This window comes from Pseudorasbora parva, chromosome 1 (genome assembly GCF_024679245.1).
Source record: "Pseudorasbora parva isolate DD20220531a chromosome 1, ASM2467924v1, whole genome shotgun sequence".
NCBI classification, from domain to species: Eukaryota; Metazoa; Chordata; class Actinopteri; order Cypriniformes; family Gobionidae; genus Pseudorasbora; species Pseudorasbora parva.
Genome location: NC_090172.1, coordinates 57,496,730 through 57,598,347, shown reverse-complemented (window position 1 = coordinate 57,598,347; position 101,618 = coordinate 57,496,730). Strand labels below are relative to the sequence as shown.

The 101,618-nt window shown below is 37.5% G+C and overlaps 5 protein-coding genes and 2 long non-coding RNA genes across 12 annotated transcripts; 2 read left to right on the top strand and 5 right to left on the bottom strand.

The window, feature by feature from the left end:
• Window positions 1-11,280: 11,280 nt before the first annotated feature.
• Window positions 11,281-18,066, top strand: zpax4 (zona pellucida protein AX 4). The gene is given in 20 exon segments (XM_067437470.1): window positions 11,281-11,392; window positions 11,490-11,572; window positions 11,655-11,741; window positions 11,818-11,945; window positions 12,303-12,347; window positions 12,350-12,447; window positions 12,483-12,568; window positions 12,655-12,809; window positions 12,938-13,034; window positions 14,478-14,704; window positions 14,780-14,933; window positions 15,014-15,149; window positions 15,151-15,214; window positions 15,412-15,650; window positions 17,006-17,170; window positions 17,172-17,178; window positions 17,262-17,378; window positions 17,507-17,674; window positions 17,753-17,850; window positions 17,934-18,066. Coding segments are annotated over 20 exon segments (2,310 nt in total). The 5' UTR covers window positions 11,281-11,369.
• A 9,649-nt stretch (window positions 18,067-27,715) lies between these two features.
• si:dkey-19b23.10 (suppressor of activated egl-4 protein 1) lies at window positions 27,716-49,617 on the bottom strand. 3 transcript variants are annotated; one of them, XM_067446338.1, is made up of 12 exons: window positions 49,407-49,617; window positions 39,694-40,535; window positions 39,492-39,613; window positions 39,207-39,359; window positions 36,054-36,277; window positions 33,686-33,837; window positions 33,498-33,601; window positions 33,297-33,357; window positions 30,724-30,812; window positions 30,500-30,634; window positions 28,304-28,404; window positions 27,716-28,218 (listed from the first exon to the last, which is right to left on the bottom strand). In XM_067446338.1, the coding sequence occupies exons 2-12, from the start codon at window positions 40,469-40,471 to the stop codon at window positions 27,750-27,752; spliced, it is 2,388 nt and encodes a 795-aa protein (XP_067302439.1). In that variant the 5' UTR covers window positions 40,472-40,535; window positions 49,407-49,617; the 3' UTR covers window positions 27,716-27,749. The 3 variants fall into 3 exon arrangements, with proteins under 3 accessions (XP_067302439.1, XP_067302450.1, XP_067302430.1); XM_067446349.1 differs by lacking the exon at window positions 49,407-49,617 and adding an exon at window positions 41,253-41,507; XM_067446329.1 differs by lacking the exon at window positions 49,407-49,617 and adding an exon at window positions 40,801-41,025.
• Window positions 33,894-68,950, top strand: LOC137078750 (uncharacterized). 3 transcript variants are annotated; one of them, XR_010905345.1, is made up of 6 exons: window positions 33,894-34,210; window positions 36,092-36,297; window positions 45,217-45,354; window positions 48,088-48,153; window positions 49,390-49,488; window positions 68,333-68,950. It is a non-coding gene; the product is annotated as an uncharacterized lncRNA (long non-coding RNA). The 3 variants fall into 3 exon arrangements; XR_010905343.1 differs by having other exon boundaries at window positions 68,261-68,950; XR_010905344.1 differs by lacking the exon at window positions 33,894-34,210 and adding an exon at window positions 34,250-34,805 and having other exon boundaries at window positions 68,261-68,950.
• Window positions 55,436-65,241, bottom strand: LOC137078736 (amino acid transporter heavy chain SLC3A2-like). Its single transcript, XM_067446375.1, has 9 exons — window positions 65,097-65,241; window positions 64,508-64,693; window positions 64,221-64,408; window positions 62,601-62,804; window positions 59,698-59,777; window positions 59,398-59,531; window positions 57,493-57,805; window positions 56,422-56,484; window positions 55,436-56,301 (listed from the first exon to the last, which is right to left on the bottom strand). Exons 2-9 carry the CDS (start codon window positions 64,657-64,659, stop codon window positions 55,954-55,956), a joined length of 1,482 nt encoding a protein of 493 aa, XP_067302476.1. The 5' UTR covers window positions 64,660-64,693; window positions 65,097-65,241; the 3' UTR covers window positions 55,436-55,953.
• Window positions 68,951-70,732: 1,782 nt separating the features above from the next.
• LOC137078729 (amino acid transporter heavy chain SLC3A2-like) lies at window positions 70,733-80,780 on the bottom strand. The gene is made up of 9 exons (XM_067446363.1): window positions 80,230-80,780; window positions 79,351-79,565; window positions 78,857-79,044; window positions 78,102-78,275; window positions 75,621-75,709; window positions 73,097-73,227; window positions 72,289-72,601; window positions 71,428-71,490; window positions 70,733-71,324 (listed from the first exon to the last, which is right to left on the bottom strand). The coding sequence occupies exons 2-9, from the start codon at window positions 79,539-79,541 to the stop codon at window positions 70,977-70,979; spliced, it is 1,497 nt and encodes a 498-aa protein (XP_067302464.1). The 5' UTR covers window positions 79,542-79,565; window positions 80,230-80,780; the 3' UTR covers window positions 70,733-70,976.
• A 2,907-nt stretch (window positions 80,781-83,687) lies between these two features.
• zgc:103586 lies at window positions 83,688-85,744 on the bottom strand. Of its 2 annotated transcripts, none has more exons than XM_067452010.1 (5): window positions 85,507-85,744; window positions 85,124-85,234; window positions 84,182-84,293; window positions 84,040-84,097; window positions 83,688-83,925 (listed from the first exon to the last, which is right to left on the bottom strand). In XM_067452010.1, exons 1-5 carry the CDS (start codon window positions 85,511-85,513, stop codon window positions 83,812-83,814), a joined length of 402 nt encoding a protein of 133 aa, XP_067308111.1. In that variant the 5' UTR covers window positions 85,514-85,744; the 3' UTR covers window positions 83,688-83,811. The 2 variants fall into 2 exon arrangements, with proteins under 2 accessions (XP_067308111.1, XP_067308110.1); XM_067452009.1 differs by having other exon boundaries at window positions 85,639-85,714.
• Window positions 85,745-97,326: 11,582 nt separating this feature from the next.
• On the bottom strand, window positions 97,327-97,840 carry LOC137086524 (uncharacterized). The gene is made up of 3 exons (XR_010907516.1): window positions 97,712-97,840; window positions 97,539-97,589; window positions 97,327-97,362 (listed from the first exon to the last, which is right to left on the bottom strand). It is a non-coding gene; the product is annotated as an uncharacterized lncRNA (long non-coding RNA).
• Between the last annotated feature and the right edge of the window lie 3,778 nt (window positions 97,841-101,618).

The following is a 101,618-nucleotide window of genomic DNA, read 5'->3' as shown; positions in this document are numbered from 1 at the left end:
TGTGCAGTTATGCATGGTTATTAGCAGTTTAAAACGTGCACTTTAAAATTCATACTTTATAAAATTCATAGACTTATTCTATTTACACAAAACTTTTTTTTTGCACTTTTAACTTTCTGTGTTTACATTGTTCAGTTTCAATTATTCATTTGCAGCAGTTATTTTGGAAGTAAAGAGAACCTAAATAAGAAATTCTGAATGGTAGTTATTTCTTTGGTGGGTGGGTGTTTGTTTGGGGAGGGGAGGATAGGGTAGGGTGGGTTGGGTGGTGGGGTGTTGGGTGTTGGGTGGTGGGGGGGGGGGGGGGCACCGCCAGGCATTTGTGCTTAGGGCACCCAAATGGCTAGCACCGGCCCTGTGTTAACGTAACATTTTAGTATAGCAGATTTAATGGCTGTTACGTCAAAGCAAATTTGTCCAGGTCTAAAAATATTTATGATCCATATTAGTGATTTAGTAACGTATAAAACCAATTATTTAGCTAAATATTAGCCTGAACTGGTAAGCTATAGCTAGTTTTGTCTAAAATGATAACTATGGGGCAAAGTGAGCCAAATGCTGTGGGGTAAACTGAGCCAACGTTTTAACTTACCCCACCATAAGGCACTAGTTAAGTTACATTTCTGAAGTAGCCTATAAAATGGTATAATTTTAATGTAATATTACGCAACAAGTTTAGTTTATTCTTTTTTATTATTATTATTTTATTTAGTATGAGTTTATTTGATAGGAACTCAATGTAAAATTTACACCAAATCCTTCTCTGATAAGAACCAGAAGATGCTCAATCACATTTATCTTTCCACCTGTAGTCCCCAATGGCCTAACATGTTCAATATTGCAGAAAAACCTCCATGTTTTGACTAAAATGTTCATTACTTTCAGTGACATTTATTTATTCATTCCAATTCAGTATTTATTTCATTGTAGTCAAAATTTAGTGTGTTTTGGGGAAGGTTAAAAATTAATTTGGTTGGTATTATGTTGTTTAAATTAAAATGAAATAGCTTTAAATAATCTAAATCAAATTAAATAGCTTTAAAAAAAGAAATATGACTATTTATAAAATGAAATGTGATTATTAAATTAATTTTTAAAAGATTAGTTTGATTCTGATTCAATTAGATGGTCAGTTTACCCCCAGATGGTGCAATTCACCCACTGACTCGGATCAATTTACCCCTAATCTGGGGTAAATTGAGCCACAGGAACACTTTTTATTTATTTATAAGAAGACATATTTTTAGAACCTGTTGGCATAGATGTATTAATATAATTTAAAATTAAAATAATTCAATTTCTTTAGATATTTTTTATTGTACCTTTCACTTTGAGGACCACATAGGCTATATAAAATGGCTCATCTTACCCCACTCTCCCCTATAGCAAGGTCAGCCTATTATTTGTATTTAACCACATTGTCAGGTCATCACATATGGTCTAGTGACAAAAGCTAACCGATTTAATTAAGAAATTATGCATTATTAATACGTTGTCTGTGAAACTGTGGTTTGACTTGAATGGGTTAAGCTGGGGTTTAGATGTTTGGCTTGTGGTCTCCTGTCTGACCAGCTAACAAGTGCCCAAATAAACCACTCTAAAACCAACAAACCAGACAGCAGTGCTTTCTTCGATTAATGTACTGAAATAATGAAAAAAAGAAAAAAGTTTGACCTTGGATGTGGGAGACAAATGATTCTATGACATGTATCAAATCCAGTTTCTAACGAAAGGGCTCAATCTGTTGCTGTTCAGTTCTGAGTAGACTTGAATTTAACATTCAACAGGCGAATGACTCACTGCATATATCAAGCAAAGTGATGTCAGCCGGTTGCCCACAACAGGAAGTGAACACAATAGCAGCCGCCGAATGCTGCCAGAAGAGATTCAGTGGAATGTGTATTGTCTAGTTGAGCTGCACATATACTCTGTAAGCCCGAATACAGTGCTTTCTATTTTAATCAAGGATTTCATTTATCGCTCTACTTTATATGACCAAATCCCATACCAATGCAATGATGTCACTGTTTCACTTTTAATCACTTCATCTCAGAATAAAATAAAGAAGTGCGATATCAAAAATATGACGTGTTTCTCATGAGGGGACCTTCCTGAATGCTACTTCTGGTTTCAAATCAAATTTAGTTGTAAATTGGATGCCACAATAGCTTCAGGAGACTTTTTATAGCGTTATATTTTATCAGATGATTGAAATTTTGAAACTGAACTTTTGTGTTCTTTAATGAGATGCTATGAAGTTTACCTGCTATACAAAAAGTGCAACCACTGTTTATTTATCAACCAATATGATTCACTGGACATCTGACCGTCATTATAACAGAGAAGGATAATATGGCTCTGTTCAAAGACACTAAAAAGCTTTACTCTAAAAAAATGCGAGGTTGTTTCAACCGATGTTTCTGTCAAATAGCTGTTGGGTTTAGAAATCCAAGTTTGTCCTTATTTGACCCAAACATGGGTTGAGACAGTCTTGTTTAATCCATTGATTCTTTAAATGTCAACATCTTCCCATTCATTCATACAAACCCTTCAAATATCCCCTGAAATACATGAATACACGTGAAGAATATTTATTTTATTTTCACCCTGATTCATAAAAGTGAAGGTGAAGTCTGTGGTGAAGGTTGTCAGTTCATTCTTTTGATTTTAGCTCATAAGCTTGTTGATTCCTTTGAACACTGTTTGTCTGAACAAAACTTTCAGTTCAGTCCTTGAGCGAATTGTTTTTGTCCTTTTCAATCTGTTTCCTCTCTTCTCTGGTGATGCTGATATATGAGTGTATGATTCAGATGGGAGGGAAACACATACAGTAGCAGACATCAATAGTACACCTTTTAGAAAATAAAGTTAAGCAGTCCATTTGCACTTTATCACTGGTCATATGAAGCCATTAGTATGTTTTCTGAGATCTCTTTCATTGTTTTTATGAACTGAAAATGTAATCTTGTTTGAAAACTCCTTTATTTATCATGTTAAATGTAGTGTTGAGAGCAAGATACTTAATCAGATTACTTTGTGAAGCATTACTTTTAAAATCACAACAAAATATCAGGTACTTTTTCAAACAAGTAATGCAAGTTACATTTCCACATGCACTGACTGACAGCTCTCCTGTTCCCATGTTGAGCAAGGGCAGAGGCGTTGTGTGAACATGATGCTTATTTCAGCTCTAGACTAATGCCGCCTTCACGTGGTATCAGAAAATGTCCTACTTCCCACTTCTGAAGGTGTGATTACAAGCTCATTGCATTCAGATTTTGACTTGAGAAGGGCGTTCATGACCAATTTTGAACTTGGAAACTAGTACTTCCCTTATATAGAGTAGGCGACAAAACAGTATGTGACAAAAAAGTATGTCCGAGTTCACAGTAGCCTACGCATACAAAACAGTAAATTCCCCTGAATGACCAAATACTTTTGGTAAGATTCTGGTGTGCTTATGATGGATGCTTTACTATCCCATGAGCCACAGGAGAGGGTTTGTGAATGCCAGTGAAGCGACACACCTGGTGCTGGTAGGTCACAGATAATGACAATATGGCGAACGTATACGTCCAGGTTAGAATTCCTCAAAACAAATAAAAACTGAAATCCAAACTCACAACATCCAAAGGCCCAAATAAATGTTACATGACACATAAATGAACCAATGTCTTTGCTGCTGACTTTTCATGATCCAGTTAAATCATACTAATAAGTAAAAATAACTTTAGATAAACATCAAAATTGTGTTTAATTGTTTTTTTCTCATGTGTTTTTTCAATTGTTTTTATCGCTGAAGTTGAACTTTTTTCTCCTCCTACTCTACCAGCCTAGAAATCTAGACGCACCCTAGCGGCAGCAAATCTAAACTGCCGCGAGTGTCGTCTAGCAACTCTCAATACCCTTCTGAGCTGTAAACGCCAAACTCTGGTTGGGCCAATCACAACGTGTATAGAGTCGGTAGGCGGGGCTTAACATAATGACCGCCGAGTTGCGCTTGCATAGTAAACACATGCGATGTTTCTCAATGTCAAGGATGCTTCCTTGGAAGGACTGATCCTTCCAAGTCACTTCCTTCAGAGGCTAGGCGAGGCTCCTCTTTAGCATTCGGAGAACACGTAAATGGAACAGGCAAGCAAGTCCACGTCATTGCGTCATTACGTCAGTGAAAAGGTATGAATGCCTCCGTTTGTTCCTTGGTTCCTGTTAAAAAAGACGAGAAAGCTATTAATAATGCTGTGAACTAACGTTAAATTAATTTGTAGGCCTACAATCTAAATAGTTATTTATAAAAGAAATGCTGGTGATGGCAACCAAGCTCAGTTAAATGACAGGTCTGTTGGCCATCAATAATGTTATGTGTAACGTTATTTGTACATATTTTTTATATCAATACAGTAGTAATTTGTACCGGCATTTAAACGTTAAACTTTACTTATATTTACTACGGTTATAACAAATGTTTGGTAACGTAAATATACTTAAATGTAAAAGCATTCTTGCAAGCAGCGAGGCGAGGGACCGTGATAATGAGCCGCAGCTGATCGCCACACCGGTCCTGTCTCACGGCAGAGTGACGGGAGTATAAAAGGAGGAGCGTGGAAGATGAGAGAGGACCAGGCCTGGACTTTATGTTATGGTTTATGTTTTATTATGTGTGTGTGGGCAGTCGTCCGTGATGGGCTGCCCGCATTACTTTCGTTTTGTTTATTATTTATTATAAAGTTGTTGAACGTTCGCCAGTTCCCGCCTCCTTCCTTCCCATCTACGAACCCCAATACAAGCATATTTGCCCCGTTAACGCTCCGACTCCGCCAACGTCTGAAGATAGCAAAGCTGCGCGCAGAGGATTGTGGGTGAGTTGAGAGCGCGAAGGCTACTCATATGCATCCTTTCCTGTATATGGCATATTTTTCGAACGAACGACTCAGTCCTTGGTTGAAATTCTGAGGATCCTCGACATTGGAAAAGTCCTTCGTCGGATGTTGTGGCTTCGAGGATCCTCCCTTGACATTGAGAAACGCCTAAAAACTGGTGAACGGTGGCCTTTCGAATCAGCTTTGACTCTGGAAGACTTGGAGCTAAGCTTTTCTCTCAGAAAAGAATGGCACTGAAGTCATTCTTAAAAAGGGAAGATGTGCTCGGAGTTTAGCCGACCGGATACGGCGAATGTTTAATCTGTCAACGAGCTCCGCTTCACCTTCGTTGCTCTGGTTGGTTGTAGCGCTATCCTATCACGTGCAGAGGGAGTTTGAAAGACAACCGTTCATCCCGCCCCTCGGATTGAGCTGTCAATGGTGAGTTTCCAGACCAATTTTGATGTGGGTCTGGCTTGTCAGGCTACAACTCAACAGCATCAGCATAAATGTTTGTTTGAGTAGCGCCCTCTACTTTACAGACGTGAGTTTGCATTTCCTTCAGCCTGAGGCTTATTCATTTCACTTTGGTGGGAAGGGGCCTTCATATTTGGCTAAAATATAACCGTTGGTTTTTGTTATTATTAAACAAAGCAGGAAACCCAGTCCAAAAGTAACGCATTTGTTACTGTTTAGTTAGTATGGCAATATAATGCATTAAATGTAACTTCCCCCAACACTGCTAACGATTTGCTAGGTGCAATATTGGAAGTTTATGCAACCACAACTTCACCTCACGCAGAACTCCCATAATGGAATAATAGATTTATTTTATCTAGATACAAGTCTCTATGCATCCCTGAATGACTTGAAAAAGGTGTCTGGTCAGTTTTTCATTTAATGGAAACCTGTTAACTTTTAGAGATTTTTGTACTAAATATAATTTACAATGTGAACATAAACTATTTGAGCGTGCTTTAAATGCCATTCCAAAAATCTTTATGAATCTAGTTCATTACACTTCTGTCACTTCTGTCAGAGGGCTCTTGTGAACTTCCATCCCTTCTTTTCAATGGTAATGACCTCAAGACAACGCTTCCCAACAAATGTATTTGCTCTTGTTGCAACTGTAAATTATATCCGACACTTCTATATTATAACAGTATTTTGCAAGCTTATGATAAACCTTTGGTAAAAACAAAAAATGGTGAATACAGTACATCAGCTTTCCAGTGGCTCCTAAAGCCAAGGAAACTAATTTTAAAATATTCAATAGTATATACCCGTCAAGTGAATTTTTAAGACATCGGTTTAATTTAAAAAGAAAATGCCTGTATTTAAGTACTGTCGGGTCATGCTTATAAATAGTACGAGTTTGCAATCTCGTGGAATGGATACGCTAAAATGAGTTTTGGCGTGCGTATGGTACGTGGTTTTTCGCGTGCATATGATACGCACTTAATGGCGTGCATATGAAACGCTCTTGGGTAGGTTTAGGGTAGTGGGGTGGGGGGTTCGTATGTATAATACGCCATAAAGTGCGTATCATATGCACGCGAAAAACCGCGTACCATGCGCACGCCAAAACTCATTTTGGCGTATACATTCCACGAGATTGCAAACTCGTACTATTTATACGCATTTTCGTGAGATCGGGCTCTTTCTGGGAGCATATGCCTTAATGGCTGAAGAAAAAAAATCATTCACTGCCCACTTTTGATAGGAAACATATTATGTTTGAAATGCTGTTAGATGATTTAATAATAATAATAATAATAATAATAATAATAATTTTTCATTAATCTAATGTTGATTCTGGGGAAGTTTTTCATATATAGCTATCAAAATCCAGTGTTTTGTATTTTGCGTACGTGAGTTTTTGTTGTAGATGTCTATATTAAAAAATAAATAATAAAAAAAAATAAAAAAAAATTGTGTACTATGCTAATTAATTGAGATTTCTTACAGCTCTTACAGGTTGTTGGCCTTGTCTGTTTCGTTACTTCTATTGCTCTCCCCTTTTTTGTAAGTCGCTTTGGATAAAAGCGTCTGCTAAATTATTAAATGTAAATGTAAATATATAAATGCAAATGTATGAAGACGAAACCATACTTTTCTGTATTCAAAAAAGATTTTTATTTGTAATTACTTTCCATCATTAAGTTGTATGAAGATTTAAAAGGCACAGGAACATATTAGTATAATAACAGAGCTTGATCTCTTAGAAGAGCAATGAAATGACCCCGTCTTATTTTTATTTATACATGTGTGTATTTAACCATTGTGTGCCTTGCTTAATACTTGTTTTTTTGTTTTGTTGTTGTTGTTTTTTTTTTTTTTTTGTATTCATCAATGCCTTTGTATATGTATATTTTCATTCTGTTTTTGTTCTTAGTGTTCAATAAAAAAACAAAATTAAAATAAAGATTTTCTGGGTGCAAGCATGCATCATGATGTCCCAGCACAGATGACAATGACACATTCTCATGATTGGATGCAGAATCCGGAGTGCTAATTCATTCTGCTTTTCATTTTTTTGACTGTCTTTGTTATTGTGAAAGTATATTATCTCCCTTTAATTTTTAATAAAAAATATAATAGTGTTTCTATGACTTTTAATATTACAGGGGAATAAGTTACAATAAAAAAGGAAAATTATATCTCAAGTAATTATGACAAAAAAATATATTTTTAGCTTTAATTATTTATTGGTGTCTTGACTTCATGTATTACATATTTAGTTTATTTATTTATGTTATTATTATTTTTTCTTTCAGGATTATTAGGTTCTGAGATTTCTGTTAATGACACTCAAAATCATTTTATGTGCCTTTGCTCCCTCCTTGTGGACAGGAACATTATTACAATGGTTCAATTGTTTTTCTTTAGGCAGTTTGGTTGAATATATTTTTTTGTACTGCAGAATGAGTGAAAGTATTTTATGATTATAAAGTAATATTTTAAAACAGATTAATCTAAGTTTGAAGTTTCGTTTAAATAAGTCTTTTAATATGCTGCACAATTTATGTATTTATATTTCACTAATAATAATTTTCCATCGAATTCTTGGGAAAAATTGTTTGATTAGTTTACACACCATATAAGCCTCCCGTGGATTTACTCATTTTATAGTGACTTTCCACTATAATATTTTTTATGTTTTATATTTTGTACGTTTTGTATTATGTTTGTTTTGTATGTTTTTCAAATCAGAAAAAGTTGGGACAGTAGGGAATGTGCAAAAAAAAAAAAGAAAAAAAAGAAGTGATTTCTAAAATTACTTTGACTTGTATTTCATTGCAGACAATATGAACACAAAATATTTCATGTTTTGTCTGGTCAACTTCATGTCATTTGTAAATATGCATCCTTTCCTGTCATTCAGACCTGCAACACATTTCAAAAAAAGTTGGGACAGTAAAGCATTTACCACTTTGTAATGTTGCCATTCCTTTTCTCAACACTTAAAAGACGTTTAGGGACTGAAGACACCAAGTGATGAAGTGTTTCAGGTGTAATTTTGTCCCATTCTTCCTGCAAACAAGTCTTAAGGTGGGCAACAGTACGGGGTCTTCGTTGTCGCATTTTGCGCTTCAAAATGCGCCACACATTCTCTATTGGAGACAGGTCGGGACTGCAGGCAGGCCAGTCAAGTACCCGTACCCTCTTCCTCCGCAGCCAGGACTTTGTAATGTGTGCAGAATGTGGTTTTGCATTGTCTTGTTGAAATATGCATGGATGTCCCTGGAAAAGATATCTTCTTGAAGGCAGCATATTATGCTCCAAAATCTCTATGTACTTTTCAGCATTAATGGTGCCTTCACAGAAGTGCAAGTTACCTTTGCCAAGGGCGCTGACACAACCCCATACCATGACAGACCCTGGCTTTTGGACTTGTTGCTGGTAACAGTCTGGATGATCCTTTTCTTCTTTGGTCCGGAGCACACGGCTTCCATTCCTCCCAAAAAATACCTGAAATATTGATTCATCTGACCACAGTACACATTTCCACTGTGTGATGGTCCATCCCAGATGCCTCTGGTGATATCGCTTATAGATGAATGACGATTCTTGATGCAGTGCCGCCTGAGGGATCGGAGATCAGGGTTGTTCAGCTTAGGCTTGCGGCCTTGTCCTTTATGCACTGAAATTCCTCCAGATTCCTTGAATCTTGTAATTATGTTATGCACTGTTGAATGTGAAATATCCAAATCTCTTCCTATCTTTCTTTGAGGAACATTGTTTTTAAACATTTCAATAATTTTCTCACGTATTTGTTGGCAAACTGGCAATCCTCGGCCCATCTTTGCTCCTAAAGGATTAGATCTTTCTTGGATGCTGCTTTTGTACCAAATCATAAATTCAATCACCTGTTGACATCACCTGTTTCAAATCACATCATTATTTATCCCTTTTACCTCATTAATAGCCCTAAATTGCTCCTGTCCCAACTTTTTTTGAAATTTGTTGCAGGTCTGAATGACAGGAAAGGATGCATATTTACAAATGACATGAAGTTGACCAGACAAAACATGAAATATTTTGTGTTCATATTGTCTGCAATGAAATACAAGTCAAAGTACATTTAGAAATCACTACTTTCTTTTTTTATTTGCGTTTTCCAAACTGTCCCAACTTTTTCTGATTTGTGGTTGTACAAGCCAACAAATATCAGCCTGAAAATGGTTTATGACAACAGCAATATGCCTAACATACATGTGTAGACCTTTAATTTCAGTCTTAAATCAGACAAAACATGTGTCTGGGTCTTTTTTCCTTACGAAATTGCATCACTAATGTCTCGTGTTTTACATAGTAGGCTACAAATAATTTGTGGTGAAAGTCTTCTTTTTTATGTGTGTAAAATTACTCTCAACGATATGTAACACATGCTGTAAAGTATATTAAAACAAACTACCGGTGTCTTATTAAACATTTTTAAATAAAACAGACTAAACGCTTTTTAGTCTCACACACACACACACACACAAAGCTTTTTTTGAGCTCTGTATAATGAGCAGAGTTTTGCAGCCAAACAGGAAGTTCTGAGGGGGTTATGTTGGATGCAGCTCAATCAGGGGCCTGTACCATGATGGCAGTTTAACAAACTCAGGGTTACAGGATTAGTTTTGAGTTGACAAAACCAAACCATTGTATTAAGGATTTGTTGGTCCCATGATGCTGATCATCAGCTTGCTCTGTCAACTCAGGCTTTGATCCTGACTTCAGGAGTTTAGCTGTGACATCAATAGTGAACAGCCAATCACATGCTGTGGAACTGAGATTTAATTCGCTGTGGAATTAATCTCACTTCTCGCAAGACAAGCAGTGAGATTAATTTCTCTCTTCTGCAGAATATTATATAATTGAAAAATATTAAGAATAAAAAAAAAATACACAGCAAGAAGAAAAGCTGTCTATGAAAGAGGACAACTTAAAGAAAAAATAGTATACGTTAATGCAAGTACAAGTTATGAAGTTAGTTTACTTGAAATACAGAAAATTGAACATTTAAGCTCAGTAAGCTTCTTTTTTTAAATAGTTTTATTTATTGGTTTTAAAGCTTATTTATATGACTATTTAGGCTATTTATATTACTTTTAACAAAGTGCCTATTGATGATTGATTAACTAAAATGATAAATGTGTAATTGATTAAGGGTATAATAATTACATAAATCATCTAAATCATTCAAAATTATTATTATTTTTTTATAAATAAGCATTGTTAAAAAAGCCAGAAGCTTTAGTCTTTAAAAAACATTTGCTATGTAGTGACCTTTAATTTGGAGCAGAAACAGGGGGAGTGATTTTGCATCAGAGGTGTGTCACTTTACTCACAGCTGATTGGCCCAATTTCAGTTTGAGATCTTTAATCCAGAACATAACCTGCCCTGGAGCAGGTTAGCCGTGGAGCATAAGTTACTATGGCGATGAACACAGCTAAAAGCCAAACCACTTTAATGGTACCTAAAACCCAGGATTGGCACAAACTAAGCTTAAACAAATCAGGCTAGCCAGCTAAACCAGCTTCATGGTACAGGCCCCAGATCCCTAGTTTAGTAGTCAGGGCACTGATCAAGACATACGTCAATGGGCTGACTCCCTTATCAGTGCCCTGACAACTGAACAAGGGATCTGATTGAGACGCACCCGTTGTTGCCTTCACGTGCTCTCGGAATTGTCGTAAATACGAGTTGCCTAGTTAAAAAATTGTACATGAACGCCCTCCTATTATCACATTCCCGATAGCACGTGAAGGAACTAATCTAATCAGTTACTCCAGGCAGGTAATTATGACTTAATGTGTTCTAATTAGCACAGCTGTTGAAATGGCCAATCAGCACATCTAGTTCCTAACAAGCCAATCAACATCACCTATTTAAAGATCTAGCCAGTCACATGTTATCATTCCTAGTTGTGTAGTTCAGCATTTTGTGATTTAGTGCTAATGTGGGTTTGGTAGCGTTTTAGCCTACCGCACTACAGACACTTCAATTAATCAGTGGCTATGGCTTTAGGATTAGTTTCAGGGTAATTTGTTTGTGTTGTTTTAAACCCAGTTTTTTTTCTTTGTATGTGAAGTGACTCAGAATCTGACTTTGTCTTTTTTTCCCCCCTCTCTTTTTAGAGGGGTGCTTCTCCTGTTTGCAGTAACTTATGCTCTATATGACTCCAAAATCACACCCCAGCAGTCTTCCAGACTGCCACGACGTAACGTGCATCTGAAAAGATGTCTCATATAAGGATTTTAGTGTTTGCATTTCTCCAAACCATTGTGTTTTGTTTTGCTCAGTTCCTATTGTTGAGTGCAAGGCCCACTCCCTGTTCATCTCAGTAGACATACCAGCCTCTGGCATAGAGCCTCGTTTTGAGGCAGCTGGTGCGTGTCAATTTCATCCTTTAGCATGTGCTTCTATAGTTAGTGTGATAATGTGTTTTCTCCTTGGTCTTTTTAGATGCCACAGGTGTGTATCCTATTACAGAGAGTTATGGAGCTCAGTGTGGCTACACTTACTCGGCCTATCCCCTGTTGGGTCGTGTTGATCTCAGAGCCTCATACTTTTCCTGTCACACGGACAACCAGGTACAGAACGCCTCTAATGATGGACAACTTTCATATTACTTATTTTAATGAACTACATGTTTGGGGTTCAGTTTGCTATGAATGTGACCACTTGTTAATTTGGTTTCAAGTAAATGGCCTTTCTATTAAATGCTTAGAAATGCTAGTTTGCATGAAGTAAACTAGAATAAGAAATGGTTCGTGAGCACCAAATCTATTAGAAGGCTCACGTGACACTAAAGACTGGGAAATTAAATGTTTCCTTTGGTGGTAAAGCTTAAGAGCTGTTAAGATGGAAAATGGTAGTTTTGAATGCAGCCTTGCTGATCAATTACTGAAGCCTTCTTGAACTTAATATTAAATGGTGACTTTTCTCAGAATGATGAGGTCTTCACCTTCATGTTTCGTGTGGTCATTGTCAATGTGTGTGTGGTCAAGAATTATCTTTCAATGTCTCCAAGACTTGCTCTGTTCCTCCTTTTTCCCCAAGAGAGCTCACTTGTGAGCATAACTACATGGAGGTATGAGATTTTCATCAGATGATTGTGGTCTTATGTATTTAGTTGTCTCTTCCCTCCCCTCTAGGTGTCTGAGCACTGCTCTTCTTTGCCCTACAGCTGATGGTGTTAAACGTGGATTCTGTGGTAAGTAGCTAGTTCTTTTTGTTAATTTTCCCTTTGAGATGTGCCCTTCCTGGCTGCACTGTTTTGCTTCAAGGCTGGACGTTCAGCGCCGGCCTGGCAGGTGATGCTACAGCAAGAAGGACAGCAGTCTGAAGTCATGTCAACTGAAGATGCTGCTGCTCGGGGCTACTTCATAATTGTCACACCTGGCAGAGTTGTTTTACGGACAACTTTTGGACAACCTTACGCTTCGGTCAAAATGGTATGCCACAACCCAACTGGTTTGTCACTTCCACTTGACCCAGAATGTCTACATGTGACGGATCTCAAGTGTTTACACAGGCCTTTAGCACAGCCTTCTGATTTTAATCACCGTTTAACTCGTTTTAGGTCAGTGGTGTTGCCACTGAATCTATCCAAGCCACAGTGTTTTTTAGACAGAACTGGCTCTTGGTCATGGTGGACCTAGTAGCTGCCTGTTCATTGGGTACGAACCAAATATGTACATGGTACAACTGGACTTAAAAGCACACCCTAAAAGTGCTTTTCATTACTCGCATAGTGACTGACTGAAGAATAGTTTTTATTGAACATCGCTGGAGTAACTGATTGGGAAGTCACAAATGGTTTAAATCCCTTGAATAAATGCTGTGGGCCTTTTACCCCACAGATACACAGGGCAACACAAGCATGGAGCAAAAGGCACAAAGTATTGCCACAAATGATTTGGCTTCAATGTTTAGTACCAAACACCATCACATCAGCCACTTTTACTTTAATAAATTCAGTACACTGATTGAAATGCATGCTGAAAACATTGAATGAGATCCCATAACTGAATACTACTTTACAGTACTAACGTATAATGTAGGATATGATCCTTTTTGAAGTGACTTGTATATCACCTAAGGTGGACATCCGATTTTAAATTTACCATCGGAGTCCTGTCAAATGGAAGAGTCAGTCAGCCTTTTCTTTAAACTGTGCCTTTCACCCAAAGCTGGGGCTTTTTTGAAAACCAAATGCCATACTTTTACATTGTTCTGTTGCATTAATTACCTTGAGCAAAAAACAGACCTTTCCAGTTTTCTCAAACTGACAATTTTTCTCATTTGCTAAAGAAGTCTACATCTTGACGCTAAATATTAAGTTAAATCAACCTGCATTTGCATCAGGGATGGGCCTTTTTTTTCACCTGTTAAGTGCTGAGCTGAATTTGTGCCATCCAGTGGATTAAAAGGGAATAGTCAAATGTGCTTTTTAGGCCATGTCCACACTAATACGTTTTCATTTAAAAACGTATATTTTTCTCTCAGTTTTGGCCTTCCATCCACACTGAGACAGTGTTTAAGTAAACGCTCTCCAAAGCGGATACATTTGAAAACGCCGTCTTTGCGTCGTAGTGTGGACTGTGAAAATGGAGGCTTTAATACGATGACGCATTTAGCCATGTGATGCAGTCATATGACCAATTCAGCCAAGATAGATGACATTGTACAGCAGTTGTTTTGTATGCTTTGTTTTGACAGCCTTGTTAAATATTAATGTCAGTTTGTACATACTGTTAAAAAAAAGTGCCTGTTCTCGACATTGCCACAATTTCAAAGAGTAAATAAACGAGCAGCGGAAATGGCGCAAGTCAAAGCCTCTTGGATTTGCTCATGCACAGTACGGGGATGTAAGCGTTTTCAGACATTTCAGTGTAGATGAATTTTTTGTGTGAAAATGATAGTGCGGCCGCAGAGCGTTTTTAGACAAACTCCGTTTTTAAATTTATCCGGATTAGTGTAGACATAGCCTTAGCCTTGTTCCCTGTTTAATTACTCAATTTATGTTAACGAACCCTGATAAGAACAGTGACTTTCATTTATCATGAAAAGGGACATGTGCATTTGGACCGTTTCATGAGGTCAATATCTTTTGGTTTCAGATGAAGGCTCTTTTGCTGACACCCAATTTCACTGGAAGACCCCTGAAGTAATGACTCCTCTGGCTGTTGGTGGAGCCTCTGGGTTAAGGAGTGAGTACGTAGGCATGGGAGTTGATGGTGAGCTCCTAGATGAGAAATCCTCCACATACCGAGGCTACTCTTTGACTGCCCATGATGAGACCGTTGTCAGCAGCATCCCCTTTGCTGCTGAGGGAGGCACCAGAAAGGTATGGTCTGTGGAGTACTGTGTATGATGCTCAATTAGGCATCCAGGTTGAGTCAAATGTTAACTTTGCCTGCAGAGCCTTGTGATTGACGGTATGTATAACGAGCTGTACACCGTCCAGCTGACCTACGAGCAAACGTTTGTGGACCAGAATGGTGTGAAGACCAAGTACAATGTGGCCCGGCAAATGACAAGTCCACTTGTTCCTCGCCCTCCCCTTTCAATTAACCGTGAGTTGGCACTAATATTAAATGTCAAGGCTGCTCTCTTGTGAGGGTTAAAATCACTACAACTGTGCTGATCCTTCCAGAAACGGTCCCTGAGGAAGGAGTCTTCACGGCCTACCTGGGTAATATTCCTTATGATGTGGAGCTCGTGTCCGTGGAGCTGAATGGCGTGGAGATGCCTTTGCTGACTGCCATGCAGATGGGAGGCTCGATCACCAGAGTCCCAGGACAATAGTACCTTTGCATATGTCCTTAAGGTGCCATTTCAACTTGCTATGAAACGGGTGAGTGTTAACTGCATTCTTTCACTAGGTCAGGCTATATATACGAACTTATAACTACCTTGACTACTTTGAGGGGTGTATGTTGGAGAACCCAACTCTGCCCAGAGGACTTGCTCTATGCCTTTGTCTAAATGGAGTTTCTTTCAGACATGTATTAAATGCCAGACTTTGGATAATCTGTTGTCTCCTTCTTCCAGTATATTACAGCGGTCCTTTCTGAGTACACTTTGGAAGTGAAATGGACATTGAACGTCCTTCCTCAAATGGATCCCTATTACCATTATTCATCTGTGACTGCTCCTGCTTATGACATGAGTCAGGATCCTTATTTTTCACAAGGGTTTACCTTTCTGTTGGATATCAGACCAGTTTCAAATGACTTAAACATTTTTGATTGCAATATGTTCTGCTATACTGAGGTGTTTCTTTCTCAACAGCCCACCCGTCTTTGACAGCATGTGCTGACAACGGCATGCGTTCAATGAAGGACCCTCAGGAGTAGGGTTGGGCATCGTTTTGATTTGAACGATTCTGATTCCGATTCTTACTTTCGATTCCGATTCTTTGAGGGGTGGAGTCAAAACATGTCACATCAATATTCAATGCTATTTTCAATACCACGGGGGGAAAACGCTGCATATACTGTCAATTAGATATCTTTTATATAATTTTTTTTGTCTGTCTTTTGAAAGTGTCCTATATAAACATTGATCAATTACTATTAAAATTCTTTCACAAATATTTGCTTACTCAATGTATTTTTTACAACGGGGTAATTGTGTTGCAATAGTTTACACACAGCACAAGTAAAAAAGACGACTAAACAGTAATTAAATAAGAACAAATAAACATATTACAAAAAATAGCACAAATAAATAAAATAGAATAAAATATATAAATGAAAGACTGTTTTATTTTTTCAGGTAGGTCTAACATTCAGGTAAGAAACTGAATTAAAAAATGCAAAGTGACTAACTAAATTTAAAATAACATTGGATTAAAATTACACACGTTGATCAGTCAAGAGCAGTGTGATCGTTTGTCTTTTTGAAGTTTGACTTTGAATAACAAATGACCGCTGTCCCTTTAAGAACTGCCGCACTCATTGATCCTGAACACTGTTCCTGTTACTCATTCGTCATTTCTTTCTGAATTGTTTACGACAGTGTTTACATTAATACTCTTCAAAATGTGCACTGACAATTTGGTTGATTGTATCTGACCAATAATAAGCAGGAAAAAGATGCAAATATTTGCACTTGTATGTCAGAGGGGGCTTTATTACGGTGTGTGTGTGTGCGCTTCAGATGTGAGCCTGAAATCAGAGGAATTCGTAGAATTATGTGCAATCCCGCGCGAAATTCAGACCGATCTCACACACACTAACACGCTGTCGTAAGGAAAAGTCCAGTCCGGCGCGTTCGCCGTGTAACCGGGCTGAGTGAGTATGCGGCTGCGCGTCAACTCGCTGTCGGTTAGAGAAGGAGAGGAGAGGAGAGCAGCTGTGATCGATACTGTAGAAACTGAGCAGGCTATCGTATCTTTTCAGATATTTCAGTATCTATATTTTTGACAACACTAGTTGCACTGTGCCGACCCAGGCTTTTTAAAAGTGAAATAAATCCACACTTCAGAGCGCCGTTTACCGGGCTTCCGAGGCTAAAGGAACAAGCGGGCGCGCAAGCACCGGAAATCAGGTGGCCATGGAAACCAAAACTTGCGCGTTTGGAACCGAAAACAAATTTTCTAAACGATTCCAATGGAATCGTTATTTTTTTAAACGGTTCCAAGTTGGAACCGGTTCTCGATGCCCAACCCTACTCAGGAGTACGACTACTTGTGGGACATCACCATCGGTCACTACCCACTGACTGAACAGCTGGCGTCTACACGTGGCTACATGACCAATGACAGCACCACCTTCATATTGGATGTTCCCTTGTTCACAATTGGCTATCTATGAGGTTTGTTAACCGCTCACTGGGCCTGACTGTAGAAGCCTTTTAATTTACTTCAAATTGCTGAAACTAACATCCCTCTATTGTAGAATATTACTCTGCAGCATTTCTATGGCACTTTTGAACTCCTCACCAGAAATGCCAAGACCCAGGAGCTTGTGCAGCCCTCAAGCAAAAGCTGTCTCCTCTGAACCACTGAGCTCTTGGGTAACTTGGTGGTTCTTATTTGCTTCACCCAAATTTATGGCATTAGCACGTCTTAGATCTTGTTTTGGTTTGCTTGACCGGTCACTTTACTCAATAGTCTGGCTTTCTTTCAATTTTTCTCTTTGCTGTGTGCTCTACAGATGGTGTGATGACCATAGTGAATATCACAGAATCAGTACCTAATGCAAACCCTGCCCGAACCACACTATTGGACCCAAGCTGCAGACCTCAAGACACTGATGAGGCCAGAGTCCTGTTCTCTTTTGGACTCAACCTGTGCCACTAGATTTCAGGTGTTGTAAAATGGGTCTCCCCTCCCCATGCATATGAAAGTTACTTGACCGCTTTACATATATATATTCCTTCTATTCAGATTGATCAGCAGTATGTGACTTATGAAAACGAGATCACATTTCATGAGTTGTATTCCACTGACAACAAGCCAGTAATAACAAGAGATGCTGCATACAGGTATTACCATATATATATCTATAAGTGGCATATTTTCTTAGCGACACTAAGCCTCTTTCTCTTTTTTTCTTCTCCTGTCTCAGGATTACTGTGAGGTGCATCTACCCTGTACGTGGTACTGAGAGCCTCTTTGTGGACCGGAAGTTCAGAGCTGAGACACCTGGAATTGGACAAATGAACACTGTGATGGGCAAGTTAATTTGCTTCACTATCTGAGAGCTACTTTGCCTCCTGTGTAGGCCTAGAATCCTAAATATCTAATTTTTTTTTTTTTCAGTTCCTCCCTAAAAGGCCATGCAACCACATAAACAAGCCATTAAGTATTTTCAGGCAGTTGCAGTGAAGCCAGCTGACTATGTGCATGGGGGCCAGTGGAAGTCTCCAGGAAACAAACCCGCATGGTCATAGGTAAGCACTTATTTAAACTTTTTTTTTATTTAAATTTCTTGTATTTAATGCATGGCACTTTCTTTTTCAGTAATGGAGCATTTTAAATTGAGTGACTAAGCTTAAAACTTGTATTTTAAGCTCTTTGTCTTCTGTGCTTATTTTTGAAGTGAGAACCTTTCCTATAAATCGTTTTCATGTAACTAGGTCTTAAAGGTGCCCTAGAATGAAATTGAACTGAACTCATTAATCAACTATGCCATGGAGAATTCAAAGACATCACATAGTGAGTCTCAAACACCATTGTTTCCTCCTTCATATGGAAGTCTTGTGAAAAACGGGCAATTCTCAACATGTCACCAACTGTGACATAATCACTGGGGATCAGTATGTACACCAACTTTTGTATATACCAGCATGTGCCTCACATGATGGCAAAAATGAGCACCAGCCTCTTTGCCCCTTGATGCCCAAAGTGCCCTTTGAAAAAAAAAAAAAATTCATATACAATGAATCGCATATGATGACCTTTCACCCGACGACCTCATCTCTCACGCCGCTCGCGTGCGCCAGTGGAGAGTGGACTGAAGCGGATTCTTCTTCAATACAGCGGTAACTTTAAGTGTTGTTCTCAGCGAAGTGTTTGTTTAACGTTAGTTATTATTTGTTATCATTTTACAAGAACGACGTGGAGAGCATGGAGCTGTTGTTTATATTGCTGTTTCCTGTATGTGTAGCTTGTAGAAGTAACGTTAATATGGAAGCCCGTTTCCGCCATAGTTGAGTAAAAAAAATATGATTCTTTAAGTCAAAATAATGAGAAACTTTCTCGAAATATTGACTTAGCATCTCGAAATAATGAGAAACTTTCTCGAAATATTGAGAAACGTTCTCAAAATATTGACTTAGTTTCTCATTATTTCGAGATGTTTTCTCGAAAAATTTACTTAGGTTCTCAATATTTCGATATGATTTCTCATAATAATGACATTTTCTCGTAATTATGACTTAATACACGCATGGACAATTTGCACATTGGCACAGTTTGGCGCAGCAACTCCCATCAAGCGAGGCGGGCAGCATAGGCTGTGCTATCTTATTAATTTTTTTTTGTTAGCTTACTGTTGGATGAAAACTGCTGCCCGATCACAACCTCATATTTCTGTTGCAACTTTTCGGCTGCAGAACCCTGTCCCTGTCGTTTACCAATCCGATCACATCTAAATGCGTAAATACGAGTGTGCAATGTCGTGGAATGTATACACCAAACTCATTTTGGCGTGCATATGCTATAGGCCTACGCTGTTTTTTGCATGCATATGATACACACTTTATGGCGTGTATATGATGCGCTCTTGGGTAGGATTAGGCTGATGGGGTGGGTGGTTCGACCATATAATACGCCATAAAGTGCGTATCATATGCACACGAAAAACTGTGTGTGTCCAGAGGTTTGAAGTTGTTCAATGGATGTTGCCACATCGCAGCCACCTCTGTTCTGTTCTTTCTGCACCAAAGCTCGTTCTTGTTTAAAATCCTCTCAAGAGCGCGTTTGCTCAGAGATAGGCTATTCAATGCAAATCAGATAATAAGGAAATAATTGAATCATTAGTAGCTAAAACCACAGTTAAAATACTATAATTCACCCTTTTTCGGGTTGCGGCAGATCATTGAGCAGCATGTTATAGTTTTGATTTAGTAAATCCTTATTTCGTTTATGACAGTTTCTCATTATTCCGAGATGCTAAGTCAATATTTCGAGAAAGTTTCTTATTATTTCGACTACAAGAATCATATTTTTTTTTAGTTAACTGTGGCGGAAACGGGCTTCCATACGTTAAAGCTACACTGTGTGATATTTTCTCCCATCTAGTGGTGAAAAGGTATATGACCATCCAGTGAATAATTGTTTCTGCTCCTCTCAATTTCGATTTCGTTTCAACTCCTACGGTGGCCGATTTTAGTCATGGCTTTCAGTTCGACCTCTTCGGTGAGTGTTGCGTCAACTCAAGTGATGAGGTAATTTTTGAAAACTATTATAATTTGCAGTTATTTAATTTACCAAATGATCTATGATCAAGTTAATCTATGTAAAATGAATAATAGAACTGAATAATAACCAGTTCATTGCTAACATCAGCTATCAGGTTCCCAGACGAATGAAAGCTCTTAGTAAAGTAACTTTTATCAGTGCTATCATTATTCTGTATATTGTACAACACCACTAGCGTAAGGCAAACAAATTATAATGCAATTAAAATATTAATCTCATGTTATCCGTCATAGAACACGGATTTATGTTATAAGGTAAACAATACTTTTTCATCATTGACGCGAGGAAAACTATCCTAGACGTTGTTCTAGTGTTATGCACAGCACACCATGATATAATTAGCCAAGCAACAATAAAACTTCCAATATACACAAATAGGCTGAATTAATATTACCTGTCGAGAAGAAAGCAGGCAACGTCGGCGTTCTTTTTAAAATCGTTGCTCCTCATGAGCTCTTTCCATCTTGGAAAGGCCACTCCAGTATTTACTTTTGTCTTGTTGATTTGCCTGTCGCGTTGCCGTCTTAATTCTCTTTTCCGCTTCCTTGGCGACTCTGATACATATCCCGCAATGTTACTAGGTCCCCGACCGGGGTCGAATTCGGTAATCAATTCCGGGACGTGGTTGCTTTTACACAGAAGGCGACACGGCAATGTTCCGGGAATATTGCGGGTCCGACGTGAGTGATGATCCTCCATCATCATATAGCAGCCTCAAGCAATCCTCCTCTTCACATGCGACACAGTGCCATCGAGTGTAAAAACGCGAAAAGCGAAGCTTGAATTTACGGGTATGTCCCTCTTTGGCAAATGTACTTTCAAGATGGAGGAGCGACATGGCGACCGCCATCCGAACCCTCAACACTTATGCATTTTCAATGGTATATTATAAAATTATGAGAATGCATTATTACTTGAAAGAAGTAAATATACATTAATGAGCACATATATTTTTGAAAGAACTAAGCGATTTTAGCTAAGAATAAACTAAAAAAGTTACAGTGTAGCTTTAACGTTAGTTTGTTGTTTGAGGGAGAAAAGTTTCACGGGCGTAGTTACACAGTCTTGTCTTTGTTATTTTACTAAAAACTATTTATACTTTAAACTATTATTTTTATTCCAGTATTTATTTAAAAAACACTGGTAAAGGCTTATACTGATTTTTCATATTCTAAATTAGCCTATATCTGTTTTTATTATCATTAAAAATATAACGGTATATAAATTCAGAACAGGTTTCAATCATGTTCTTGTCAATAATGTTCATCACAGAGAAAAGTGTAGCTTTAATGATAATTCATCTGTATTTAATTTATTTGTGCAGTTCAGAAAGGTGCTACTCGTTTTCTTTCTAAACGGCCACTGGTAAATATAACATAACATTATAATGGGTTTATATAAAGATTGTTTTAAGTTCACTTAAATTAAGTGTTTTTTTTAAAGCCTAATAGATATTGAAATTGGTAGCTTTCATTTATACTGTAATGCAATGTCATAATGTTTCATAGAGACATTAGTATCAGTGTTACTGGCCTTCATTCATAAAAAGATGCCAATACAACACATTTACAATATGTTGTCTTTAAATTGTGTCTACATTAATTTGGAGAGTAACTGAAATTATTACAATATCAAAATATTAAAAACGCCCATGTTTTTAAATCGTGATTTATCTTGATTAATTACAGAAAACAAATTGATTGATTAGGTAATTTGTTTAAATCGATTCCCAGCACTAATTTTAATATGAAAAAATGTTTTTCTGTAACAGTAGTGTTTACAACAGCAAAATCACTATAGATCTAAACTCAATAATATATCTCTGGAAATAATACATTAAAATGTATTATTAAAAATATCGATGTAAATATAAAATGAACCTGACCTAACATCAAAGTGCAGAGTACATGAGATATGGCCCTAGTAGATTTCAGGAAAAGGTATGAAAATACCCAGGTTATGAATATGAAGGAGTTTTTATGCATGCTTATGATAACTGTCATTACTGTCATTCGCTCAATTATGTAATTTTTAATGCAAAGATGACATTATGTGAGATGTCTTTGTTATGACAACTTTAAATTTTAAAGTTTGTCACTATCACTAACAAAGACATCTCACATAATGTCATCTTTGCATTAATTGCATGACATAATTAAGCGAATGACACTTAATGTCAACTTCAAGTAAAGTGTTAGCGCTTGTTTTAATGCCTATAGTCTCAGATACACTCCAGCAGTATCAGCAGCAACAACAACAGCAAAGGCAGCAAACCCACTAAAGGATTTATTCAGGAATTTAAGATTAAAAGATTTTACCAGAAAAGGTTTTAGAAGTTAATGTTAAAAATCTTGTATAATATTGCTGTTTTGTTTTTTTTGCTTGGTTTTTATTTTTATTGCATAAATGTAACTCTTGTATATTTGTAATTCAGTTTTTTGCCATGAAAATAGCCACAGATACTGACATGACGTTAAATAAAACTATTCAGTACTGTACATATTGGGCCACGTTGTTTTTGAATAATGACCATGTCCTACCTACAGTTTACTATAACAGCTGTTCTTTACTATTTACTTTACTATAATTATAACAGTTTCTAATCCCAGAGTTATTAATAGGTGGAAAGATTTTTTTTTTTTTTTAATTTTAAAATATTTTTTTAATTTTTGCCCTTTTAAAGGTTTCTTTTACAAACTGCATTTCATTTTCTGCCATATCAATACAGAAACATCCGTATTGAAACACTGTAATGTGTCACAATATATTGCTATATTGATATTTTGAGCACAGCCTGATTAAAAGCCTTGTTCCATGTGCCCCTTTTATACTTTGAGCACCTGCCCCTCCAACAATCTCTGCACGGCCCTGCTAAAGAATGACAAGCGCAAAGCGGTGACGTCCTCAAGCATGGAGCAACTCATGGCTATTGATCTCAGCGACTAGATATATGATCCAGAATCATTCGGAGGCTGAAATAAATTGAACAGGAGAAACAGCAACAGCAGGACGTCCGTCTCTGTGGTGTGTACTGTATTTAGTGGCCTGTCAACATTTGTGTGTGTTTACTCGCAGTTTATGAGGACATGATTCGGTTTATTGACTATTGTATGCGACTAAACCTTAGCAGTAGCAAGCAAAACGGTTTTGCACGTCAGACTAGTGTAACGTTATACATAGAACAACAATAGAATCCGTTAGCGCATTTGAATGATGAAGCACGCAATCTTGTCGTTTACTGATGTTTACTCATGCGACGATAGCCAACAGCAGAGACATTTGAAGCAGTTTTACTCACCGGCTGCTTCCAAAGCAGGACCGAACCTTTATCGCTGGGACCGCTCCGTCAAAAACACACTTTGGTATGATTTGGTGAAGTCCTGTGACAGCAGTGACCGTGGAAATCCACTTTGAGACGCGACTGAAACGATGTTGTGAAGCTTCCCGTCATTTCTGCGTTCAAATCGGTTCAAATGCAGCGCTGCCTTCCCGGAATGCTGTGCTGAAGCGCTGAAGTCGCTTGATGTCACCCATAGGAATAAAGTGGAGCGCGGCGCCTGGATCGACTGGATCTGCAGCTGAGAGAGTGTTTACGGCCGTGCATTTCCTCTCTCGCTCTAGTCACACGCTCGCGCACCCTTCCGGGAGAAGAGCCCGTACGGCCCATACAAGGACTTTCCGCTCTATTAACGTCAAGTCGAGCCATACTCAAAAAAAACTCTCCGAAACTTGTGAGAAACCGGAAGGAGTATTTTTGACACAGAAATACTCCATCAAACGTCCAACATTAGTTTTTGAAACTTTGTCTGTGTTTAGGATGGGAATCCAAGTCTTTAACAGTGTAAAAAGCTCAGTATGCATGAAACAGCATTTCACCGCCCCTTTAATCATCTGGCATGCGGTGAGCGTCAGAACCTAAGCTACAGGGCATGAGTTCTGGATGGATAGGCCAGATACTGCATCCTACCATCACAGATCAGCCGCTGCGTATGAATCACAGGTGTCGTGAGGTTTTCAGGCAATGGACTCGTATGTCAGTAACAATAGAGAAAACTACAAAGTTAAATTTGTGTAATTGTGACTTAAAGTCCCTTTGTAACAGGCATGTATGTTTTAATTATTTTCTGTCTTTAAAGGTCCCGTTCTTCGCGTGTTTTCGAAGCTTTGATTATGTTTACAGTGTGCAATATAACATGAGTTCATGTTTTGCGTGTAAAAAAAACAGTATTTTTCACACAATTTACTTATCTGTACAGCGCTGTTTCCTCTGTCCTAAAAGCGGCCTGATGATTTCCTTGTTCAATGAAGTCCCTCCTTCAGAAAACGTAACGAGTTCTGATTGGGCCAGCGCTTCCCGTGTTGTGATTGGACAGCCGGAAAGGTCCCGCCTCTTACCATAACGCAAGCGCTGAATGCGGGGGAGCAACAAGACCACGCCCCCTATTTTGCGTGTTCTTGTGGGCGGAGGGTTAGTCAACAAACGGTTCCAGTGACGTCATTACAGCAGGAAGTGCAGGGGTGTAGTCCAAACCGGCCGTTCGCTGTAGGCTTTGAAAGGGAACTTCTGTTAAATAAAATATCTCGCTTGGCATTGAACTTTGAGCTTTATAATTTTACAGGTATTATTTATGCTCTAACAGCAACATTTCACACTAACTAAAGTTTGAAAGATGGAATTGCGAAGAACGGGACCTTTAAGTGGTTACGGTACTGCCGCGCGCAGCTCTAAGTGTAACATTTATAAGTCCTCATAACTGTTTGTTTTTTCATGTTCTTAAAACGTGTTTGTCTAAAACAATTTTGTGATCACGAAAATATAGCCCTAATATTAGCAACAGAGCTCATAATGACAGTGTTCAGTTTTATTGCTGTCTTAATTAAATTAAATTTGGCAGACACATTTTTACATTAATACATCCTGTTGTCAGTAAAATACCTTTATCTGTAAGTTTTGGCCACCGCCTGACATCATCTACCTTATGTTCCCTTTATCACCAGACATTTTATTAAATGTGCAGGATCCGCTTTCATTGAAATGTCATTAGAGGACACCGGTGTCATGACAAATCCTGTCCCCCTGTGAAATCCATAGACAGTAAAAGAAATGGACAAAGCTATCCCATTGACGTCAACGGCGTTAAGTGATGTCAGTAAAGGGGCACTCACTTTCTGATGGCTGAGCGAACTGCGCAGGCTCAGACTGAGCTTGACGACGTAGATGCATAGACAGTAAAAGAAATGGACCGAGCGTTCCCATTGACGTCTACGGCGAAAGAATGAAGTCAACCTAGGGGCACTCACTTCCTGATGGCTGAGAGAACTGCGCAGGCTCAGACTGAGCTTGAGGACGTAGATGTGACGTGAGCCTCCTGTCTGACAGCTGTGAGTCTTCTAGTAGATGTGGAAAGCGAAAGCAGAATCACGTTGTTTAAATATTTTCTCCCGTTGCTTTTGGCTCACTATGGGCTTCTCCCCATTCTTCCCCCTTGACTTTATCAGACTAGTCTCCAGCACATGTCTCCACGTCCCCCCGATTGTCTCATAGACAGTAAAAGATTGCCTGCGAGCGTCTCTTCAGGTCTATACGGTAATTTCTCAACTGTGCGACAGGGTCGCGTTGGTTATGACGCAATCGTTAGCCTATTTTTACAAAAACAGCTGCTGCGGGGCGATAGTGTAAGATACAAGGTAATGGAGCCTTTTATACATTGTCATGTTTCTTTAGAAATAAACAATGGACAAATGGAGTCTTTAAACGTCTCAGATGTAAAGTTATTCACTGTCAAAGTGACTCAAAAATGAATGGGAGTCAATGGGATGCTAACAGCAGGTGATGGCTTGGTTAGCAATGGCAGCCCCTAGGGGTGGAACGCTTTCCGAGCGCTAGATTACCCCCTTGCGTAGATGTGACGTGAGCCTCCTGTCTGACAGCTGTAGGTCTTCTAGTAGTTGTGGAAAGTGAAATCTGAATCACGTTGTTTAAATATTTTCTCCCGTTGCTTTTGGCTCACTATGGGCTTCTCCCCATTCTTCCCCCTTGACTTTATCAGACTTTGTCTCCACGTCCCCCCGACTGCCTCATAGACAGTAAAAGATTGCCTGCGAGCGTCTCCTCAGGTCTATACGGTAATTTCTCAACTGTGCGACAGAGTCGCGTTGGTTATGACGCAATCGTTAGCCTATTTTTACAAAAACAGCTTCTGCGGGGCGATAGTGTAAGATAGAAGGTAACGGAGCCTTTTATGCATTGTCGTGTTTCTTTAGAAATAAACAATGGACAAATGGAGTCTTTAAACGTCTCAGATGTAAAGTTATTCACTGTCAAAGTGACTCAAAAATGAATGGGAGTCAATGGGATGCTAACAGCAGGTGATGGCTTGGTTAGCAATGGCAGCCCCTAGGGGTGGAACGCTTTCCGAGCGCTAGATTACCCCCTTGGTGAAATCGTGTCCGCAAGGACCCCCAGAGCGATCCTATTGGCTGAAAGAAATTTTAATAGGTAATCTGTTCAGAGCCTGATTACAATCCTTACACAATCGTGTTTTGATTATTGCTGTTTAAATTGTGTTAAAATAGTCTTTTATGTCTTACAAAGCATATGTTTCATATACTAGTAGTATATAACTGAAGCTATAAGTGCTTATATACAAGCATATCTCGTATATAATCTATTTATTTTGTGCACCTGTTCTGTATATTGCTGTTTTTTTTTTAATTCTTTATTATTTACATTATAGGTACATTACTATGTCATGATTTTGTATTGGTACTTAGTTTATCAGTCAAAATAATTCAGAACATGTTTTTGCTCCCATTATAGCAATCAATTACATATTTCAAATAAACGTTTTGCGTGTGTATGTGTGTACTTAGTATGGCAATGAATTTATAGTTTATTTTAAACAATTGCTTGTCCAGAACCATGTATAACAACTTTTGATCAGGCATTTAAAACCGCTACCAGCGGACACCATTTCATTGCGCACAGGATTTGTCATGACACCGGCAAGTGTCACACCATCTCACACTTCGCAGGCACGCAGTAATGGCTGCAGGCAAGATGGCGTTGCCCATAAAGTTTGCGGCGGATTTGTGTTTCTGAAAAAGCCGTGCAGTGAAACAGCCAATCAGAGCTGAGCTCTACATTAATATTCATGATCCTTTTGAATAAGGCAAACACAGACCATTTCATTCTAGGGACAATTTCTGGGGTTATATATGGACCTGTAAAACTGTATGGACAATTTTAACCCTAGTATTATAACCCTAGTAATAGTCACATACCCTATATGTAGATATCAGAGAACAATTTAAAATAGTTAAAACTCATTCTAGGACAACTTTAAATATATGTGAAGATGAGTCTACCTTGACACACTTAAAATCTTAAAAACTTAAAATATTTTAATGAAGTTCTCATGGGTTAAACAACTGTACACATCAGTTTTTGCCAAGTCTATTATTGGGTATCAGTCCATGGTTTACTTAAACTGTCCTGTATGCTCAAATGAAGCCCATTTACCATAGACCTTCGGTTATAAAACAGGCCACCGGTTTCTACATTGTGCAGGGAGCTCCATGTCTGCTGATGTCCTGTGTGGAGGGGTAAGGGGGGTGCTTTAGCCACAATCTGTGGACTCTGGGTGGGAGTTATGCAGCTGGTACTACTGGTTGGACATGTACTCTGAGTCCTTGAGCTCTGAAGAAAAGCAAGCTGGTTCTGTGACTGGACCAAATTCTGAATCAGAGTTTGGGTCAGGATGTGATTCTGATGGTGGGCCTGGTTTAGGATTTGCTGGTTTGGCTGAGCCAGTGTTCTGTTCAGGTGGTGCTGGTTTGGGTGTATCTGTAGCTTTTCTCTCCAGTCCTCCTGCTGCTGCCGATGGATCTTCATGTGAGCATTTCTACTTTTTATTTTGTAGAACATCCTGGAAAGACAATTTGCAAGGTCAAAGGGAAGACTGGACACAAGCATATGTATGCTGAAAGCTCTTTCAATTTGTTCATACTCACTTTCCACACTGTTTACAGGGAAAACTTGTGGGGAGTGGTGGGGTATGAATCAGTCTTTCAATACTGGCTTGGTTTACTAGCATCTTTGGGGCTGGAAGAACCTGTGGAGGAGTTTCGAAGAGTTACACTTTTTTTTTTTTATTGCAGGAGGAGTATTTCATATGTCCTTCGAAGAATGTGCAAATTGAAAGCTATAGACTCGTAAAGGAATAGTTCACCCAAAAATTTAAATCCCATGACTTACTCACCCTCAAGCCTCAGTGTATTTGACTTTCTCCTCTCAGATTAACACAATCAGACTTCTATTAAATATCATTGCTCTTCCAAGCTTTATAAAGGTATTGAATGACAGTTCTGGTTTTGTAGCCCAGTGCACATATATCAAAAGTAATCCATATGGCTCCAGTGGGTTAAAAGCCTTCTAAAGCACTTTTGTTTAAAGAATCAATTTAATTTATAAACTAGATTTTGGCAGATGGCCTAGCAATCCTTTGACATTTCTCCTTAATTTCTCATTTTAGACACATTTCGTGACCTTTGTTTTGCTCTGGCCTCTGCCGTTCTGTGTTAGTCAATGTGTCATCTGTCAGATCAAGGTTTACTCTTTTGCCATAAAATCGATGTTGGAAGCTAGACAACTTTAAGCTTTATAAAGTTGACTATGGATATTTTTCTTACACTAACACTTTGCTTCAGAAAGGCCTTTTATTAACCCCTTAATTTTTGTTTTTGTTGTTTCAGGAATCACTCTTATAGTCATATACATTTCCCCAACTTTTTTTGAACACTGATCTGTTCATAGCAAAATGGAAGAAGATGGTTCTTAGGCACAAGTGTGTGCACCCATAGCCATACTTTGAAAGTATGTTTCAGTAAAAAAAAAAAATCAAGATTAGTTTAGTTGGCATACACTTGGTGCATGTCTTATAAAATATTAACAATATAAACATCTGGGAGAAAGAGAAGAGTAAAGTTGGGAGAATATCAGATGTGTATCAGTGTATTGGATCCATACATTCGGCCTTAAAGTGACAGCAGCTTTGTAAAAAGCTTTGTAACTTATATACAAGTATTTAAATGAGTTTAAGTTAGTCATATGCTAGTACGTCAGATGGAGCGTCACTGAATGACTTAAACCATGATGACAGTGTGCATTTATACAACAATAATCAAATAATGCATTGGCATAAAAAAGGAAATTTTCTTTTATACTTAAGTACTTTTGAAAACAAATACTTCTGTACTTTTACTTGAGTAAAAATATATTTTTACAACTTTCACTTGTAACGGAGTATTATTTGACCAGTAGTACTTTTACTTTTAATCAAGTAATAGAGTTGTGTACTTTTTCCACCTCTGGCTTGAAGGTGAGTAAATCATCATGGGCTTATTTTCCTTTTTGGTTGAACTATCCCTTTAAGCATTGTTTACAAATATGTGTAATTGTGATGTAAAAAAAAGGCCACAGATTTTTAAAGCAGATGGACAGTTTAATTGAAATTATAAAGAAAACAAAGCTCTTAATTGGTAAGAGGCAGAATGTTGCACAAAACATTTATTTTAACGGAACATTGCAGTGTTGACATAGTGTTTATAAATATCAATTATATATAACATATCTTTAATTTATAAAATTTGACGCATGCGCACTGTAAACGTGGTCGTAGACTAGCGTGCTGTCTTTTTGCATTCCAGAAAAGGACTTATTCGCGTGAATTTCTCACATTTCCAGACAGATGAGGATATAACAATAAAACGTAAGTTATTCACCTTAGAAGAACATTTCTCAAACGCATTACGGCGCACGCAATCTATCAAAGCACCTGACATGGCAAACCACGCTAAACTATGCTTTTAAGTGTTGTTATAAAACCTTGAGCTTTGGTCAACTTGGGCCGTACAAATATGTTACTATATAAGTTTTGTACATATGTTTTTTGCTATACTATAGTAATGAGAGAAACAAAGCTTTTCAAACTCTGAATCAATTGAACCAACTTTTTAAAACAGTAATAATACCTTTAAATATGAAGGCTATATAAAATGTGTTTTTTGATTGTTTCTTATGTAACGTTAACTAGACAGGGCATGGCAAACTGAATTAAAAGCAATCATATCATCCTCCTGAATTAAATACAAACTCTCCCATGCACGTTTGATACTCTGAACCACTGACTCGAAGCAAATCATTCTTACCTGGTTGATGACGGCTGCAAGTCTCTCTTCCTCCAAACTTTCCTTTTCTCTCTCCATCTGCTTCCTTTGTTTCTCTGAAAGCCTCTTGGAGTTGTAGTAGTATTCAATACACTGTGACACCTGCTTTGTTTTCACCTGGAAGTATGAACACGTTGAGCTGCAAACGCTGTGATCTCAAATATCTGGTGGCTTAGATTTACAAACGTTTGATATATTAACATTACCATTTTATGTACGAAGGAGAAATCTTTTCCATAAATTGTGAATGCCTCATGGAACAGTCTTTGTTCACTCGAAGTCCAGATATCCATTCCTATTTGCAAAGTGAAATAGGATTAGCATTGTTTTATAATTTGTTGATTAAATTTTTTTGAAAATTAAAGGCACATTTTATTTTTTTATAATATATATTTTTGTTATACTGGTTGACATTCTCTTCACATCCTTCCTGATAGCAATCAATAATATAAGTGGTCTAAATATTAAAACATGTTCTGTTTAATTCTCGAGACCAAAAAATGTTTGTCCATTTATTGGATTCTGTCCGAATGCAAGTTGTTCACATTCATTATTATTATGATGTTATTTAGGGCTGCTCAATTATAGCAAAAATCATATTGATTATTTACCACAATTATTGGTGGGTGATATGATTCAAGTCTTATTATTTCAAGATATGAGTAATTTTGAAATTTCATTTCACAATTAGCGATACTTCAGCAAAAACTAGTACTAGGTTAACTAATGTAAGTAAAAAGTCCTCAAAACAGTTATAGAAGATAAGTAGACAGTCAGCAATACAATAAGAACAAAGATATGTAAATAAAAATTACATACAAAACTGACCAGAAATATAAATTAAATTAAACAGTGGTTTAGGTTTTTCAGGAAGGTGTAGTAACGGTGATATTCAGAGAAAGTAATAGCCTACAGAAATTGAATGAAGTAATTAAATGTGAAATAACACTGCTGTATTAAATATAGACAAATTCGTTTTCTATCAAGAGCAGTGAGTGATTTTATCTTTGTCTTTTGTTGTTTGATTAACAATAATGACTACAGCAGAATTATTAGGCTGCTGTCACTTTAAGAGCGAATGCATAGATTGAATCTACTGTTACCGGTATCCAATATACATGTTTTCTTGCTCAACTTTTTACATTGACTTAAAGGGGGGGTGAAACACTCAGTTTCAGTCAGTGTCATGTCAATCTTGAGTACCTATAGAGTAGCATTGCATCCTGCATATCTCCGAAAAGTCTTTATTTTTTTTATAATTATATAAGAAAGATGCGCTGTTCCGAGTCTTTCCGAAAAAAGCCGAGCGGGTGGGGGCGTGTCATGTGAGCGGAGCTAAATAATGACGTGTGCAGCAGCGCGCTGCAGTGAGGAAAGTGAGTCGCTCTGTGAGGAAAGTGATTCGCTCAGTGAGGAAAGTGATTCGCTCAGTGAGGAAAGTGATTCGCCCGCCGTGTGAGGAAAGTGATTCGCTCTGTGAGGAAAGTGATTCGCTCAGTGAGGAAAGTGATTCGCCCGCCGCGTGAGGAAAGTGATTCGCTCTGTGAGGAAAGTGATTCGCTCAGTGAGGAAAGTGATTCGCCCGCCGCGTGAGGAAAGTGATTCGCTCAGTGAGGAAAGTGATTCGCCCGCCGTGTGAGGAAAGTGATTCGCTCTGTGAGGAAAGTGATTCGCTCAGTGAGGAAAGTGATTCGCCCGCCGTGTGAGGAAAGTGATTCGCTCTGTGAGGAAAGTGATTCGCTCAGTGAGGAAAGTGAGTCGCTCTGTGAGGAAAGTGATTCGCTCAGTGAGGAAAGTGATTCGCCTGCCGCGTGAGGAAAGTGCTAATACAGATCGACCGCCGGCCTATCAGTGGGTAAGTCAGTAGCTACTGGTTATATCACCTGTTTAGCATCCTACAAGCCAGCGCTTTGATGGGCGTAGCCTGTTGCTTTCGCTCTCTCCCTCTCTCTCTCTCACGCGCTTCCGGTAGAATTGTCCGTAAGGCCCATACAAGGAAATTCCGCCCCCACTAACGTCAATGGGGACGCATGATCTCAAAAAACTTGCCGAAACTTATGACTAACCGGAAGTAGTATTTTTGACAAAGAAATACTCCCATCAAACGTCCACCTTAACTTTTGAAACTTTGTCTATGTTTAGTATGGGATTCCAAGTCTTTAACAGTGTAAAAAGATCAGTATGCATGAAACAGCATTTCACCCCCCCTTTAAGACATAACTGACTGTGTTCATGAGGAAACGTTTCTTACCAAAACAACATTTTGACATATTTGCATGTAGGCTATTTAACTGTTTAGGCCCACATCTGAAGCGCACAGTAAACTTTGCTAATGCGTGTTCTGCCCCGTCTTGGAGCGTGCACACAGAAAGCCGCCTAGGGAACAGCGTATTCGTGGCTTAATGTGCTTTTAATAACAAGCTTTAATATCAATCACGTTGCGTAGTTTAGCGACAATAGACTGCATTTTACAACACTCACTTATTAGGCTGATTTAGATGTAATGTTTTGCTTAGGGAGGAACGAAAGCGCACAGATGTGAAGAAAATGATGGTGCGCCGGATGAAATGATGATTAATCGCACAGCCCTAAGATACATGAGGTAGTTTGATACAATCTCTCGGGACACTTTACAGACTGCTGTGCTCATGTGTTTTGAAGGAGGCGTGGCTTTGGAGACGCTCTGAAGGGAGGGAGGGATCTTGTGCTATCAAAGCTAGCTTGCTATCGTTAACCTCTCAGAAATTGCCTACCCTACCTTTAACAAATGAGTATTTACCTGAATAGTGATAGTTTTCTGATGGAGGGGAGTCTTTAAACAACAGCATCTCCAGCGCTGCCTGTCGTATAGGATTGGTTGAGACGCAAATCAGGGGAAAGAAGAAAATTAAATATTACATTGATTGAATTTGTGGAAAAAAATAAGTCACAACCATTGTGAGTCTTTTGAACATGAATTCATAATAAATATGGCACTTACTAGAATGTTTCCCTTGCAACAAGACAAGCTATGAAGGGCAAGCTCCAAATTGGCGCCACCTCCTGGTAGAACACTGGAGGCACTCAGGTCAAGAAGATTCTCAACTGAGGTTCGGAATATAAATCACACTCATGAATTATGTTTAAAAAAAACTACTGGCTTGATGGTAAGTTGAATAATTGTATTACCATGCTGTAAAAGGGTGTCATTTTCTTCTAACTCCGCCCAAGGTTTCCATAACAGCTCCTCCCTGACCACTTCCTCTGGAGATTCCCCATGCTCTCGGCCCATCATCAGATCTGGCAGCTCAGCTTGGAACTCTGGGCCTATATTTATGCACCTTTGGTGTGAATGTGATAGAAAGTTTAATGACATAATCTGTCTCACGAAACTAGAGGTCGACAGATTCATTGGTTTTACGGATTAATCGGCACCGATAGCTGATTAGTCAGTGAAACCATCAGTTATCGGCAAAAATCAATACCGATAATTTTTCCGTTTTGCGTCCATTGTGGGAGCAGCTGAGAAGGGTGCGCTGTCATTACACGGTAGTCTACGACAGCTCTGAGAAGGGTCTGCTGGCATTATATAACACGAGAGCGGCCTCTAGAGGCCAAATAAAAAACTATCATTGACGTTGTTTACAGTAACAGGTGAGGCTGCGCTGCGTCCGGACACATCTGATGCGCGTTTAAAACACCGAAAGGGAAACGGTATGGATACAAAACACTTCAGTACGTTGCCAAATCATTATAATGCATTAACAGGGAAAGAACAGCAGTATGTATGTACTTTGTTGTCGAAGTTGACAGGATGCTAACATTAGCAATAGGCCTAACGGTTACCTCAAGCTGTTAAAACGATTTATTACACGGCTCTGTGAAAAACTTGATTCTGATTGGTCAATCGCGCATTCCAGCGGTACGTTATTTCCAGATAACACCCGCTCATACGGGTACTACGAGTTATCTTGACCGGTACTACTTCTATGCTTAACGCTGGCACCATCTTGTGGCTTAAACAGCCGTGGGTTACAATGGAAGACTTCAAGGCAGGTTTTCTTTATAACGTTTTTAATATAGATATTTTTCTTACACAAACGCATCGATTCGAATCAGAAGGCTCTGTTAACGCATCGGAGTCGTGTGGAGCACGTTATTTGACGGACAGCTGCATTTTTTATGGACTTCAAACACAACTAACGTTACAACAACTGCTTGGATTAACGTTAGCCTGGACTTTTTAAATATAACTCCGATTGTATTTGTCTGAAAGAAGAATGTCATATACACCTACGATAACTTGAGGGTGAGTAATTCATAGGCTTGGTTTCATTTTTGGGTGAACTAACCCTTTCAGCATTCATTTTCAACATTTAGCAAGGGCATATGGCAAATCTTCAGCAATAGATAAAGGCTTAAAGCAGGTTGGAACTGTTTTCCTTCGCGGAAGCTTTGCGTAAAAGCTAATAAAATATTTAATCTCGAGACAATATTTAGTGTCTAATAATTATATATTTGAGACTAGTAGCCGTGTAATAAGCGGGATAATGTACACCCAGCCGGTTTTTATCGCAGAATAAACCCCTTCAGAGTGATGCAAGACCCCTCCGCTTCGCGTCGGGGTCCTGATCACTCTGTCGGGGTTTATTCTCCGATAACAACCGGCTGGGTGTACATTATCCCTTACGTAACAATGTGAGCAACCAGAACAAACCAGAAACGCATTTGATTTCAATACTTATTTTGTTGTTTTGATTGGAAAACCGTCGTGATATTAAAAAAGAGAACTTTTTCAGATTTATATGAAACTATAACACTTAATATAACTACCGGTAATAAAATAATATTACATTTTTAACATTAAGTAAGGTTAATAACGTTACATGCTGTAGAATTATTATTCATTGTTAGTTTTATCTGTTAACCTTTTTATGCACTATGAACTAACATGAATGATTAAGGTACAATTGTATTGCTCAAATATTAATACACGTTGTAAAATGTAATTGCATAATGCATTTAGTTCATGTAAGCTAGCTAAATAAGCTAAGACATTTTTAATATTTTAATGTTTTAGTTATTTTCTGTAGAATTTCTGTTAGAAATGATTTTAATATATTCATATTTAAATATGCAATTTAGCACATTTTCATGGTTCAGTACTGTTTTTTATTTTATTTCTTGTAATAAAGTTCAGCACTTTTTTACTTGGTGTTATGTTTTATCCATTATCTATTTCAAAAGCTATCGGTCGATTAATTGGTTATCGGCAAGAGTGAGCCCACCTAGTTATCGGTATCAGTAAAATCCATTATCGGTCGACCTCTACATGAAACCTCATGTTTCTCAAAATGAGGAAGATTTGACACAACCAAGCAGATTCATACCAAATCAAGAAATATAAAACAAAACCAAAATATTATTGTTGTGAAATAATGAATCATTCAGATTATGCTCTTAATAAATCAGCATTTGCTTCAGGGGGAAATCTTTCTCAGCGGCAAGTCTCGGCCTCGTATGCGAGACACTAAAGAGCGACAAACAAACTGCTCACCTTTGTGAGTCATCATCTTTCCTCTCGTCTGTCCACAGTGCTCTGTTTTCCACGGCAAGGGAAGACAGCAGGTTACAGAAGAGCCCCGTTCCACTACGTGTGGGGTTCAGCATCGGAGGTGGTGTATAGTGAGGTACGGTTCCTTCCCAGCTCTCCACGAACTCCTTACTCTGCTGGATCACGCTGTTGAACGGGACGCCAGTATACACGGAACTGGGAACATTCTGCATGAACAAAGTTGCATGTGAGTGATGCTATGTAAAATGTTGCTGCAGAGCCAATCACAGCTTAGCTATAACAGTTGAAGGCATTGAGGCTTGTGGTTTTAACGTAGCACTCGTAACTGTACATTCAAACATTTATTTTTATTGTGTGTATGCACTACTGTTCGAAAGTTTAAGGTTGAAGAGGCTTTCTATTGTGTGTTTTTTTTTTTTTTTTAAAGAAGTCTTGTGTGCTCTGCATGTAGTTGATCTAAAATATAGAAAGAACAGTAATATTATTACATTAAAACATTTATATTAATATTTATTATATTAATATAGGTATTTTAATGTTTTCATTTTAATTTATTACATTAGTAGAACATGTCAGTCTCACATGATCCATGTGCTGATTTCCTGCTAAAAACTATTTCTTATTATTATCAATGTTGAAAACGGTCATGCTACGTAATATTTTTGTAGAAACTTTTTTTTCCAGGATTGTTTGATGAATAGGAAGTTTAAAAGAACAGCATTTATTCGAAATACTATATATACACACACATATAGTACCGGTCAAAAGTAAAAAAACATTACTTAAATTACTTTGATTTGATCGAAAATATAGAACAGTAATGTTTCTAAAAATATGAACAGTAAAAAATTTCTGTGATCCAAAGCTGAATTTTCAGCAGCATTACTCGCTCGCTACATCTTGTCACATGATCTTTTAGAAATCATTGTGATATGAGTTGATAATCAGTTATTATCAATGTTGGAAACAGTTGTGCTGCTTAGTATTTTTTTTTTTTTTTTTTTTTGGGAACTTGTGATTATGAAGGTTAAAAAGAACTGCATTTATTTAAAAAATAAAATATAAAAAAATTCTAAAAATATAAACATTTACTCCCACCTTTAATCAATTTAACATATCCTTGCTAAATAAAAGTATATATTTCTTTAAAAGAAAATGACAGAAAATGACTGACCCCAAGTTTTTAAATGGTAGTGTATATTGTTACGAAATATTTAAATTTTAAATAATTGCTGTTCTTTTTTATTTTTCAAAAAAAGAAAAAAGTATATAGGTTATAACAAATACTAAGCAGCACAACTGTTTCCAACGAAAGACTTGAGTAATAATGCTGAAAATTCAGCTTTAATCACTGGAATTAATTAATATAAAATATGGAATTAAATATGTTCAAATAGCAAAAAGCTATTTTAAATTGTAATAAATAAATCTCTCTATTACTTGTCCGAGTAATAAAAAAAAAATAGCTTGGCCGTAATTTTTAAAAATGTTTTTATTAAATATAGGCTATGCTTCAGTTTTCCTTTTATATTCTTAAGTTGATCAATAAATGCAATTATAATAAGACACTATAGGGCTGTTACCAACCAAATTAAATCATTTACACAAAAAAACAACAGCAGCATTAAATAATGTTATGAGATTGTTTTAAATATTTTTGTATATACAAATTAGAAATGTTGGAAAGAACGATTAAACATGAAACTAAACCGCCGTAGGTGGCGGTAGGGGACCGTCTTAATGAGTCATAATGAGTCGATTTGGTGAAACTCGAATAAATGAGGTGCGCTATGGTTCTGCTGTTTGAAAGCAGCAGAAATCTTCGGAATCTTTGTTTGGAACTTTTTTCGCTGCTGAAATAGAACAAAAACAGTCAATATTGCATCTAAAATGTAAATGACTTGATGTTAATTCATTGTTAATGGAACAGTCGATATGAAATCAGTGTCACGTTTTCAATCGTGATGGTATTCGGGAAAACAGCACTCTTGGTAGTGTGACGTTGCGACTGTATCATATGTTATAAATACATTAAAATGTTTTTACCGCAGTATGTTAACTGAGTTTCTCTGTATGAGCTGCGCTCATTTCTTTTAGATTTCTCTTTGAGAGGCTGTGCGAGCCTCAACAGCACAATCTTGTTACCATCAGTTCATTATAATATAATATTATCCTCTATCGATCGCCGCTTACACTAACTGAACGCAGAATCATTCTCGCATCTTAATGATTCTCTAGTTATTTTTTGTTATTGACGTTTTAATCAGGCTACTTGTCCGGTGGGGCAAGTTAAATTCTCTTTCACTTGTCCCTTCAAAAAATCCACTTGTCCCAGACAAGGTGACAAATGTTAACGTCAAGCCCTGATTTATATACATGCAGTACCTGTCTAAAGTACCAGTCAAATATATATGTCAAAAGTTTGACAACAGTGAGATTTAAAAAAAAAAAAAGTTTCTTCTTTAAGTTTCTTAAAGAAGTCTCTTCTGTTCACCAAGGCTGCATTTATTTGATCCATAATACTGAAAAAACTGTAATATTGTGAAATATTATTACAATTTAAAATAACTTTTTTCTATTTGAATATATTTTAAAATGTAATTTATTCCTGTGATCAAAGCTGAATTTTCAGCATCCTTACTCCAGTCTTCAATGTCACATGATCCTTCAGAAATCATTCTAATATCCTGATTTTATTCTCAAGAAACATTTATGATTATTATCAATGTTAAAAACAAATGTTTAAATGAATAGAAAGTTCAAAAGAACAGCATTTATCTGAAATATAAAGCTTTTGCAACATTATAAATAGCTTTACTTCACTTGATCAATTTAATGCATCCTTTCTGAATACATTTATTCATTTCTTTATGTTACATGTTATGATTCTGAAAATTCAGCTTTGATCACAGGAATAAATTACATTTTTAAATATATTCAAATAGAAATGTTTTTACATTTTAATAATACTTCACAATATTACAGCTTTTTTATATAAATGCAGCCCTGGCGAGCAGAAGAGAGACTCTTTTAAAAAAATAATCTTACTGTTCACACACACACACACACACACACACACACACACACATATATATATATATATAGTAAAAACTAAATAAATTATTGGTCTCATGCCTGTGTGCTGAAGGACCCGTGAGGTTTGTCTGAGGAACCAGGACTAAAGTTCACCCCAAAACTGAATCGGGATCCTTCTCCTGGTCCTGACCCCTGCACATGGAGGCTGGACTGGTGCCCAGAAGGCCCATATGAATGGGATGATTGCCCCATCTGTCAAGATGAAAACAGTGGTTGTGAACCAGCTTAAACTACAGAACACAAGAATGATGTGAAAGCCATTGATGCCTCGATCGAATACGCTCGACCAGGGTAACAATCTGTGTGAGTGTGCAGATGACAGACCTGAGGCCAAGTCATGTGATCTTCAGATGTCCCGGACTCGTGACCCAGTTGTTGCTGCACGCAGGACTGAGGATGATGATTTTGAGCCAGTGCGGGGTTGAGGGACATTTGCATTGAACAGTCTAAGCGAGAATAACACGTGTCATTAAAAATCACACAAAGAGGTCAACACACAAAACAAACAGGTCTATGTTAACCGTACCTTTCTGCAGGGAGTTTATTTGTTTCAGATGAGGGCCTCCATGCTCTGAATAAAGTAGGGAGGAGTTTGATTCTTGTTGGAAGTGCTGCGTTAAGTCCAAAATGTCGTTGCCGTCAGCTTGCAGCTGGAGCCAAATTGGGTGATTGGGCCTGCTGGTGGATGGCGAAGGAAGAGAGGGAAAGAACTGCAGCGACCCATCCGTCTGTGTTTGCATCTGCGATTGGCTCAAGATCTGCCCGGGCAGGAAGTGTTGAGGTCTTTTGGGAGGAGAAAAGGACGCTGGAGGCAGGGGCGTCGGAGGTGGACTAAGAACCAGAGGGAAGGAGAGGGAATTGGAAGAAGGATGAGTGGAGTTAAAGCCGCTCTGCTCTCCTCCATCCAGCATTCGAGAACTACTTCGGCTGCAAAACGCCTCGGAGAAAGAATCCAGTTTTTGTTGCTCGCGCCCACTTGCTCCGTAACAGTCTTCCGCCTCCTGTTGGTGGCAGTGTGAAATCCAGTCGGGCTCATACACTCCAACTTGTGCCTTGATCCTATTCATTCCCATAGAGGACACGGGGGACGTATTCGCCCAATAAGCAGCGCTCGCCGATTGATCTATTCCATTGAGCGCGCTCCCGGTGCTATCCGTGCCTTCACACGGGACTTCAAATGAGCCGAGCCCACTCATGGAGCTTTGCTGGTAAAGTTCGTGGCTTGACCTTTGACCTTCTGCCTGAGGTCTAAACATGGGAGCGAAGGAGAGCGACTCGGGTTCGGGAGATGTATGGTCAGCCATGTGGCGTCGTGTTGCAAATGGCTGAAGCACCCACGAGTTAGAGGACGCTCATAGCATCTGAAAACTGAAAAAAGACACACAGAGATCATAAGAAGTCATTTGAAAGCCTTTCAACCTCACGAACGTTAGTGAAACAAACCACACAAACGACCGATTAATGTTTTTCTTTGCATCTCACTTTGTCACAACTGCTTTTTAGCAGCGAAAGAAAAACAGCATCGGAGAAACAGAGCAACGTCTACAGGCAGCAATCAAAAGAACGGCCTCTGTTTGTTCTATGTTTAGCATTACACCTCTTCCTCACTCTTATTTGTCTAGTGCTTACTCACCAATGCTCTTCTTTCTTTATCCATAACCTGTTGCTTTTGTTCGTGTGCTATCTATTCACGTCGTCCTGTGAGCGCGCGACCCAGCGAACCAAATTAAAACGCAGCCACGTGTGAACGCAGCCGCTCTCTCTGGCTCTCTCTGCCTTGTGCGTAGACGCATCATACTTAAACGTGAAAACACTTTCTCACACATATTTTTTTGACAGGTGCCACCGATCAAAAGGTAAGCCTTCGGTTGTCATAGAGTCACCCCCCCCCCCCCTCCCTCCCTTAAAACCCTGAACCGAAAGCCACATCCTGAGGAAGCAGTCACGGATCTCCCTCTATCTCTCGCTCTTTCTATAGCTCTCTCCCTCTTCTGTCTTGCTCTCCTCCTTAACCTCCTTTCCTTCTCAGTCTATTTTTATCTGTTCTCCTACATCACAGACTAACGCAATCTGTGGTATACTCACAGTCTCCCTTTTGGTCCAATGAGGGCGTCATTCATGACAGACAGTCGAGAAAACAGCAAACTCCAGCAAAACTTTTATCGTGCTCTTTTTTAAAACAAAAGCTGCAGGATGAAAGCGTGCTGTCTTCACTGATGTTGGCAGGTTATGAGACCTTTTGGGCTTATTGTGCTTGCGGCTCAATGTGTTATCTTGAGATTCGCATCTGTTGTGGTTAGTGACTAAAGTGTAAAGAACGTAAGAGTTGTTTAACTGGCAGGTAAGGCGTGGGTGTTCGTGTAAGTGTATACGATGAGTGAGAGGCAGCGCTTCCTGTCGAGTGTGTGTGTGTGTGTGTGTGTGTGTGTGTCGGTCAGAGTAAGAACATGTTTGTGTATGTTTGAACTCTTGTCTTTGTGTTAGTGTTGTGTTGTGGTGTGTTAAGTGTTTAACCTAATTGCTTTTTTGAGATTAAGGGCATGCATAAGTGTGTGTGTTTTTCTGTGCATGTGTTTGTGTGGGGGCGAAAAGACATTGTGTTTACGCCAGTGAGAATCTGTGGTTGCTCAAAATCATGTGACGGGAAGTTGACCATGAAACAACGACAGAGCAGGAAGTGGACAAGGGAAACCTCCGTACACCCCGCCTCCGCTCTCTCTCGCTCTTTCTGCAAGTGTATCCCTCTTATACCCACAATATAAATTGTTTCCATACCGCATACATTGTCTCTGCACCCCTTTTTCCACCCACACACAGTGTTTCCCTCTCTTTTCTCTCTCATGCTACACTGTAAACCTCCCAAAAAAAATTGAGGTAATCAGTTTAAGTTAAGAAATTCAAAGTTCAGGTAAGCAAAACTGGCAGAATTTTATTTTGTACTTGTGCATTTTAACTGCTCTTAACTTCAAAGATTTGACTAAAACAATTCATACATTGATTTAACTTAAAATAATTTGAATCTCAACTTAAATATTTTTAGTAGTGGAAACTTGGCTAGTTTTAAATGCTAACTTGCTAATTGGTAACAATAGTTGTGTCCCAATTTGTACGCTTGTGCACTATTCTATGGTGTTTTCAGAAGACCCTGTAAAGTCACAATTAGGTATGAAATCTGAGTTAGTCACACCACAGAAAAATATGTTATTAACCACCCAGCCTTTACAGGGACTTTAAGTATAAATAGTGTGAGTAGTGTGTTCACAATGAAAATTAAAAAGTGCACCCAGATGATGCACCTTAGGCAAGGCAAATTTATTTGTATAGCACATTTCATACCCAATGGCAATTCAAAGTGCATTACATAAATATTAATTAAAAAAGTGGTAACATATGCATGAGAAAAATGAAATATTGGACATGTACTTTAATTATGTAGGGGTATCAGATGGGAAAATGACAAAATAACTTTTTAAAATGTATACACTGCACAGATGAGTACATAGTGTATTAGTGCATAGTGTGTAGTGTTATTTGGGACACAACTACGGTTGTGAAAGCACTAGTGTGGTGTGACAGGCAGCGGGGCGAGGGACCGCGAGAGCGGGCGGTGATTAATGTTCATGAGTGCCAGCTGCGTGGCACACCGGTCTCATCTCGCGGCCATGTGACGGGAGCATATAAGGAGGAGCAAGAGCTGCGGAAGACGAGAGAGGACCAGGCCTGGATGTTATGTTATGTTATGTTTTGTTTATGTGTTTGTGGGCAGTCGTCCGTGAGGGGCTGCCCACATTTTATTTTGTGTGTTCGCGGGCAGTCGTCCGTGAGGGGCTGCCCGTGGTTTTACTTTCGTTTTGTTTATTTATGTTGAATTAAAATTTGTGAAACGTTCGCCGGTTCCCGCCTCCTTCCTTCCCAGCTACTAACTGTATTACAACTAGCATAGCATATAAATTGCTGAATGAATAATTGCCAGCCCCCCACCCCTCTCCCTTTATAGTGCCGTGGCAAAGCATGCTGGAAAATAGAAATCCCAGACCAGTTTTGGTTACATTTAAGTTTGTCTAAATTAAAAGACTTAAAATGTGTCAGTTTTGTGACATCAAAAGAAAGTTCTAAGTGCTCATAAAAGTTAAATTGATTGTTTAAAGCCACAATATTGTCATTTTTCGCTGCTAGAGGTTGCTTATTCAAAACATGATAATGTGCCCTTGTTTTCTCGGAGCGTTTATTATGCCGCAGACGAGCACTTCTGCTCGTGTATATGTGGGATAACGCAGCGCTGCTTTATTATATTCTATCATGGGTGTCGGAAACATTGTATGTACATTAAGATCAGTGATATTTGACCCACTTACTTTTATCATCTCTAATTCAGCACATGTCTGTTTACCTACCCCCAACTGATAAACACTTATTAAACACATTAGGTGCTTTATTTTCACGTCAGATTTTTTTCTTCATCTTTATTGAAAATAAATGCCTTTCCAATCTGATATGTGATGGTAAAAGGTAGTAGAGTTAGTTCGGCAAAAGGCAGATTCGAACCTCGGGTCGATTTGTATCAAACCTTGATGCTGTGTCTCACCCCTACACTATTGTTGCTGTAAATAATTCTGGGTTTTCCATAATTTTGTACGACCCAACCAGACGTTTAGTAAACAAGGCGATATATTTGTACTTAATGTAAATGGCATCTACTCCAGTAAAATTTGTATGTCAGAGGACCTACGCACAATTTTTTTGCTTCTGACGCCCATGTATAAGATCAGTGGTTTTCAATCCTGTCCTGGAGGACCCCTAGCACTGCCCATTTTGAATGTTTCCCTCATCAGACACACCTGATCCAACTCATCAGCTCATTCATAGAGATGGCAAGACCTGAAGACCTGGGAACCACTGTATTAGATACATTTAAGTGTGTTGAAAGTTGCATTTGCTCGGCAGCTGCTATGAGACTCTAAAGCCCCTTTCACACTGCACGTCGTACCCGCAATATTCCCGGAACATTGCCGGGTCGCCTTCTGTGTGAAAGCAACCACGTCCCGGAATTGATTACCGAATTGAACCCGGGTCGGGGACCTAGTAACATTGCGGGATTCGACCCGGGACGAGTGCTGTGTGAACAAAAGCCAAAGCTAATGACGCAACGTGTACGTAGTTATCGTGCGACTCCTAGAGCTTGTTTTTTCAATAATACAACCCTGCAGTGCCAGAAGAGCTAGTCGGTGTTTTAAACGCAGAGAGTGTTCGTATACAAAAGAAACTAAAATTAAACAAGCAGAAACGTGCGCAAACTGGACACAAGTCGAGACCACGGAGCTCCTTACTATCCGCGCTAAAGCTGAGATCGCTCGCCGTTATACGTCACATCCGGATGTCACGTGTCAACTCGACCCGGGACCGTTACGGGTTGTGTGTGAAAGCGCACATATTACGGTATTTCGCTGGCAGTGAGAATGGACCAAATCTAGCGGCCCCGGAACAAATGCCGGGTTGCATTATCCGTGTATTTGCCGGAATCGCAGTGTGAAAGGGGCTTGAGACTCAGGATCAATATAAGACATGGTAAAACATTGTTTTCCGTGGTAAATCAAGAAACCTGTGTTGAGCTATAGCAATGATTTGTTTTCTGTCAATGAATGTCTCCAAACACTGGTATAATAAAACTAGTAATATAATAAAGCATCTTTTGTGTTTCTATGATTTCAACAAAATAAAATCTTTTTATCTTCAATCTTTTTCACCTCCGTGTCCTGGGTAAAATTGCTTATTTCTCTGGATATAAACATTTTTGGGAACATTTAGGATAATGCAAGTACACAAGTCAACAAAATATATAACATAATATATAACAAAGTGGTTTTTGGATATTTTAATCTAAAAATCTTACATATTGTGCCTTTAATTGAAATTAATCCCACTCAAACCTATTAATTATTTTGAGAATTAGAGTTTACAGCTTATCTTATTCACACTATTTTATATAAACTGTTCTTTCTTGGATCATAGCAATTCAGCTTAACTACTGAATTTTTATTTTGACTGACAGGTCAGAACTACAGGTCCTCCCACTCGGTCTCCGTGGCCCGTATCTCAATCAGAGCCATTAAACTTTGAGAGAGTGTGAATCTGGACGGCCCCCGCACAGGTTGTAGGTTTGGCCGATGAGGGTGATGTTAATTCAGTGGTGAGTACAGTATGAATGTACCTGCATAATTCACCTACACAAACCTCACCATTAGCATAATGTGGGTGAAAGAATAAAGGTGTTAGACAATACACACTGAGCAGACGTATTCCTGGACCAGATAAATGTAGATTTGTTTTTACTCTCACTGCCCTACTTTTAATTTTGTTTCTTTTTTGGGTTTTAAAATCAACTTTTTCAGAAGTTTTTATCATACAGAGAATGGAGAGTGTGAGAATTCAGGACTTATTTGCATGCCTAAAAATCAATATCGCATGCCCTAAATCCATATGTCATCAGATAACACTGGAGAAAGGGGCGAGTGGGTTAAGGAGATACTAAAACAACAGGATATAATTGATGGAAAGATGAGTGTGGAGGCTGTTTTCTAGTTTTCTGTCAGATGTGTGAAAGAGCGAACAGAGGAGGGGGAAAGCAGCAGAGTGGTTTGGACTTTTTTTTCCTCTCCTCTATCATTCTATCAAACCGTTTATCTTATCTTTGAGACAACCTTTATATGTGCATGCAGAGATCACAGGTTAATGCGTCGAACAAATGAAAGAAGTGAGAAAGGAATTAGAGGAGAACCTAAACTCCTGTTGAATGTTTCCTGCAGTTTAGGTTACGCAAATAAATAAACTGGCTTTTTTTTTTTAAAGTGCAAAATACCTTGAACGTATAGCTTATAATGAATTTCTCCACCATTAGTCTTCTCCTATATGATTCAATGTCAAATGTGCTGGTGATGTATTTCAGGAGTAATAATTCACGTATTTAAACATCAGCAAATTCAATCAACGCCAACTTTCCACTCAATTTCAGGATTAAATATATTACACCACATGTGGCCACGAGAATAGCTGGAAATACATCACTATATAAAAACTACACGATCATTTACAGTTGAGCACATTTACTTCAGCTGTAGCTTCGTCTCTTGAATGACGAATTACTTGTGCTGGGAGGATATGAATTGGCACTGGATAAAAGTGTCTGCTTAATTACTAAATATAAATAAATGCACAATTCAGATTCTGATACTTATGTCTGGCCGTCCATGTCCTCCCAGCTCTGAGCTGGTGACCTTTTTTATGGTAACATATACTATTATAAAGTATTTTTAGTTTTGCAATTGTTTTGTATTTGATGGTTTATAATAGTAGAATTGTAAATATAAACTTGAAATTAATCATTTAAATCATTAGCACAGCTGTATTCGCATACTGGTTAGTGAACCGAATGACACGAAGTTCGCTGAAAGAGGCAAAATCTGCAATTTAGATTTATCACGTGTTAATATTTGGGTGAAAATTTATTTTTTTGTCAATATTCAAATTTCATGGGCAGTCATTTTCAGTGCTTAATGTTACACATTATCAAATCGATCCTTACTTAAATTGTTTCTATAAGGCGATCCTTGTCTCAAATGCGCAGTGTTTCCCCTGTAAAAAATAAATACATCTATTAAAATGTATATTGGATAAGTCTAGCATTAAAAGTCTCACAAAAGTGCTATTTTTGAATTCAAAATAAGCGACTGTACGCTTTTATGATTACGTCAATGCATTTTGGTTCTGCTCAAAAGGTTTTCTATTGAGAGAGTGATATAAAGAAATCAATATATTAATCTATATTAATCATTGACTCTCACGAGCCATTGCAGTCTCGCTGATATAATGATTATTGATCAGATTTATCACTAATATGATTCAGTTCTTGTGTTTGTTTGTATATCTGTTTTTGTGTTTGTATATCAGATTTTTTTCATAGACAATAAATAGCAAATTTCTCTCTTAATGTTTTTTAATCTAAAAATGTTTAGCGCAAAAGAATAAACATAAATGCATAAAGTGACAGGCCTCTAAAGCAATCTGTCCTCATAACTGCACCAACAAAATCTCCAGCCAGTATTTGCATATATGTAAAATCAATTTTAAACAAAAAGCTATTGACGTTTGTAGATTTTGTTTTTATTAAACAGATGCAAACTAGATTGAATATGTTGCCTTTTATAGTCAAATAGTACAACATATCCACAGTCAAATAACACGCAAGAACTGTTAAGTGATGTTTCTGAGGACTCCCAGAGTATACATATAATAAGTATTTGTTTAGCTATCTAAATAATGACATAATCTACACAAATATTCCAACAGTAGTCTATCTCTAGACTCATTTTATATATATATATATATATACACACACACACACACACATCCGATATGTGACAGTTGACACTATCTGAACATGTAATTTTGTCATTTACTTAAAGTATCAGTCAGATTACATAAAGCAAATTTTACATTTTCTTTTAAGTATTCCATTATTTCAAAAAGCATCGCTAATTTGTTATTGATGACCATTGTCATATTCAGTTAGACCTAAAACGAAATGATGATCTGAGTTTTAAAACTCACTTCGCACCTTGCGAAAACCCATTCATAGCCGAAAAACAAAGATCCAACACTGTACTGTTTAGGCAGCATTACTTATGCATATTAAAGCTAAATTTGGCCGCAGTGATCAGTATACAGGAAATATGCCCTTGCTGGATGTCAACATCAGACATCAAGCTCTTGCTTACACATCATTTAAATGATCCAAAGAGGTTAAAGGCAAAAACTAGACGCTATTCTATTAGTAGTAGTATTCTTGTTAAGCCTAATATTTTTTTACAGTGTAAAGTTTAAACACTGAATATATCAGCTAATTATTTATTATATATATTTTCAGGAATGAGTTCTCGACAGCAGCCGAGTCATGGAGGCGGTTGCAGGACATTTATCCGTCATATTACAGGTGAGTTTAATTTCGGTAGCAATGATGCATAATTACATGCAAATATCCCCAAACCAAACCCTAATCCTACCCTAAGTACATGTAGTTACTAAATATTACAGAGTACTTAAATATATAATTACACTGTAACAATGACACCTGAAAATAAAGTGTAACTCTATATACTTATTATAGTAATTACAATATTAGGTACTAACCCTGAACCTTCCTCTAAACCTAACTTTGGCACATGCAGTTACTTTATATTAGAGTAGGTTCTTGGGTAAGTACACGTACTTTAAAATGAAGCGTAACCATAATTTCATAAATGACTATAAGCAAAACTTTGCTTATTAGACTCCGCTTTGTAAATATGAAAAGTTTGCAAATGACAGAAGAATCACACAATGATTTATACATTATTAAGTGACTTATTAATCATTTGCAATGTCTGCCATTAACAACTAGGTCATTAATGACTGCAGTTTGTGCACAAGCCTTGCACAGCTTGTTCAGGAATAGGAATCAGTCTTATAATCATCGACACGACTTTTTAATTGCGCATAAAAGGTGAGCTAAAACAGGAATTAACCATAAAGCTACAAAATAGTTTAAACTACACATTCAAAAAATGATTTACTGAATGTGACTTGCATTAATAGAAAGGATTGATTAATTATTATACAGTGTTTTTTTAGTTAAAGAGCACAACCAAAAAAGAGCTCAGATTTCATATCTCACGAGAATGACTCGGAAAACTCACAGATTATCAGCATAATCGATTTACTATTTTGAGATTCGCAATGCATTAAATGTTGCGCCGTAATACTCAAGGAGCGTTAAAAATGTTAAGTATATTATGCATCTCATAAACCAAACACATATAAACCTTAATTAAATTCAAAAAGAGGTGCATTGTGGTACCTCATTGAATCTGCGTTGAGATTATAGCCTATCCTCTACACTCCAGCTGTTCCTAAACTAGGCCTCAAACACGCAGAACCATGTTCTCAGCTGGAACTACTTCTGCGCCAGTCTACGGGTCTTGTCCAATGTATAATCTTATGACTTTCAAGCACACGTAAAAACACATCGCTTTACATTCAAGATGCAAAAACAAACAAGACAAGCGTCAGTGCAGCCATGCCTGTGTCTTAAACAACTAAAATAGATACTTGTAAAACACTTCTGGCATGCCTTCTAGACTGTTTTAGCACTTGCTAACTTGCTTTGCTGTCTTTTTTTGGTCATAAACAGAGTGAGATGTCTCTTACCGCTCTGAAGTCGAGGCCCGCAGGATGGCTGAACTCTACCAGCCACATGCACGAGTGAATGAGGGAGGGATGCACTGTTAAGGTAAGACAGACACAGAGAGAGAAAGACTGCGGAGGCGTTGGTATGGTTAACTTTTCGGTACGGCAATCTTCTCTTGGTTCCTCTGATCTTTTGAAGCCTTTGTCATTGTGATCCTGGAAACGAGTGAGAAAAAACATCATACACCAGAGAGAGAGAGAGAGAGAGAGAAAAAACCTGTATTGCTCCGACTCAGACCTCAGAGGCAGCTCTCAGTTTGACAAAGCGCCTGTCCTTGCCCCTACCTTTTTTCACTCTCTCTTTCTTATCCATCTTGTGTTTGTTTGTTATTTACCTCAATGAAATGCTCTTTGGGGTAAAAAATTATTCTAAAAACTTGTGTCCTACTTGTTGTAGGACGTTGATATAAATGTGATGTTCTTCCTCCTGGGGTTTGAACCGGGTCAGTGAAGGTACTGCAGATACTCTATGAGTCATAATAGATAAAGCTTAATAGAATTGATACTGAACATTGGAAATGCACAAAAGCTTTGAATTTTGCCCACTTCAGCCATTGATTTTTGGATAAAAGCTATTAAAAGACGTTTTTACTGTGCTTAAAATAAATAACGTAACGTCTGTGATCAAAAATCGAACCGAAGCACTTTAGGTCACACCAACAGAACTAGTTTTAAGAGTTTGACTGGGTAAAAATAACGAAAATTCGGTACACATATTCACTATTAACTATGACTTTTGCCTCAATAAACTCTTAATTTACTGCTTATTAATAGTTAGTAAGTAAGTTTTTGTATTGTTTAGGTTTTGGGTAGGATTTTACATTTACATTTACATTTATGCATTTGGCAGACGCTTTTATCCAAAGCGACTTACATTGCATTCAATGTACACATTTTACATTTTTGTCAAGTCTTGGATTTAGGATGTAAAATAAGGTATTAATATGTGCTTTATAAGTACTAATAAACAGCCAATATCCTATTGCATGCTAAAAAGCAACTAGTTAACATTGAGAATTAAACCCCAAAATAAAGTGCTACTGAAACCTCTGTATCATATAATCTTGTGTGTTCCCAAAGACGTAACACAAAGAAAGATATATCAAGCGTCTTTCTAGCCTAGAAATCTAGACACACCCTAGCGGCAGCAAATCTAATTTGCCCGCGAGTGTCGTCTAGCAACTCTCAATACAATACTGAGCTGTAAAAACCAAGCTCTTGCCGGGCCAATCACATCGTGTATAGAGTCGGTGGGCGGGGCCATAATGACGACGGCCGAGTTGTGTTTGCGTGCTTCTAGTAAACACAGAAACTGGCGAACGGCGGTCTTTCGAATCAGCTTTGACCGCGACTCTGGAAGACTTGGAGTTAAGCTTTTCTCTGAGAAAAGAACAAAGAACGGCACTGAAGTCATTCTTAAAAAGGGAAGATGTGCTCGGAGTTTAGCCGACCGGATACGGCGAAAGTTTAATCAGTCAACGAGCTCTGCTTCACCTTCGTTGCTCTGGTTGGTTGTAGCGCTATCCTATCGCGTGCAGAGGGAGTTTGAAAGACAACCGTTTATCCCGCCCCTCGGATTGAGCTGTCAATGGTGAGTTTCCAGACCAAACATCTTGATGTGGGTCTGGCTTGTCAGGCTAGCGTCTTTCCACTGTTTAAAGATAACTGGAAAAAAACAAAGCAATATTGAACCCAAATGACTCACATATGATGAAACAACAGACTTTATTCAAAATATCTTTCACAAGAGAAGTGAACAGTTTGGAACGCACACAAGCACGAGGATGAGTAAATGAAGAAATGATGTCTGATTTTAATTGCAGTTTCCCACCTCGATGGGTTGGTGACATTTTAGTAGGTCATTATTGATGATTATTAGGTATCACAATAATTGCTGAAATTGCAGCACAGCTGCCCATTTTCATGCAGAGATTTTGAAGAGTTTGACAAACGTCTGTATTTTTGATATTGAAAGTCACACTTTTGCTGAGGATGATATAGTTTGGTGAAGATGATGATGATGATGATGATGATGGTGGTGTTGATGATGCTTATGAAGATGGGGTTTGAGATAACAGTGTTTAATGAAGTCTGAGTAGGCTGAAGCAGTAAAACCGAGAGTCAGGCATGACTGAGCATTGTTCGGCAAGGAGTTTCACATCAACAGGGCGAGAGGGGGCGTTGTGTCGCTCTCTCTCTCTCTCTCTCTCTCTCTCTCTCTCTCTCTCTCTTTCTCTCTCTCTCTCTCTCTCTCTCTCTCTCTCTCTCTCTCTCTCTCTCTCTCTCTCTCTCTCTCTCTCTCTAGAAAGAGAAAGATAGAGAAGATAAAGCCAGTACAAACCCCGAATCAGACGAGTTTTGTGGTTCAAAGTTACCAGAAATGTTTCTTGATTAAAAGGGCATTTCAAGCGAATGCCTTAAGTTTAATAAGATTAGTGGCCACGGGATTTGGCTCCTTTTTTTCGAAGACTCAAAAAACCCGATTCACTGCCGTCAAAAGTTGCCCAGAGTCAAAATGAAACCCCCATCCCCACAGAAAAGACACACACAATCACATAATTACACACACACACACGCTCACAGACACATCTGACGAATACATGTCACACACACACAGGTTTGTGACCACACTGTGTCATCTCAAGAGTGCGCCGCTGTGTTTTACCAGAAACACGTCGCTTGTCTCCGTCGACTCTGAAATATCACTGTACCCCCGCTGACATTCAGATCCACACTCACCTCAACAAACAGCTGTTAGAGTGCTAGCAAGTATCAACTACATTCGCAAATAATATTAAAACCACAAAATCAAATTAATCTAGAGTAACACTTAATTTCGATGGTCCACATTCTACTAAAAGTGACTTTGCGACTACTGTGCATGTCAACTAACTCTCATTGGAGTATTAGGAGACTCTCTGCTTAATATCTGCTAACACTTTATTTTGATGCTAAGTAACTTTGCAACTACATGTCAACTTATTCAACCCGTCTAATCTACTAATACTCTGAGCGTTAGTTGCAAAGTTACTAATAGTTAGTAGAATGTGGACCATCGAAATAAAGTGTGCCCTATTTTAGTCCTGTTTCAAATGTTAAGATTATGTACCAAGTCATTTCCAAACCCAAAACTTAAACTTATGTGCACTACTGTTATCTACTCTCTTCATGAAATAATAATAAAAAATGCGTGTAATATTGAAATGATCAAGGAATGTTTGCAGCAAATGTACAAAGAAGCTTTTTATGTCTCATATTGTACATTAATTGTAATTTCTTTGCTGGTATTACAACAAAATATCACCAAAAGGAAAAAGTGTTATGTTGAAATAGTGATTAAATGTTACATAACTGGAAAGCACAAGATAATTCTGTCAATTTGAAACAGCAAATGCTTGTGGTGTAATATGTTCAGGTAGAAACGGAGTTGTTTTCTTCAGTCTTTATCGAAACATCTTCTGACCTGGATGTTTTTTTCCCCTTCTGATTTTAGTTTTCACCAAACACTTGTTCTCGCCAAACATTTTTGCGGTCTACTTATAATCTTTTGAGCACTTAATATGTTAAAACTCAACTTGATTTTGATTGAATTAACTTGAATAATTCTCATTTTAAAAAGCATTTAATTGAATGCGATTGGTAAGAACTCAAAATTGTTTGGGAAAAATAAAATCATAAGGGAAAAAACATCCAGGTCAGAAGATGTTTAGATAAAGACTGAAGAAAACAACTCCGTTTCTAGATAAACAAATTTCACCTCCAGCATTTGCTGTTTAAACGCATTAAGCTTGTGTTTTCCAGTTTAATGACTATCTAAACATAACACTTTCAAAAAACCTGTAAAAAAACAACAAATCATTTTGGTGACGTTTCTGTTGTAATATCAGCAATTTTAAAAAGCATTGACTCAAATGTGATTGTGTAATTTAATTTCTTGTCATATTAGATGAATTGCTCTTTTATATTTACCAGGCATTAGAAATCAATATATTGATTGAACTTTTAAAGGGTTTTGATGGTTTATCACTCCATCTTAAGAAAATCAAAATTCACTGTGCTCTACCATTCTAGTCAAATGTCTTAATTTTGAGCTTTTCTGTACCACAGAAATGTTCTTGTCTGTGGGAGGACATGCAAACGAACAGCCTCAACACCTTTTATATCAGGGAAAGTTTACAATCAGAAGTAGACAAAGATTTCTATAAGATCTCTTTCTGTCTCACACACACACACACACACACACACACACACACACACACACACACACACACACACACACACACACACATTAACGTTAAATTCAAGAACAGAGGCTTGTTGCCGTAGAAAAAATGATACAGGACAGATACAAGGGGTGAGTAAAATTTCTGATTTGACCTATGACCTCACATTAATCAACACTAGTTTGTCATAAAAATACACAAACAACAATTCTTGTAGTGTTATAATTGAAAAAATACCTTTCTCTTATATGTAGTAGTGCAGAAGTAAAAAAAAAAAATAGTGAACCAAATTTAGTTAGTGTTACTTATTTCTCAACCCAAGAGCTTAGATTTCTGACATGATCCTGCATTTGATGCCGACCCCGGCCGTTCAGATGCTGGGAGAAATTGTCCTTCTTTTTTACGAGCTAAAGTGTGCAGGAAGTAATAGAGTTTTATATAGTACATATTGCGATCGCACATGACACACATACACACACCTGTTGACTTTAGAGTCTTCCTTTTCCTGCCCTGAGAATTAACGACAAATGGCATACAGCCAAGACACAAGCGCACAACAGTCATGTATTGTGTGCATAAAATCACACAAAAAAATTCAAAGACGAACAGACAAAGAAAACCACCGTAAACACTTTTTCAGTCCTGTTCCCCATGTACATATCTGCTTATTATAGTGTTTGCTATATAACTAGGTTCTAACTTTGACATACTAAGTCATAATTATGAGATGAAAAGTTGAAATTATGACTTTAAAAGTCCTAATAATGACAACATTTTTTATATTATGACATACTGAATCAAAATGATGACTCAAAAAGTCTCAAACAAGGAAATTAAACAGATTAAATTATGGCCAAAAATGTCCAATTTTTTAATCATAATTACTAAGCATGTCATTTCTAATGTTTCATAATTTCAACTTTCTATAAAATAACTATGACATAAAACTTGAGACGATACAATGGCAGTGACATATTTTAAGATGTCAGTGCAAGTTGCTTTAAGTTAATACAGCTCAATCATTCATTTTAATCTGGGACTAGCTTAAACCAGGTGTACATCTCATAATTATTAATTTCATCATTTCTTTTTAACTGGTAATGATGACTGAATCCTTGACCTACCATGACCTTATCCTTAGTTAGTACACTGTATGAGCACATAATGTAAGATAAAGTGTAACCCCCCCCCCCCCCCCCCCCAAAAAAGTCCCACTTTTGCATTATTATAACAGACAGATATTTACAAAGTCAGACATACAGTAGTAAATATCTCATATTAATAACTAAATCATCTTAACTACAAATCTGTGTTTGCACTGAAAGTACACTTGGCAAGCTTTTTATTCAACTTTTTATTAGTAGAGAAGTCAAATATAATACACACCGATTAACAATCAAAAGTCTGGAAGTCCATTTCAATCACAGAAGAAAAACAATCATGCTTTGGTAAATCATAATTTTATGGGAGAAAAAAAGAAGTTGGTAACACTTTATTTTACAGTGTTCTTGTTACATATGCGTGTACTATTACCACAGTAATAACTGTAAATGATACATAATTACATGCAACTAGCCCTCAAACCAAATATTACTCCTACCCTAACTCTGAAGTATGTTATTAAATAATATTATAGTACGTTATTAAATATATAAATACACTGACATCTTGAAATAAAGCCAAAAAATTCAAAATGATAACATACTATGTTAGTTGAAATTATGACTTTAATTTTTTTTTATATTATGACACACTAAATCAAAATTATGACTCAAACTTAAGTCTCAAACTAGGACATTAAACACGAAATTATGGCCAAAAGTGATCAATTTTCAATTACTAAGCATGTCATAATTTCTAATGTTTCATAATCTTTCTGTAAGATAACTATGACATAAAACTTGAGACGAAACAATGGCAGTGACATATTTTAAGATGTCAGTGCAAGATGAGATTTAATACAGCTCAATCATGCATTTTAATCTGGGACTAGCTTAGACTATGTCTGTAAATCTGGGTGTTTATCTCACAGCTATTAATATGTCATCATTTCTTTTTAACTGGTAATTATGACTTTTACCAAAGCAACATTTTTTTACCCCGTATGTGACAGAAAATAGTTTCATAAACAGAAGTCATTCTAAATCACTTTAATTTCCAATTTAAATGCTTTTTTTTTCAACTTCAAAAAGCAGAAAGGCACTAGAACTGATATTTTATGAGGCCTCAGAGAAAATCAAACCGTTCTGAGACAGTATAAGGGATATATGTGAGTATATGAGTGTCTAACCAGCGTAAGGATAAGACAACAGAACAGCCTGTTTGGGCCCAAGCTCTAACTTCTCTAGTGACACCTTGCGATCCACGGCTAGTTTTTCTTCATCTGTGGTGGCGCGGACCCGAGCCTCGGCCGGCAGGTCGCTGTTAGTAAGCTTCATGGTGACTGAGTCATTTCCCCAGTTTAAGGCGACCAGAAAGCGTTCGCTCTGGTCCCATAGGCGGAGAAATGCTAATGAAGTGGGGGAACTGGAAAGGCTGAAATATTCTCCGTGCAGAAGCGATCGCTCTCTTCTTTTCAGATCGCCGAGCGCTTTGAAGAAGTTGCGTGCTGCGATTCGTTCCTCCCGCACAGCCTGAATGAGTGGAAGACGGAAAGAGCAAGAAAGTGTGCTGGGTTTACATTTGTAATTAGTACAGTGATGAGATCACATCTACTTGTTATGAATAGCATGTAAATAATAATGAGAGCGTACTTTAGCTGTTGCATTCGTCTCTTCTGCTGGGTTTTCCAAGTCCCACATTGTTCGAGGTTTTTCCTGTAAAGGAGGAATCTTAAGTCATCATGACAATAACATAGTTTTAACATAGAAAGCTATGTTTATATTCAGCCAAGCCCTGAGAATAGAAGAGAAAATAAAGACTTCCGCTGCCTCACTGAGAATGTTAGTCAGTGGTTGCTATTTTTATCAAAACTAAAGTGAGTTTATAACAGTTTAAAGCTGGCATGAAATTAAAATGCACCCTATCTGTTTTCTAAATTAATATTGAATATTATTATTGATGTAATTAAGTTTGTATAGATCTTAAATATGTGATGGATGGATGGATGGATGGATGGATGGATGGATGGATGGATGGATGGATGGATGGATGGATGGATGGATGGATGGATGGATGGATGGATGGATGGATGGATGGATGGATTTTTTTTGGCCGTCCCAGTCATTTCTTGTGGAGTGTGAGCCATTCGATTCAAATTCCAAGTGGATAATTGAAAGAGAGCCAATTTTGCGATTTCTGCCCAAAACACTGATTTAAAGGGGTGGTTGCATGCGATGTCACTTTTAAAACTTTAGTTAGTGTGTAATGTTGCTGCTTGAGCATAAACAGTAAAAGTTACAGCGTTGAAAGTTCAATGCAAACGGAGATATTGTCTTTTAAAGTTATGGCAGTTTATTGCCTACTAAAGCGGCCGGTTTGGACTACAACGAGCTTCTTCCTGGGTTGGGGACATCATAAACCCTCGCTAGTCTCCGCAGATGTGACTTCTGCCCGTAATGGTAAGGGGCGTGGCGCTTCCGGACAACCTGTGCTTGGCTTCAGCCAATAAAAATACAGGAAACTACATTTGGCCATCTGACCAATCTAAGACCATTGCGTTTTTCGGAGGGATGGGCTTCATAGAAGCAGGAAGCAGACGAGCCGTTCAGAGGACAGTGGAGACAGCGGTGTGAAATAAAGGTCAAATATAAGAAAAATATGGCGTTTTAAGAAAGAAAGAAGTATTATGCCATCCATGCTGTTTTCTAATCGTCTCAACTCACCCCCGTCTTCAGTCCGACCTCATCTCCAGCGCTGAACACCGGTGTGCCGGGCAGGGTGAACAGCAGTGTGTGAAAGAGCCTCAGCGGCACAGCTGGAGATCGGGAAGCCAGAGAGCCCAGAGTCCGTCCGCTCAGACTCCAGCCCAGACTCGTCTGCAGGTGAGCTGAGTACAGCTTCTGTATCACCTGGGCCTGTGTTACGCCGGGCACGGCCGGATCAAGCAGTCCCGTCAGGAGCAGGTCGACACCTGAGCGGTTCAGCAGGAGAGAGACATCATCCACAGAGAGGCCGGTGACTGAGCCCATCAGAGCTCTGAGAGCGAGAGAGAGAGAGACAGACAGACAGAGAGATATGATGGAGTGGTCTGAGTAAGGTGAAACTGTCCAAAAATAGTGAAGGCTAGAAAAATAATTGGTGCTTGTAAACAAAAGAGCATAAATAGATGGAAAAACATTTATTGGGCAGTGCTCATTACCCCATCTGGCCAGCAGGTGTCTCTATTTCATTAAATCAGCAGAAAAGAATTGACAACTAATGTGCAGAAAGCTATTTCTGACAACGTCTGTGGAACATTTAAAACAACACCTAAAAACTATTTAGTGAACATTTGCTAGATATCGTACTTGTGTGAGCTGTCTGATTCAGGGGTGTTTTATGTTCAACTCATATTTACATATGTAAGGCAGTGTATTGTGGCGAGAGAGGGCTACACATATAACATTGGTATGCTTTTAGTTTACAACAAAATAAGCTTATTGCCAGCACAAAATATGATAGCATTGTAATGTACTAATATATAATGTAACCATAACGTCTACAGTGGCTTCATAAATAAAAAGCTAAACACATCTGAAGCTCATTTTTTGTTAATTTTTTAATACATAAAGTTTAAAAACCTGTTTTCTTTTGCCTAGAGTTTAAAAACCTGACAAAAATGACTTGAACGCACCTGACTATCTTCCCAACACGTAAATACGAACATCCCAGGAGGACTTGAACATCGCAGTCGTCTGGGTTAGGGCTGTGCGATTAATCGTAAATACTGTGATAAAAAATGTAATAAAAAACATCTGTGCTTGATATTAACCCGTGTTATTAAAGGCACATTAAGCCGCACATCTCTGTGCGCGCTCTGAGACGGGGTGGAACGCGCATTAGCAAAGTTTACTGCGTGCTTCAGATACGCACCTAAACGGTCAAATAGCTGAAATGTAGTTTTGATAAGTATCCTCATAAACACAGTCGGTTATTTCACAAGTGAATGTAAATAGTTGAGAAAGAAAACGCATGTGTGACAGTATATTGGATCCGTCCATTTGCTCTTAAAGTGACAGCAGCCTAATCTGCTGCAGTCATAATTGTTAATCAAACAACTAAAGACAAAGATAAATTCACTCACTGCTCTTGATAGAATAAACTGCTGTGTACATTTTTGACAAATCCAGCGTTATTTTACATTTGATTATTCAATTCATGTTGTAGGCTCTTCTCTGAATACCACTGTTAGTACATCTTTAGAAAAACCTAAAGTAGTTTATTTAATTACTATTTTTGGTCTGTTGTATTTAATTGTCTGTTATGTTTGTAATTGTTCTTATTGTATCGCTGTGTCTGTTTTGAAGACTTTTTACTTACATTAATTAACCTTATACTAGCTTTTGCTGAAGTATCGATAATTGTGAAATTTCACTGACATTTAAAATTACTCATATCATGAAATAAGACTTTGATCATATCACCCACCAGTAATCATGTTAAATAATCAATAATCACACAATAATCACAATAATCATGATTATGACTTTCGCCACAATCGAGCAGCCATAGTCTGTGTTTCACAGAAATCGCTCACTGCCCCTTTAAGAGTTTATATAAGATCTGAGAACACAGCTACAGAGACGTACACTTTTTTAGTCTTGTCGGTTTGGTTGAATATAACTTGTATAGATGGCCAGAAATCCTTTTCTACAGTGGTCAATCCCAGGTCAGACAAGAAAATGCCATCAAATCCTTTTCTCAACCAGAATGCACACGCGTCCTAAAAATTCAAAAACAAATGAAAGAGTTGAAGAAATGTTTGGTATTATATACTTTTGTATATGATGTAAAATCTGCTGTTTTTCTCATACGAGTGAACTCTCTTTTCATCTAGCCGTATTCACCCTCCACATGAATATGACTTCCTCTGACTTATCAGCACTTACTCTGATTTTCTCAGCAATAACGTTGGACCAGCCTGAAGCTCCTTCGTAGTCGGGTGTTAAATTCAGCACTATAGAGATACCTGGAAAAGAGAGAGTGACAAACCAACAGAAAGAGAGAGCAGGGGAAACAAAGATGATCATCTATTCTATATAGTTTACACAGGCTTAATATTTGTACTGTGGTGTTCATTTAATTGTCATTTTGAAAATAATCAAAATTGCAAAGCTCGGCTCGGTCAGCAAAAGCTTCAGAACAGTCTTTTTACACTGCTAACATAATGTCACTTCAGAGGTCAAAGGTGAAACTTGTCATACTATAGCACAGAAGACTCAAAAGCCCAATTGTAAAATGGCTTCAGTGTTTAGAGGTCTTCATGTTGTCATGGAGGATGAGTTTAAATGTACAGTTCTTTGACATTAGCAAGCCTTCAGTGGTGTAAAGTATTTGAGAAAATCTACTCTCTGCTTGCCTACATTTTTGTACAAGTTAATGTACTTTTTACTCCAATGCATTTGTGTTGAGTAATGCGATTACATATAAGCTGCAGCGGCATGTTTCTGCTATAAAGATACTGCCATCTAAGTCCATTTAATGTAATATATTTGAATCGCAGATGTTTGATTTATGAGAAGAGCTCATGACTGCAGCCGCTATAGAGGCTGAAACAGCTCATCCAGTGCAAGAAGGCTTTGACTTTTTCATTTTACTGAACATTACTTTCTTTATTCGCTACATTGACGAGACCTTTGTGAAGGATTTTGGCTGACTTGTGGCCTTTTTGTGCACTCGAGCTTAAAGGTGCACTATGCAGCTTTCCGTCCACTGGAGGGCGCCTATTCTAAACAAAGGCGTAGTTTGATGACGCCAAGTGTGAGCGCAGTATCTTGGGACATGTGGTCTTCACCTCACAGCCGGTGGGAAACAGGACTCGGGCAGAAATCACGTTCATGGATGCGGTTATTAACGTTACTGTAGTGTAAAGCAGAGCAGGACCGAGTGTTGAGGAGCTGAGCACGGCCGCTGGAGCGATTGTTACACAAACACACGGCTCGCGAGCAGCGGGACTTTTATTATGACGGGACGGGACACAGTCGCCGGGCGCCTGCACTGTTTCCGGTAATGATTATGAGGTAAAGCAGCTCTGTTTATCATATTAGATACATTTAAGTGTGTTTAAAATGATGTTATGATGTTATGACGTTACTCTGTGCGTTCGCTCGGCGCTGCTGTGACATGTTCACACTGCTAAGAGAAAAGCGCTTCTGCAGAATAAAACCGAGGGTAACACAGATATGACGCGATTGTCAGGCGACTCCCTCAAACGCTATGCTGACACATCCCGGTCCTTGATTAAAATAGCAATTTTCTCACAATTTACAAATATTTTTTTATTTGGGATATTGTAAGTACTCAACTGAACAAAATATATAACACTGGCCTAGTGGTTTTTGGATATTTTACTGCAAAAATACTACATAGTGCACCTATAACTGAGACTGAGAGTTTGCAGACATTAAAGCTCTATTCGCACGGGATTAGTATTATCTTGGGACCTCTGTGATTTAGAAATTACTCCCCCACATCTGAGTTTTGCGTGGCGCATTCGCACGGGATAAGCAAAGCCTGTGATTTTACTCGAATTTACTGACTTCTCCCGAGTATGATGTCAAGACTTCGTTATAAATATAGCCATATGAAATCATAAACAGGCATCGATATCATTTTGATTATTTTATAGTAATAAATAAACATAATTTCGTTCAGTTAGCAACCAGACGCCATGAATTGAGCTCAGACCAGCGGCAGGAGTCAGATTTCATTCATCACGAGTGAGAAGCTGACAGACGGCGGATGATTCAGTTTCAGTGCTAAATGTAAAAGGGCACATTTAAACAAGCTTGTCATCGTACTGTTCTGTTCTGTTTTTCATTAAGAATAGTACTGATGTTAATATTAAACACCATTCAATCAGTTTACTCCCAAATTGATACTCATTAATCCGTGCAGCCATACAGGAATTCATAACGGTGCGCATTATGAATGCAGACTCCATTCTCCGTGAAAGATAAAGATAGAAATGCTCACAGGAAACAAAAAGCTTGCAAAAATTATATACGATCCGCCTAATCCTGGCCAAATCACAGAGATGTCGATTCGCACAGGACTAATATTATCACAGGACCTCGGTGTTCGGCGAAATATGGCAGGTAATTTGCGGGGGAATTTTTACTTTACAAATGACAGACATGGCCGATTCGCACGGGATTAAGATCACAGACATTCTCTACAATTATTACAAATCACCAGAGGTCCCCAGATAATACTAGTCCTGTGCAAATCGGGCTTAAGACGCTGTTGTGTTGACCTTGATTTAAAGCAATACTAAAGTACTCAGGTTTATTTTGATTTTAGAAAATGCAATATCTCATCTTACAAATCTATTGTTTTTTATGTTTTTACTGGTATGTCTCTCAGGTGTCGAGGGCTAGTGCATCGTTGAGCCTATATTTAGCATGATGTAAGATATGCACTGTTAAAATCAGATACTCTAAACCTGATGAGACACAGGGACACTTTTTGAGCAATGTTGCTGAAAGATGTTGCTGTGGGCTTTTTCCCATTGAGAATGGGCAACAAATTTCTAATTGGATATCTAAAGAGAAATTTGTTGCCCATTCTCAATGGGAAAAAGCCCACAGCAACATTGCTCAAAAAGTTGCCCTGTGTCTCATCATCTTAAGACTTTTACTCAAGTTATATTGGAATTGGTGACTTGTAACTTGTAATGGAGTCATTTTCCCTGTAAGGAATCTCTACTTTTACTCAAGTATGGATTTCAGGTACTCTTTACACCTCTGGTGGCAGTCAGAATTAAAAAGGTACTTTCGGGGTCAAAGGTCACCTTTTTTATGTGCTTGCTCCAGCAGAGATTCCAGTTCATTCTCAGTGCCTACTTCAGATTTAACTGAAGTTAGATTTGGTGTATCCAGCGTGTTTGAAGTCAGATTTAGTGTATCCAGCTTGTTTGCTTCCACTGTGTGTATCGGACCCAGAACAAGGCCCTTGATCTTCATCTGGCTCAGATAGTCCAGCTTCTCCTCCACTCCTACAGAGAACGAGAGATGAGGAGTATATCGCCCTGAACACTGAGCCTGTTTTCACATTATGACCACTATGGTATTAACACTAAAGGAGGCATCTGACATATTAATGATGTAATTAGTAATGTAATCTGTTGTGGTTACTTTTGGATTACTTTTGACCTATACCTCACTTATCATATTGATTTGAATAGGGCAGTCTTGATATCAATACCAAACTATATTGATATAAAAATACAAAGAGAAAGTAAAATGTATTCCACAATATGAATGGCATTAAACATTACATTACTGTGGATTGGGAAGGAACTGCAGAGGGTTAGTGATTAAATCAATTAAAATAAAATACATTTCAAATAAATACATTATTTAAACAAATGTTTTTTTTAACTTGCATATCATGTGAATATTAATCCGCATCAGAGAACGGTGAATATAATAATAATAATAACGATAATTTGAACCAAAGACACAAAACAGGAACATTTAAAAGATAAGATTATTTGGGGAGTATCAATGAATATGTAATCAATAAAAATGTAACTAGTCTGAGTTTTAAAACCTAATATAGTCCTGTTTCAAGTACTTAATTTTAATCTGATTACATAACCCAGATTACATGTAACCAGTTAAAACCCAGCTAACTTAGTATATGCACCGATCATGCATAACATTATGACCACCTTCCTAATATTGTGTTTGTCCCCCTTTTGCTGCCCAAACAGCCCTGACCCGTCAAGGGATGGACTCCACTAGACCCCTGAAGGTGTGCTGTGGTACCTGGCACCAAGATTTTAGCAGTAGATCCTTTAAGTCCTGTAAATTGTGAGTTGGGGCCTTAATGGTTTGGGCTTGTTTGTTCAGCACATCCCACAGATGCTCGATTGGATTTAGATCTTGGGAATTTGGAGGCCAAGTCAACATTTTTGCTTTGTGGCAAGCCACAGCCACCAGGGAATACTGTTTCCCTGAAAGGCCAGGTCACCTTCTTCCATTTCTCCGTGGTCCAGTTCTGATGCCCACGGTTGGTGTTTCGGCGGTGGACAGGCGTCACCATGGGCACCCTGACTTGTCTGCGGCTATACAGCCCCATACACAACAAACTGAGGTGCACTGTGTATTCTGACACCTTTCTATCAGAACCAGCATTAACTTCTGGAGCAATTTGAGCTACATTACCTCGCCTGTTTGATTGGACCACACGGGCCAGCCTTTGCTCAATACGTGCATCAATGAGCCTTGGCCACTTTTCCTGCTTCTAACATCAACTTTGAGGACAAAATGTTCACTTCCTGCCTAATATATATCCCACCCACTAACAGGAGCCGTGATAAAGAGAATATCAGTGTTATTCACTTCACCTGTCATGTTATGCCTGATCATTGTATATTTATATATACACACATTTCCATTTATCTCACCTTTCAGTCCATTGTCAGAGAAAGCGCCGACGTCAGATATCTGATACAGAAGACCTTCGTTCCACCAGTTCATCTCTGGAATTGGTTTACAGCGTGGAGCCTGTACTATGATCACTATTGCTCCAGCTAACATGCCAACCCAGCCGAGCCAGAACAGAACCAGCAAGGCCCAACGAGTCCGAACCCACCTGAAGAAAATATGCAATGTATATCAGATAGATACATACACACACAGATAGAGAAAGAAAATGTCAAATGTTTTTTTAATCCTCATATAGATTGCGTACCCAGCTGTTCCGGCGATTTGAATCAGCTCGTCTTTGGAGAGTCCATATTTCGCTGCGGTGTTCTCTGGGACCGTGACCTTCACACAGCCGTTGTTTTCTCGGGTCATTTGCTGCTTAGCCTGATCCCCCTCCTTCAGTTCTATGTCCTTCATTTCTCTTCTTGTACGTTTATGTCAAAATACTGAACTAAAACATATAAAGCAAAAACTCTTAAGTTACAACAGATTCATTACATTTCAGGCCACAAATTGACTGATTTTAAGTTAAGTTTATTAATAATAGGCAGCCATAAAAGTTTAATAATAAACAGACCCCAAAAAAAACCATTATTTTTAACAATACAAAGCAGCAACATAGTGACTGTAAACCATGTAGGGTTATAATAACTGCTGCTGGCATAGTATTAGCTATAGTTTGATAATAAGGTGCCGACCAGGGCTTGACATTAACTTGTTTGCTCACCAGCCACTGCTGCTAGTGGTTTTCCAAAGTTACTAGCCACTCAGCATTTTCACTGGCCACAATTTTGCTGTTTGGAAATTACATAGATTAAGACTACAGTAAACGATAAATAATAATACAAAAATACCTGAAGATTGCTCAGTTAAATCCCAGTGTAGAGCTCAGACGAGTCGTCCTCAGTGTTGCAGACAGAACACAGAGCACGGTTTAGTGGTCAGTTCACTTTTATGAAGACGACTTCATCTGTTCCCGCCCCTAAAAGCCAACAAGTGAATACAGAACTGGAGGAGTAAGAGTCGAGAGAGTCATCTGCCACCAAATTAAATACATCTGCTATTGTCATGTGCACAAAAAAATCAAAACAGCTTTCACACGACAGTGTTCACTGTGATATACCAGTGTCTTTTATATGTTTTGATGGAGTATATAAAGGTCTATTTTTCATATAGATTCATATAGGACTATTATATGGCTGTTTAAACAGAATTACTATATAAAAGCACATTTTAAATGAATATAATGTCACATTGCAAACATATTCCAACAAACACCTGCTTTTAATGCACTTACCACACTAAAAAAAATGTCTGAAATTCGGTTAAGTCATGACAAAACTTTTGTAATTAGGAAAACAATGACATTTTGTTAAATGTACAGTAATGTCTTGAAAATACTGTAAAATACCAAACGAAACAAAACTGTTCATTTCACAGTAAGACTACGCTAAAACAATTATAGCTTGCTATAAGAATTTACAGATTACTGCCATTTAAACAGAAAAAACGAATACAAAAAGCAATACAATGCCGGTGAAAATTAGTGACCAACGTTTGGGTAATGCATTACAAGTAACTTGAGTAACATAATCAGATTACTTCTTCATGTAACACATACAGTAAAAATATAGTGTTAAAATAGTTAAAAATAGTTAATAGTTTTTGAAACAAGTAATCCAAGTTACTTTGTTTTCCCATTAACTGACTGGCAGCTCTTGCAGATGCGCTGTGTAAACGTGATGGTTACTGTAGTTCTAGAGTAAATGTGAGCATGCATACTAATCTCACAAAAACAAAAAAGGTTTCAGTATTCCTCAAAATGAATAATATCTAATTAAATATTTTAATATTAAAATTAAACAAATATTGTATGCTTTTAATCTCACTTTATTGACCATGTACTTGCTGCTGACCTTCAATGATTCAGTTAAATATATAAGCAAAAATAACTTTAGATTTTGTGTTTTTATTGGTGAAGGAAGTTTAAACTTTTTTCTCCTGTGCCGTTCTTCCGTAATGGAGAATGGCAACACTAGCCTGACAAGCCAGACCCACATCAAGATGTTTGGTCTGGAAACTCACCATTGACAGCTCAATCCGAGGGGCGGATAAACGGTTGTCTTTCAAACTCCCTCTGCACGCGATAGGATAGCGCTACAACCAACCAGAGCAACGAAGGTGAAGCAGAGCTTGTTGACAGATTAAACATTCACTGTATCCGGTCGAAAAAACTCAGAACACATCTTCCCTTCTTAAGAATGACTTCAGTGCCGTTCTTTGTTCTTTTCTCAGAGTAAAGCTTGACTCCAAGTCTTCCAGAGTCGCGGTCAAAGCTGATTCCGAAAGGCCGCCGTTCGCCAGTTTCTGTGTTTACTAGAAGCACGCAAACGCAACTCGGCCGTCGTCATTATGGCCCCGCCCACCGACTCTATACACGACGTGATTGGCCCGGCAAGAGTTAGGCGAATACAGCTCAGAAGGGTATTGAGAGTTGCTAGACGACACTTGCGGGCAGATTAGATTTGCTGCCGCTAGGGTGCGTCTTGATTTCTAGGCTATGGCAGCACAGCTGTAAGGCTGGTTTGGGCTCTACCGTACTCTACTGGTTTGTTTTCAATCCTCAAATAAAGATTCGAACAGTTATGAATCAGCATATTGATTCATGATTCGGATTGCCAATGTCACGCGATTTCAGCAGTTTGGCAGTTTGACACGCGATCCGAATCATGAATCAATACGCTGATTCATAACCATTTGAAAATTTATTTGAGGATTGAAAAACAAACAGGGAAGAGAAGACAATGCTGAATACATTTTTGGGTGAACTAACCCTTTAAGACTCGCATTTACTGGGGAATATCCGATTTGAGCGCTTGCATTGAAAACGCAAATGCACGTATCCGAATCATATCGGATTTATTATCACATTTGAGTGAGGCCTAAATCTGATCTGAGGATATCAGAATTTATGCGTTTTTTTTCCCGTTTACATGTTCACATGTCATTTCTGATCTGTGCCACATGAGAAGGAAAAATCGGAATTGGGTCACTTGAACCATGCAGTGTAAATGGGGCCTTACTTTTCAAAGTAACTTTTGCCAACACTGAACATGACAGTTTTAAAATATATATTTTTTAATGCAGATTTTCAGTAGCTTATAGGCCTACATTAAGAAAATGCACATTTTATAAATTAATTGTATACTTTAAAGGTGCACAATGAAACTTTCCGTCCACTAGAGGGCGCCTATTCAAAACAAAAACGTAGTTTGATGACGCCAAGTATGAGCGCAGTATCTTGGGACATGTGGTCTTCACCTCACAGCCGGTGGAAAATAGGACTCGGGCAGAAATCACGTTCATGGATGCGGTTATTAACGTTACTGTAGTGTGAAGCAGAGCAGGACCGAGTGTTGAGGAGCTGAGCACGGCCGCTGGAGCGATTGTTACACAAACACACGGCTCGCGAGCAGCGGGACTTTTATTATGATGGGACGGGACACAGTCGCCGGGCACGCGCGCTTCCGCTTTTTCCGGTCATGATTATAAGTTAACGCAGCTCTGTTTATCATATTAGATACATTTAAGTGTGTTTAAAATGATGTTATGACGTTACTCTGCGTTCGCTCGGCGCTGCTGTGACTTGTTCACACTGCTAAGAGAAACGAGATTCTGCCCAATAAAACCGAGGGTAGCGCAGATATGACGCGATTGACAGGCGACTTCCTCAAACGTTATGCTGACACGTCCCGGTCCTTGGTTAATTTTCTCATAATTTACAAATAGTTGGAAACATTTGGGATATTGTAAGTACTCAACTGAACAAAATATATAACACTGGCCTAGTGGTTTTTGGATATTGTACTGCAAAAATACTACATAGTGCACCTTTAAAGATAAAAATATGTTCACAAACAGCAAAATTCTGTTAATATGAAGGGTTTAAAAACAGACAAAGGCTCTGTTAAAGCAGGCCTAAGATAGAAGCAGACAGAGCTGCTTTTTTCTATTCCAGGAAGGTGTAACCAGCACAACTCAAAGACACATCTTCCCTGCATGCTATTCTGTCTCCTTTCCTCGGTTTAAGATGAACAATCCCAGCTGAGGGGAAGAGGAAGAGTCTGAGGAGAGCGGTTTGTTTTCTCAGCGCTCAGCACGGGGTCCTGGGGTTCACAGATGCTCTGCAGGGGTCTGGGCGGACCTTCCTAAGCCTGTATGATCCTGCTCTCCAGAACCTCTTTCAAAGACACGACCACAACCAGATGGAAACGGTATATTTTTTCCCCAAGCGTGTTTATTGTTTCTGTTGTAAGCTTTGAGGAGTCTGTGTGTTGTTTAAAAAGACATCACAGAATTGCACTTCATTCCTATGCAGGTCACTAGTTTTGTGTAAAGAACAGTACGTGTTTTTTGGGGGGGGAGATGTATGGATTAAAAATGAAATGTTTGGTTAAGTTTATTAGATTAGGGTTCAATTCTCACTATTAACTACGACTCTGGCCTTAATAATTGAGAAATCAACTCTCCCTTGAGCTTTTGATATATAAAAGGTCATGGTAATATAAGAATATCCTGTAAGTTTCAGAGCTGAACACTTCCTTGTTAGTCAATGAAAAGCTTGTATTGACACCAGGCCCAGGAAACGATCAATCTCAGAAAATGCCAACCCAGGATGTCTTGTGAAACATAAAACATTACATAAAATGAACAACACTGGTTTCTTTGGCCCCGCCCACCGACTCGTACCTGACATGACACAGGCCTACATAGAGTTAAACCGGATCCAACTTCTAAGCAATAAAACATGTCACATAAGCTCCCTTCAGATTCTAATATTATGAATGCATGGTTGAACTTTATTTTACATGAATATCCAGGTCACGTGGGGAACACATTACGTGTTCGTTCCTTCATTTCACCAGGATTCGTTTGTAAATGAGACTGGATTTGCATAAAGGATAAGATTGCATGAATGAATGAAGTAACACACTAATGTGAGTAAAAGTGTTAGGGTTAACTAATCCCTAAAATCAGAGGGAAACGATAGGTGAATAAGACTGATGTAGAAGCACCTAGTCCTGTTTTTAAGCTTAAAGTACCCATATTATGATTTTGCGAATATTACCTTTCATGCAGTGTGTAATACATTTGTTTGTGAATGTAAAGATTCTGTAAAGTCGAAAGTGCACGATCGACTCGACTCTGAACTTTCTGAGTTGTCAGGAATTTGAATACTAATGTGTTATGGCTACACATCCATGAGTAACACATTTGCATGATTTCTGCCTGTGCTGTGAGTTGTCTGCCTTTGAAGAACTTGACCCGCCCTGTTGTGTACATCTATATACAGATTTATCCGACGGGTCGTTTGTGAATCATTAGAAAATGTGCAATGTATATTATGAGAAAATTAACGGGTAAAGACCTTATCTGAATCGCATGAAAAAATACTATAGTATATTATAGTAAAATTACTCTTGTAAATACTACTGTTTTTGAACCATACTATAGTAAAGATACAACAGTATATTATTTACTACACTTTGTTAATTTATGCCACAACATCAATTGTTAAACTATATACTGAGGTATATTACAATTTACTGTAGTATATTTATAATAGTACAATTCAAAAACACTATAGTATTTACTAGAATAATTTGACTCTAAAATACTATAGTATTTTTCATGTGGGTCGCTAATTGAAATTTTGTTCTAGGATCAACAAAAATGTCCAAGAACATGTTCACCGTTCATAAAGGGCCCTCTATTGACCACCACGAGCTGTTCACCGGCCAATAGGGCCACCAACAAGCCTTTATTTATGGCCTGATTGACTAATTGGAGATGAAACATTTCATTATTAAGCTTCTGCTCACCAAGGCTGCATTTATTGAATCGAAAATAAAATAAAAACAGCAATATTGCCATTTTTTTATATATATAATTTAAAATGTATTTTATTCCTGTGATGCAAAGCTTAATTTTCAGCATCATTACTCCATTCTTCAGTCAACATTATTTATTATTTTCAATGTTAAAAACAGATAAGCCTCTTAAAGTAATATCCATTAATATGCCAAACACGTAGAGTTATCCTAACAGAAATAAAATAATTTGTAACAATGTAAAAGTCTTCACTGTCACTTTCAATCAATTGAATGCATCCTTGCTGAATAGAAGAATCATTCATTTTCTTTTTTTTACTCCCAATCATAAAAATGTAGTATAATTATTTTTAAATATTTGCATGCAGATTTTTTTTGTTAACTTTGTATATTTTATCTACAAAAGTAGCCTTGTTTTAATATTTAATATAATGTAAGCATTAATATTTTTTCTCCCATCTCCTGCTTTATGATTAAAATTAGGAATTGTGATCTACAACAACAAATAAGCAAATGCATTCAAGAGAGAACAACCTTCTTTTGATACACTGTCAGCATAACCTCACCAGTGAAGTAAAGGGGACACTTTGACACAAAAACAGTAGCCATTTTGTTTTTTATTATAGCAGGGGTTCTACATGTCTCTCTACGGAGACCATCCTCTATTCTACAACAACAATTGGCCTTTCATTGCTTCAAAGTTAGTGAACCTAAAAGTATTCCAATAAAAGAACAACTAAAACTTCAGTATAAACTCTTCTACTCAAAAGAAAGTCTTTCCAAACATGTGCACAGTGTCGACACTGATCTGAGACATTAAGGACTGTGTGTGTGTGTGAGTGTCTAACCAGCGTAAGGATAAGACAACAGAACAGCCTGTTTGGGCCCAAGCTCTAACTTCTCTAGTGACACCTTGCGATCCACGGCTAGTTTTTCTTCATCTGTGGTGGCGCGGACCCGAGCCTCGGCCGGCAGGTCGCTGTTAGTAAGCTTCATGGTGACTGAGTCATTTCCCCAGTTTAAGGCGACCAGAAAGCGTTCGCTCTGGTCCCATAGGCGGAGAAATGCTAATGAAGTGGGGGAACTGGAAAGGCTGAAATATTCTCCGTGCAGAAGCGATCGCTCTTTTCCTTTCATATCACTGAGTGCTTTAAAGAAGTTACGCACTGCGGTACGCTCTTCCTGTACAGTCTGAGTCAGAGGAACAAAAGGAAGAAACAGAGTATGTGTTTAAAAAATATGCATTTACCAGTGATATGAACAGAGCTATGAAAATGCGATAATGAAAATGTACCTTTGCCGTTGCATTGGCATCTTCTGCTTTACTTTCCAAGTCCCACATCGTGTTAAGTTTCTCCTGTAAAGGTGAAATCATCAAATTCATGAATAAAGTAAAAGTTTATCAAGTTTATCTTACTTCATTTTAAAGGGTTAGCTCACCCAAAAATGAAAATTCTCTCATTAATTGCTTACCCTAACGTTGTTTGACACCCGTAAGACCTCCGTTCATCTTCAGAACACAAATGAACATATTTGTGTTGAAATCCGGTGGCTCAGAAAGGCCTTCATTGACACCAATGTCATTTCCTCTCTCAAGACCCATAAAGGCACTAAAGATGTCGTTACAAAGCCCATCTCACTACAGTGGCTCTACAGTCATATTATAAAGTGACGAGAATAGTTCTTGTGTGCAAAAAAACTAAATAACGTCTTATATAGTGATGGGCCGGTTTCAAAACAATGTCTCAAACGGTTATGAATCATCGATTAATGATTCGGATCGCCAAAGTCATGTGATTTCAGCAGTTTGACACGCGATCCGAATCATGAATCAATACGCTGATTATAAGTCGTTATTTAGTTTTTTTGCGCACAAAAACTAATTCTCGTCGCTTCATAATATGACTGTAGAGCCACTGTAGTGAGATGGGCTTTGTAACGACATCTTTAGTGTCTTTATGGGTCTTGTGAGAGGAAATGACATTGGTGTCAATGGAGGCCTTTCTGAGCCATCGGATTTCAACACAAATATCTTCATTTGTTTTCTGAAGATGAACGGCGGTCTTACGGGTGTCAAACATCATTAGGGTAGGTAATTAATGAGAGAATTTTCATTTTTGGGTGAACTAACCCTTTAATTGCATTCTCAACTCACCCCCGTCTTCAGTCCGACCTCATCTCCAGCGCTGAACACCGGTGTGCCGGGCAGGGTGAACAGCAGTGTGTGAAAGAGCCTCAGCGGCACAGCTGGAGATCGGGAAGCCAGAGAGCCCAGAGTCCGTCCGCTCAGACTCCAGCCCAGACTCGTCTGCAGGTGAGCTGAGTACAGCTTCTGTATCACCTGGGCCTGTGTTACGCCGGGCACGGCCGGATCAAGCAGTCCCGTCAGGAGCAGGTCGACACCTGAGCGGTTCAGCAGGAGAGAGACATCATCCACAGAGAGGCCGGTGACTGAGCCCATCAGAGCTCTGAGAGAGAGAGAGAGACAGAGAGATATGATTGAGTGGTCTGAGTAAGGTGAAACTGTCCAAAAATAGTGAAGGCTAGAAAAATAATTGGTGCTTGTAAACAAAAGAGCATAAATAGATGGAAAAACATTTATTGGGCAGTGCTCATTACCCCATCTGGCCAGCAGGTGTCTCTATTTCATTAAATCAGCAGAAAAGAATTGACAACTAATGTGCAGAAAACTATTTCTGACAAAGTCTGTTGAACATTTAAAATGACACCTGAAAACTATTTAGTGACCATTTGCTAGATGTTGTACTTGTGTGAGAGAGAAAGCTGTATTTCGAGTAATACATTACTATACTCAGGAAATTCAGGAAGTGTATTGTCTCTCTTTTCTTTCATCTGAAATCACTATCTGTGAGCAGTACCCCATTCTGTCCACCAGGTGTCTCTGTTTTACTAAATAAACAGTTCTGACCCCATTTAGTTCTTCACGAACCACAAGCACATACGTTTTTTTGGTGCCGTCAGTTTGGTTGAATATGCCTTGAATAGACTGCCAGGCATCTGTGTTTACGACGTCCCTCAGTTGAGACAATAAGATGCCATCCACCCCCTTACTGAGCCAGTACACGCATGCTTCCTAAAATGAAACCATAGAGTGGATCAAATAAATCTGTTAATATGCCACTGAAAGTACTGAATAATAATTACATAACTCATAGTAGCAAAACAAACTTAGTTTCCATTTACACTACTGTTCAAAAGCATGGGGTCAGTAAGAATTATATGATAGAATTTCTTCTGCTCACCAAGGTTTGATCAAAAATACAGTAAATAGATTTTCTTCATGTAATTGCAAAGCTGAATTTTCAGCAGCCCTTTCAGTGTCACGTGATCCTTCAGGAAATCGTTCTAAGGCCCTGTTGTAAAGTCATGGTGTAACCCGGTACTAAGATGCGTTTTGGTCAATCTGATCACAATTAGACGAGGGAGACATTCCCGTTTACACCTGGTGTTTTAATCCGTCTCTTTTGTCCACTTTCAACCACAATCTTACGTCCTGATTTCTTTGAGGGGAGGGTCTATTATCGATTTTTTCGATCTCATGGATGAAAAACTCATGCAATTTATATATGAACGTGACCAGAGATGACGGAGAAACATACGGAGAGCATCAGCTTTAGTTCCTGCTCTGACAGCCTCAGAGTCGAGAGTGTGTGTTAGAAATCAGGAATGGTGAGAAAACATTGTGCTTGGAACATTTTGTGTCTTCAGACCAAACTTGGGTGTTCGGCCAACAAAGCTCCCGTCTGGCTAGCGGGCCGCTACCCATAATATTTGTGCATTAAGTCAGTAGGTGGACAGTAGGTGTCTTTTGTGGCTGTTCTAACTAATTTGACCACATGAGCAATTACACTATGAAAGCAATTCAGTCGAATGCCTTTTCAACTTTTTGAAAAAATTTAAATGTTTTAGATCCCATTTACACCTGTATTTGGCGTCATCCACTTTAATAGCAGATCTAAACAGAATAATATGCAGATTTGATACTCAAGAAACATTTTGTATTATTATCAATGACTACGTTTACATGGACAGCAGTAATCTAATTATTGACCTTATTCTAAATAAGACAATATTCTGATTAAGGTGTTTACATGAGTTGCTTTTAGAGTACTCCGTTCATGTTCCCGTTTTACATGTGATAGAACATAGATCGATTATGGCACGTCATTACGTCCCCATGCCACGCTAGGTTCTCCAACATCCAATCATAGCGTGACTTTGGCAGGTGTGTTAATTTTATGGGCTCAGTAAACCCGCTGTAACTTCACCTGCGGGTGTCGCTGTTGGACAGTGTTACTTTACATTAAGAAGTATAACAAAACATGCGTTTTTATAATGTTTTATATCTACGTTGATTTATTTTTTTAATATTATGTATTGCCTCTTTTTGGTTTTTTTGAAGAGACACTGCCCCTCTTTCCTCCTTATTGACAGCCTACATTTAGAATAATAGCTTTGATTAATTATGATAAAGGTTTAAAAATCGAGACTCTTTGGATTGTTTTTCCTGCCGTCGAGCCACAGGCGTTCACTGAATGACCCATCTGGTTTGCGATTACAGATACAAACTTATTGTATTTTACTTTTACAATGAGCATAATAATTACAACAAAAATAAAAATAGAGAGAGATTACGCAGTGTTCACAATGAACAGTCAAGTAAAAAACAACGTTGCCCATAGCAACGAGGTTTATGGCAACGACTTTTCAGACTGACAGATAAAGATAAACGCGACTTTTCCACCATTTGTTACTGTTTTGTACACGTTGTTATATTAAGTATAATTCCAATTTTGTTTTATTGGCCACAATATTATCGATGATTGTTGAAAGGGGCACTTTTGATTAATTTGCAAAAAGGGCAGAGGCTCCAACCCACAAAGCCTCCCCTCTGCACTTCTCTGTTGTGTCCTGTCACAAAATGCGGTGAAATCTCCGACATGACATTAATTGTTAGATTAAGGTGTGTACATGTCTCTGATAATGCGACTAAAATAGGCATACTCCACATGTCTTAATCCGATTTATGTGTAGTTAGATTATGACTTTAATCAGATTAAGGTAATTAGAAATCGCTGTCTACATGGTAGCCTCTTAATCAGAGTATTGTCTTAATCAGATTAATATCGGAGTATTGTTGTCCATGTAAACGTACTCAATGTTAAAAACGGTTGTGCTGCTTAATATTGTTGTGGAAACAGCGATGCACTTTTTTTCAGGATTCTTTGAGGGATAGTGTTCAAAAGAACAGCATTTACTGACATGATACTGAGCATCTTTACTGACACTGATAAAAAGTGACCCCAATCTTTTGAACGGTAGTGTATAATGCTATGCTGATATCAGAAGTAAAACTTTACCCTTCCCTACTTGACCCCGTTTATACATCTCAAAATATTGTTGTCTTTTCTTTCACAAACTGACCTGCCCCATCAATAAATCTACTCCGTTCCTATCAGCACTTACTCTGAGTCGCTCAGCAACAGTAGCAGCATTGTTGAACCAGGCTGAAACTCCTTCATAATTGGGTGTTAGATCCAGCACTATGGACATTCCTAAGAGGGAGAGAGAAAAACAAGGAGAGGAGGAGGAGGAGAAGGGGGGAGTTAACAAACCAGAATGCTTTTAAAATGACCTTTCCTGACAAAACCAAAAGCCTAATGTTTGTCTTGCATGAGGCATTTTATTTTAAAGGCATATGGCTTTATTTGCTGGAAACCACAGGGATGTTCCTGCGAAACCAACACAACCATGTTTGACTAGGCTGTGTTTGCACTGCAAGTCTTAATGCACAGATCCGATCTTTTGACCATATCAAATTTTTTGGCCCATTTGTTTACATTCACTTTAGACATGACGGGTATCTGAGTTTATATTAATTCCTGCCCAAAATGATTGTCGGTAACCGCTTTACTATGCACATGATAGTCTCAATAGTTTTGAATGGTTGTGCTTTTACAATTAATTATAAAGTTCATGTCAGGTGGCCATGTTTATTTGCCAGCATAGACAAGATAACAGCTGTCATGAATGTTTAGCAGCCCAAATTCTGACTGAACGGATATATACATGAAAATTAATTTTGTTTATTATTTTTTTCTAGTCAAGTCAGCGTTATTTATATAATGCTTTTACAATGACGATTGTTAAAGGAAGCTTCACAGTGTTAAATAGGAAAATATTCCAACAAAATTTGATTTTGTCGCTCTGAAGGAAACATTTCAATTTATCATATAGCGACAATGTGGTTAGATCAGTGATATAGTTGATACAGTTAATTTAGTAATTAATCCACAGCTCATTAGATCTAGTATTCTACAGTGAAATAAGTGAAATAGTAACGGTGTAAGATTCATTTTTTCAATGATTATTGATGAATTAACGAGGGAAAGAGAGATAAAAAGAGACAGAGGGCACGAGTAAGTAACTTCCTAGTTAAGCTTGATGGTTTAATTACAGCAAAGTTGTCACCTCATTGCTGAGAAATATACCGGTCTCACAGACAGGGATTAGATTAAACAGAATTAAGCCTTAGTTCAATTAGGGCATAGCTTTTATAAACGTGTCTTAAAAAACATTACTAATTGATGACATAACTGAATTCATTTACGATATGTCAGTGCAAGATGCTTTCAGTTAAAACAGCTCAAACATACATTTTAGTCTGAGTCTAGCTTAATCTTGTCTGTGAAACTGGGGTTATATGTAATGAAGCAGTTTTATTTATAAAACTCACAGGGCATAGGTTGAAAACCAGTTCCTAGATGTTTCAAGTGCAATTTCTTTCCTTTATAAAGTTTCCACCTCAGTAAAAAAAAGCTGCGAGCGAGCGCATAAAGGCACATCTCCTTCATAATACAACATTAAAAAGCTATCTTTGTGAGCAAATGGCTTGTGGTGGCTTGTTTAGACGGATATCCAGATATTGGATATGAATCTGATTTAAAACCACATTTGAAAGTCAGATCGCATGCAAAACAAATTAGATTTTTGTGTTTACGTGTGCAACAAATTCTGATCGGTGTCAGATTTCTTGTGCCAGTGTAAACTCAGACTTAGTGTCATTTCAAAGGCAGTCCTCCATGTTGTCACTGAAATGGTACAATATCTATCTATGAACTGCCAGGGAACATACAGATTGTTTGTGAGGTGACAAAGTTCTGTATTCTGTATATTTTGATATATTTCAAATTAAATACAAGCGCTTTGAGTGCCTTGAAAAGCGCTATATAAATTGAACGTATTATTATTATTATTAAATATAAGAGTAGTCATGGAAACTATATTTATATCATGATGATTACAACATTTATATATTATGAGATATGTTTTTGTATATATCTTAATGGATTTATATCCATTGACATATATATATATATATATATATATATATATATATATCATTGTTTTAATTTAAAAAAAACTTTTATTATTTACTTTATTTTTTTAAATGTAGCATGCTGTACAATTTTTTTTGGACTACTTGTCATAGTCTGGTTTTGTTGATCATGTTATCTATGTAACAATGTGACTCTTTAAATCAAGATGGCCTCTGCACTAATCATTGTATGCTTGACATTGACAATGGTCACATGACCGAACTGTTTGTCCTTTACTCAGTAAAGCATTATTTTTATCTTTGCTATTAATGAGTTCTTCTTTGGTAGAGTGTGTGAACTCTCTTGAAGTGTTTCAAATTAAATATAAGTAAATAGTTCAAATAAAGTTTAAAATGACGCTAATTGTATGAAAAAACTAAAACAGTAAGTATGCCATGTAGTCAGGGTAAGAGGTCAAAGGTTAGACTGACAGCTCATTGTTGTTTCAGACATCCTTCCTCTAAAAGGCCAATTCCGGTGACCTATTTTGTGATTTCAAAATAGATCAATATGTGACATGGCTGATATTTTATTTTGAAAACCTTAGAAAGCAAATAAGTGAGGTCACCTTTTCTATGTGCTCGGTCCAACAGAGAAATCAGCTGGCTTTCAGAGCCAAATTCAGGGTTAATGGAAGTTAGCTCCAGTGTGCTAAAATGGTCTTTTTGCACTGTGTGTATCGGACCCAAAACAAGCCCCTTCACCTTCATCTGGCTCAGATAGTCCAGCTTGTCCTCCACTCCTACAGACAGAATGAGAGAACAGTTAAAAAGAAGAAGAGGAAGCGAATGATCAGGTACTTCCTTTTACTCCAGCCACAGACCTCAGGGCGGTCTTTTAATTATTAATCTGCTTTGATTGCATAACCACAGTACAGTGCACACCTGAAGATATCAGGGTTTAAGGTCACTGTACTAGATTATTTCACTGTAGTCCACGGTATGTGTGTGAGAGTGTGATTACTTGTGCAATATCACGACTACAAACTCAGCCAAAGTTGTGTCGAGGGAAGTAATGTGATGAGAGGGCAGAAACTTGCGCAGATCAGCACATGCTTCTCACATGAGCGAGTCACAAGACTTTAGCTACAGCATCAGCAAATTTGCAAGTGTTTTATCATAGCAAAAAAAAATAGGACTTTCATGTACTTCATGCCTATTGTCTGTTTTGTTTATTAAGACGTATGTGAACCTCTATGAATTGTATCAAGAGTGTATGAAGTTGAGAGATGATGGCAAGACGTGTTCCCATTTTTTTTTCTCCAATGATTAACACAAATGATAAGCAAATGACTTAATGATAATTAAATGGAGACATTCTCACCTTTCAGTCCATCATCAGAAAAAGCGCCGACGTCAGATATCTGATACAGAAGACCTTCGTTCCACCAGTTCATCTCTGGAATTGGTTTACAGCGTGGAGCCTGTACTATGATCACTATTGCTCCAGCCAACATGCCAACCCAGCCGAGCCAGAACAGAACCAGCAAGGCCCAACGAGTCCGAACCCACCTGAAGAAAATATGCAATGTATATCAGATAGATAGATAGAATCATTCAGTCAGATTCATTAAAACACTGAATCATCCAGTAAAAAAAAGAAGAGAAGTAGGCTACGAGGGAGTCATTGAATCATTCATGCAAACCAACTTTTTTTTAAAAATGTATTCACAATTATTAAAATTTCCAAATAGACTGCATCATTTAACATTTTGACAGAAACTCTAGTAAATTACAGTCTCTATTTGAAAAACAACAACAACAACAAAATCTTAATTCACAATTTATCCAGAATCCAATAGATGGATAGATAGATACCCAGTTGTACCGGCGACTTTCATTAACTCCTCTTTGGAGAGGCCCGTAAATTTGACCTCCGTGTCCTCGGGCACTTTGACTTTTACGCTGCCGTTTTTTTCTGTGCCTGTCGGAGTTTCTCCGGTCATCGGTTGCTTTTCCTGATCCATCTCGTTCAGTTCGACGTCCTTCATGTCGTCGTCTTTATTCATGTTTGACGGTGATTTCAGCGCTGTCTGTTGAACGGAAAAGTACGATTAGCTAATCGAAACAAATGACACCAAAAGAAACATATAGGCTTATCTGCTTTGAAACGTAACGTTAGTAAAAAGCGCTATAGACCTTATTCGGAGCAGAGCTTTGTGGAAACGTAGCGTGTTTTGATTTCAATGTCATCAGCCGTAAAAATCTCTATGCTCCTATAGATCACTTATAATTTTCCGTTTGGAGTTTTTTGTCTACTGAATTTCCAGGTAGATATTTTTGCAATCTACTCATCAGAACAATAATATTAGGCTAATAAAAAATATATATAAAAGCACACATTTAAGAATAGTAACGTTATCGTAAGCTAGCTTACCAGTGAACAGATGCTATCTCGCACCACCTCGCTTTCATTTCTGTTAAAAATCTAAATTTTGATTCGCGAAGCTTCCAAATGAATCGTAAAATGTAGCTTATTTATTTTTAAAAACTAAAATACAATTTATAGCCAACATTATAGAACCTCGACTACAGCAAAAGAAACATATTTTTTTTAAAAGAAAAGAAAAAAGAATTTAAACGATTTAAAAATAACATTTAAGCTACTTTGTTTTGCACAATTCTATTTTTTTTTTATAAAAGTATGGCATGTTAAACAACTCCAAAAAATAATCCCGATGAATGAATGAGACATACCTGCAAAAAGAAGAAGCTTCCGTTTCAAGCCGGACTCCCGCTGTTAAACTCTAGATCTGAGACTAGATTTGACGGTCAACCCGGTTTATATACTGTCGACTTGTGTCGACTTCACTTGCAAACGCCCATTCGCTGTCTAAGGAGGAACTGTAACTGGGAAACCGATAAGACTTATGCAACAGTCTTCTGCGACGACATCAAATAAAACGCCTTTAATGTAGCTTACTGCATTTGCATACTGCTCGAGAAGTTTCACTACAATCTCGACTTTAATACAATCATAGTTCGCAAAGAGTTTCCACCTTAAATATCCCCTCCCGAGCGCATCATTGAGCCTGAGTTCACTTGAGTGAACAGGAATTCATCCTGCAAACATCCCCATGAGAACAAATCTCTCTTTGATGAAAAAGAAATGAGCTAAAATCACAGTAATAAAAATGTGCTTACTCATAACTTTCAGGCGGTTTTAAGACTGAACAGCAATAGCCTATAAAGTGCAATACTCAAACTGTTTTTATTGCACAATCATGTCATAAAGCATTGGGTTGAGCTTGCTAATATGAGGTAATATCAAGATAATGCCTGTTAATAAAAGACTGTAAGATCTATTCAAGTTTTTCCCCTTAAAAATCCCTAAAAACTAGATTGCTCATCCTGATTACTGGTTCTGTAAATATATATATATATATATATATATATATATATATATATATATATATATATATATATATATATATATATATATATATATATATATATATATATATACATATATATATTAAAAACACACACAATCAACATCACCAACGAGTGATGTGGGTTATTTTCATGTGAAATAGGCAACAACAAAAAAGAAGTTTGATTTTATGAATGTTTTTCTTTTCTTTTTCAGAGGTTGGTTGCATAAAAACACAGCTCTTCTTGCTTAACAATACAAAGAGGATACAATTGGGGCAACATGCAATGAAAAAAGAAGTGTAATAATGGGAGTAATAATTGGCAACATTTACATAATAATATCTAATATTTCACAGGAATATTGATATATAATTTCCCTATAATTTACAATAATACTCCCGCAAAGTAATGTTCACTTTCTCCTCTTAGCCTACCAAGAGAACAATGTGTGAGTGTTTTTCCCATGTGACAGAACAGTATGTTGGCCCCTTCTGCCTCACAGTGAGGAGAATTTCAAACAGTCCCGGGGCAGCAGGGTCACAGGGATTACCAATAATTCTCTCTACTGGGAAACTGTCTTTTTCAAGCTCTGCTTTAAAGCATCCTGTAGTGTTTTAATCTAATCAGCCTGAGATTGTCCTTACATTCCTATAGATTATTACTCGCTGGCAAAGTTCCTAATCAAAAGTTTGGGGTCAGTAAGATTTTTTTTTTTTAAGTCTCTTACTTTCAGCTCAACAAAACTGTAATTATTTTAATAAAAATAAATAAAGTAAAAGTAGTAATATTGTGAAATACTATTAAAAAATTAAAAGAACAGATTTATATTTGAATATATTTTAAAAATGTAATTTACTCATGTGATGCAAATCTGCATTTTTCTGGGTTAAAATCGTAGGGCCATCAAGTCCCGTTCGTGGGACACTCAGCGACATGATACCATTCAATTTCAGTGGAGGGCCGGTGACTTCTGGCAATACGTGCGACAGAGACTGTTGGAGACTGAATGTAGCCATGTCAAGCGATGCAAGTCACGCGACAAAAATTCAGAAAATGTAACTTTATGCAAATGAGCAGCAACGGAGGCCCCTAGAATAGTCACCACCTTTCGCCCCGCTAGCGACAACACTGCCCTCACAAAACAAAAACAACAGAGTGAATAAAGTTGCAAATTCAATCTCTGACAGTAGGTGGCGCTTACAACAGCGAAATAGTATTTCCTCGGTTAACGCTGTACACAAACCAGCGCTGCGCTTGTAGACCGTTTAAACAGCTATTTAACGGTTTAAGAAAGGGGCATCTTTGTTCTTTGGACGTTTCAGGTTAGTTGTTGAGCGCATTTAAAACATCCGTGAGAGGCGATATGGTCTATAAATAGGCATTATACAGGAGGTAGAGAACTTTTCTGAAGACAGTCGGTCAGTTTCCTTCTGGGATACATTCTTATAAACCCCCACCACCAATTTAATGTATATTTATATATTGAGCATCGCAAACAATTAGCTAGCGCACACACACACACACCATAGACCGTAAAAAAATATGGACGACTCGACATCATCCGTTTCCGCTTGTCAGATTTGAAGCTTTCAGGCGCCCTTGCACGGCGCGGACATCTTGGGACCGAGTCTGCGCAGTAGCGATTTCGGGACCGGAGTTGCGCAGTAGAGCGCAGGAAGTAGAGCAGGAAGAACAGTCGCGATATCAAAAGCCCGCCCACACTCTCGCAGATGCAGAACAATTAATTATGTTGGTGTGAAATAAACAGTTATGGAAATGTAGAAATTAAAGCTAAAGATCTAATCTGCTCCCAAAATTTTCGAAAAAAGTCCGTTAGTGCCTCAGTGACAACTTCACTCAGAGAAGCCGTCAGTCTCAGCTGTCAATCATGACGTCACACCCCCCGTTTTTATAGCATCAAATAACTAACTCAAAGTAAACTTATTTTTAAAACGAATACCTGAAATGAAATCATCGTGATGATAACTGCCTTCAGTGACATACACTAACTTTGGGGAACATTTTTTGAAGTGTAATTTTATTATTTAGTTTGCCTCGCGTCCATTAGAAAAAACAGAGGGGCGGCTATACTGGGACCGGTCACCGTGGGGCGATCGAGGCGCGAAAGCTTCAGTAAATGAGAGGGAGACTGCAGGCTTGACACACACACACACACACACGTCTGGTTCACTATCTTTGTGGGGACTCTCTATAGACGTAAGGGTTTTTATACCGTACAAACTGTACATTAGGTTCCTTACACTGAACCTAAACCTACCCCTCACAGGAAACATTCTGCATTTTTACTTTGTCAAAAAACCTCATCCTGTATGATTTATAAGCCTTTTGAAAAGTGGGGACCGCTGGCTGGTCAGCAGCAGCACACATTCAGAAACCCTCTACCTCCACCAGCTCCACCTGTATAGATCTGCTCTGGGTAACTCATCTCTGCTTCTTTGCTAAACAACAGCAGTGTGTCGTGTATGTTTGGACAGTGGCAAGTCCTGCACTTGCTTTGTAGCAGATCTATTCTGCCAAGACCAAACATATCAACGTTGTCATATCCCTTACCATGCCATGACAGAAATAATGTTGTTTAAAAAAAACAACATCTTCAAATAAGTCGAACCCCATTGAAACATCACTGACCATTATTATGTACTGCATTTGTATGGTTTGTATGTAATTCCAGGGTGTGCAGTGCTCTCTAGTGGGGACTGGGATGACTGGCCTTCAACAGCAACACAGACCATGGTAAGCTAAATAACAAACTCTTCAACCACAGCACATTCACATTTTAATTATTCACGGTTGATGTCATAGATGTCATTCCTAATTTCCGACCAAAAAGGAAATATTTTACAAATCTAAAAAGTCCAAATGAATCAATTTTTGACAGTGAACTCAGTTCTTCTGCAGATGAGCCGGGGTGAATGCCAAAGGCAACAGGTCTCTGAGACTGGTCTTCTTATAGGTCCCGTCTGGCTTAGTGAGGTAAACGTCCCATTCACTGCCAAACTAACACAACACAGGGTTGGAGAGAAGGATAAAACAAATTAAGAGAGAGAGGCAATGATGTTCAAAAGTACGGTAATGACTGACGGATGTGATAAAATATGAATGCAGCCATACCTCCATTAACACCTGTCGACAAGCACCGCAGGGTCCTACAAAACTATCTTTGATATCACTGTTGGTTAGATGAAAAGAAGGATTCTCAGATTTTTTTTTTTTCAGTGATTAAAATTGCAACATTTCAGTATTTGGGATATACCACGTGACAGCAATGGCTGTAAATCTTCTGTAGCCTTCAGCGACCGCTCTCTGTATCGCAGTTCTCTCCGCACATATGGTAAGGCCATAGGAGGCATTCTCAACATTACAGCCTAAAAACAATGGTGGAGGTCAAGATCACTCTTACAAGACGATAAAGAGCTGACTGTATCCTCTTGAGACCCAGGAATAGACTTGTTGCCCTCTGAAGTAGATGATATTTTTGTGAATTTCTCTGACACCATGCATTATCAGTTTTAATTCTGGATGTCCTGTAACAACAACTTCTGCTTGGTCTTGGTCATGAATCAGGACTGATATTAATTTAGTGATCAAATTTAGCACTCTTATAGAAAATATGGTCATATAATTATAATTTAAATCTGAATCATTTTCAACATCTCAGGAAAATGTTATGGGGTTTCTAATCAAAATATGACTTTCTGTTATAAAACAGGACAATGATTTCATACCAATAGGGAAATTATATATCAATACTCCTGTGAAATATTAGATATTATTATGAAAATGTTGCCAATTATTACTCCCATTATTACACTTCTTTTTTCATTACATATGTTGCCCCAAGAACACATTAATGTGCAAAATCGATACAGTTTATAGATATACATATGTATTGCTGTTTACCTACTGCATGCATGAAGTAAAATGCTAGCTATATTCCGTTATATCTTTCATGAGAATTGTCTTTATACAAAGTTTGGTTTTAAAAAGTCCTGAAATCTAAAAATTAATTGGTGAATGAAAGTGAATAAAATATATTTATTTATTTTAAAAAGAAAATCCCATTTGTTTCTCGAACAATGTAATGACATGAAGAACAAAAACCTCAATACTTTTTTTGGGGTCACAGAAGGATATGGCAGATAAAATGCGGTTGAACCATGTTGCTTCTAAACAAACACGAAGCGCTTCTGCTTACCAGTGATAATGGCGCCCCCTGTCGTCAAAATGGCGGCGCCGACTGGAAACCCACTGTACGGACAGTAAGCCATTTCCCGTGCCTTCAAGCATTTTGCAACTAGTTCCGCAACTTAACCAGAACGGTTAACCCATTACAAAACAACAAGAGAGAGCAAAACAACGGGACAAAACAAAGGCGCATCAAAACATAAATGCACCTTACAACATAACTAGCTAGGATATTATGGCTAAAGTATGAAGGATGCATATGTCTGCGTTACATTTTCCACTCCTAAAAGTGGAAGCTCAGGTTATTTACACACGCCAAACATATAGATTACGTGCATTAAATACAAACCCGCGTTGAGAGTCTATTTTACATTGGATTAAATGTTTACCTACCAGCCATAACAACTAATGGTCTCGTTACGCTGGACTAGATAGTATAATGCTATTGACAGCGTGCTTTTTCCCCCTTCTTTTTAAGCAGTTAATATAAAGCAGTTTGGTGAACAATTGTTGTTGTTGACTTGCCAGCAATAATGATATTTCTGGACGGGTGCTGTGACAGGACAACTGACACGATATCGCGCATGTTGTTGTGGGCGGGTAAACAGCCCTAACAACCTATCATAGACCTCCTTGCTAACAACCCTCTCATGAATTATTCAATCAGGTAACAGTTTTTTTCAATGGTACAGTAGGCCTAAGCATTCTACTAACTAAGTAATCAAATACATGTCAACTTGTCAAGTAGCTCTCAATAGAATTATCTGATAACACTTTATTTTGATGCTCCCCCACAGACATAGCCTACTAATTAAGTAACTTTGCAACATGTCAACTTATTCTACTTACACCTAACCCTTACCTAACAGTCTACTGAAGTAAACGGACACTCTGAGAGTTAGTTGATATGTAGTTGTAGTTACTTTTACTTAGAAAGTCTAAAGTGTACTATCAAAATAAAGTGTAACCTTCAATCATATTTTAGTTTTTATTTGTTTTGTATGTATTTTGATAGTTACAATTGTCATTGTAGGATATATACTGTTATGTAAAAAGGATATAAATACGTTAAAATGCCAGAAAGAAAAGTACAGTCGTTAGGCCTGTATATAAGTCTGTTTTGATTGCTTAAAGGGATAGTTCACCCAAAAATAAAAACGTGTTGATTAATTACGCACCCTCAGGTTGTTCCAAAATGATTGTTTTATATGATGAACAGATTACTTTTATTCACATATAAACATTCATCAACTCACACATCAGTTGTGGTAAACAGAAGCTCAAGCATGTACGCTTTACGCGCACAAACCAATGAGGCTCATTCTTACGCAGAGCTTCTGCAAGAACCAATGAGGTTCATTCTCGTGTTATGGAGCATGTTTGAGCTGCCAATTAACCAATGAGATTCATTCACGTGTTACGCAGCTGAGCTTCAGCAGGAACCAATACGATTTATTCTCGTGTTACGCAACATGTTTGAGCTTCAGCGAGAACCAATGAGGTTCATTCTCGTTGTGCAAGCAGATTCAGTTGAGTTTATGTTTGCTTATCGATGTTTAAATGTGAATAGTCTAAATTAAATGTTCATCAAATGTTCAAAGTGATCTTGTCTCTTCAGAACATTTGGACACAAACCACTCTTTTCATATGGATTAGTTTTATGATCTCTTTATGAACTTTTTGAATCATCAAAATGGTAGTTGAATAGCTGTCAACGGAGAAAGAGAAAGCTCTCCGATTTCATCAAAAAGATCCTGATTTGTTTTCTGGAGATCAACAAAAGTCTGTCTCAGACTGGTTTGGAATGACATAAGGGAATGCTAATGTTTACATGAACTATCCCTTTAATTTGCAACTCTCCATCCAGATCTTTATTGATGAAACAACCATTATGAGAAAATCTCTTGTAACAAATTATTAAGGTATATTAATAATACAGCATATTTTAAGGTAATAGCCAAACTACAGGCCTGCAGCTAAATTTTAACATGGAGTTCTATCAGTGAAGATAACAATAGTATAGTTGTACAAAATGGTGAACAAACAAAAAACAAACAATATGGACACACAGAGAAAGCATATATTGTTGAACCAAAATGCAAACAGATACAAGGTTCTATGACAGTGTTTTCCAGTACTGGAGGAGTCATTACTGGGAGGATATATGGAGTAAATCCAGTAGGTACCTGAAAGAACAACATGTGGCCATTACTTTAGTTTCAATAAAATATTTACTGTACTGACAATAATTTAGTCCAAAACTACCAGTAATGCAACATACCAGCAAAGAACCAGCACACGATGAACACACAGAGCATCAAGCCCAAGGCACTGCAGAAGCGAGCCAGCAGACAGTCATCCAGAGTGTTCCTCAGGTACATGAGCAACAGCAAAAACAGACCCGTCGCCCCAATCACAGTCATATAGATGGGGAGGTTTGGTTGAACAGGGCACTCATGAAAATAAATCGCTCCTAGAAACATTTATCCAAACAGCCATACGACAGTGTAAAAGTCAGTGGTGCGATAAAGCATCTCCTCACGTACAACTCTTAATTAAAAGCATTTACAGCATTCAATGATTTTAAACTAATCATCTTATCAATATTTTACATTGTTAATGAAAACAGCTCTTTACCTAATCCAGTAGCTGTTATTAAAATCATCCACGCAATCATGTTAATCATCACTGGAAAAAAAAGAAGAATAGGCCTACTGTTTTTCTGTTCTTTTTATTGTAGCTTACTAGTTATTGGAAAAATATAGCTTGCTATTCTTACCAATGAAAGATAATCTGGCAGCTCTCTCAGTAGTCTCCATCCTTAGTGATTTCTTAAACAGGCCATAAAAAAATTTGAACTATGTTTTATTAATTTGCCTAAGGTTTTCAAATATGAGGAGGACCCCCAGAACTAGTGTGTGATAGGACTGGATGTGAATAGGACTGAATAGAGCCGCTCGAGTCAACCAGTATGTTTTCACAGTTCTGTGGTCTCCAGACTTGCAAAGTAGCGTTGAAACACTTCCTTTGGTGAAATGTTGAGAAACTGTTTTAGCCGTGGCCAAACGCACGTCCTGAATTTGCCAAGACGTACGTTTCTGTACTGAGACCAATGTGCTTTAATGATGACCCTGGGACAACAACTGCCTCAGCCAATCAACGTTTATGACGCCATCACCATGAGCCGTGCCGCTCTGCAGAGTCCGCGAAATTTGAAGAAAAAACAAACAAAACAAAAAACAGTGCACTCTACGTACATCCCATCTGCCAACAAGGTAAGTCCCATACATTTTTCCAAAAAATATTCGTATTAGTGTAGAACAGTATGCTACTACGACATTAATTTGCGAGTTAATTGGCAGATTACCAGCCAAGATTAATCAGCAACTACATTGAACAGGGCAAACGTAGACTGCGTAGTGCGTAAGTGATAAGTGAAGCAGTGCGTAAGTGGTAAGTGAAGTGATTTTTTTTTTAAATCTCTTTAATTAGCATATACAGCGCAAAATTCTGTTACTTTAAGTTGCATCTTAACAGCGCTAATGTACTTTGCGCGCAGCTCGGTCCAACAGACGGTGCAGCGCGATGAGATCCAAGGGAGAATTGTGCTTGAATTAACGTTAGCTTATTCATCATTATTAGCTTATTAGGCTATATTTATTATTAAATAATTAGCTTAAATATTTATCATCGCTGATTGATTCTGTTACATGATGTTGTCTTCAGGGGTCTGTTCTTCGTACGTCATTGGATTTGATTGTTGACGATTTTTCTTCGACGCTCATCCCCTCATCCTGAACCTGCTGTCATAGCAACAGGTCCATAAACTTAAACCTGTGGGAGCAGCTTATTTCATGAAAACAGGATTAAATTGCATCTTGAGGTGATACTTAAAATCTGTCCCAGCCACTGCTACTTTATTACAAGAGTTCATTACTGAACCAGGAGCAAACATAACTTTAAATAATAATAATAATTTAAACTTTTATTTGAAAATATTATAATGTTGTGTAAAAGGTGTGTATAATACTATAGACACAGCCACTTGATTGAGAGATTTATTTGTGATGAATAATTACTTTGTAGTTGTATTTGAGGTTACACACATGTTGTGCAGTTAAAGGGATACAATTTGACATTTATCTGCTTACCCCCAGGGCATCCAAGATGTAGGTGTGTTTTTTTCTTCAGTTGAACACAAATTAAGATTTTTACTCCAACCGTTACTCGTATAATACATGTCAGTGTTATTCTATGAGCGTAAAAAACACATATGAATCCATATTAAACCCTGTGGCTCGTGGCGACACATTGATGTCTAAGACACGAAACGATTTTTTACGAAACGAACCACAGGGTTCAATATGGATTTGCATGTATATGTGTGTTTTACTCTCATAGGATAACACTGACGAGCATTTGGAGTAAAAAAAAAATCTTCATTTGTGTTCTATTGAAGAAACACACACCTACATCTTGGATGCCCTGGGGGTAAGCAGATAAACATCGCATTTTCATTTTTGGGTGAACTATCACTTTAATCTGCGTCGTGCATTAATTTGAGTGATGATGGCAGATAATATGGAAGAAGTAGCTTGATGCAACGCAAGAGAATGTAGATAATTTGATCTTGACCATTAAGAAACGAATTAATACTGTCACGTAACAAATCTGCTTAAAATTTAATAAAAAATTAAATGTAAAGGGTGTACAAATACTATCAAATCGTGAATATAAATAATTGTGAATCATTTTCATCAAAAAAGTGCACATTTAAAATATATAACTTTTATGTGTTGGTTTGGTCGTTTCCTTATAAAGGTCCAGAAAATCTTTTTTTTTTTTTTTGCCAAGTGTCTTTTGAATTATGTGATTTCATTATGTTGTCTTGACACCAGCCAATCGTTGCATTGCTGATCATGGTTTTCAGTAAATATGCATCTGCCCTCTTCAGGGAACACAAGAACGTGCGGTAATCTCAGATAATTTAATCCAGATATTTTAATCCAATCTACACATTTGTTTAAAGAACCAAAATAGCGAGATCAGTTATCACGATTAGAAGATCTGGGATCTGTCAAATCATCTTAGATGTATTAAGCGAGGTACGAAGATCTGACCCCAGACCATCATATGAATATGTTGACCTCAAGTCATCACTGATTTGATTCTGCTACATGTTGCTTTCAGATGCCCCCCCCCCCCCCCCCCCCACACACACACACACACACAAACACACAAAAGAGCTTTTCTGTGCCCTGCACTGGTAGAAAACAGGATTTATGTCAAGATAATGGGTTTGATTCTTTGGGAACATATTGACAAAATGTACGATTTGTATAAGTGAACGATTTGCCATGTATAATCATACATTCTAGGGATGCACCGAAATGAAATTCTTGGCCGAAGCCGAAACATAATGAAATGCTTGGCCGAAGGCCGAATACCGAACGCGGTGTTTCGCATTTTTCCATTTATTTGGCAATTTTTTTACAATTACAATAATTAAATAGTAAAAATGTGCTTTTTACTATTTTGTGTTGCTTTTCAGAGAAATAAATCAAATAACAAAAATACAATTTCAAAATATTTATTTAACACTGAACATTTTTTTAACATTCCAGCAGATATTATATAAACTAAGCACAACATAACTTAAAATAAATAATTAGTAAAATAAAAAAAATATTTTTATTTGGCCATCTTTGAAGCCCCCCTTCTTGAAATACCTATGTTAGGCCTATAACTGACTGCTGAAAGAATGTAACTCTGTATGTCTACAACAACAAACGTGCATTGAATAGTGCAAAAAATGCCTACAACAAATAAATAACTGTCCTAGACATAAGCCTACTTAGCCTACTTCTTCAGGAAAAGTGGCAGGTTCTTCTTTATGAAAAGTAGCTTCTCTGCTTTCTCACATGAAAGTCGTTTCCTCTTCTCATCGATGACATGAGATGCAGCACTAAACAGTGCTTCCACACTGCTGACATGTTTGCTGCATAAAGCGCGTGCCTCTCACTCTACACGTGTTACTATTTCATCACGTCATTAAAAACGTCATTGTTCGGCAAAAATTATTCGGCCTTTTTTACTTATTCGGCCGAATACCGAAAGTGCTTTTTTTGGCTATTTTCAGCCGAATAATTTCGGTTGCCGAACATTCAGTGCATCCCTAATACATTCCCAAAAAATCTTATGTTTGTTGCTGAGAGTTTTAAGCCAATGACTGTAGTCTTTAACAAGTATCTTTTACACAGATATAAAGCACTGAAAATCCACTGCAAAGCAACAGGACTGCCAGACAGCCATAACAGACTGTGTTCAACCAGAATGCAAAGAGGTACAGAGTTTGGTTGCAGTAGTTCTGTTCATTTGTTGGGTCATAACTGGGAGGATGTACAGCGTATATCCAGACACTCCCTGCAACACACAGAGAAAACATTTTAGTTGAGCTAAATATTTCTTTGATATCTGTGAAATTTGACTACCAAAGTTTTCTATTTTATGACAATATCTTTAAGTTCAACGGTCAGGTTACATTGTAATCAGTCCGTCCAGAAAAATTAGGATTTTTTGTGATTGTTGTTTGGAAATTTTTGGCTCATTTTCTTTAAAAAATGTGATGGAATATTCAAGATATTTAATAAAATTGCGGGAACTTGCAAAAACTGCGGTTTGATGAAAAAGAGAAAAAAGTGATTCCCCCAATTCCTACCTTCATGTAAAGAATAATTTCTTATTACTTCCTATGATAAGCAAGAACATACTACATCACAGAAAGTGCTGGGAATATTTAAGTTCTCATCTTGATTTATTTCGACCTTAATAAACACATGGCTCAAACTTACAAAACCTTGATGAGTCAAACAAGTTCTGTAGCTACAAGCTAGGAACACACCAAGCCGACGCCGATCAACTAGTGGCGACGAAAGCAAACTGCTGAGTCGGCTCACGTTGGCTCACGTCGGCAGCGTCTTGGGTCCAAAGTTGCCCTGACACACCAAGCCGACGCTCGACATCAGACGGCCAATAGCGCGTCCGTTCTGCGCCTGCGTTAGAGGAAATACCTTTCCGTCCCAGCTGGTGGCAGTAGTCTGTTTTCGTTATTCGAAGCGGGAAACCGGAAAAGCTATAAAGATATCAGCTGTCGTTTTCGTTTCCCCACACAGACGGATTCGTGCATTTCAGAACGTTGCAAATGGCATTGCCGTTGTCAGCCCTTGGTCTTTTACTTGTGGAAGAGGAAAGGTAGAAGCGGACGCGAAAAATACGAGGAACGCTCACTAAATGGGTGAAACCATGGATACCCGAAGTCGAAATGTGAAACCAAAGATTATTACACGTTCACCTATCAATGAACCATAACAATAACAGGGCATAGCTCAAACAATACCCTGCATATTGGCTCATTCAGATGCATTGTGGAAGTTAATGTGACACAATCTGAACAATGGCCACTTATAAGGATTGTTAAAATAAATATATGTGTATGACGCATTCTGTCTGATTTACAGTAAATTATGTTTGTGACAATGCTTGGTGCTAGTTCAATGAATTATGACAGAATTTGTATATATTTTTTTCATTGGAAACATGCCTATGGTGACATTTCTTCAAATGATATCATGCTGCTTCTTGCACATCACATAACAGCAGTTTGGAAATGAAATCTCCAGTGGCACAGAATGTTAATGAAAATAATGTAACACTAAACCATACACTGAACTTAACTGACAGTAACCATGCTAACGATTAATTTACAGATATTGCACTTTGATAACATTGTATTGTGGAAGTAACACATTATGAAAATATGTCTCTATTAATTGAAAATCAATTTATTCTTAAATTAAAACATCAATAAAGATGTGTTTATTTACTCTGCTAGTTAGATGTCAAATAGCAAAATAAGGGTTAGAATTCTGCATCATCTTGTGTTTTGTGATCCTTTTTTACATAAAGAACTGTGAATGCAAGTACCCAAAGTCAAAGTTTTTTATTTTCCAATGTTCAGTACAATGGGCACAAATAGCTATATAGAGAATAGCTATAAAAGTAGCTATATGTGTAGATTCAGCCAAGGGTGTACTGGGCCGTAGCTCAGCCTTAATGAAGCTGGGCTCCTCCTCACGGGGGCCAATCCAGGTGTCACTGTTGGTACCATCTGAGGGTAAACAGGATTCACTTTCAGACAAAGGTTCCTTAAAGACACAATCAAAATGTGAACAATGTGATACAATAGATTCTTACACTTGTTCACCAATAACCCATAACAATAACAGGGCATAGCTAAAACAATACCCTGCAAATTGGCTAAATGGATCTATTCAGATGCACATTGTGGAAGTTGATTTGTTGAATTACTTGTAAATAGACCCATCTGAACATTCATTGGCCACTTTACCAAAAGCAAAATGTTCATTTGTTCAAATGGAAAGAAAAAATAAATAAAATAAATTATACACACACACACACACACACATTATATATATATATATATATATGTATATATATATATATATATATATATATATATATATATATATATATATATATATATATATATATATATATATATATATATATATATGTGTGAGTGTGTGTGTGTACCCTGATAGTTAGATTTGAGGTGCACTCCTTCCTTTTCGTGTGAGGTTCTAGAAACTGCAGGTGGGTCTTCTGAGCTCCAGAACTTCCTGAGGGTCCAGGTTTCTTGTAACACATGTACTGGGTTCGCAATGAATCCCACCACTTCTTGAGCTCTTTCTCTGAGGGACAATAAAAAATAAAATAAAAACATTACGCTGAGTTATGTCAATTTCATGGCTATTGTAATGTTCATTTTTGTTCTACTATTAACTGGATGTATTCTGGATGACAGCATTTTTTTTTACAGTCGCTTGAACACATTTCTCAATACATTTAGGTCACTTTTGCAAAACTCTCCACACAGTTAGTACAACTGAAATATATGAGGGCTAAACTGTGGATTTATCATTGCTTTTGGACAAAGACATGCATTAAGTGTTTTGATATCTTTAGTGCATTTTGAATGTGAAATTAACTGCTGTGCAAAGATGAAAGTTGCACACAACAATCTAACATGCAGTTTTTTTTAAAATATGGACTACTGAAGAAGAAAAAACTATTGCAAAAAAGGAAATCTTACCTGACATGACAACTTTATTTGCGATCTCACGCCACAGTTCTGCTTTCGCCACACAGTTGACATAACGTTAACATTTTCCCGTAGTGTGATACTAAGCTGGCCTTTGCTGGATCATGCTGATCAGTTTGTCTTCACTTGCCTCGGTCTACACAGCCATATATATTAACATGTGTTAACATGTATCGGAATGAGGAATATAATCAAATGAGACGACACCTTTCTTTTACTGTCTATGGAGGAGACAGGCGTTCTGTGTTCCCTCTTGACTCTGTCGTTTACTTGCTTCGTCACTTCCGTTTTATTTTCTCGTGCACTGGTTCACTAGCTGAACAGCAAATCAGAACGATCATATGTCCCGACTGACCGACATGCGGCGACGCCGATTTAACATGTCGAATCGGCTGAAAAACAGCCGACGAGGACCAACGCCAGCCGACGGCGTGGAACTGTGTGGAACACACCGAGGAAACTTAGTTGGCCGACGCACAAAAACTGCCCGACGGCCGACCGTCGGCTTGGTGTGTTCCGGCCTTTACAAAAGGAATATGCTACATCCGTAAAAATGAAAAAAAAAAAAATGTGTGCTTCCTGTTTTACTGTTAAAGTGCTAAGTGCTTCCAATGCACAAAGTGCAGTCTCTTACTGTAATGTGAATTTACATACTACTAACATATTTACAACTGTAAGGTTTTTGAAACTAGTATGATTTAACCCTCTGGTAACAAAAAAGTGCAATCTTACAACTGTAAAGTTTCATCAAGTCCTGAATGAAACTACCACAGTCCATTATGAAAATGAAAACCAACTGCATAACGTTAGTATCTAACACTGGCCAATCATTCGCCATCGTAATTACTTCACACGTTCCCATGGCAATAGGGGGAAATGGCTGCTCTTGTGTGACGTAAACGCAACATTTTTTACTTTGTGCTTAAGATATTTTTTGAAAATGCGGGGATTATGAAATCATGCAAGCCCCACAATATAGCGACATTTTTGCATCACTCAAAAAAATGAACTTATGATGCTGTTCACTTTATTTAAGCAATTCATCTTGATTTAACACCATTATATCAGGTTTCTGGTTCAGATGTAATTGATTCATGTTAAACTGACTTAAAACCGTTACTCTTTGACATAACTTGATGTTTTTATTTCGAAATAACGTTTCAATCATGTAACCCAATAAAACAGGACATTCACTTCCCATCATGCTTGGCAAATGGGCTGAATTTGGAGAGTAAATGTTTAAATAAAGTGCTATTTTATGCATTTCTAATGAGATGAGAAAATGGAGAGACTTTTTAATGTTTTGTTATGTTGGTATTTAAAAATTGGTGTTATGTTAGTGTTTTTGGAGGTTACCATTGTGGTGAAGTGTAGAGCTTGGGGTAAGGATCTGCTAATAACAATGAAAGTTGTTTTAATAATAAAAAACAACTACTTTGAGCATGAGATGGATGTAACAAAACCATCTAGCCAATATAATCTTGTAATGTAAAAGGCTTTGTAAATGTTGTAAAAAATAGCATTTCACTAAATAAACATAATCAATTAAACTGGATTACTTGTTTTGTTTTTTAATATACATTTTAGGGTAATTAAACTTAATAGTTTTGGACAAAATTAAGAATGTTAACCTGATTTAACTAAATGGCATTGAATTAACTTTATGTAAAAATTACATTTACCGAAATAAACAATGTTAATTAAATTCAACATAATCCAATTACTTGGAATCTGTTGACATAAAAAAATTAAGTAAACCCAACGTATCATTTTTTTGAGTGTAGGCATATTTGAAAAAATGCGGCCCCCGCATAAACATGCGGACGTTGGCTGATTATGCATTAAATTGTGCGATCGCCTAATTGCATTATTCTGGAGGGACTGTGTAATTCGTTACATCGCACGAGTGCCCACTGCTGGTGTAACCCTTGCAGTGTTTAAATGAAACACATTTGGAACAAATAAGCTGTTGATCATTGGAATCTGCTTTGTTTATAGCATTTTGCTATAAATGCGCCATTATATATGCCTGTATGTATGATTAGGTTTGGACATTTCTCCAAAATGCTATAAACAAATATTTGTTTATAAAATATTATAAACAAATATTAAATATATGTTAATATATGTATATAAAATAATTTTAAAAAACACAAACATAAAGTATAACTGTGTTAAAACAGTCAGTCAGCTTAAGGTAGCTACAACACGTATTAAATGCGGTTAAATGTCAATATAACACCCATATCATATACTAGAGTTGTCTGGGATGAGGGTAAACTAAGTGCGACCTGCTGTAATGTCACAGTTATGGTGCATTGTGGTCTATGGATCATGCCAAAAGTGTACATTTTAAGTAGACTTGCTCTCTCAGTCAAAATCAAGGGGGGTCAATGGTCTGTCCAAATAAACTTCCCTTGTACACTTGACGAATTCGAACGCACTTAAAAATGGCGGTGGGGATTCCCTTGAGCGGAAGTGCTTTGGGAAGTTTGCGAAGCCAGGGTCGGATTGAGACTAGTGATTTATGTGTGTTGTTTTCCTACTTTTTTAAAAAAAAAAAATTAACCACAACCACTGTTTTCCTAGTTGTGCAGAATAAAAAAAATAAAAAGGTTTCTACTGCATAGAGACAGACAAATTTGATTAAACCTCCGTCTTGCCAATGGTGAATAATCCCTCTAACTGTGATTTTAAAGCCCAGCATTCTTCACCCTGTCACAACATTATACTACAGCTTTAATTTTTTTCATTTCTGCAGAGAAAGTTTGACCTTTCACATACATCTCTCCATTATTCTTTCTATAAAATATCTCCTTGTGTAATTCCCGTTTGACAAATTCCCTACCACTCACCTGTGATGAACCAGCAGACAACAAACAGGTAGAGGATGAAGCTGGCGGAGATGACCAGCATAGACAACAGCAGCAATTCATAAGTGTCTTTTGCAAGTGAACCATACAACAAGCCCAGGCTCACTATCAGAACAAGCAACACAAATACACCAAATACTATAAGGTAGACTGGGATGTAAGGCTGGACAGGACAGTCTCTCAGAAAGTAGGCCCCTAAAAAGAAAAGAAAAATTAAACAGATAACATTCATCAGTCTTTGTAGATGAGGAGTGTGTTTCCTTACTGTACAAAGTATGTGAATGTTTCTGTCAATATTATACTGAAATACATCATTTTGTCCGCATTATTTGTTTAGCACAGTGAATATTGAGGTAAAATGCATGATTTACCTATTCCAATTGCAGCAATTAAAACCCCCAGGACAGCAATAGTCAGTGTCACTGGAAAAAAAGAACTGAATATTTTACATAATTTGCCAAATATATAGTGTGAAACTAAGGCATTTGGAAAACAAATAAATAAAAAAGTACCATCTACTTAACACTATTGTTATGGTTCTTACCGAAAAGTGATGTCAAAAATGGTGATGGCTTTGAATTGTCCATCCTCAGAATATCATTGTAGCTGAATATGACTGCCTTAAGTTTAAAAATAGGTAAAATAAGACATCATAAAACATAAGACACTATGGAGTACATTGATCTGAGGACTAATAAGATTAAATTTATCTCTATTTTAAATGAATTGTTTATAAATAAAATTAAATACACAATGAATAATAATAAATATGTTACTACAATTATTTGAACACTTTATAGTTCTAGTTTTAGCTAAATATAAAAATAAAAATACCTTACATTTTCAAAGAGTTGAAGATGATAAAAAGCAAATAGTTTAAGTTGAAACCCCCTGAGATCCTCCAGGGTACTCCACTATGAAATGAATGCTTCAGACCCTCTCTGGACAGGAGGGGTTACAGCTGAGACTCTGAGCATCATGTCACAGCACATGTTAAGTTAGTCTGCCAATGCCTTTCCAGAGCCAATATTTTGTTCATACTCATTTTTTTTTTCCAAAGTATAATCTTTAAAGTTTAAATTAGATCTAAATCAAATCTTAAACGTTTGAATAAAGTCTTCTAAAGTAATCTTCTTAACCTTCCTTTAAGACATCTGTGTAACATCTGATGCCACATTGTAGGAATGATTTCCTTAAATTCCACCTAAAGTATATTCTTACTAAAATCGTCTGTTCTAAAACTTTAGCTTGTTTAAAATTTTAAATCTTAGATTCTTAGAATTTTAAATCTTAGAACAAGCAGGTCTTGTTTAATAACCATTAACAATGGATGAACCCGTGCAATGAAACATGTTTGTCACAAATCTGTATGTTTAAAAATAAAAATAAAGTAGAAATATGGAATTTGTTTTAAATAGATTCCTATTATGAAGGAAGTCGAATGACACACAGTCATTAATGGCAGCTTCAGGCTGTAGGTGATGTGGTGATTTGAAGACCAGATGTTTCTCTTTGGTCAATGGAAACTTGAGTAAAGTCCGTCTTGAGTAAATATTTGACTCTAGTGCTTTTGCAGGGTGTCAAAGACCCTACAAGGTTTGTTTTGTTGTTGTTTTTTGTTTTCAACCAGAATGATTCAAAAATGTGAGGTCTTCAGAAGTCGTGACTTCCGGGGTCAATGGGTCTCCTGGGAATACTTATTTGACCTTAAAACCAAAGATTTAGTTGGTGGCTTCTGACACAGTTATTCGGTACTTTTATAAATATCATAGGTTCATGCTACTTTGTATCAGCCTGATAAACCTGCAGTCAATACATTATGACTATCATGCTACCAAATACGTTTGACTCAATGATTTTAAGAAAAAGCAATGTTTTAAAAATACAACTAAACCAGATTATTTTCTCTTTCGACATTTTAGAAAATCAAGAATAAGATCTGTTAAGAAAAAATACTTTCTCTGTGGTGTTGGAATAGGCCTAGGTATTTTTAACTATCATATCAGGCATGTTACAATCATGCAGTACAAGAATTCAGATGAAGCTTCTTATCAAACAAAGAAAAAAAAATATTAATTTTTCACTTGTGAATATGTTTCAACATGAGTTATACATTTGCACACTTGCCGTTTTAATAGTCTTTACTATAATTGCCTTATGCATCCCAATTCAGCTAAGTTATCAGTTGTTTCAGCTGTTTATCACCAATGTCTTTTTACTTAGTTTTCCTTTATTATTATCGTCTCAATTAAAAAGATATCAATTAAAGCTCATTGGCATTGCTTCTTCCCTATACAGATACAATTCAAACATGTTCTTTGTAGGAATTATGTGGGCACACAACTCTGCGTAAATTCAAGGAAGAAAGCAGTGACATTGGATAAGAAAAAGTGTCCACTTTATTGTTATATGCATTTTCCTCCCATTGCCTATTCTTTGTAATATGATCAAGATTAATGTTTACATTTTATTCATCCGTCTGTATATTTTTTGAGGTAAAGAGTCCTATCTGGTTGTTGTCAGTGCAAGTCTGTGCAAATCATTTTAAGCTTCTTTATTAAATGTAAGACCAAACTTATTTGATTTCTTTTGACAAACCTACATTTCAAACGATTTACCTCCAATGTTCCACAACCACAGGGAAAACACATTGTTTGTAGTACTCATGAAGCCTAATCGTGGTGAATTTCTCTCACCTAGAAAACAAAACTTTGTGCCGCTGTTTTTCTACATTTTGACTATTTTTGTAAGTATCATGTAATTTTAAAGGATTTACTAAAATATAATACACAATGTTTGTAATTATGTTTTTACTACTCCATATTGATCGTATTTAGTCCGATTTCAGATGACCATTCTGTTTATTGGACTTTTGTTTGAGAACCATCAACATTATAGGAATAAATGAAACTTAAGAAATGACATGACAGTCTTTCTATTTGAGAGTGTTTGACTAAAGTAATATTTCTTTTAGTGTCACTACAGTTTCGGTCTCATCTGCGATGAGGAATCACATGAACCATCAACATGAAAAGTAAGTCTTGCTGTTCTAGACTTACAAACACACTTGGGGACACTAAAATTATGATCCAAGTTATTCAACTAAATATACAAACAAAATTTATGAATTAGGTCTTCTTTAATTCTATAAACTATAATACTGATATGCCAACATTGTCGCTATATAATAAATTAAAATAAGCTGATAACATCACTGTTTTCTCCAGAATGACTGTACAGCCAAATCTAATTTTGTTGCAATATTATCCTGTTTGACACTGTGAAGCTGCTTTGACACAGTGGTGATTGTAAAAGCGAAATAAATGAAGGTGATTGATTAATTGATTGATTGATTGATTGATTGTTCTGCAGCTGAACCATATACGCTTGTTACTTTCATTAAAGTTTGCTCTTGTTAAACCAAGTTACACTCCTCTCATAAAGGTTATAAATAAATTTTGAACATTAGCCTTATACTTTTACATATACATATACAGTACATTTACGAAAGTAGCATTTTATAATCAATTCAGGAAAAACATTCACAAGCAACTGTGAAAATATGTCAATTTTGGATTTGTAAATAATGATTTTTACTACTCCACTGGATAGTGAACAAATTTAGATGGTTTCAAATGTGTGACCAAACTCTTCTTTTGACAAACCAACATTTAACGAATCGTTTCTTTCAATACCCCACCTGACATTAAAGATTGTGACATGCTGTCAACTATCATCAATAACTGAGCCCGACGTACCACACATCGGTTGTAATAAACAAGATGTGCTAAAAATTCTGTCCGATTTGTTAGTGGGATTGTACCACATCAACATAACCTGTTCCTTGTTTTAGGTTATAGGTACATTCAAGCATAATCTTTATGCAACAATTAGTACACGTGTACAATTTACAACAAATATTTACCACGGATAACATTTAGCTATAATGAAATCATAATACAGAAATCCTTTCTTCTGATCTATTGTAAAAGTTTGTAAAGTAGATTTTTTCCCTGCCAGTAGATGACAGTTTTATATGTTGTTTCTTTGTACAGTTTTTAGATGAAGACTCTTTGAGCACAGTCAAACAGAAATATGATGATCGCAAGCCTCATAATGCGTCAACATGAAAAGCGAGTCTTGATGTTTTTCTGACATTTACACTTATTGCACTTAAATCATGTCCATCTATTACACTGTTACAACATGTTGCATTTGATAATGCGTCTCTAAATGCATTTCTGATAAAAAATAAACAATTTTAGTAGTTATTTTAAGTGAGTAGTTGGTTGATTCAGGCCGTTTTATTTCCCCCCGTGCCAGTCTTTTAGGCATCTGCCTTTTCGTTTGAATCCATGAATGAATGTTTGTCTCAATAATTTGTTCTACATTTAGGAAACGGTTTTTGTCCTTCATCACCATCTCTTAATTTATGGTGTTTTTTTTAACAA

Excerpts from the sequence above, each read along its gene's own strand:
- zgc:103586 (XM_067452009.1), bottom strand. The coding sequence starts at position 85,699 with ATGCGCGATATCGTGTCAGTTGTCCTGTCACAGCACCCGTCCAGAAAT. Across the intron at positions 84,098-84,181 it reads ACAGCCATTGCTGTCACGTG|TGATATCAAAGATAGTTTTG; the intron begins GTATATCCCAAA and ends TCTAACCAACAG. Across the intron at positions 83,926-84,039 it reads GTCGACAGGTGTTAATGGAG|TTTGGCAGTGAATGGGACGT; the intron begins GTATGGCTGCAT and ends GTGTTGTGTTAG.
- LOC137078729 (XM_067446363.1), bottom strand. The coding sequence starts at position 79,541 with ATGAATAAAGACGACGACATGAAGGACGTCGAACTGAACGAGATGGAT. Across the intron at positions 78,276-78,856 it reads TTCTGATGATGGACTGAAAG|GAGTGGAGGACAAGCTGGAC; the intron begins GTGAGAATGTCT and ends TTCTGTCTGTAG. Across the intron at positions 72,602-73,096 it reads ACTGACGGCACCAAAAAAAC|AGCTCTGATGGGCTCAGTCA; the intron begins GTATGTGCTTGT and ends TCTCTCTCTCAG.
- LOC137078736 (XM_067446375.1), bottom strand. The coding sequence starts at position 64,659 with ATGAAGGACATAGAACTGAAGGAGGGGGATCAGGCTAAGCAGCAAATG. Across the intron at positions 62,805-64,220 it reads CTCTGACAATGGACTGAAAG|GAGTGGAGGAGAAGCTGGAC; the intron begins GTGAGATAAATG and ends CGTTCTCTGTAG. Across the intron at positions 59,778-62,600 it reads GGAGCAAGCACATAAAAAAG|GTATCTCTATAGTGCTGAAT; the intron begins GTGACCTTTGAC and ends TCTCTTTTCCAG.
- si:dkey-19b23.10 (XM_067446338.1), bottom strand. The coding sequence starts at position 40,471 with ATGGCTGACCATACATCTCCCGAACCCGAGTCGCTCTCCTTCGCTCCC. Across the intron at positions 36,278-39,206 it reads ACGGGTCCTTCAGCACACAG|AATGTTCCCAGTTCCGTGTA; the intron begins GCATGAGACCAA and ends TTGTTCATGCAG. Across the intron at positions 28,219-28,303 it reads CCCTGTAAACAGTGTGGAAA|GATGTTCTACAAAATAAAAA; the intron begins GTGAGTATGAAC and ends TTGTCTTTCCAG.